Genomic DNA, 144,179 nt, shown 5'->3' on the forward strand with positions numbered 1-144,179 from the left:
CTGTTTACTCAGAGGTCTGCTCCAAATCTTCAGTGTCTGCTAGTCAGCGTAGAATTTTTAACTGCATCTAGCCTAGGCAATACTTTGGGTGTAGTAGCCCAGCTGCGAAGCAAGCTGCACCGCCTGTGTATCTAATAAGAATTTTTAAATGAATCTAGCCTAGGCAGACTGTGGGGACCCCCAACCAAACCCAGATGCTCAGCCCCCCTACCGCCCCCCTTTCATGGACAATACAATAATGTAACTCTTACAACTGGATGGGTGAGGATCGGTCACAGCTTTATTAACTCTTTATACTCATTCCATTAGAAAGGCATTTTATTTCTAAAATAATTCAGCTTGTTGCAGCATGCCCTGGGTCCCCACTCCGGCAAGTTGGCTAACAAGTGTAACTCTCCAACATGTCCTTTCTATTTCCAGGCCACGGAGGATCCAGCGTACTCGTATGCAGGACTCTGACCCCCACCCATCACTCTTAACGCTTGTTACACTCCGTCCTGGAGTCCTGACAGGAATATGTCCAGTCCAATATCTATTAAGTGAACACCGTCGGGCCGTATGAGGCCTGCTTTATCTCCTTCCAGTTATCGGTGTCATATCACTACACCGCCTCTGTCTCTTCTAAATTTTGCCATCCGAATATTTACTACCCTCCTTGTCCATTCGATGGCCGCGATGTCTCGCGCACCTTGCCATACCGCTATCGGCACAATCTCTGACCATACTATAGCTAATTTTGTGAAAAATTCTCTGAAGCGCTCAGTGTCTAGTTTCATTATTGCCATTAGTTATGCGCTCTTGTGATGACCTAGGTTGTTTGCCCCGGCCTGTATAACTAAGATGACCGGACCTCTTGCCTCTCTCCCTACCTTGATTACCTCCATTAGTACCTGTGGCCATAGCAGGCCTCTAATACCTCTCCAGTTGAAATATGTGTTATGAAACTCTAATTTCCTCCCGCCTAGGCGGACTTTCGCCCTTTTTTGTGCCCAATATATATACGAGTGGCCTATCACTCACACTGTTGGCTTAGCGTCACCTGTAAAAGAAACAAACCACGTTAGGATAACAAGTCCGGTCTTATGTATCTCGCCAAACACGTGGATCGCCATCTCCCTATCCTCTGAACTTCCGTTTCTGACAGTCCTGCTCTTGCTGCTTCCGTGGCCGCACCTATGCGGAATGAGTGTGTCCCGTAATCTTTGGGGTGGTTCCCTGCCGATGTTATGCATTTATTAAATATAGCTTGGAACAGGTATCTTGATAATGGCGTTCCATCAATGTGTGATAGGAAGAAATTACTTTGTGATCTGATGGTTAGATATGTTTTTACTATTGTTACCCGACTCAGTGTACCGTTTGTGGGTTGTAGAAGTACCCAAGTACCCCTGCCCGCTGGAACCGTTTTCGATTGGTGTATGCGTAGACGTATTGCATTATTGGCTATGACTACGTCCTGGTGTAATAAGCCTCCACTGGTGGTAATTTTGGATTGAGGGACTAATTCGCTTATACATAGCGCCCCGAAGAAGGCGATCACAAATGCAGTAGACATTAGTGTTGCTTCAAATTGTGAGTGTCATGTTAATGGTGTTAGGGATAAGATGTGATAAATCAGTTTTAGTGACACGGGACGGGACGTCTACATTCCTGACTTGGCTGACCCCTTTTCCACCCTTTTATGGATTGTCTGATGATGAATCTTTGTCACATCTCCCCAATTCAGTAGTTGGAAGTGAAATGCTACTCCGGTCAGACACCGCTGCGCTGACGCCCCTGATATGCCCCTGATATGCCCCTCATCATTAGCTGGTGGAGAAATTCTATGGTGACTTGTGATCTGGCTTGTTCACATTGGTCAACCCGTCTGCCTGCTACTAGTCGTGTACACTCTTCCCATGCCTTACTGTATGCTTGCCACGTTGACAGGGCAACTGACGCTCTGATTAATGGCATCAACTATTCGCCACTAGATCCCATAGGGAGGGTGGGCAACTGTTGCCCGATGGGTGGGCGTTGTGGAAGAGCTCTGTGAAAATCTGCCAATTGAATTGTTATAAAGCGTTAGCAGCAGCTTTATACCCCTCAGCATAGTGGCTAGCGCGGACCCATACATTGTGTTTTAGGCACAGGAATGCTAGCCTGCGTAGTAGGCCTAGCACTGGGAGAGACGATGATGCCATCTTATTAATGCAGTGTGCTAGGCTGGTGTTTTGTGTTATGAAGCGTATATTTTTGTTAGCCAGGCGCGCACCCCATATTTCTATTGCTACCACTATTGGGAAAAATTATTTTCAGGGCTAGATGCAGCTAAAAATTATTATTAATTTCAAAGCTGGTGGAGCTTGGTATAGATGGCTTAATACAATGAGTCCCACACACTGCTAGAAGCCCAAATATTTTTTCAGAGCTAGATGCAGATAAAAATTATTTTTAATTTGCAACCTGATGGAGGTCAGTATAGATGAACTAATAGACCCAGTCCCACACACTGCTAGAAGCCCAAATATTTTTTCAGAGCTAGATACAGAAAAAAATTATATTCAATTTGCAACCTGATGGAGGTCAGTATAGATGGACTAATAGAACAAGTCCCACTCACTGCTAGAAGCCCAAATATTTTTTCAGAGCTAGATGCAGATAAAAATTATTTTTAATTTGCAACCTGATGGAGGTCAGTGTAGATGGACTAATAGACCAAGTCCCACACACTGCTAGAAGCCCACATATTTTTTCAGAAGTAGATGCAGAAAAAAATTATATTCAATTTGCAACCTGATGGAGGTCAGTATAGATGGACTAATAGAACAAGTCCCACACACTGCTAGAAGCCCAAATTTTTTTTCAGAGGTAGATGCATAAAAAAATGATATTCAGTTGCAACCTGATGGAGGTCAGTATAGATGGACTAATAGAACAAGTCCCACACACTGCTAGAAGCCCAAATATTTTTTCAGAGCTAGATGCAGAAAAAAATTATATTCAATTTGCAACCTGGTGGAGATCAGTATAGATGGACTAGTAGAACAAGTCCCACACACTGCTAGAAGCCCAAATATTTTTCCAGAGCTAGATGCAGATAAAAATTATTTTTAATTTGCAGTCTGATGGAGGTCAGTATAGATGGACTAATAGACCAAGTCCCACACACTGCTAGAAGCCCAAACATTTTTTCAGAAGTAGATGCAGAAAAAAATGATATTCAATTTGCAACCTGATGGAGGTCAGTATAGATGGACTAATAGAACAAGTCCCACACACTGCTAGAAGCCCAAATTTTTTTTCAGAGGTAGATGCAGAAAAAAATTATATTCAATTTGCAACCTGATGGAGGTCAGTATAGATGGACTAATAGAACAAGTCCCATACACTGCTAGAAGCCCAAATATTTTTTCAGAGGTAGATGCAGATAAAAATTATTTTTAATTTGCAGCCTGATGGAGGTCAGTATAGATGGACTAATAGACAAAGTCCCACACACTGCTAGAAGGCCAAATATTTTTTCAGAGCTAGATGCAGACAAAAAAATATTTTTAATTTGCAACCTGATGGAGGTCAGTATAGATGGACTAATAGAGAAAGTCCCACACACTGCTAGAAGGCCAAATATTTTTTCACAGCTAGATGCAGATAAAATTTATTTTTAATTTGCAACCTGATGGAGGTCAGTATAGAATGACTAAAAGAGAAAGTCCCACACACTTCTAGAAGGCCAAATATTTTTTCAGAGCTAGATGCAGAAAAAAATTATATTCAGTTTTCAACCTGATGGAGGTCAGTATAGATGGACTAATATAACAAGTCCCACACACAGCTAGAAAGCCAAATATTTTTTCAGAGGTAGATGCAGATAAAAATTGTTTTTAATTTGCAGCCTGCTGGAGGTCAGTATAGATGGACTAATAGAGAAAGTCCCACACACTGCTAGAAGGCCAATTATTTTTTCAGAGCTAGATGCAGACAAAAAATTATTTTGAATTTGCAACCTGATGGAGGTCAGTATAGATGGACTAATAGAGAAAGTCCCACACACTGCTATAAGGCCAAATATTTTTTCAGAGCTAGATGCAGACAAAAAATTATTTTGAAATTGCAACCTGATGGAGGTCAGTATAGATGGACTAATAGAGAAAGTCCCACACACAGCTAGAAGGCCAAATATTTATTCAGAGCTAGATGCAGATATAAATTATTTTGAATTTGCAACCTGATGGAGGTCATTATAGATGGACTAATAGAGAAAGTCCCACTCACTGCTAGAAGGCCAAATATTTTTTCAGAGCTAGATGCAGAAAAAAATTATATTCAGTTTGCAACCTGATGTAGGTCAGTATAGATGGACTAATAGAACAAGTCCCACACACAGCTAGAAGGCCAAGTATTTTTTCAGAGGTAGATGCAGATAAAAATTATTTTTAATTTGCAGCCTGATGGAGGTCAGTATATATTGACTAATAGAGAAAGTCCCACACACTGCTAGAAGGCCAAATATTTTTTCAGAGGTAGATGCAGATATAAATTATTTTTAATTTGCAACCTGATGGAGGTCAGTATAGATGGACTAATAGAGAAAGTCCCACACACTGCTAGAAGGCCAAATATTTTTTCAGAGCTAGATGCAGAAAAAAATTATATTCAGTTTGCAACCTGATGGAGGTCAGTATAGATGGACTAATAGAACAAGTCCCACACACAGCTAGAAGGCCAAATATTTTTTCAGAGGTTGATGCAGATAAAAATTATTTTTAATTTGCAGCCTGATGGAGGTCAGTATAGATGGACTAATAGAGAAAGTCGCACACACTGCTAAAAGGCCAAATATTTTTTCAGAGCTAGATGCGGAAAAAAATTATATTCAGTTTGCAACCTGATGGAGGTCAGTATAGATGGACTAATAGAGAAAGTCCCACACACTGCTAGAAGGCCAAATATTTTTTCAGAGCTAGATGAAGAAAAAAATTATATTCAGTTTGCAACCTGATGGAGGTCAGTATAGATGGACTAATAGAACAAGTCCAACATACAGCTAGAAGCCCAAATATTTTTTCAGAGGTAGATGCAGATAAAAATTATTTTTAATTTGCAACCTGATGGAGGTCAGTATAGATGGACTAATAGAACAAGTCCCACACACAGCTAGAAGGCCAAATATTTTTTCATAGGTAGATGCAGATAAAAATTATTTTTAATTTGCAGCCTGCTGGTGGTCAGTATAGATGGACTAATAGAGAAAGTCCCACACACTGCTAGAAGGCCAAATATTTTTTCAGAGCTAGATGCAGACAAAAAATTATTTTGAATTTGCAACCTGATGGAGGTCAGTATAGATGGACTAATAGAGAAAGTCCCACACACTGCTAGAAGGCGAAATATTTTTTCAGAGCTAAATGCAGGCAAAAAATTATTTTGAATTTGCAACCTGATGGAGGTCAGTATAGATGGACTAATAGAGAAAGTCCCACACACTGCTAGAAGGCCAAATATTTTTTCAGAGCTAGATGCAGATAAAAATTATTTTTAATTTGCAACCTGATGGAGGTCAGTATAGATGGACTAATAGAGAAAGTCCCACACACTGCTAGAAGGCCAAATATTTTTTCAGAGCTAGATGCCGAAAAAAATTATATTCAGTTTGCAACCTGATGGAGGTCAGTATAGATGGACTAATAGAACAAGTCCCACACACAGTTAGAAGGCCAAATATTTTTTCAGAGGTAGATGCAGATAAAAATTATTTTTAATTTGCAGCCTGATGGAGGTCAGTATAGATGGACTAATAGAGAAAGTCCCACACACTGCTAGAAGGCCAAATATTTTTTCAGAGCTAGATGCAGACAAAAAATTATTTTGAATTTGCATCCTGATGGAGGTCAGTATAGATGGACTAATAGAGAAAGTCCCACACACTGCTAGAAGGCCAAATATTTTTTCATAGCTAGATGCAGAGAAAAAAATATTTTGAATTTGCAACCTGATGGAGGTCAGTATAGATGGACTAATAGAGAAAGTCCCACACACTGCTAGAAGGCCAAATATTTTTTCAGTGCTATATGCAGATAAAAATTATTTTTAATTTGCAACCTGATGGAGTTCAGTATAGATGGACTAATAGAGAAAGTCCCACACACTGCTAGAAGGCCAAATATTTTTTCAGAGCTAGATGCAGAAAAAAATTATATTCAGTTTTCAACCTGATTGAGGTCAGTATAGATGGACTAATATAACAAGTCCCACACACAGCTAGAAGGCCAAATATTTTTTCAGAGGTAGATGCAGATAAAAATTATTTTTAATTTGCAGCCTGCTGGAGGTCAGTATAGATGGACTAATAGAGAAAGTCCCACACACTGCTAGAAGGCCAAATATTTTTTCAGAGCTAGATGCAGACAAAAAATTATTTTGAATTTGCAACCTGATGGAGGTCAGTATAGATGGACTAATAGAGAAAGTCCCACACACTGCTAGAAGACCAAATATTTTTTCAGAGTTAGATGCAGACAAAAAATTATTTTGAATTTGCAACCTGATGGAGGTCAGTATAGATGGACTAATAGAGAAAGTCCCACACACAGCTAGAAGGCCAAATATTTTTTCAGAGCTAGATGCAGATATAAATTATTTTGAATTTGCAACCTGATGGAGGTCAGTATAGATGGACTAATAGAGAAAGTCCCACACACTGCTAGAAGGCCAAATATTTTTTCAGAGCTAGATGCAGAAAAAAATTATATTCAGTTTGCAACCTGATGGAGGTCAGTATAGATGGACTAATAGAACAAGTCCCACACTCAGCTAGAAGGCCAAATATTTTTTCAGAGGTAGATGCAGATAAAAATTATTTTTAATTTGCAGCCTGATGGAGGTCAGCATAGATTGACTAATAGAGAAAGTCCCACACACTGCTAGAAGGCCAAATATTTTTTCAGAGCTAGATGCAGAAAAAAATTATATTCAGTTTGCAACGTGATGGAGGTCAGTATAGATGGACTAATAGAGAAAGTCCCACACACTGCTAGAAGGCCAAATATTTTTTCAGAGCTAGATGAAGAAAAAAATTATATTCAGTTTGCAACCTGATGGAGGTCAGTATAGATGGACTAATAGAACAAGTCCAACACACAGCTAGAAGCCCAAATATTTTTTCAGAGGTAGATGCAGATAAAAATTATTTTTAATTTGCAACCTGATGGAGGTCAGTATAGATGGACTAATAGAACAAGTCCCACACACATCTAGAAGGCCAAATATTTTTTCAGAGGTAGATGCAGATAAAAATTATTTTTAATTTGCAGCCTGCTGGAGGTCAGTATAGATGGACTAATAGAGAAAGTCCCACACACTGCTAGAAGGCCAAATATTTTTTCAGAGCTAGATGCAGACAAAAAATTATTTTGAATTTGCAACCTGATGGAGGTCAGTATAGATGGACTAATAGAGAAAGTCCCACACACTGCTAGAAGGCCAAATATTTTTTCAGAGTTAGATGCAGACAAAAAATTATTTTGAATTTGCAACCTGATGGAGGTCAGTATAGATGGACTAATAGAGAAAGTCCCACACACAGCTAGAAGGCCAAATATTTTTTCAGAGCTAGATGCAGATATAAATTATATTCAGTTTGCAACCTGATGGAGGTCAGTATAGATGGACTCATAGAACAAGTCCCACACATTGCTAGAAGCCCAAATATTTTTTCAGAGCTATATGCAGAAAAAAATGATATTCAATTTGCAACCTGATGGAGGTCAGTATAGATGGACTAATAGAATGATGCTATGCCCAAAAGATTTTACTTAACTAGGTGCAGTAAAAAAATTGGTATTCTATACACAGGTGGTATATCTTGCAACACAGATAGGCTACTCCACTGACTAACACACTCTGCAATAGGCCAAAAAGGATTAGCTTTGCTAGATTCAGCCAAATGCTGTGAAAAAAACTTGCACATCACTGGCACAGACCTGCCTGGCAAAAACTGATAGGAACTGATGTAACCTAGTCCTGAAAAGGACAGTAATTACAATTAGTCTTTACTCCCACAATCTATCTATTTAAGAGAACAGACCTTCCTGGTAAAAGTCGTAGGAAATGCTGTAACCTAGTCCTTAAAAGGACTGCAATCACAACTATTCCCTACTCCCAAGCTATCTGTAGATTTGTGCGAAAATTGGCTTGAAATTAACAAGGTATAGCGCACACAGCAACAGCGGTGCCGTCTAACACGCAGCTGCAGCAGTGAGAAAATGGTGGCGACGGGGAAAATGGCTTGGTCTTATAGGGCAAGGACATGTGACATACACTGCCAATGACACATGCCCTTGCTTGTGTGAAAAATAGAACTTCGCTCCGTGTGTGCGCTGCTGATAGGCTGACAGATTGCACCTCCCCACTGTAAATGCGGGAAAGAGAAAAAAAAATGGAGATCTTCATTATTCCTGCAGAGATCCATCCCCTGCCCCTCCCCCCACCCCGCTGTACACTCAAACTGCGTATTAACATTAATTTTCATCATTACTGAGAAAAAATCCAGTTATGATTTTGGTGCACGAACAGTTATCGAACATAACCTCGAACAGCCGAATTTTTCTCAAATTGCTCGTGTTCGCCGAACGGCTCGAACACCGCCCAAAACAGCTCGAATTTGAGATTGGCGAACAGTTCGAGTCGAACAACGCTCATCTCTATATATAACATCTAAATTTATAAATACTTTCATCGCAAATGAGAGTTCATAGGTGTAAACATGTTGGCCAAAGAACGAGCAAATTGATACTCATTCATCAGGTGATTGGTGCTTGGACTGTTTATGTCGGAAAAAAAATCTTTTTTCTTGACAGCACACATCGCCTGGTGTAAACTTTATAAAACATGATGCTGTATGGGAACAGACTGACCTCCTAATGACCGTCCTATGCCCATAATTCTTCATCAGCCTGTAAAAAGAGGCAGAGAAACAAACACCAAACAGCTTGAATATTGTCGATCACTCATCTAACAGCCTGAACTCAGCCCATGTAAATGAAACTTAAATGTTTCTTTGTGATGGTGCAATATATTAGTGCTTGGGGCTCAAATTTTAACCTTTTCCCAGGGCCCCACCTTGCTTAAAATTGACCCTTTTAGCCCCAATGTATTCTCCACATCTTTATATAAATTGTCATCCCTTACTGTCTTCAGAGACGCTCACACTCTATATCCCCAATATTTGGAGTACAGGAGGAAACCAGTAAAAACCACAGTGCTGGCAGGGATCAGTGCTATTCACAGAGCCACCATGCAAGGGTCGTGCTGGCTAGGAGAAGCAAAAAGGATCCATAAACTGCAAGTGCACTCATACACCCAACCAGTGTACTTAACCGCATTTACATATCTAGACAAGCCAACTTCCAACACAAAGGATGGAGCTGTGATAGGTGTCACAATTCCTCTGCTCAGTGTGATTTGGGCACAGTGACAGTTTTGCTGCCATATGGAATCAGGGTCATTCTGAGCTTTCAGTTTGAGTGAAAGCTCAGTCGTCCAATCTAGTGCAGGGGTGTGCTGAGCTGTCGGTATTTGGATAGCAGCTCAGTCATCCCATCTGAGACTGGGAACTACTGAGCTTTCTTTAGGAGTGTCTTGCTCTGAATGATTACCCAGCTACTTAGCTAAGCTTTCAGTCCCAGATCACTGCCAGTCATAGCTTTCAGCTTGGTTGCATGTTTGCTCTGTGCTCTGCACTCTGATATTTTAATCTTTGTTGCTGGACCTTGGATTTGCCTTTTGACTACCCGTTTGTTTACCCCTTTTGCCTTGCTGCACCTTGGAATTCTGAACCTGGACTGTGACCTGACTATGTCTTGGTCTCTTCCCTCTCTTAATGACGTACCCTCCTGGCTCTTTACCTTGGACTCCTTGACTTCCCCGACTCATGTTTTGTCCCTGAGTAGTGCCTCAGCGTCACAATTGGCAACTTTCTTAATATTTTATACTACACTTATCCTGCACTATCACTGCTAATCTAGGGGTCATGTTACTGATAAGGCTTTGTTTTAATGTCATGCTGTTTTGAGGTGTTAGAAAGTAGTTTTCACCCTCATAGCTATGATAACTGTACTGTATAGTTAGTGACCAGAAGGCCCAGGATATATATTGCACTGTGTATGAAAAGATGGAATAAATCTTGGCCAGATTGAATGGAAATCCTCTGCCTTGGACTACGCTTCTATTTGCATATATACAGGTTAATACAGTGCTTATGTTGGTAAATTACAAGTTAGTGTGCTTGTCTAATGTTAGTCTGTGTAGTTGTTGTAGATATGTGTGTTGTGTGTATTTATGCAGGAAGTGTATCGGGCTTTATTTTTATTATTTTGTAGTGATTATTATCACATTTAAAGTAGGCTAAATAAAATGATACATGCTAATATGGAATCTGTCCCTCTGCAGCTGTAACAGCTCACGCTTTTCTGGGGAGGATGACTAGAAGAGTCTGGAGGTGTATGTAGGAATTTTTGCGCTTTCATATAGAAAAGCATTTGTGAGGCCAAATACTGGTGTTGGTACGAGGACCTGGTTCACATTCTCCTTTCTAGTCCATCACAAAGTTGTTGGATAGAGTTGCAGTCAGATTTCTGTGTGACCAGTTATGTTCTTCCACATCAAACTTTCCTAACCATATGGTTGGGTATTTGGGGCCTTGGAAATCGTGAGATGTAAATTAAGCCTTCGGTATATTAGCTGCTCTTCTACTGTCTCTCTTGGGAGATGGTGGACCTTTAGGATAATTGTTATAACATGAACTATGCAATGTTGTGTGACCAGATGTCAGCATGATCAGTGAATATGAATAGCGGTACCAGAGCGCCAATAACAGGGCAAAAATATTAAAAGGACTGATTTATTAATACACACACAACGCGTTTCGGTGGACACAGCCACCTTCATCAGGCACACTTCTTGCAGATGAAGTCATTCACTTCTCCGGTCTTTTCCATCTGGCCCAAACCGTCATGACAACCTCTTCCAGCCATGACTCATCTGCAGAGTATACAACAAAAGCACATTTCACTTCTCACATTTCTAGCACTGTCCCATTTCCACAGATACATTATACACAGTATGATGAGCACACAGCTCCTATGCAAAATATGATGCCCCCAATGCTCCGCTATGCAAAGTACATACAAAGTATCTCCTATGCACAGTATGATAGCCTCTACTGCTCCCTATATATATTATGATACCTCATCGCTCCCTTATATAAAGTATAATGGCCCACAGCTCCACTATACAAAGTGTGATGGACCAACAGTTTCTCTATCTACAGAATAATGGGCCTATGTTACACTGACGCCCGGACTGACTGGCGTGAGCGTGGTTAGTGGTCACACTGGGCCACGAACCGAGGAGTGCCCGGAGAGGCATTACTAGGGGCCTCGCCAGATCTGACCATGAACACACGGCGGCTTAATAGACTCTGTGATCTGAGGAGGGACGTGGGAGGTGGCCCAGGTGCTACTCCAGGTCAGACCCCGGTCACAGCTCTTGACCCACACCGGGGTATGCAGGAATGGGCAAGCATGGCTGGTATGCAGACAGGTGGGTACTGGCAGGCACGGCTGGTATGCAGATAGGCGGGTACTGGCAGGCACGGCTGGTATGCAGACAGGCGGGTACTGGCAGGCACGGCTGGTATGCAGACAGGTGGGTACTGGCAGGTAGGAACACAGGTTGGATAGGGACCAGTACAGACTGGGATACTGGAACAGAGCCGCAGGTGCGGTGGACAAGCAGAGCAGAACCTAAGGCGTGGAGGACAAATGGAGCAGAGCAAAACTGCAGGTGCGGAGGACAAGCAGAGCAGAGCAAAACCGCAGGTGCGGAGGACAAACAGAGCATAGTGAAACTGCAGGTGCGGTGGACAAGCAGTGCAGAACCGCAAGCGCGGAGGACAAGCAGAGCAGAGCAGAGTGAAACCGCAGGTGCAGAGGACAAAGCAGAGCAAAGCAAAACAGCAGGTGTGGAGGACAAGCAGAGCAGAGCTAAACCGCCAGTGCGGAGGACAAGCGAGGCATAACAGAGCAGAGCGAAACTGCAGGTGCGGAGGAACAAGCGGAGTAGAACAGAGCAGAGCGAAACCGCAGAGCAGAAGGTGCAGGCAGACAAGGCAGGGCTCTGTTCACATGGAGCAGACTGGGAAACACAGGAAGATAGTTAGCACACAGGAGGTAGATACGGAGGCAGAGAAACGGGACAAGCAGAACCAGATACACACAAGGTACTTACAATGAAGTATCGAGTGGACACAAAGCTCATAAACAGAAGTACAGAGACAACGATTTGGAGTTAGGTGCAGTTTCAGACACTGCAGGAAAAGAGAAGGTACGGACATAGAGACAAACAGGTAACGGGCTAGGACACAGTTCAGACAGGAACTGAACCTGGAACAAGATACAGGAACGAGCCTGGGAACTCAGCCCCCAGGGTGGCGGAAACAGACTAGAAGTCACAGATACAGGTAACGGGCCTGGGTATACAGCCCCAGGGTGGCGGAAGAGACTAGAAGTCACAGATACAGGTAACAGGCCTGGGTATACAGCCCCCAGGGTGGCGGAAACAGAAAAGATACAGGACAGGACCTGGCAACTCAGTTGCACAGAACACACTGAAAGAAAGTGTTGCTCAGGCACCTCCTACTGGGTGGATGGGGTTTAAGTATCTAGTGACTCACAACAATAGGTTGGGGACACATTAGGAGTGCGCACACTGTAAATTTAAGAATCCGTCAGTAACCGTGCCACGGCCCTAAGCAATCAGACAAGAGACATGCACACAGAAAGTACTGGAGCAAAATGTGCAGCCTGGACGGATAGGTAAGTTGGCGGTCTTGCATGGTGGGAGATGGTAAGCCATGCTAGCACACTGCCAGGGATGTTAGAGCCTACAGCTCTTCAAAGACATAATGATGGGCCCACAGCTCCCCTATATGCAGTATTATATCCCATAGCTCCCCTATAGAAAGTATTATTGACCCACAGCACTACTATACAAAGTATTGTGGGCCCACAGCTCCTCTATACACAGTATTATGGGTCCACAGCCTCCTACACACAGTATGAAAGGCCCACAGTTTTGCTATAAACAGTATGATTCCCTCACAGCTCCCTTAAAAACAGTCTGATGGGTTCACAGCGTCTTAAACACAGCATGTTGACCCACTGTCCCTCTATACACAGTATCATGTGTCCACAGCTCCCCTATACACAGCATGATCTGCCCACAGTTCCACCATACACAGTATGATCTGCCCACAGTTCCACTGTACAGTATGAGGAGCCCACAGCTCCCCTATATACAGTATGATGGGCCTACAGCTCCACCTATAGACAGTATGATGGACCCACAGTTCATCTATTCACAGTATGATCTGCCCACAGCTCCGCTATACACAGTATAAGGAGCCTACAGCACCCCTATACACAATGTGATGGGCCTGCAATTCATCTTTACGCAGTATGATGGGCCTAGAGATCCCCTATAGCCAGCATGATGGGCCCACAGTTCATCTATACACAGTTTGATGGGCCCAAAGCTCCCTATAGACAGTATGATGAACTTACAGTTCATCTATATATAGTATGATGGGTCCACGGCCCCTATAAACAGAATAATGCTCATAACAGCTTCCTATACACAGTATAATGCCCCCCACATTGTATGATGGCCCCCACAGTAACTCCACACTGTATGATGCCCCCAATGTAGCTCCAACACTGTATGATGCCTCTAATGTAGCTCCAAGATTGTATGATTCCCCCAATGTAGTTCCACACTGTATGATGGCCCCTACAGTAGCCCCCATGCTGAATGTACAGGTCATCAGAGTTTCAACACAATGTTGTCATCACGTCGCTCCACCCAGCACTCATCCAGTGTGTCACACTTCTGTTCTGTATGCCACAGGCTGGATTCATCCTGTAGAGTACAGATTGGGGATTGGTAGTACAGTGATAGCAGGTCTCCCTGCTCTTACATGGAGCATAACTGTACAGGTATGCTGTACACGCCAATGCAGTTAAGAGTGGTGATTGCTCTGGGTGGACCCTTTCAAGTCTGGGGCTCAGAGTGACCGACCCTCTGTGCCCCCAAGTAGCTGTGCTACAGGTCTTAGGTAACTATATTGTAAAGGGAATTATGTGAAATGCTCAGAAAATCTTCTCCTTATATGGATAATGAGTGATAGCTAACGAAAAAGTTACAGGTAAACCTTCTGAAGCCCCTCATACACTTTAGATAGCTGTATGTCAACACCTATCTCCCTTGACTCTCCCATATGCAGGATTTCTCCTGTATGATATATGTGAGAGCCACTGGCAGACTCCTCTAGTGGAGACTTATCTCTAGATACCTAAAGTATCAGCAGTATGAAATCAGACATACTGAATCCTTCCGTCACCCGACATCCAACCCCCTTCATAAGAACCCCATATATATTACATTGTCACTGATTTTGGCCAGTTCAGTGAAAAATAATTTAATGTGCACGGGATCCTGTAGTAACAAGGAGTAGTCCAATGAAATAATATAATTTCTTTGGAAAGATTGGTCAACTATCCATAAGGCATTTATTCCATCTCTTGCAAAGGTTGTCACAGCTTCTCCAGGATATCGAAATGTAAATTTGCCTAGTCATTCAAAATTCAGTTCCGGACCTAAATGCAACATCTGTAACATTGCTCTACCAACAATGTGCCATTTTAAAATACTAGTGTCTTGTTAATTGGCAGACGATTCATTATTCTTCCTTTGTTGCCAGGACCTGGTTCCAAATGCTAGCTTTAAGACCCCACAACTACAGCCTTAGACAAGTCAGGCTAGAATTACAGAGTTACTTCCTTTACCCCATGTTTATTTTCTAGGTCATTAGAGGGATGAAAGTGATGCCCTGCCCTCTAATCTGCCACCATTTATACATGGGTGGCTAATGTCATGTAGGCGATAGGCGTTAAGAAGGCATATTGCTCAGAGTTTTAAGTTCGTAGGTGATAGCTGCTAAGAGAGGTCATGTAGCTGGAAATTTTTTGATTTTTTTATGTGAATGACGCTGTCAAAAGTGTCATCTGTTTGATACTGGTGGGAAGGGATGTGCTTGATTCTTGCAAGTATTACAAGACCACATTTTAGTAATTTTTGGTGCTACTGGCGGCCAATAAATTTATTGTTTTGAAAATCCATCATTTATTAAATGACATAAGTAATACACTTATTCATGAGGGTGTGGAACCTGACACGAGAATTAAAAGGACAACAGAGAATCTCCATGTCATCTTCCACCTCCCAGACTCTTCACCATAACAGTGTTTCTGTTCCTTCAACCAAAAGTCCACTTTATCTACGAGGCCTGGCACAGATTTCATATGGTTTCGGGGCATTTGTAGACCCCACTCCAGGGGTAAGGTCCAGTTTAGCCCCAGATGGAGCCTTAAATGTGAAATTTTGTAACAATGTTGTGAAGAATATAAACAGCTCCATTTTAGCCAAGGTCTCACCAGCACAACTTCTCTTACCTAAAAGTACAAAAGGAAAAATATTAGAACCATAGCATTTGAAAGGGTTAAAAAATTGGTATGTTCAAAAGGTTAAAATTTTTCCAATATATTTTTCTCATGAATTCCTCATCTTGCATTGTGTATGTCAGGCGGTGTACCCTTATTCACCCACCTTTCCCAGACAGGTGTTTTATTATAGCTAAGCCAGATCCTATTTCTTCCTCAGTTTATTTGAGGCTTGGTTGGGTACACAAGAGTCATAAGAGTTAGGGTCCATCCATTTGAGGATTCATCGCTGGGGGATGACTTTTTTTTGTACAAAAAACGTTAACTACATAACTCAAATGCTTTTACTTGTGTCAATGTATTCATTGATGGCTGAGGGTAGACAAATAATGCATGTAAATAAATTAAAGGGGTTGTCCACTACTCACACAACTCTTTCTTAAAAACTACATTCCCCATTGTAAAATAAAAATACACAATATTCAACTCCCGTACCAGCGCTGTTTCAGATCTCGTAAGGCTTGCATGATATTGTTATGCCCTGCTGCCAATCAGAAGCCAATATTGACCTACGGCACTTTTACTACCCTCAAAAGAACGTTGCATGTCTGGGGAAATTATGAGCACTGCAGCCCAATAGCAGCCGCAGATTTTCTGCAGGGCTCACCTGGCAGAGAATAGTGCTGTCACAGAAGAAGGTTAGTGCAGGGTATTTTTATTTTACATTGTGTAGGGGTTTTACTCGCTGGGGTGCGACGGGAGGAAAACATAAGGTATGTTCCTTTAAAAGTTCATGTGGGTTTATTGATTCATAAACCCAGACGCAAAACAGAAAAGCAAATGGCCTTGAGTTCAGGCAAACAAAGAAAACGTCCTTAGCAAAGTCTTTGCTCACTCAGGTCTGTGTGCCACACAAGCTCGGATAGCGTCCAGTGTCCTGGCTTGGTCTGAAGACAAACACATATGGGAGGCCTTCTCCCTCCAAGCACACAGACCATGTGCCAAACATCAGCCTCCATTTTATAGGCTGTTAGCCACACCCAGAGATGAGGTATGTGGGTTGCTGGACCCACACATTCTCTCCTAGCTACCCGTAACCTGGCTCCCAGGTGCACCAATTAGTCCTCTTAGTGCATGCGTGCACTAGAGAAAATACACCGGGTTACATCACAGAGACCAGCCATCTCTGTGATAAATACCTCCCATTGACTACACGACCATAAGCCACCTTACAGAATTGTAGTATTTAATAAGGGGTTATCAGAGCAGCGGACAAGCCCTTTAATAAAGAAAGTAAATTGGGAAATTGTAATAATCCTTTAACTAGTGACGGGTTAATGAGACGAGTCTTAAAATTCTGTGATATGCCATCAACTACTGTTCTCATCTAAACCACATCCGAAGATATGTATGACCCCCTAAAATGAAGATTTTATATTGGACTGGCAGTTTGTTTTAGTGGTTCACCTTTTCAGAGTAATAGTTTAGAGTAATAGTCATGGGTGCTGTGGGTATAAATGCAACCTGGATCTGAGGGAAAGTCATGAGACCAACCTTAATCAAGTGTGGCATTTTTTTATTTATATGTTTCATTGTCTGATGTCTATTAGATTATTCCAATAAATGATGGCAGTGAATATTTACATTATTTGCTCCCGAGCTACTCTTAAGATCCAGGAGTCACTGTGCTTGGTGCTGAACTTATCACTGTAGTCGCTGAAAGAGTCACTGATCAAATGTGCTGAGGCACAAACAACATCCTGATTCTATCAGCTTTAGGTATGTATGTGCTCTGGCATCCAGAATTGAAGTGAAGTCCGATAGAGGAGGAGCTTTGAAAGTATGTAAGCCTGCTCTGGGTCGGAATCATTTGTGCTGTTAGATTTGAGGCATAAGATCACGGTGGCTCAGTGGTTAGCACTGTTGCTTTGCAGCTCTGGGGTCCTGGGTTTAAATCTTGCCAAGGACAACATCTGCAAGGACTTTTTATGTTCTCCCTGTGTTTGTGTGGGTTTCCTCCCACACTCCAAAGACATGCTGATAGGGAATGTCCCCAATGAGGAAAGCAATGATGATAGTGCTGTGGAATATGATGGTGCTATATAAACATGTAAAATAAGTAAATTTAGGGGTCTGGTCTGGGGTCTGAATGAATTTATGGGTTTGGTCTAAGGTATGAATATGTTTCCGGTTTGATCTAGGTTCTCTATTCCTTAAAAAAAAAAGGTCTTGAGACTGAATATTTTTAGGAGTTTGGGATCTGAATGAATTTTGAAATATGGTCTGAGGTCTTAAAGGGATTAACAAAGACTAACATATCGATGACCTGTCCTATATTTGCATCCACTACAGATTCAGGCTTTAAAATATTTTTGAAAAATACTAACTAAATCTGCAGTGTCTGTAAATTAGGCCTAAGGAAACTTTAATTTTAAGTACCACATGGTAAGTGAAGGTCTTTATTATAGATTTTGCATCGGGGCTCAGTAATTTCCATTTATGTCCCTGCATTGGTTTTTCTTCTGCTGACACCTGGTCCAGTTTTACCTATTGAGAATGGTATGAAGGCCTCACTTTTCTTAAAATTTCCATCGGAGTCAAGAAAGTGTTCAGGATAAAACTCTTCAGGCTTCTCGAAGTAAGCTTTACCTTTCAGCACGGAGTGAAGCAATGGCATAACTATAGTACCCTGAAAAAAAGAGTTAAAGTCAACAAATTAACATCCATTCTTTTCCTCAGAAATAGATATGGGATCTATCTATCTTCTATCAACATATTTTACACATACTGTGCTACCACATAGGCATCGATACCTATGCTGTACATCAATGGAGAAGTCTGGAAATGTGTTAGAACAGATTTGTTTACTTGCAATACCATGTCTGACCACATGGTGTGCTGTTAAGTAGAACTGTGCCCAATGATTACTCATGAAAGTCATGGATAATACATAGTACTCAAACGCCCCCTAGTAGTCAAAATTATATTTCAGCTTAGCACATTTTTTCTGTAAGACTTGCCACTTGTGAATTGATTGAAGTTTTACAATACCAAATCCAGGTGTATGTTCTGCGCGGATATCCATGTCAATATTTTTATCTTGCATTAAGCACATGAGAAACACTTTCCTCACCTTTGGTAGAAAGTATCCCCTGAATGTGACATCATGAGACGCTACATGTGAAACACTAGACGGGGAGATATCACCAAACCTCTGGATTTCATGTATGACGGCGTTTGTATACGGCATTTTTGTTCTATTTTCTATTTGAGGTTGAGCCGATCCGATCACCGCTTCAATTTCATTCTGGACTTTTTCTGTCAGAGAAAAGATATTTATCTGTTGTTTTATTGATCATGAAAAAACTGAAATTAATATGAGAAAAAACATAAAAGGAAAAAAACTGATGAATACATTTTCATGAATTTTATTAACTGGAAATTAGTAATAGTTTTTTTAGAACAATTTTACAGAACACAAGGAACAAAAGTTCCTACTGCCCAGGAGAGAAAATGTTAGGGTTAAGTTTTAAATATCAAGGAATGCTCCGTCATTGTTCATTCAAACATCAGTGATTTTTCTCAAAAAAATGGACAGGTTTTCATGAATGTTTTAGGTCAGATTTCCATCAGGGTGTCAGTTTTCATCATCAGTAATTTTCTCAAAACCCCCAAAAAAATAAAAAATGTACTAACCTTTTTCTACCCAAAACAGTGTAAAAAATGGAGACTACATGGATTACACAAGGATGTCAATGTGTGCTCTCTCAGATTTTCACCCACATAGACCATAATTGGTGCATGTCCTATCGGCAAAAAACTTTAATGGAACACATATGTAAAAAACAGGCAACTGAACAGGACAGATTGATATTTCAGTATGCTTTGCAATGGCTCTTTGAGAAGCTGAGGGTAACTTGCAAGAGCCTCATATTGTTGATGAACATAGCTGGGCATTAGCCATCCCATCCCACTCCCTCCCCAACCTCACCCCCACACTCATCCCATCCCTAACCCATCTCTTCAACCTATCACTAACTTCTGGTACCTTCACCTCTGCTTTCAAACATGCCACAATCATGCCTATCATCAAAACCCAACCGTTTGGCCAGCTATTGCCCCATATCGCTGCTCCCATTTACCTCCAAACTCCTTGAGCAACATGTTCACGCGGAACTTTCCTCCCATTTCTCATCTAACTCTTTCTTCGACAACCAATAATCTGACTTCCGTCCCTAACATTCCACTGAAACTGCCTTTATCAAAATTACTAATGATTTACTTACAGCCAAAGCTAACAGACAATTCTCCATTCTCCTTCTTCTAGACCTTTCCTCTGCCTTCGACACAGTTGATCACTGCAACCTACTACAGATTCTCTATTACTTTGGTGTCAAAGACCTTGCCCTATCCTGGATCTTCTCATACCTTTCCAACCACATTTTAGCGTCTCCCACTCCCACACTACCTCATCATCCCGCTCGCTCTCTGTTGGAGTCCATCAAGGCTCCGTCTCGGACCCCTACTCTTCTCCATCTATACCCTTGGCCTGGGACAGTTCATAAAGTCCCATGGTTTCCAGTACCACGCTGATGACACCCAGATCTACCTCTCTGGCCCAGACGTCACCTCCCTGCTGTACAGAATCCCAGGGTGTCTATCAGCCATATCCTCCTTCTTCTCCTCTCGCTTCCTCAAATTCAATGTGGACAAATCTGAACTCATCATCTTTCCTCCATCTCGCATATCTTCCCCATCTGATCTATCTATCACAATAAATGACATCACTATTTCCCCTGTGCCAGAAATCCGCAGCCTCGGCGTAACCCTTAACTCTGCTCTGTCCTTCAAATCACACATCCAAGCCCTCTCCATCTCCTGTCACTTCCAGCTCAAAAATATTTCCAGAATTTGTCCTTTCCACAACCCTCAATCTACTAAACTGCTTGTGCATGCCCTCGTCATCTCCCACCTCGACCACTGCAACATCCTCCTCTGTGGCCTACATGCTAACACTCTCGCACCTCCCCAGTCTGTCCTTAACTTTGCTGCCCGACTAGTTCATCTCTCTCCTCGCTATCCCTCTGCTACTCCCCTTTGCAAAACTCTTCACTGGCTCCCCGCATATCCACTTCAAGATACTAACACTGACCTACAAACCCATCCATAATCTCTCCCCACCATACATCTCTGAACTAATCTCCTGATATATTCTCTTATGTAATCTCCGGTCCTCCCAAGACCTCCTTCTCTCCTCCACACTTATTCATTCCTCACCCAATCGTCTCCAAGACTTCTCCCAAATATCCCCCATCCTCTGGAATTCTGTGCCTTAACACGTCCGATCAGCCACCACATTCGGATCCTTCAAATGGAACCTGAAAACCCATCTCTTCAAGAAAGCTTACAACCTGCAATAACCAAGCTGCCGCATCACCACCACCAGAGCATCTGCAACCCGCCACCTATCGTCTGCTTTCCCATTATCCAGCAGAGTGTAAGCTCGCAAGGGCAGGGTCCTCTTCCCTCTGTACCAGTCTATCATTGTTAGTTTGTTTACTGTAAGTGATATCTGCATTTTGTATGTACCCCCTTCTTATGTACAGCACCATGGAATCAATGGCGCTATATAAATAAATAATAGTAATAATAATAATAATGGTCAGGTACTCGATAAAATACCTGCTGAGTTTCCCGCTTGAAATAAAAGACCCTGCGCACAAAAAAACTGTATCGCCCAGTGTCCAACTTGTGTCTTTCTGTATCAATATAAAACCAGACAGGTGCAGAAAGGTGCAATGACATTTTAGAAGAAATATTTAATCCACATTAAAATACAATATAAAGTTATACCTTGAATTTCAGGATATTTCATCATGATCAGAAGACCCCATCTGAGTGTCGTTGATGTTGTCTCCATTCCAGCAACAAACAGATTATCTACCAATGCAATCAGATTCTTGTCGTGGAAATACTGAGTGGACTCTGGGGTTCCCTTCAGAGAAAGAAAGTATTCATCTCAGATCAATCTTACTTATTATTATACCCTATAAAGTATTTTTCACTGTATACTGCCCATATATTTATGATAACGGATCAATCAGTTTAGCCGCATTGATTTTCACCTTAAAATTGTCCTAGAGTAAGTATTCCATGTTCAATTAAAGAAGCACTCCTCCTCCTCCTGCCCCTCCTACTCCTCCTCCCATCAAATTTTTTATCCTCTTAATATATTGCAGTCATCATATTACATGGCACTGTGCACTTACAATTGCTTATTTTACATTTCTACCCAGTTAATAATAGAGTGACAGTTTTTATACATCAGTATCAGAGAGATGAGTATAAAGGTGCAGAATCAGAGAAATCCCGGCACTTATATCTTTATTAGTGTTGATCCACCCCCATAGTGTTTGGGTTCGGTTCGTCGAACACCGGGATGTTGGTGGAACTATTCGTCGAACACCTTAGAACACTGTCGAACACCGTCGAACACCGTTAAAACCAATATCAGGCAAACAAAAACACATAGAAAACACCTTCAAAGGTGTCCAAAAGCTGACAAACTGCTCAGAAGACAATCTCTTTAAAAAAGCCGTCCGGCAATTCAGCATCGGTACCCGACAATTTAGAACAGAAAGAATAGAGCATCACACATAGATTAGATAGATATAAACATGTCAGTCACATATATAATAAGTACAGTGATAGTGTTGCTTACTGTACTTGTTATTTAGTGTTAAAGGATTTATTTAAAAAAATACTAGTGTTTTCATGCACCGTCTCTTTAAAAAAGCCCGCTGGCAATTCAGCATCGGTACACGACAATTTATAACAGAAAGAATAGAGCATCACACATAGATTAGATAGATAGAAACATGTCAGTCACATATAAAAGAAGTACAGTGATAGTGTTGATTACTGTACTTGTCATTTCGTGTTAAAATAAAGGATTTATTAAAAAAAAATTGGCGTAGGGTTCCCCTTAATTTTAGTCTCTAGCGGAGGTTAAGTAGACGGCTGGGGCAGATGTTTGAAGCCTGGGAAGGGGGTAATACCCTCGGAACTTCCCAGGCTACTAATATCAGCCCCCAGCTGAATACCTAGCCTTTACTAGCTTTTAAAATGGGGGACCCCCAAAAAATGACTATTTTAAATTCACCGCAAGCGCAGGAGATTTTCCCATGCTGTCAGTGATGTTCATGAGATGAGCTGAGTTCATTGGACATAAACTCGGCTCATCTGGATGCCGTCACAGCGAGACACTGAGGAGCGCAAGCATGCCTGCACATCTCAGTGTCTGCGGCATGGCAAGCTGGATGGCAGCTTTCGGCTGCAATCCAGCCTGTTATGTGAATGTAGCAGAGCTGGAGCCGTCCTGGGAACCATGGAAAGGTAAGGATGAGGTTGGTTTATTATTTTAATTTTATTGCACAAGACATTGGCTTCAGCTGGAATGGGCATAATGGTAAGTATGGTTTAATTTAGAACATTAAAGAATTGTGTGTTTATTTCAATTAATGGACTTTATTCTGGGTGTTTATATATTTTTTTTTACTTTGACTATGGGGTTAGTAATGGGGGTGTCCTATAGACGCCTCTCCATTACTAACCTGGGCTTGATCCAGTGGATCAGCAGTGGTATACTGTTAAAAAGCTTTAAGCAAAATAAATAAGAAGTTACAAAAAGATGGTTTATTGTTACAATACATTTTTGTACAAAAAATATCAGTATAAAGAAATATATTGGAAATTAGTATGTGTAGTAAATATTTGAAAAATTGACAGATATCATATGTTTGCAATTGGAAAAAGTAAATAATAGTAATAAAAATGTTTTTTACACTTATTCTTGCTCAGTAAGGTGAAAAATTAGTTAGACCAAGATGGTAATCCTGTCTAAGGGCCCCTTCACAGGAGTTTCCGGTACGTGTGGCAACTGTTTTTCTCACATAACCTTTATAACTATATCCCTATGCACATATCCTTGTTTCGTACATGGACCGTGTGCCAGGGCAAAACACACTGAGATTTGTCTGTATTTTCAGGCAGCACAGATGAAAAGGGCCCATACAAGTCTATAGGTCCGTAAAAAAAACGTATAGCATATGGATGGCATCCATGTGCTGTACATGTTTAAGATTGCAAAGTATAGGAGTAGATTGGTAATTTCATTCTTTCTTTATCCATACTGGAAAAACACTAATAACACTGATGGCACACTGGTCCAAAACACTGATGACACCTGTACTGCTGTTTTATCCGTACCTTGTTTTATATGGACTTGTGAAGGGGGGCCTTAAAGGGAACCTGTGATGTCATTTTTGCCTACTAAACTGCCCTCATTGACATATAAGTTATCAGCTGTGCATCCATAGCATGTCTTTCTAAAGCTAAACATCCAAGTCTACATTTACGAAGACACTTTTAAGTTTACCTACCTTCCCGACCTCCAGGCATATGAGTGGTGCTAGATATCGTGTTATTCGCGGCCCTCTTCATTTTGATTGATTGATGGACTGGAAAGTCCAGACACCTCGCTGCTGTGGGTGAAAATATCATACCTGATCGCTGACAGCCAGTGTCTCGGGCATGCATTGAAGCTGTGTTTACATCCCAAATTAATTTATCATCTGTTCATGCTCCTGAAGCTGTTGGTTGTCACAGGCTTCATACATGAAGTGATCATGCTTGGTATTGGCAGATGCAATGCGGTGTGGTGTGAGTGCATGAAGCCAGTGACAACCAGGTGCTTCAGGAACATGCATAGATGACATATGAAGCTGGGTGCGTACACTCAACTTCAATGTGTACGCCTGAGGAACTGGCTGTCAGTGCTCAGGCGCGGTATTTCCATGGACATCAGTAAGACATCTTGGCTTTCCAGCCCATTAATTAAAATAAGGAGGGTGTGAATAGAAAAATTGTGACTGCAGTAGTGTCCATCACCACGCATATGACGAAGTCGGGCAGATAAGCAAACCTTAAATGTGTATTTTTTAATAGTTGACTTAGGACGTGTAGCTTTAGAAATAAATATTAAGGATGAATATCACATAACCTGTAAAGCAATGGGGGCAGTTAAGTAGGGAAAAATGACCTGATCGGTTCATTTTAAATATCCTGTATATAATTAGGAAAACTAAAAAATTACTGTCTAATTTAGTGCTGAAATCTCGAAAGAAAGGGAGACTGAAGTCTGGCAGTTATTATGGTATCTCCATTGTCTCACTATTGTTACAGCTGCGTGAGGCTTCCTGCTTCTAAGCTTAAAACCAAAGACAGAAACAAAATGAACATATACCCTGCCGTAAGTAGACATGTAAAAGCAATAGTGCATAAAAATAATGTAGGGTACTTAGTAAATACAGCTTTTGATCAAAAAAAGCATAAAAATGTAAAAGCCTTCCCACCAATGTCAAGCTATACCCAAATTGGGACAGTCCTGACCTCTAGTGTTAAAACCTTTCCAAATGCTCCTAATCTTGCATATACCTGTGTGTGGAGCATGAAAACACTGAGTTGATCTGTGTTATCTTACTTATGTACTGGATGTAATAATACAAGAAACAATGTACGATGGATTTCTGTGTATTATGGAGCATCAGTGAAGGAAGTAGGAAGAGGCCAGAAGTTGCAGTAAATGTCACAGCTTCTCCTTCGTGAGCTGTAACTGTCTATGTGTGTATATAGTGAGAGACTAGAGAGTAATTTTAAACTTGTCAATCTATTTTAGAAGATTATCCCTTTACAAGCAGCTCCTCTGGTAGATAAACCCTTTAGGAGCAGCTGTAGCTTTCTACTTTATCTTGGCCACATTGTACACAGGCACAAGGATTTATGAAAAATATTTGCACAGCCCTAGTCCCAGTGTCCAGCCTGGTCTCCATGGCAGCCCGATGGGAGCAATTTTTAATTCTGTCAAGGGATCCTCAGCCCAACATCATGGACACTTCTTGTGCTTACTAGAATCCATGACTAGGGATGAGTGAACCCTTGGAAGTTCGGGTTCTTGTACCCTACCAAAACTTTCCCAGAACTTGAACATGAATACCGAATCTCATTGAAATGTATGGGGAACCCAACTTCGGAGCCGGAAAATTCTCTCTCTTTTTTCTCTCTCCCTATCTCCTCCCGAACTTCCCCCAGAACTGCGAACATTAAAACAGACTCACGGGAGAAATCTGTCTTTAGATTTCAGGTTTGAAACCCAAACTTTAAAGTTCAGGTTGGCTCATCTATATCCATGACATCTTGATGTCCGTGTTATAGGTGAGCAAAAAGATATTTGTTACCCTATTCTTGTGTCCTGTCTGGTCCTTTTTGGAAGTAAAGCCACGGCATTCTTCACTTTTGAAACTGTTTGTGGGACCTGGTAAGCACAAATCTTTTTGCTCCATTCTAACATGGACATCTGATTATTAGTGATGAGCAAACGTGCTCGCCACTGCTCGGCACTCACCCAAGCATCTCAATGCTTGAGATGCTTGGCGCTGGACAAGTATTTCCGGGTTGCTTGGGAGGGAGCTCGGGTCTCCTCCCTGCCTGTTTGGTGCTCTTAAGAGTGCCAATGAACCCGTTACTCGGACCAAGCACTCAAGCATTCCAATTTGCTCGACTTGAGCAACGAGTACCCAAGCATTTCAGTGCTCGCTCATCACTACTGATTATTTGACAGATAAATAATATTCATTATGAAGCAAAGCTAATGCTCCTGGTTGTAGGTGAGAATTTACATTCTCACCTCCTAATTTACATTTTACTGATTCACTACTCATTACAATGCATTAGTTAATTCTGAAGCTCATTTTTAAAAACGTCACCAGAAGTTAAATCCACATGGAAAAAAATTGCACCATGTGAATAAGATGATACAAATTTTTTTTATTTTGTTGTTACTGTAAATCACTGCATATTTTTCTGAACATAAAAATTCATCAAAACGTATGAACAAGCCCTAATCTTGTATGAATGAAGGAAGAAAAATAAAGAACACACATAATTCTTACCCTGACCAAGGGCGTCCCCAAAAGTCTTACATTTTCATTTATTAAGCTCACGAGTTTTAATATGGTGGGATCTTCATAGTCAAATCTTTGATTGAGCAGAATACCCACAATTATATTGGCAACGGCAGAGTTCACACATTTTAAATTATCAAATGGATTTCCTGAAATTAGAATAAAGCATTTTAACACCAAAAAAAGTTTTTTTTTTACAAAAAGTCACCATTGATGACTGGAAACTCTGGAAAATAAAACTACAAATACAATAGTGAACAAAGGCGAACACATATAGTAAAAAAAATAATTAAAAAGAACCTGTCATATTGAACAACAATATTAAACTGGAGATGTCTTCTGTGTGACAGTATGGCAAATGAGGGATGTTCATGGGCGGAGCCGATATTTTGGAGCCAATACATCGGAACCCCAAGCACAAACACAAATTTGAAATGCCGAACAAATTTGCTCAACATTACTGCTTACATAGTGACCGACGGCTATAAGCACATCCTAGAACTTGGATTCGTCTAACAGATCCGAACCCCACTGAATTCAATGGAAGGCAAAACCAAACAAATAGACAACACCTTCGGGGGGGCCAAAAACTGACAAAACAGCTCAAATTAGGAACAGACACCAGGAAAAGTGTCATCAATTGATCCAGAGTACAAATAATATAATTGTGCAGCATGAATGCATGGAACAGGGCCTGGGACAGGGCTTGACCAGCATTTCTAGCTTAGACATTGATCAGTAACTGGTGGATGAGTGACAGGTTTAGGTTTGGTGCTCTGAGAGCCTTGCCAAATTCAGACAACACACATGAAGGAGACCCAACTTGAAGTCCAAACATTTCCAAAAATTAGGGGCAGACACCAGGAAAAGTGGCATCAATTGACCCACAGTAGAAATTTTATAATGGCACAGCAGCAGTCAGGCATGGGCCATGCATGAGGTATCAGGGTCTGGGCCAGCATTTACAATTTTGAATTTAACTTCAACTTAAGGCGAGGTGGGTGAGGGATCTAGCAATAGAACATTTGCATACACAGGAATGGAGTTGTTGCACTAAGCATATTCCAACACCCCCACTCATCAACTACTTATCCTGTTAGTCCCATTGCGGTTCTGAAGTCCTCAAACTTGGCTCTTGGCAATGGTTTTGTCATACCATCAGCTAACATTTTGTCAGACTCGCAATAAACAAACTCTAGTACACCACGTTCTACTAAGTCACGTAAGTGGAGATGTTTAACGTTGATGTGTTTAATCTAGTGATGAGCAAGCATGCTCGCCACTACTCGGTACTCGCCCGAGCATCTCAGTATAAAGATGCTCAGAGCTCGCCGAGTACTTTCGAGATGCTCGGGCTGGAGCTCGGGTCCCCGTCCTGCATGTCCGGCGCTATTTAAAGCACCAATCATGCAGGGATTGTCTACCACTCACTGTAATGCCACAGCCATGGTGGTTGTGGCATTACAGTGATTGCCCAAATCGATTGGAACAGTGGTCACAGTGAAACATGAAAAGCCAGCAATTCAGCAGCGGCATACACTGGTACCCGACAATTTAGAACAGAAAGAATAGAGCATCAAACATAAATTAGATAGATAGAAACATGTCAGTCACATATATAATAAATATAGTGACAGTATTGGTTATTGTACTTGTCATTTAGTGTTAAAATAAAGGATTTATTTAAAAAAAATAATAATGTTTTCATGCACCTGTCTTTTTAAAAAAGCCAGCCGGCAATTCATCATCGGTACCCGACAATTTAGAACAGAAAGAATAGAGCATCACACATAGAACAGATAGACAGACACATGTCAGTCACATATATAATAAGTACAGTGACAGTGTGGGTTACTGTACTTGTCATTTAGTGTTAAAATAAAGGATTTATTAAAAAAAAAAATTGGCGTGGGGTTCCCCGTAATTTTAGTCTCTAGAAGAGGTTAACCAGACAGCTGGGGCAGATGTTTGAAGCCTGGGAAGGGGGTAATACCCACGGACCTTACCAGGCTACTAATATCAAACCCAGCTGAATACATAGCCTTTACTAGCTATTAAAATGGGGGACCACAAATAAAATTACATGATTGCGCTCTGCAGTGTCTCTGAAGCGCTGGATTGCAGCTGAGCGCTACCATCCAGCTTGTCATCCTTCAGAGACACTGCAGAGAGCAAGCATGCCTGCGCTCTGCAGTGTCTCTGAAGGATGACAAGCTGGATGGCAAAGCTCTGCTGCGATCCAGCCTGCCATCTCAATGCCATCCCAGCGTGGGAGAATTCTCCTGCTCAAGCGGTGAGTGCAGGAGAATTCTCCCATTCTGTCAGTGATGTGCATGAGGTGAGCTGACTTCATTGGACATGAACTCGGCTCATCTGGATGCCATCAGAGCCAGACACTGAGGAGCTTCACAGAGGAGCTTCTCAATGTCTGCGGCATGGCAAGCTGGATGGCAGCGTTCTGCTGCGCTCCAGCCTGTCATGTCAATGTAGCAGAGCTGAAGCTGTCCTGGGGACCATGGAAAGGTAAGGATGAGGTTGGTTTATTATTTTATTTTTATTGCAGGAGATCGTTGGCTTCAGCTGGAATGGGCAATATGTTAAGTAGGGTTTAATTTAGAACATTAAAGGAATGTGTCTTTATTTCAATTAAAGGACTTTATTCTAGGTGTTTGTGTATTTTTTAACTTTGACTATGGGGTTAGTAATGGGGCTATCTTATAGACGCCTCTCCATTACTAACCTGGGCTTGATGTCATCAGGCATTATAAGCTGACATAAACCCCAACCCTATTAACCCACTGTCACCGCTACAGGGCAGTGGGAAGAGTGAGGCTAAGTGCCAGAATTGGCGCATCCTCTGGATGCGCTATTTCCGGGGCGGCTGACGGCTGATGTTTCTAGCCAGGGAGGGGGCCAATATTCATGGCACCCTTCCTGGGCTATGAATATCAGCCCCCAGCTGTCTGCCTAGCCTTTGCTAGCCATTAAAATGGGGGGGACCCCACGTCATTTTTTTTTGGGTCCCCCATTTTAAAGGCTAGGTATTCAGCTGGGGGCTGATATTAGTAGCCTAGGAAGCTCCGTGGGTATTACCCCCTTCCCAGGCTTCAAGCATCTGCCCAGCTGTCTGCTTAACTTCAGCTAGAGACTAGAGATGAGCGTTGTTCTACTCGAACTGTTCGCCAATCTCAAATTCGAGCTGTTTTGGGCGGTGTTCGAGCCGTTCGGCGAACACGAACAATTTGAGAAAAATTCGGCTGTTCGAGGTTATGTTCGATAACTGTTCGTGCACCAAAATCATAACTGGATTTTTTCTCAGTAATGATGAAAATTAATGTTAATACGCAGTTTGAGTGTACAGCGGGGTGGGGGGAGGGGCAGGGGATGGATCTCTGCAGGAACAATGAAGATCTCCATTTTTTTTTCTCTTTCCCGCATTTACAGTGGGGAGGTGCAATCTGTCAGCCTATCAGCAGCGCACACACGGAGCGAAGTGCTTTTTTTCACACAAGCAAGGGCATGTGTCATTGGCAGTGTATGTCACATGTCCTTGCCCTATAAGACCAAGCCATTTTCCCCGTCGCCACCATTTTCTCACTGCTGCAGCTGCGTGTTAGACGGCACCGCTGTTGCTGTGTGCGCTATACCTTGTTAATTTCAAGCCAATTTTCGCACAAATATACAGATAGCTTGGGAGTAGGGAATAGTTGTGATTGCAGTCCTTTTAAGGACTAGGTTACAGCATTTCCTACGACTTTTATCAGGGAGGTCTGTGCTCTTAAATAGATAGGTTGTGGGAGTAAAGACTAATTGTAATTGGAGTCCTTTTCAGGACTAGGTTACATCAGTTCCTATCAGTTTTTGCCAGGCAGGTCTGTGCCAGTGCTGTGCAAGTTTTTTTCACAGCATTTGGCTGAATCTAGCAAAGCTAATCCTTTTTGGCCTATTGCAGAGTGTGTTAGTCAGTGGAGTAGCCTATCTGTGTTGCAAGATATACCACCTGTGTATAGAATACCAATTTTTTTACTGCACCTAGTGAAGTAAAATCTTTTGGGCATAGCATCATTCTATTAGTCCATCTATACTGACCTCCATCAGGTTGCAAATTAAAACTAATTTTTATCTGCATCTACAGTACCTCTGAAAAAATATTTGGGCTTCTACCTGTGTGTGGGACTTGTTGTATTAGTCCATCTATACTGACCTCCATCAGGTTGCAAACTGAATATATTTTTTTCCTGCATCTACCTCTGAAAAAATATTGGGCTTCTAGCTGTGAGTGGGTCTTGTTCTATTAATCCATCTATACTGACCTCCATCAGGTTGCAAACTGAATATAATTTTTTTCTGCATCTAGCTCTGAAAAAATATTTGGCCTTCTAGTAGTGTGTCGGACTTTCTCTATTAGTCCATCTATACTGACCTCCATCAGGTTGCAAACTGAATATAATTTTTTTCTGCATCTAGCTCTGAAAAAATATTTGGCCTTCTAGTAGTGTGTCGGACTTTCTCTATTAGTCCATCTATACTGACCTCCATCAGGTTGCAAATTAAAACTAATTTTTATCTGCATCTACAGTACCTCTGAAAAAATATTTGGGCTTCTAGCTGTGTGTGGGACTTGTTGTATTAGTCCATCTATACTGACCTCCATCAGGTTGCAAACTGAATATATTTTTTTCTGCATCTACCTCTGAAAAAATATTGGGCTTCTAGCTGTGTGTGGGACTTGTTGTATTATTCCATCTATACTGACCTCCATCAGGTTGCAAACTGAATATATTTTTTTCTGCATCTACCTCTGAAAAAATATTGCGCTTCTAGCTGTGTGTGGGTCTTGTTCTATTAATCCATCTATACTGACCTCCATCAGGTTGCAAACTGAATATAATTTTTTTCTGCATCTAGCTCTGAAAAAATATTTGGCCTTCTAGTAGTGTATCGGACTTTCTCTATTAGTCCATCTATACTGACCTCCATCAGGTTGCAAATTAAAACTAATTTTTATCTGCATCTACAGTACCTCTGAAAAAATATTTGGGCTTCTAGCTGTGTGTGGGACTTGTTGTATTAGTCCATCTATACTGACCTCCATCAGGTTGCAAACTGAATATATTTTTTTCTGCATCTACCTCTGAAAAAATATTGGGCTTCTAGCTGTGTGTGGGTCTTGTTCTATTAATTCATCTATACTGACCTCCATCAGGTTGCAAACTGAATATAATTTTTTTCTGCATCTAGCTCTGAAAAAATATTTGGCCTTCTAGTAGTGTGTCGGACTTTCTCTATTAGTCCATCTATACTGACCTCCATCAGGTTGCAAATTAAAACTAATTTTTATCTGCATCTACAGTACCTCTGAAAAAATATTTGGGCTTCTAGCTGTGTGTGGGACTTGTTGTATTAGTCCATCTATACTGACCTCCATCAGGTTGCAAACTGAATATATTTTTTTCTGCATCTACCTCTGAAAAAATATTGGGCTTCTAGCTGTGTGTGGGACTTGTTGTATTAGTCCATCTATACTGACCTCCATCAGGTTGCAAACTGAATATAATTTTTTTCTGCATCTAGCTCTGAAAAAATATTTGGCCTTCTAGTAGTGTGTCAGACTTTCTCTATTAGTCCATCTATACTGACCTCCATCAGGTTGCAAACTGAATATAATTTTTTTCTGCATCTAGCTCTGAAAAAATATTTGGCCTTCTAGTAGTGTGTCGGACTTTCTCTATTAGTCCATCTATATTGACCTCCATCAGGTTGCAAACTGAATATATTTTTTTCTGCATCTAGCTCTGAAAAAATATTTATCCTTCTAGTAGTGTGTCGGACTTTCTCTATTAGTCCATCTATACTGACCTCCATCAGGTTGCAAACTGAATATAATTTTTTGTGCATCTAGCTCTGAAAAAATATTTGGCCTTCTAGTAGTGTGTCGGACTTTCTCTATTAGTCCATCTATACTGACCTCCATCAGGTTGCAAATTAAAACTAATTTTTATCTGCATCTACAGTACCTCTGAAAAAATATTTGGGCTTCTAGCTGTGTGTGGGACTTGTTGTATTAGTCCATCTATACTGACCTCCATCAGGTTGCAAACTGAATATATTTTTTTCTGCATCTACCTCTGAAAAAATATTGGGCTTCTAGCTGTGTGTGGGACTTGTATTAGTCCATCTATACTGACCTCCATCAGGTTGCAAACTGAATATATTTTTTTCTGCATCTACCTCTGAAAAAATATTGGGCTTCTAGCTGTGTGTGGGTCTTGTTCTATTAATCCATCTATACTGACCTCCATCAGGTTGCAAACTGAATATAATTTTTTTCTGCATCTAGCTCTGAAAAAATATTTGGCCTTCTAGTAGTGTGTCGGACTTTCTCTATTAGTCCATCTATACTGACCTCCATCAGGTTGCAAACTGAATATATTTTTTCTGCATCTACCTCTGAAAAAATATTTGGCCTTCTAGTAGTGTGTCGGACTTTCTCTATTAGTCCATCTATACTGACCTCCATCAGGTTGCAAATTAAAACTAATTTTTATCTGCATCTACAGTACCTCTGAAAAAATATATGGGCTTCTAGCTGTGTGTGGGACTTGTTGTATTAGTCCATCTATACTGACCTCCATCAGGTTGCAAACTGAATATATTTTTTTCCTGCATCTACCTCTGAAAAAATATTGGGCTTCTAGCTGTGTGTGGGTCTTGTTCTATTAATCCATCTATACTGACCTCCATCAGGTTGCAAATTCAAAATAATTTTTTTCTGCATCTAACCCAGCCAATAGTTTTGGCCTAATACCACAGTTTGGCCACTCAGCTCTGCTCGGTTACCATCCATTGTTTTTTTGTGCAAACAACTCCAGAGTTGTGAATTAGTTAACCACCAAAATGAGTGGAAAAATGCCTGCTGCTGGTGGAAAGGGGAATAGGCGTGTTGGGAAGGGGAAAAAAGGTTGTGTCCGTGGGGTAGGTGTTAAAGCAACAGTAACATCTGCAGAAGAAAGATCATCTTCCAGCCAAACTAAAATGTCTACTTCTTTTAGCAGACAATGTGATAAGATCCCTTTCTTACGGCCACGCCAATCGCTACAAATTCCAGATGAGGCACAAAAACAGCAGGTGCTTCAACGGATATCAAGTGCTCATACTATAGCCTGGGAATCAGAGGTCGACTCCAGCGCTTTTGTGAATCCAGACGAGGAAATGATCTGCACTGATGCCCAGAATCTTTATGAGTCGGATCCAGGACCAGACGCAGAAGGTTCTGACCATAATGTAGACCCTCATTCCCAAGCTGTAACTCCTGTTGGTGGAGACAATGAGGAAGACGATGATAAGACTCAAATACCTGATTGGAGCGACAACTTTAGTTTTTTGTCAGGGCAGGAACAGGTTGGCTCTGAGGACGACGGGTGTGATAACGGACAGGGTGATGATGATGAGGTCGGAGATCCCACTTACTGTCAACCCACAGTCAGCCAAGAGATGAGGTCAGCAGAGGAGGTGGAGGAAGATGCTAGTGACGACGAGGTCAGGTTGCGCCTTCCTGGACAGAGACGTAGTACTGGAAGCACGTCAACAACTGCATCCTCAAACACAACTCTGCCTCTCACCACAAGTCGTGGTGGCTCTTCAGGTCGCATGGGTGCTAAGCCTTGCATAGCCTGGGCATTTTTTCAGATCGATAAAGATGACCCAACTCGTGTTATCTGTAACATTTGTCAGCAAAAGCTAAGTAGAGGCCAAAAAATACATAGTTTGAGTACTTCATGCATGAACCGGCACATGGACATGAAGCATAAGTTGCAGTGGGAAGCTCAGTGTGCTACAATGCGGCCTAGCCGGCCGGGCCAACCACCGTCTGCCATATCTTGTGCATCCGCGGCCTCTTCATCCTCTGTGACTGGGGGGACAGCAGTCACACCTGTTTTGGGGCGCAGACCTGCCACCTCTTTACCCGCAACAGCCAGCGTGATTGGCAGGTCATCATTTTCTTTGGAGGTGGTAACACCAGCTGGTGTTGAGCGCTGTACGACATCGATAGCACCACCTTTGGATCAAGGCAACCTAACATGTCCGCCTGCATCTTCCTCACAGACCGGCAGTTTGCCGGGGACACCCTTATCAACCCCGTCTAAGCACAATAGCCAGCCCTCGGTCCCTCAGATGTGGACAAGTAAAAGACCATTTCCTCCTAGCCATGAGAAAGCTAAGAGGTTGAATTTCACCATCTGCAAGCTCTTGGCTACAGAAATGCTGCCTTTCCGCTTGGTGGACACAGAGGATTTTCGAGACCTTATGTCCGTCACAGTGCCCCAGTACCAGATGCCCAGTCGGCACTACTTCTCAAAGAAAGGTGTGCCTGCGCTCCACCAGCATGTCGCACATAACATCACCGCTTCTTTGAGAAACTCTGTGTGTGACAGGGTGCATTTCACCACAGACACTTGGACGAGTAGGCATGGACAGGGGCGTTACATGTCGCTGACTGGGCACTGAGTAACTATGGTGACAGCAGGACAAGGGGCTGCTGTCCAAGTCTTGCCGTCCCCACGAGTTGTGCGTCAATCCTCTTTATGTCAAAGTTCCTCCACTGCTTCTGCCTCCTCAACCTCCTCTCAGTCTTCCACCTGCACCCAAAGCCTGTCTGGTCATGCCACAAGATTTCTAACTGCGCAGAAGGGATCCTGCACACCTCCTTACTATGCTGGCAGTAGGGCTCAACGTCATCAGGCGGTTTTTACATTGAAATGTCTGGGAAATGTGAGTCACACAGCTGAGGAGTTGTGGTCAGCTCTGGAGAACCAATTTCATGAATGGTTGTCTCCACTGGACGTGAAACCAGGGAAGGCCGTGTGCGACAATGCTGCAAACCTGGGTGCGGCCCTTCGCCGGGGCAATGTCACACACGTGCCTTGTATGGCTCACGTGTTGAACCTGGTTGTCCAGCAATTTTTAGCCCACTATCCCAGACTAGATGGCCTTCTGCAGAGGGCACGATCGCTGTGTGCTCACTTCCGCCGTTCGCATCCCGCGGCTCAGCGACTTACATCTCTACAGAAGTCGTTGGGCCTGCCACTTCACCGGCTAAAATGCGATGTGCCTACCCGGTGGAATTCAACTCTGCACATGTTGCAGCGACTGTGGCAGCACCGACAAGCCCTGGTGCAATACGTTCTGACGTATAGCCTGGGCCAACGAGATTCAGAGGTGGGGCAAATCACGCTGGAGGAGTGGTCTCAGATCAGGGACCTATGCACCCTTCTGCACAGTTTTGAAATGGCGACGAAGATGTTTAGTGCTGACGATGCCATTATCAGCATGACTATTACGGTGATTTACATGCTGGAGCACATGTTAAACAGAATTCGGAGTCAGGTGGTGGCACAAGAGGAGGTAGAGGAAGTAGAGGAGGAGGAGTTGTATGCGGAAGGGCTAACATCTGCAAGGTCCAGACGGTCGGCAGCACCAAGGCGGCAGGCATGTGAGGGTGGGGGAGATGGTTTTACCAGGGCGCATGGTAGCAGCCAAACTAGTGAGGATGGTGCAGGAGCCCAGGAAGAAGTGGAGGACGAACTGATGGAAGACTCATCAGATGAGGGAGACCTTGATCACATTTCTGTTGTGCGAGGTTGGGGGGAGAGGACAGAGGAAGGAAGCATGATTGTTACCTCGCCACCAACACAACAGGGACTTGGTGCTCCTGGATGCGCAACACACATGAGTGCCTTCTTGCTGCACTACCTGCAACATGACCCTCGAATTGTGAGAATTAGAAATAATCCTGACTACTGGGTTGCCACACTGTTAGATCCCCGGTACAAAAGTAAATTTGCAGAAATTATTCCTGCCATAGAAAGGGATGCACGCATGCAGGAGTATCAGCAGAGACTGTTGCAGAATCTTACATGTGCTTTTCCACAAAATACCAGTGGTGCACGTAGTGAATCTCACAGTTCCAACTTGCCAACCGTGGGACCGTCAAGTGTTCAGCACTCAAACCGTAACAGAACCACAGTATCTGCTGGTAACATCAATTTTGCGGAATCATTTCACCACTTTTTTAGCCCATCCTTTGCAAGGCCACAGGAGACAAGAAGTCTGACACATAGTCAACGCCTAGAGACGATGGTACAGGAGTATCTCCAAGTAAACATTGAAGCCACGACTGTGTCACTGGACCCTTGCTCTTTTTGGGCTTCCAATCTGGATAAATGGCCGGAGCTAGCCACTTACGCCTTGGAGATCTTGTCATGCCCCGCAGCCAGCGTTCTGTCTGAACGTGTGTTCAGCGCTGCTGGTGGTGTGCTGACAGATAAGCGCACGCGGCTCTCCACTGATAATGTAGACAGACTCACGTTCATAAAGATGAACAAATCATGGATCCGAAACGACTTTTCTACCCCTGTGTCATCCTGGGGAGAGTAAAAGCTTGATGATTGGTTAAAATCACCCTACCAACTGTTTTAAGCTTTCAAATTACTAATCATGTTTATCTGTATCTTGACTGGAAAATAATTTGGGCTTTGTAGCAGTGATCCAATTAGGCTATCTATACTAAAGCTTCACCAGATTTAAAATTAAAAATAATTTTTAGCTGCATCTAGCCCGGAAAATAATTTTGGGGCTCCGAGATGCGCAAGGCACGTAAGTGCCTTCTTGCTGCACTACCTGCAGCATGACCCTCATATTGTCAGAATTCGAAGTAATCATGACTACTGGGTTGCCACACTCTTAGATCCCCCAAACTTTTCGATCAACCTTTTCATTTTAATAAAGACCAAAAAAAGGTCATTTTTGAAATTATAAGCATTAGCAGGTTGTTAGAAACTGAAATCAAACAGTTTTCAACTCAAAACTTTATTCTAGGTGATGTTACATTTTCACATAGGACCCCTTGTTCGAAAGGAGCTTCTGAACTCTCTCGTCCATTGAATTTGTCAGGTTTTGGATGGTTTCTGCTTCAATTGTTTTGCATGAGGACAGAATACCCTCCCAGAGCTGTTGCTTAGATGTGAACTGCCTCCCGCCATCATAGACACTCCTTTTAATGATGCTCCAAAGGTTCTGAATGGGGTAGAGGTCAGGGGAGCATGGGGGTCACACCATAAGTTTGTCCCCTTTTATGCCCATATCAGCCAGAGATGCAGATGTTTTATGTGCAGCATGAGATGGTGCATTATCATGCAGAAAAATGATCTTGCTGTGAAATACACGGTTCTTCTTCTTGAACCATGGCAGGAAGTGCTGTTTGAGAAAATCCACATACATTATGGAGTTCATATTTAGCGCCTTCAGGGATCCTAAAGGGGCCGACAATCTCTCTCCCCATGATTCCAGCCCAAATCATTACTCCACCTCCTCCTTGTTGGCGCTGTAGCCGTGTTTGCGTGGGGTGTCCATCAACCAGCCATCCTCCACTCCATCCATCTGGACCATCGAGCGCTGCACGGCACTCATCCGTGAACAAAACAGTTTTGAAATCAGTATTCATGTAATGTTTGGCCCACTGGAGCCGTTTCTGCTTGTGTGAAGTGGATAGAGGAGGTCGACAGGATGGCGCATGCACAGCTGCAAACCTCTGAAGGACCCTGCATCTTGTTGTTCGGGGGACGTTGGAGGCACAAGCAGCTTCAAAAACTTGTCTGCTGCTATGACAAGGCTTTTTTGCCACTGCTCTTTCAACCTGACGTAATTGCCTGTAGGAAAGAGTCCTCAATTTGCCCTTATCAGCACGCACACGTGTGTACTGTGAATCAGCTACATACTTCTTGATTGCCAAGACACTTCATCCTGATCATCGCACAATGTTGATTCTAGTCATGCCTTGACCTAAACACTCCACAATTTGTTGCTTCTCAGCAGCCGACACATCCTTTTTCTTTCCCATTTTGGCAGAAAATGTAGGCTGCTTAATAATGTGAGAGAGCCTTCTTAAGTAGTCTTGCCTTTCATTGGACACACCTGCCAAACTAATTAGCACAGGTGTCTGCAATTGCTTACAGTGATATAAAGAGCCCTGACACACATCACCATCAATGAGTTTAACTGACAAACAAACAAATTCTTCCCTTATCACTCCTAAACACTTTTTGCATAATAATTTGGAACGCAGTGTACATGTGCTTTTCCACAAAACACCAGTGGTTCACGTAGTGAATCTTATAGTTCTAACTTGCCAACCGTGGTCTGTATGGAGTTGTTCAATAAAGGGCCCAAAATTAAGATAACATAGATGGGAGAGGTCTCTATGAATAGGAATTCCTAAGTATTTGATACCCTGTGAGGGCCAGGCAAAGGGAAAGTTGGACTGGATGGAATCCTATATGGATTTAGGGAGGGAGACATCGAGGGCCTCAGACTTCGCTGCATTGATTTTAAAATTTTACCATGTAACAAAGTGATCTATTTCAGCCATAACAGCATGGATGGATATATGTGATTGAGTGATATATACTAGGACATCATCAGCAAATAGAGAGCACTTGTACTCGGTGCCTCCCACCTCAATCCACCTAATATTGGGGTTATGGCGAATTGATGAGAGCAGGTGCTCCGTCACTAGGATGTATAAGAGAGGGGACAGAGGACATCACTGCCTTGTCCCATTGGTGATTGTGAAAGGTGATGAAAATGTTCTGACGCACCCCCTGGGCCTTGGGACACCCGGAGCCGGACCCTTTTTGGTGGATGCTGGTGGTTGTAGTCTTCGTGGCGGCGACCCGGTTCCGTGGCTCAGGGCGGTCAAACCAGTGGCGGAACTATTTATGTGGTTTTGATGTTTAAATGTCCGACTACGCCACCCGTGGATTGCGGTCAGAGTGCACCGCCGCTACAGGGCAGACCGCTGAGGCTGGTGTTGTGGGTGCAGCAGAGCGTAGCATAACTCCCCACGGGAGGAGTATAGCCTCAGGGCAGTGTATGCGGAGGATGGGGGTGATGGTGCAGGGCAGCAGCAGTAACGACACGGAGTCAGTGATGCAGTTCAGGGCCTTTACTCACAGTTCTTATTATCCAGACCACGTCTGCAGGTAACGGCTGCCCACGTCGTACTGTGCTCACCAGGTGAGGGGCTCAGACAACTCCCAGATAACTTTGGAGCACTTCACAGGACCCCCTTTGTGTGTCCTTTGTCTGGCCTTTCTTACCAACACTTCTGTCCGGCTGCCTCGGGCCTCCTCTTGGTAAACTTGGCGCCAGTTTCCCTGACCCTATGTGGTGCCTTCCTAGCGGGTGTAGCGAGGGGCTGCGCCACATAAAATGTCAGAGCCTCCGGTTTCTAGCTGAGGGTCGTTTCCTGCCTCCACTAGTTCGGGGACCGGTCTCCCCCTTTGGCCTGACCCCTCCACGCAGGTGGATTCAGGCGTGCGGTGGCGACTCGCCCGTCCGCACCCCTGGGATCCCTTCATTCCTCATTCCTGGAGCCTTCTCCGCTCCTCTTCCTTCCTTCTCCCTCTTCCAGGCCTCGGCCTCTGTTACTAGGCCCGCCTCCAGAGCAGAGCTCATGCAGAGCCCCTGCTCCCTGCCACTTCTGCTCAGACTTCTCTGCACTGAACTAAGATGGTGCCCACCTTTTATACTCCCTTCTCAATGCACCCAGGAACTGCTTCCTCCCTGCTCCTGCACTACAGGGTTCCCCTTCCTCAGTGTTCCCTCCCCCCACTCCAGCCAGGGACAGGGACTGTCGTGCCCATCTCAGGGGCATATTGGTCGCCCTGCCCCACGGCAATGTGGTGTAATGCATGCAGGTGTCGGGTCCTGATCCACACTCCATCCTTACCTGAGAGTGAGATATCACACCTCTGGGTGAGGTGCAATACGTCTGTAGCAACCGAGCCCTCAGGGTGCTACAGTTCCATTTATCTTCAGCCTAGGTGACGTATTGCGATACAGGGCCGTGATTTTGGCTATAAAAGGGTCCCCTAGACCCCTACCCCAAGCTTTTTAAGAGAATCATATATGGCGTGCCAGGAGACTCTATGGAATGCTTTCTCAGCATCCAACGAGAGTATCTAATTACAAATTTTTAACTGCATCTAACCCAGGAAATACTTTGTGCCTAGTAGCAGTGTCTGCTAGTCAGCGGATTATCCCGGCTGTTAAGCAAGCTGCACCACCTGTAGTTTAGACACTTAATTTTTTCAAAGGAAATGCTTCGGGACCATGGGATACTTAGTGAAGAGCATCAGGAGGCACCCCAAGGCATAGGGGCTGGGACTGGCAGTAGGATGCCTTGCGGTGGACAGCCGAGCTCGATCCTTATAAAAGCTTTTTAACTGCAACAGCTTTAGTGGACGCTACTGGAGCTGGAATTACCGCGGCTGCTGGCATGAGACTTGCCCTCCAATAGATCCTTGTAAATGGATTTAAAGTGTATTTATTCAAATTAGAGAGACAATTTAAATTAAAAAGCTTAGAGCTGCCTCCACCACAGGGGGGCTCGCTCGACCCACCAGCGGACAGGCACCAGTATTGGGAGTATTCTTTCTGTTCTAAATTGTCGGGTACCGGTGTATGCCGCTGCTGAATTGCCGGCCGGGTTTTTTAAAGAGAAGGGTGCCTGAAAATCGGAGGGCACTAGTGTGTTCCAAGAGCCTTGCTATGTTTTTCATACACCCTCCTATTTACCCTACCCGCCTGTCTGCCTATATATTCTGCCTGCCTGATGTTTAACTGAGCACTGTTCCTATCGATTTGGGCAATTTGTAACGTTCTCCAGACCGCCGCGGGGGACCGCCAGAAAAATGCTCGAGTTTCCCATAGACTTACATTGGGCTCGTTGCTCGGGTCGAGCACCCAAGTAATCCAATGTGCTCGACCTGAGTTTCGAGCACCCGAGCATTTTTGTGCTCGCTCATCACTAGTTTAGTCCTTTCACTAATCTTCTCACTGCTGGCAAGTTTAATACATCCTTGGTTGTCCTCATAGATAACTGTTGGCTGAGCTACTGGCTTGTTGAAATCTTCCAAAAGTTGTTTCAACCAAATAACCTCTTGACTTGCATAAGCACCTGACACATATTCTGCTTCTGTAGAAGACAATTCGACTGACACTTGTTTTCTGCTGGACCAAGAAATTGAATTTTCTCCTAACTTGAACAAGTAACCACTTGTTGATTTCCGATCACTTGTATCTCCAGCCCAATCTGCATCCACATGACCTCTGAGAGTGAGATCTCCTGATGCAGATATCTAAAGATTTTGCCTTTGAGTTTCCTTAAGATATTGTAGAATTCTCTTAGTTGCGTTCCAGTCTCTTTGGAGTGGCTTGCTTAGACGTCGGCAGAAAAGTCCAACTGTGGCTGTAATATCTGGACGAGTTGGGGTTGCTATATACAGAAGCGCCCCCACTGCTTGTCTGCAACACTCATTGGTGGGTAGCAGATCTTCTTCTCCTTCCAACTTTAAGTAAGATGGATCCATTGGTGTTGATGCACTTTTGACTTCAGCCAGTCCAAATTGGTTCAGGATTTCGGAAATTTTAGAACTTTGATTGAGAAGAAAACTCCCATCTTCCTCTCTCTGGATTTGGATTACCAAATAATATGTCACATTTCCTAGGTCCTTGGTCTCAAAGTGCTGGTTGAGAATTTCACCTAGCTTTGTAATTTCCTTTTCATCTCGATGAGACATGGTTGCATCGTCTACATATAGAAGAACATACATCCACTCCTTTGCTACAATTTTCATATACAAACATGGATCAGCTTGAGACCTTTTAAGTCCTTCATCCATCAAAACTTTGTTCATTTTTGAGTTCCATGCTCTCGCCGACTGCTTAAGTCCATAGAGATATTTTTGCATTCTGCAAACAAGGTGCTCTTCACCCTTTTTAATATATCCCTCTCGTTGGCTCATGTACAACTCTTCTTCAATATCACCATGTAGGAAGGCTGTTTTGATGTCAAAATGTCTCACTGTCATCTGTTGAACTGCAGATATGGACATTAAATTTCTGAATGTGGTTTGCTTTGCAACTGGAGAAAATGTAGTATCATAATCTTCACCATATTTTTGCGAGTACCCTTTTGCGACCAATCTTGCCTTAAACCAATGAACTTTACCTTCTGAGTCATATTTGTTTTTGAAGACTCATTTACATCTGATAGCTCTTTTTCCTTGTGGTAGCTCCGTAAGCTGCCATGTCTGGAGTTGGTGAAAGGACTCCATCTCTTCATTAGCGGCATTTATCCAATTCTGCTTCTCGTGGACAGGCAGTTTTTGCATCTCTTGCCATGACCATCCTACAGAGGCCTCCCCATTACTAACCCCTGGGCTTGATATCAGCTGTTAATACAAGGCTGACATCAACCCCAACCCTATTACCCCACTTGCCACTGCACCAGGGCAAGTGGGAAGAGTGAGGCTAAATGCAAGATTTGGTTCTTCTTATAGATGCACCATTTCTGGGGTGGCTGAGGGCAGATGGTCTTAAGGCCCGTCACACATAGCGACACTACAACGATCCTGACAACGATACGACCTGTCAGGGACCGTTGCTGCATCGCTATGTGGTCGCTGGTGAGCTGTCAAACAGGCAGGCTCACCAGCGATCAGGGAGCAGCGACATTGTGGAAAGAATGTTCCACGATGTCCTGCTCCTGGTTAGCAGCCTGCTGCTGAAGCAGGAGCAGGCTGGTAACTAAGATAAACATCGGGTTACTAGGGGCACACGCGCTCCTTGTAACCCGCTGTTTATCATGTTTACTACTCTGCTACCGTGAGCGGTAACCCCCCGCTCACCGTAGCAGGCTCGTAACCATGATAAACATCGGGTTACTAGGGGCACACGCGCACTTAGTAACCCGCTGTTTATCATGGTTATGGGCCTGCTACGATGAGCGGCAGGTTACCGCTCACGGAAGCAGAGTAGTAACCATGATAAACAGCGGGTTACTAAGTGCGCGTGTGCCCCTAGTAACCCAATGTTTATCATGGTTACGAGCCTGATCGTTGGTCCCGCTGATCACACACAGCGATGTGTGCTGACCAGCAGGAGGGCAACAACCAAAAAATGGTCCAGGACACTTTGCAACGATCAGCGACCTCACAGCAGGGGCCTGATCGCTGCAAAGTGTCACACATAGCGACATTGCTGGTCAGGTCGCTGTTGCGTCACCAAAACCGTGACACAGCAGCGATCTCGCTAGCGATCTCGTTATGTGTGACGGGGCCTTTAGCCTAGGAGGAGGGAAAATATACATGCTTCTTCCCTGGTTATTATTATCAGCCCACAGCTGTCTGTGTAGACTTTGCTGGTTAGAAATTATAGGGTGACCCTTGTAATTTTTTTTCTGAGGTTCCCCCGCAAATTAATCAGTAAAGGCTAAACAAACAGGTATGAGCTGTTCTTACTAGTATGGGAACCTTTAGGGATATTTTCCCTTTCCCAGATTATTAACATCAGCCCCCAGCGATTAGCTTTCCCTCTGCTAGTTATGAAAATTACGCGGGAGCCCATGCGTTTTCTTTTAAATTATTTATTTATTTAAAAAAAAAAACACAAAACAATGATTATAAAGCACACTGACATATTTATATGTAATTATCTATCCTCTATCTATCGTGTTCCTCATCACTATCTATATTTTTTAACATCTTTAATACCTAACACTCTTTAATTTCTATTCTGCATTTCATTCCATACATGTCACACTGACAGCACACGGACACACGGATACAGACAGCACATGGATGTCACACAGATGTCATATACGTACACACAGATGGCACATGGACACTGACCACAGATCACACCAGTACTGTTTTTTCATGCAGAATAATCCTGTATAAGAATCACCAGACATGTGAAGGAGGCCTGACAATAATATAGCCTTGTTTCATGAAGCTACTTGCAAATAGTGTTGAGCCACCCCCGTAGTGTTCGGGTTCGGATCGGTTCGTCGAACACCGGGATGTTCGAGGAACTGTTCGTCGAACTGTTCGTCGAACACCTTAGAACACCGTCGAACACCGTTAAAACCAATGGCAGGCAAACAAAAACACATAGAAACACATAGAAAACACCTGCAAAGGTGTCCAAAAGCTGACAAACTGCTCAGAAGACACTCGCTTTAAAAAAGCCGGCCGGCAAATTCAGCAGCGGCATACACCGGTACCCGACAATTTAGACAAGAAGGAATAGAGCATCACACATAGATTAGATAGATAGAAACATGTCAGTCACACATATAAGAAGCACAGTGACAGTGTTGGTTACTGCACTTGTCATTTAGTGTAAAGGATTTATTAAAAAAAATATTAGTGTTTTCATGCACCGTCTCTTTAAAAAAGCCGGCCGGCAATTCAGCATCTGTACCCGACAATTTAGAACAGAAAGAATAGAGCTTCACACATAGATTAGATAGATAGAAACATGTCAGTCACATATATAATAAGTACAGTGATAGTGTTGCTTACTGTACTTGTCATTTAGTGTAAAGGATTTATTTAAAAAAAATAATAGTGTTTTCATGCACTGTCTCTTTAAAAAAGCCGGCCGGCAATTCAGCATCTGTACCCGACAATTTAGAACAGAAAGATAGAGCATCACACATAGATTAGATAGATAGAAACATGTCAGTCACATATATATGAAGTACAGTGATAGTGTTGGTTACTGTACTTGTCATTTAGTATTAAAATAAAGGATTTATTATTAAAAAAATTGGCGTGGGGTTCCCCTTAATTTTAGGCTCTAGCGGAGGTTAAGCAGACGGCTGGGGCAGATGTTTGAAGCCTGGGAAGGGGGTAATACCCACGGAGCTTCCCAGGCTACTAATATCAACCCCCAGCTGAATACATAGCCTTTACTAGCTATTAAAATGGGGGACCCCCCCCAAACAAATGACGTGGGGTCCCCCCTAATTTAATAGCTAGCAAAGGCTAGGCAGACAGCTGGGGGCTGATATTAATAGCCCAGGAAGGGAGCCATGAATATTGGCCCCCTCCCAGGCTAGAAACACCAGCCGTCAGCCGCCCCAGAAATGGCGCATTCATAGGATGCGTCAATTCTGGCACTTAGCCTCGCTCTTCCACGCTGCCCTGGTGCGGTGGCAGGGGGTAATAGGGTTGGGGTTGATGTCAGCTTATAATTCCAGCTGACATCAAGCCCAGGTTAGTAATGGAGAGGCGTCTATAAGACACCCCCATTACTAACCCCATAGTCAAAGTTAAAAAAAACACAAACACCCAGAATAAAGTCCTTTAATTGAAATAAAGACACAATCCTTTATTGTTCTAAATTAAACCATACTTACCATCACGCCCATTCCAGCTGAAGCCAACGATCTCCTGCAATAAAAGAAAAATAATAAAGCAACCTCATCCTTACCTTTCCATGGTTCCCACGACAGCTTCAGCTCTGCTACATCGAGATGACAGGCTGGACCGCAGCAGAACGCTGCCATCCAGCCTGTCATCCCGCAGACACTGAGAAGCGCAGGCTTGCTTGCGCTGCTCAGCGTCTCTCTGTGACGACATCCAGATGAGCCGAGTTCATGTCCAATGAACTCGGCTCACCTCATGCACGTCACTGACAGCGTGGGTAAATTCTCACGCTGAAGCGCTGATTGCAGGAGAATTTTCCCACGCTGTCAGTGACGTGCAGGAGGTGAGCTGAGTTCATTGGACATGAGCTCACCTCATGCACATCACTGACAGCGTGGGAGAATTCTCCTGCACTCAGCACTTCAGCGTGAGAATTTTCCCACGCTGTCAGTGACGTGCATGAGGTGAGCCGAGTTCATTGGACATGACCTCGGCTCATCTGGATGCCGTCACAGCGAGACAGTGAGGAGCGCAAGCATTCCTGCGCTTCTCAGTGTCTGCGGGATGACAGACTGGATGGCAGCGTTCTGCTGCGGTCCAGCCAGTCATCTCGATGTAGCAGAGCTGAAGCTGTCGTGGGAACCATGGAAAGGTAAGGATGAGGTTGGTTTATTATTTTTCTTTTATTGCAGGAGATCGTTGGCTTCAGCTGGAATGGGTGTGATGGTAAGTATGGTTTAATTTAGAACAATAAAGAATTGTGTCTTTATTTCAATTAAAGGACTTTATTCTGGGTGTTGTGTTTTTTTTAAATACTTTACTAGAAATTCATGGCGGTCATGTCTAATACTGGCGTGACCCCATGAATTTTGGGCTTGGGGCCAGCTGATAATACCAAGCTGGCCCTAACCCCTTTATTACCCAGTGAGCCACCGCACCAGGGCCCTGGATGAGTTGGGTACAGCGCCAGAAGATGGCGCTTCTATGAACGCGCCATTTTCCGGGGTGGCTGCGGACTGCAATTTGTAGCGGGGGGGGGCCCAGAAAGCTTGGGCCTCCCTGCGCTGCAGATTCCAGCCCCCAGCTGCCTAGTTGTACCTGGCTGGACACAAAAATAGGGCGAAGCCCCACGTACTTTTTTTTTAATTATTTCATGAAATTCATGAAATAATTAAGAAAAAAAGGCCTTCCCTATATTGTTGTGTCCGGCCAGGTACAAATAGGCAGCTGGTGGTTGGGGGCAGCCCGTTCCTGCCTGCTGTACCTGGCTGGACACAAATATAGTGCGAAGCCCCACTTCAATTTTTTTTAATTATTTCATGAAATTCATGAAATAATTAAGAAAAAAAGGGCTTCCCTATATTGTTGTGTCCGGCCAGGTACAAATAGGCAGCAGGTGGATGGGGGCAGCCCGTTCCTGCCTGCTGTACCTGGCTGGACACAAATATAGTGCGAAGCCCCACTTCAATTTTTTTTAATTATTTCATGAAATTCATGAAATAATTAAGAAAAAAAGGGCTTCCCTATATTGTTGTGTCCGGCCAGGTAAAAATAGGCAGCTGGTGGATGGGGGCAGCCCGTTCCTGCCTGCTGTACCTGGCTGGACACAAATATAGTGCGAAGCCCCACTTCAATTTTTTTAAATTATTTCAGGAAATTCATGAAATAATTTAAAAAAAATTGACGTGGGGCTTCGCACTATATTTGTGTCCAGCCAGGTACAGCAGGCAGGAACGGGCTGCCCCCAACCACCAGCTGCCTATTTGTACCTGGCCGGACACAACAATATAGGGAAGCCCTTTTTTTCTTAATTATTTCATGAAATAATTTAAAGAAAATTGACGTGGGGCTTCGCCCTGTTTTTGTGTCCAGCCAGGTACAACTAGGCAGCTGGGGGCTGGAATCCGCAGCGCAGGGAGGCCCAAGTTTCTGGGCCACCCCCGCTGCAAATTGCAGTCCGCAGCCACCCCGGAAAATGGCGCGTTCATAGAAGCGCCATCTTCTGGCGCTGTACCCAACTCATCCAGGGCCCTGATGCGGTGGCTCACTGGGTAATAAAGGGGTTAGGGCCAGCTTGGCATTATCAGCTGGCCCTAAGCCCGAAATTCATGGGGTCACGCCAATATTAGACATGACCACCATGAATTTCTAGTAAAGTATTTAAAAAAAACACAACACCCAGAAAAAAGTCCTTTAATTGAAATAAACACACAATTCTTTATTGTTCTAAATTAAACCATACTTACCATCACGCCGATTCCATCTGAAGCAAACGATCTCCTGAAATAAAAGAAAAATAATAAAGCAACATCATCCTTACCTTTCCATGGTTCCCATGACAGCTTCAGCTCTGCTACATCGAGATGACAGGCTGGACCGCAGCAGAACGCTGCCATCCAGCCTGTCATCCCGCAGACACTGAGAAGCGCAGGCTTGCTTGCGCTCCACAGTGTCTCTCTGTGAGGGCATCCAGATGAGCCGAGTTAATGTCCAATGAACTCGGCTCACCTCATGCACGTCACTGACAGCGTGGGAAAATTCTCCTGCACTCAGCGCTTCAGCGTGGGAGAATTCTCACACTGAAGCGCTGAGTGCAGGAGAATTCTCCCACGCTGTCAGTGACGTGCAGGAGGTGAGCTGAGTTCATTGGACATGAGCTCACTTTATGCACGTCACTGACAGCGTGGGAAAATTCTCCTGCACTCAGCGCTTCAGCGTGGGAGAATTCTCACGCTGAAGCGCTGAGTGCAGGAGAATTCTCCCACGCTGTCAGTGACGTGCAGGAGGTGAGCTGAGTTCATTGGACATGAGCTCACCTTATGCACGTCACTGACAGAGTGGGAGAATTCTCCTGCACTCACCGCTTCAGCGTGAGAATTTTCCCACGCTGTCAGTGACGTGCATGAGGTGAGCCGAGTTCATTGGACATGAACTCGGCTCATCTGGATGTCGTCACAGAGAGACGCTGAGCAGCGCAAGCAAGCCTGCGCTTCTCAGTGTCTGCGGGATGAGAGGCTGGATGGCAGCGTTCTGCTGCGGTCCAGCCTGTCATCTCGATGTAGCAGAGCTGAAGCTGTCGTGGGAACCATGGAAAGGTAAGGATGAGGTTGCTTTATTATTTTTCTTTTATTGCAGGAGATCGTTGGCTTCAGCTGGAATGGGCGTGACGGTAAGTATGGTTTAATTTAGAACAATAAAGGATTGTGTCTTTATTTCAATTAAAGGACTTTATTCTGGGTGTTTGTGTTTTTTTTAACTTTGACTATGGGGTTAGTAATGGGGGTGTCTTATAGACGCCTCTCCATTACTAACCTGGACTTGATGTCAGCTGGCATTATAAGCTGACATCAACCCCAACCCTATTACCCCCTGCCACCGCTACAGGGCAGCGTGGAAGAGCGAGGCTAAGTGCCAGAATTGGCGCATCCTATGAAAGCGCCATTTCTGGGGCGGCTGACGGCTGGTGTTTCTAGCCTGGGAGGGGGCCAATATTCATGGCTCCCTTCCTGGGCTATTAATATCAGCCCCCAGCTGTCTGCCTAGCCTTTGCTAGCTATTAAATTAGGGGGGACCCCACGTCATTTTTTTTGGGGGTCCCCCATTTTAATAGCTAGTAAAGGCTATGTATTCAGCTGGGGGCTGATATTAGTAGCCTGGGAAGCTCCGTGGGTATTACCCCCTTCCCAGGCTTCAAACATTTGCCCCAGCTGTCTGCTTAACCTCCGCTAGAGCCTAAAATTAAGGGGAACCCCACGCCAATTTTTTTAATAATAAATCCTTTATTTTAATACTAAATGACAAGTACAGTAACCAACACTATCACTGTACTTCATATATATGTGACTGACATGTTTCTATCTATCTAATCTATGTGTGAAGCTCTATTCTGTCTGTTATAAATTGTCGGGTACCGCTGCTGAATTGCCGGCCGGCTTTTTTAAAGAGACGGTGCATGAAAACACTATTATTTTTTTGATAAATCCTTTACGCTAAATGACAAGTACAGTAAGCAACACTGTCACTGTACTTCGTATATATGTGGCTGACATGTTTCTATCTATCTAATCTATGTGTGAAGCTCTATTCTGTCTGTTATAAATTGTCGGGTACCGCTGCTGAATTGCCGGCCGGCTTTTTTAAAGAGACGGTGCATGAAAACACTATTATTTTTTTTGATAAATCCTTTACGCTAAATGACAAGTACAGTAAGCAACACTGTCACTGTACTTCGTATATATGTGGCTGACATGTTTCTATCTATCTAATCTATGTGTGAAGCTCTATTCTGTCTGTTATAAATTGTCGGGTACCGCTGCTGAATTGCCGGCCGGCTTTTTTAAAGAGACGGTGCATGAAAACACTATTATTTTTTTTGATAAATCCTTTACGCTAAATGACAAGTACAGTAAGCAGCACTTTCACTGTACTTCGTATATATGTGGCTGACATGTTTATATCTATCTAATCTATGTGTGAAGCTCTATTCTTTCGGTTCTAAATTGTCGGGTACCGGTGTATGCCGCTGCTGAATTGCCGGCTTTTCATGTTTCACTGTTGGCACTGTTCCCATCGATTTGGGCAATCACTGTAATGCCACAACCACCATGGCTGTGGCATTACAGTGAGTGGCAGACAATCCCTGCATGATTGGTGCTCTAAATAGCGCCAGACATGCAGGACACGCTTTTGGTGCACGAACAGTTATCGAACATAACCTCGAACAGCCGAATTTTTTGCAAATCGTTCGGGTTCGTCGAACAACTCGAACACCGCCCAAAACAGCTCGAATTTGAGATTGGCGAACAGTTCTAGTCGAACACCGCTCATCTCTACTTGCAAATTTAATTGGTTATTGGCAGTTTGTTTTCTGTTACTATTGATAAGTGTAGTAAATACATCTACTAGTGAATTACTCCTGGATTTCTCACCTTTATAAGATCTAATTTTTTGTACCAGAGCGTCAGCCTCCTCCATGATCTTATTTTCTATACTCTTCTTCCCCATGCCGTAATCTCGGAGTGTGGAGAGAGTGAATCTTCTCATTACTTTCCAGTTATGTCCATTAGCCAGGATAATGCCTGAATATAATACATACCGTACATATTATCTTCAGCAGATAATAGGAAATTTTGTAAAAATTATACAAAAATTATTCGCCCTACATTTGAATCCCAAATCAGGAAATTTTTAAGCTCATTCGCCTCCCAGAAACCTTCCCATAATCTAAATTTTTTGCTGAAAATTTGCAAAAGCTAGGTGCTCACTTACTTCTTGCATTTGAAAGGGAAATATAATGTAATTTCAAGGCATGAAAAGGCAGGAGATCCTCAGATAACTGTGTTTATTCCTGCTATGCAGCTGGTTCTTTACTCTCTCTACTTCATTGTCTTTCTTTCTATGGTTCCTAACTGGTGGGTTTTGTGTTGTGTTACTACTGTATTCAGAATTTTAATCCAATAAAATGCCCATCATCCTCTTCTTTATGTCCACTGAAACACTAAACTGCAGCTGCATCTCCTTCCCGCCCCTTATATTTACTACTTCTTATAAGACAGTTGTTAGTAGCTTGAGGCGGTTTGTGAGTTTGTTAGCATTCATAGGGAAAATCTAGGCCTCACGAAGGTGAAAATGATGCCGCCTTTGGGTTATATAGTTGCATGTATGACAATTACCATGGTCCTTTATCGACTTAGAAAACACCCTTGCTTTGGGCTTGTCCACAAAATCGTCAACATGGTTGATTAGGGCATCTTTAATGGTTTCCAAACCACAGAGGATGACAATTTTTGCCATTCCCATCTGGACACTGAAGACCGTGCCGTATATCTTTGATAGCTGTGGAAACAACATGTTTATTAGGTGGAAGTAATGTACAGTATACCACTGAGGCTACAGAGCTGAATTCATCTTTGTTTTCTTGGAGTAGTTAGTTCAAAGACTTCAAGTAATTTTGCAGGTTTACCTCTTCATTTGTTGCTATTTATATCATATACATTACATTGTATATACATTTCTTCTTGTAATGTAACTATTCAGAAACGTATAAATTCTTAGACTAATATTGCACTTGTATATTGCACTTCTATACATTGGTATATTGAACTTAGGTAATAATCTTAGGCTCAGTATTGCACTAGTATTGATATTAATATATTATGGCAGTTAACACCAAAAATCAGGGATGGTCCAAATTGGGGAGTCTTTTTTACAGCCCAGTTTATACACCACTCCCAGTCTCGTCCTTCGTCAAGGAAATACACCTAAGTAATACAATTAAAAGTGTTGTAGGGATTGTGCTCACTCAGATGCGATGAGAGGCAAAAAGGAGGCATGTTTCTTTAAGTGTCCATAGCGGTTTATTGGCTTCATAAACCGTGAAAAGAAAATTGCAAACAAACAGCCTTTGCCCAGGCAAAAGCAAAAGTAAAACAGTCCTTTTACCAAAGTCTCTGGTGAACCAGATCTGTGGTCACACAGGCTGGTTCTCTTGTCCAGCACACAGCTCAGTCTGGAGACAACACACAGGAGGACTTCTCCCTCCAAACACAGACCATGTGTCAAACAACAACCTCCATTTTATTGGCTATTAGCCACACCTAGAGGTGAGGTATGTGGGTTGCTGGACCCGCCCATTCTCTCCTAGCTACCCGTAACCCGGCTCCCAGGTGCGCCAATTAGTCCTCTTAGTGTATGCGTGCACTAGAGAAAATACACGGGGCTACATCACAGAGACCAGCCATCTCTGTGATACATACCTCCCATCGACTGTGCGACCATTAGTCACCTTACAGTGTGAATACATTTTTGGTGTGAAGTGCCATAATATAAATATTAATATCAATACTAGAGCAATACTGAGCCTAAGATTAATACCTAAGTGCAATATACCAATACATATAAGTGCAATATATAAGTGCGATATACAAGCGCAATATAAAAGTGCAATATTAGTCTAAGAATTTATACGCTTCTGTCTCCTTGTTGCTTCTTTCTATTTCATCTCATTTACTTCCCATTAGCGCAAGTTGGTTCAAAATTATAACTATTTCTGTTGCATGCCTTTTGATGTTGCTTTATTATTTTTCTTTTATTTCAGGAGATCGTTGGCTTCAGCTGGAATGGGCTTGACGGTAAGTATGGTTTAATTTAGAACAATAAAGAATTGTGTGTTTATTTCAATTAAAGGACTTTTTTCTGGGTGTTGTGTTTTTTTTAAATACTTTACTAGAAATTCATGGTGGTCATGTCTAATATTGGCGTGACCCCATGAATTTTGGGCTTAGGGCCAGCTGATAATGCCAAGCTGGCCCTAACCCCTTTATTACCCAGTGAGCCACCGCACCAGGGCCCTGGATGAGTTGGGTACAGCGCCAGAAGATGACGCTTCTATGAACGCGCCATTTTCCGGGGTGGCTGCGGACTGCAATTTGCAGCGGGGGTGGCCCAGAAAGCTTGGGCCTCCCTGCGCTGCAGATTCCAGCCCCCAGCTGCCTAGTTGTACCTGGCTGGACACAAAAACAGGGCGAAGCCCCACGTCAATTTTCTTTAAATTATTTCATGAAATAATTAAGAAAAAAAGGGCTTCCCTATATTGTTGTGTCCGGCCAGGTACAAATAGGCAGCTGGTGGTTGGGGGCAGCCAGTTCCAGCCTGCTGCACCTGACTGGACACAAATATAGTGCGAAGCCCCACGTCAATTTTTTTTAAATTATTTCATGAATTTCCTGAAATAATTTAAAAAAATTGAAGTGGGGCTTCGCACTATATTTGTGTCCAGCCAGGTACAGCAGGCAGGAATGGGCTGCCCCCAACCACCAGCTGCCTATTTGTACCTGGCCGGACACAACAATATAGGGAAGCCCTTTTTTTCTTAATTATTTCATGAATGTCATGAAATAATTAAAAAAAATTGAAGTGGGGCTTCGCACTATATTTGTGTCCAGCCAGGTACAGCAGGCAGGAACGGGCTGCCCCCAACCACCAGCTGACTATTTGTACCTGGCCGGACACAACAATATAGGGAAGGCCTTTTTTTCTTAATTATTTCATGAATTTCATGAAATAATTAAAAAAAAAATACGTGGGGCTTCGCCCTATTTTTGTGTCCAGCCAGGTACAACTAGGCAGCTGGGGGCTGGAATCTGCAGCGCAGGGAGGCCCAAGCTTTCTGGGCCCCCCCGCTGCAAATTGCAGTCCGCAGCCACCCCGGAAAATGGCGCGTTCATAGAAGCGCCATCTTCTGGCGCTGTACCCAACTCATCCAGGGCCCTGGTGCGGTGGCTCACTGGGTAATAAAGGGGTTAGGGCCAGCTTGGTATTATCAGCTGGCCCCAAGCCCAAAATTCATGGGGTCACGCCAGTATTAGACATGACCGCCATGAATTTCTAGTAAAGTATTTAAAAAAAACACAACACCCAGAATAAAGTCCTTTAATTGAAATAAACACACAATTCTTTATTGTTCTAAATTAAACTATACTTACCATCACACCCATTCCAGCTGAAGCCAACGATCTCCTGCAATAAAAGAAAAATAATAAACCAACCTCATCCTTACCTTTCCATGGTTCCCACGACAGCTTCAACTCTGCTACATCGAGATGACAGGCTGGACCGCAGCAGAACGCTGCCATCCAGCCTGTCATGCCGCAGACACTGAGAAGAGCAGGCATGCTTGCGCTCCTCAGTGTCTCGCTGTGACGGCATCCAGATGAGCCGAGGTCATGTCCAATGAACTCGGCTCACCTCATGCACGTCACTGACAGCGTGGGAAAATTCTCACGCTGAAGTGCTGAGTGCAGGAGAATTCTCCCACGCTGTCAGTGACGTGCATGAGGTGAGCTCATGTCCAATGAACTCAACTCACCTCATGCACGTCACTGACAGCGTGGGAAAATTCTCCTGCACTCAGCGCTTCAGCGTGAGAATTTTCCCACGCTGTCAGTGACGTGCATGAGGTGAGCCGAGTTCATTGGACATGACCTCGGCTCATCTTTATGCCGTCACAGAGAGACAATGTGGAGCGCAAGCAAGCCTGCTCTTCTCAGTGTCTGCGGGATGACAGGCTGGATGGCGGCGTTCTGCTGCGGTCCAGCCTGTCATCTCGATGTAGCAGAGCTGAAGCTGTCGTGGGAACCATGGAAAGGTAAGGATGAGGTTGCTTTATTATTTTATTTTTATTACAGGAGATCGTTGGCTTCAGCTGGAATGGGCGTGACGGTAAGTATGGTTTAATTTAGAACAATAAAGAATTTTGTCTTTATTTCAATTAAAGGACTTTATTCTGGGTGTTTGTGTTTTTTTTAACTTTGACTATGGGGTTAGTAATGGGGGTGTCTTATAGACGCCTCTCCATTACTAACCTGGGCTTGATGTCAGCTGGCATTTTAAGCTGACATCAACCCCAGCCCTATTACCCCCTGCCACCGCACCAGGGCAGCGTGGAAGAGCGAGGCTAAGTGCCAGAATTGGCGCATCCTATGAATGCGCCATTTCTGGGGCGGCTGACGGCTGGTGTTTCTAGCCTGGGAGGGGGCCAATATTCATGGCTCCCTTCCTGGGCTATTAATATCAGCCCCTAGCTGTCTGCCTAGCCTTTGCTAGCTATTAAATTATGGGGGACCGCACGTCATTTTTTTGGGGGGGTCCCCCATTTTAATAGCTAGTAAAGGCTATGTATTCAGCTGGGGGCTGATATTAGTAGCCTGGGAAGCTCCGTGGGTATTACCCCCTTCCCAGGCTTCAAACATCTGCCCCAGCTGTCTGCTTAACCTCCGCTAGAGCCTAAAATTAAGGAGAACCCCACGCCAATTTTTTTAATAATAAATCCTTTATTTTAATACTAAATGACAAGTACAGTAGCCAACACTATCACTGTACTTCATATATATGTGACTGACATGTTTCTATCTATCTAATCTATGTGTGAAGCTCTATTCTGTCTGTTATAAATTGTCGGATACAGATGCTGAATTGCCGGCCGGCTTTCTTAAAGAGACGGTGCATGAAAACACTATTATTTTTTTTAATAAATCCTTTACACTAAATGACAAGTACAGTAAGCAACACTGTCACTGTACTTCATATATATGTGACTGACATGTTTCTATCTATCTAATCTATGTGTGATTCTCTATTCCTTCTATTCTAAATTGTTGGGTACAGATGCTGAATTGCCGGCCGGCTTTTTTAAAGAGACGGTGCATGAAAACACTATTATTTTTTTTGATAAATCCTTTACACTAAATGACAAGTACAGTAATCAACACTGTCACTGTACTTCATATATATGTGACTGACATGTTTCTATCTATCTAATCTATGTGTGATTCTCTATTCCTTCTATTCTAAATTGTCGGGTACCGCTGCTGAATTGCCGGCCGGCTTTTTTAAAGAGACGGTGCATGAAAACACTATTATTTTTTTTGATAAATCCTTTACGCTAAATGACAAGTACAGTAAGCAGCACTTTCACTGTACATCGTATATATGTGGCTGACATGTTTATATCTATCTAATCTATGTGTGAAGCTCTATTCTTTCGGTTCTAAATTGTCGGGTACCGGTGTATGTCGCTGCTGAATTGCCGGCTTTTCATGTTTCACTGTTGGCACTGTTCCCATCGATTTGGGCAATCACTGTAATGCCACAACCACCATGGCTGTGGCATTACAGTGAGTGGCAGACAATCCCTGCATGATTGGTGCTCTAAATAGCACCAGACATGCAGGACACGCTTTTGGTGCACGAACAGTTATCGAACATAACCTCGAACAGCCGAATTTTTTGCAAATCGTTCGGGTTCGTCGAACAACTCGAACACCGCCCAAAACAGCTCGAATTTGAGATTGGCGAACAGTTCTAGTCGAACACCGCTCATCTCTAATAAAGATAGCAATACAAGTTGCACTTTACCTCTGCAAATGACTTATAAGGTTTTGACATGTCAATCTGGAGGATATTTCCAATGATTGGTAAGGGTTTTGGTCCAGGCGGAAATTTTTTATTAACATCTTGGTTCTGTTTCTTTAAAAAAATTACCAAAAATATGAAAACGCTAACAAACAGAAGAATTGTGACAGGATCCATGGTAAACTCGTCTTCTAAAATTCTGCAGAAAAAAATTTAAAGGAATGTTAGATCCATTACCACAGTCTGATGGTGATACATGTTCAATAATGATACGGATATTCTCAATGTAGGACTAAAAGCTGGCGTTTGGTTGGATGATAGATTTGACTGTGTACTAGGGTGGTCTCACCCAGAATACAGCGGGCCAAGGACAAAGAATATGACCAGGCAATTTGGTAAGAAGCTAATTTTTACTAACAACAAAAACAGTGTTACCTCAGAAACGTAATAAAGAAACACACATAATTATCACACACACCTGGCCCAGATCAGCTAGGACCCCTGCGCTGCACAACTGATAGGCCCAGTATGTTCTATCAGATACATTATAATTTGCCTGACCTGTGATTATGCCTAAAACAGTAACCGGGAGTTTCCCAGAGGAAGGGTATAATTAGGTGAGTGAAAGAAGAAGCCCCTGCAGTGGTGCAGCGCAGAGATTCACAAACTTAACAATTCTCTAAAATTACAATACAGTTATGCTCCCTATACACAAGCTCACCCACTGAGGGGAGTATCTAGCTAATGTTCACACAGTCCTATTAGCAAACAATGTCTCAAACTGAGAATTTATGTTTGGCTCCAAATTCTCTCTATAGACTGTGTGCATATGCCCACCGGGATCCCTGTGGTGGGACCTGAGCTCAGGACTTATCGGCCGTTAACTGATCACTGAAAAGACTGTCTGATAGTCCGAACGGCCATTTAGCTTGGAGACCATGGAGTGGATCGTGCGCTTGTCACCTGAAGCACAGTTTTAGCCTGACAGGCTAGCAGAAGGCCATTCACGCCACAGCCGATGCTTTTGGGGGGAATCCAACTCTGCATCCAACCATAGTCGTCCCCCAACGTGTTTTTTCTTCTGTGACAGGAATTACAGGAACAGTCTGTCTCAAGACTGGAACCCTCTCACATCTGTCTCTATTCACTGTCTACTACAACTGCGCTCTAAGATGGCGGCTTTCAACCCTCAGAAATCCTTCAGTTTTCAACTGTCGCCGGGGGCGGTTTCAACTGGTTATTTCCATGTGTGCCAGCTGACATACAGGTGACAGTAGTATGAATGTGCCAACCGCTGCCATCTAGTGGCTAAAATACCAATAACATCTTTTATTTTTACACAGGTAATAATCATAACTACTAAAACAGCTTGAGATGGGAGTGAAGGTGGAATCTTCAACCACCCACACACAGTAGCATTGCTGAATGCCAATACTACTGTAAACTAAGAACTATTACGATTTGTCATCACAGATGCCAAACTGCATTAGCCACTGTGAAAAATATTAAATTGAGTCTGCATAATATAGGGGTAGAGACCTTGATTCCAGTGATGTGTCACTTACTAGGCTGCTTGCTGTTATTTTGATGAACGTTTTACCAGCAGGAAACCATCTCTACAGGACTAGTAAACCTCCTGCCATGTAGTACTCCGTATTCATGAGCTCTGTATCACTCCCCCACCACTGATTGGCAATTTTTTGTCTATTCTCAGTGTACACAGAAAGCTGTCAATCAGTATTGTGCACGGAGTTATACAGAGCTCATCATTCGGGGAACTGGTAGATCTGCAGCAGAGAAAGCTGATTTTATCAAAACTACAGCACCCGATAAAGTAAGTGACATATCACTGGATTCAGGGTCTCTACCCCTAATTATTACTGCACTCTGATGGGGTAGCAAAAACTTGGTGACATATTCCCTTTTAGGCTTTTTGCCTAATTTTTCACTTTCTAAAATGTAAGTAATTGTAGTTATTCAGTTCCAATGAATATAGATAAATATAAGTTTCTTCCTTACCTGAAGATCTATAGAGACGGTGAAGTCCTTTCTCTCTGTTTTCTTGTAATGAAACTTGTTGTGAACTATACACAGTGAGGCTTTGGGTAATTATTAAACCACAAGCTGACGTTTGATTGAACATAAAATATACCAGACACTAAACATTGCAGCATTCGGGGGAATCGGTCAGATTAAACACGCAGTCTGCTCATCACTCGGCATATTGTAGAGCAAAGGGAGTGGATGAGATTGATAAATAGGATTGTGGAAAAATGTGGAATAAAACTTATAATTATTTAAATATATTCTCATTCAGGTTGTAGGAGTCCAGTGGGCGGTCATCCAATGAAGGAGCCCACCTACTGGACTCCTATGTCTTAATGAGCAGAGATTTCAATGAATAAATTGTAATTTATATGAATCTTTTCCCAAAAACCAATAAAAAAAACTTTAATCATAAATTGGATTGCATGATGAAATGAAAAAAAAGAAATTAATTATATAGAAACATATTCATTCTCTATGTACAGACAGAAGTATCAACTCCATCCTTTAAGGCATCAATCAGTTTTTCTCCTTGAAGTGAAGTTCCACTTTTTTCTTCATGTATTGTTTTTAAAATCTGGTCTATTCCTTAGTATATATCTACAGCAGACAGATCTCTATTATTCTAAAAGAGAGCACCAAATACATGCAGCCTCCACTAGAGGGAGACAAGGAATTTGTGATCTTCTGTCTTTTGTCTTATTATTGAATTCATCAGATTTGCAGTTAATATTTTTGATTGCAGACTTTCAATTTCGTCAATGAGCTCAGTATTTTCTGCCCTCAGTCCCCTAAGCCACAGCACTCACGATTCCATACTCTCCCTGCGCAGGGTAAATAAATCAAAAATTGCTCCCAAAAAAAGGAATATATTTTTTACATCTTTTTCAAAAGCCATTACTTCTTCACTGCCCAAGCAGCAAATCTGTTGCTGATCCCAAAAAAGGGATATTTTTTTTACATCTTTTTGAAAAGCCATTGCTTCTTCACTGCCCAAGAAGCAAATCTGTTGCTGATCCCAAAAAAGGGATAATTTTTTGAAAGCTTGTTATCCCCTTTGCGACATATGATGTATATTTACGTCATATACCGTGTCCTTGTCTTTGATGTGGTGTCTGCCTTTGATCTCACATCTTTCCTGCATATGGCAGTTGATTTAATCAGCTGTTATCTACCTTTAACAGCCAGGGGTGGGTGTGAGTGCCACATGTGGCTGTTAACCAGTTAAATACCGCAATCTCTGGGTTGTCAAGACAGCTGGGGGGTCATGACAGCACTGCTGTGTATAGCACAGGCAATCTGACGAACCCAGCTTCAAGTGTCTTTAGGGGACTATTCAATACAGTAAAAAGTGAGGAAAAAAAGTTTTTAAAAATATGAAAAAAATAACAAACACAAAAGTGCAAATCACCCCCCATTTGCCCCATTGAAGATAAAACAATTATAAAATAAAAAATAATAAGACACATATTTTGTATCACTGCAATGCCCGATATATCAAAATATAAAGTAAATTAATCAGATCGGTAAAAGGCGTAAAGAGAAAAAAAATGGAAATGCCAGAATTACGTTATTTCGGCCACTTCAGCATTAAAATAAAATGTAATAACAGGCGATCAAAACTTTGTATCTACTCCAAAATTGTATCAATAAAAACATCAACTCAGTAAGAAAAAAATAAGCCCTCACCCAGCTCCAAGTCCAGAAAAAATGAAAATGTTATGGGTCTTGGAAAATGGCAACAAATGCAAAAACTTCTTTTCATACAAATGTTGAAATTTATTTTCACCACTTAAATAAAAACTTAACTATACATGTTTGGTATCTGCGTACTCATACTGACCATGGGAATCATATTGCCAGGACAACTTTACCATGTGGTGAACATGGTAAATAAAAAACCCAAAACACAAAAATGGAAATGCACTTTTTTCTTTCCACCCCTAAAAATACCCCAAAATGTGCAACAGTGCAGTGCATTAATAAAAAGGCTCCTTTTTGCCCACTGTCTACACAGAGAGCTTGAAAGCTGTTGGATACAGTCCTCAAAATGCAATTATGTATTTATAGGGCAGTTGGAAACTTTGCAGTACTTGAGATTAGAGATGAGCGTTGTTCTACTCGAACTGTTCGCCAATCTCAAATTCGAGCTGTTTTGGGCGGTGTTCGAGCCGTTCGGCGAACACGAACAATTTGAGAAAAATTCGGCTGTTCGAGGTTATGTTCGATAACTGTTCGTGCACCAAAATCATAACTGGATTTTTTCTCAGTAATGATGAAAATTAATGTTAATACGCAGTTTGAGTGTACAGCGGGGTGGGGGGAGGGGCAGGGGATGGATCTTTGCAGGAACAATGAAGATCTCCATTTTTTTTTCTCTTTCCCGCATTTGCAGTGGGGAGGTGCAATCTGTCAGCCTATCAGCAGCGCACACACGGAGCAAAGTGCTTTTTTTCACACAAGCAAGGGCATGTGTCATTGGCAGTGTATGTCACATGTCCTTGCCCTATAAGACCAAGCCATTTTCCCCGTCGCCACCATTTTCTCACTGCTGCAGCTGCGTGTTAGATGGCACCGCTGTTGCTGTGTGCGCTATACCTTGTTAATTTCAAGCCAATTTTCGCACAAATATACAGATAGCTTGGGAGTAGGGAATAGTTGTGATTGCAGTCCTTTTAAGGACTAGGTTACAGCATTTCCTACGACTTTTATCAGGGAGGTCTGTGCTCTTAAATAGATAGGTTGTGGGAGTAAAGACTAATTGTAATTGGAGTCCTTTTCAGGACTAGGTTACATCAGTTCCTATCAGTTTTTGCCAGGCAGGTCTGTGCCAGTGCTGTGCAAGTTTTTTTCACAGCATTTGGCTGAATCTAGCAAAGCTAATCCTTTTTGGCCTATTGCAGAGTGTGTTAGTCAGTGGAGTAGCCTATCTGTGTTGCAAGATATACCACCTGTGTATAGAATACCAATTTTTTTACTGCACCTAGTGAAGTAAAATCTTTTGGGCATAGCATCATTCTATTAGTCCATCTATACTGACCTCCATCAGGTTGCAAATTAAAACTAATTTTTATCTGCATCTACAGAACCTCTGAAAAAATATTTGGGCTTCTACCTGTGTGTGGGACTTGTTGTATTAGTCCATCTATACTGACCTCCATCAGGTTGCAAACTGAATATATTTTTTTCCTGCATCTACCTCTGAAAAAATATTGGGCTTCTAGCTGTGTGTGGGTCTTGTTCTATTAATCCATCTATACTGACCTCCATCAGGTTGCAAACTGAATATAATTTTTTTCTGCATCTAGCTCTGAAAAAATATTTGGCCTTCTAGTAGTGTGTCGGACTTTCTCTATTAGTCCATCTATACTGACCTCCATCAGGTTGCAAACTGAATGTAATTTTTTTCTGCATCTAGCTCTGAAAAAATATTTGGCCTTCTAGTAGTGTGTCGGACTTTCTCTATTAGTCCATCTATACTGACCTCCATCAGGTTGCAAATTAAAACTAATTTTTATCTGCATCTACAGTACCTCTGAAAAAATATTTGGGCTTCTAGCTGTGTGTGGGACTTGTTGTATTAGTCCATCTATACTGACCTCCATCAGGTTGCAAACTGAATATATTTTTTTCTGCATCTACCTCTGAAAAAACATTGGGCTTCTAGCTGTGTGTGGGACTTGTTGTATTAGTCCATCTATACTGACCTCCATCAGGTTGCAAACTGAATATATATTTTTCTGCATCTACCTCTGAAAAAATATTGGGCTTCTAGCTGTGTGTGGGTCTTGTTCTATTAATCCATCTATACTGACCTCCATCAGGTTGCAAACTGAATATAATTTTTTTCTGCATCTAGCTCTGAAAAAATATTTGGCTTTCTAGTAGTGTGTCGGACTTTCTCTATTAGTCCATCTATACTGACCTCCATCAGGTTGCAAACTGAATATATTTTTTTCTGCATCTACCTCTGAAAAAATATTTGGCCTTCTAGTAGTGTGTCGGACTTTCTCTATTAGTCCATCTATACTGACCTCCATCAGGTTGCAAATTAAAACTAATTTTTATCTGCATCTACAGTACCTCTGAAAAAATATTTGGGCTTCTAGCTGTGTGTGGGACTTGTTGTATTAGTCCATCTATACTGACCTCCATCAGGTTGCAAACTGAATATATTTTTTTCCTGCATCTACCTCTGAAAAAATATTGGGCTTCTAGCTGTGTGTGGGTCTTGTTCTATTAATCCATCTATACTGACCTCCATCAGGTTGCAAATTCAAAATAATTTTTTTCTGCATCTAACCCAGCCAATAGTTTTGGCCTAATACCACAGTTTGGCCACTCAGCTCTGCTCAGTTACCATCTATTGTTTTTTTGTGCAAACAACTCCAGAGTTGTGAATTAGTTAACCACCAAAATGAGTGGAAAAAGGCCTGCTTGTGGTGGAAAGGGGAATAGGCGTGTTGGGAAGGGGAAAAAAGGTTGTGTCCGTGGGGTAGGTGTTAAAGCAACAGTAACATCTGCAGAAGAAAGACCATCTTCCAGCCAAACTAAAATGTCTACTTCTTTTAGCGGACAATGTGATAAGATCCCTTTCTTACAGCCACGCCAATCGCTACAAATTCCAGATGAGGCACAAAAACAGCAGGTGCTTCAACGGATATCAAGTGCTCCTTTAAGTGGGCTCTCCTCCACATCAACTTCAACATCACAAATACTCCAGTCCTCAAAGGTGTCACCCAAATCGCACTTTCTTCCTCACAGCTCCCAAATCTCCAGCTGCCAGTCTGAGTATGAGGTAGAACAGATGGTTGAGTCTGCAGAGCTGTTTACTCATACTATAGCCTGGGAATCAGAGGTCGACTCCAGCGCTTCTGTGAATCCAAACGAGGAAATGATCTGCACTGATGCCCAGAATCTTTATGAGTCGGATCCAGGACCAGACGCAGAAGGTTCTGACCATAATATAGACCCTCATTCCCAAACTGTAACTCCTGTTGGTGGAGACAATGAGGAAGACGATGATAAGACTCAAATACCTGATTGGAGCGACAACTTTAGTTTTTTGTCAGGGCAGGAACAGGTTGGCTCTGAGGACGACGGGTGTGATAACGCACAGGGTGATGATGATGAGGTCGGAGATCCCACTTACTGTCAACCCACAGTCAGCCAAGAGATGAGGTCAGCAGAGGAGGTGGAGGAAGATGCTAGTGACGACGAGGTCAGGTTGCGCCTTCCTGGACAGAGACGTAGTACTGGAAGCACGTCAACAACTGCATCCTCAAACACAACTCTGCCTCTCACCACAAGTCGTGGTGGCTCTTCAGGTCGCATGGGTGCTAAGCCTTGCATAGCCTGGGCATTTTTTCAGATCGATAAAGATGACCCAACTCGTGTTATCTGTAACATTTGTCAGCAAAAGCTAAGTAGAGGCCAAAAAATACATAGTTTGAGTACTTCATGCATGAACCGGCACATGGACATGAAGCATAAGTTGCAGTGGGAAGCTCAGTGTGCTACAATGCGGCCTAGCCGGCCGGGCAAACCACCGTCTGCCATATCTTGTGCATCCGCGGCCTCTTCATCCTCTGTGACTGGGGGGACAGCAGTCACACCTGTTTTGGGGCGCAGACCTGCCACCTCTTTACCCGCAACAGCCAGCGTGATTGGCAGGTCATCATTTTCTTTGGAGGTGGTAACACCAGCTGGTGTTGAGCGCTGTCCGACATCGATAGCACCACCTAACATGTCCGCCTGCATCTTCCTCACAGACCGGCAGTTTGCCGGGGACACCCTTATCAACCCCGTCTAAGCACAATAGCCAGCCCTCGGTCCCTCAGATGTGGACAAGTAAAAGACCATTTCCTCCTAGCCATGAGAAAGCTAAGAGGTTGAATTTCACCATCTGCAAGCTCTTGGCTACAGAAATGCTGCCTTTCCGCCTGGTGGACACAGAGGATTTTCGAGACCTTATGTCCGTCGCAGTGCCCCAGTACCAGATGCCCAGTCGGCACTACTTCTCAAAGAAAGGTGTGCCTGCGCTCCACCAGCATGTCGCACATAACATCACCGCTTCTTTGAGAAACTCTGTGTGTGACAGGGTGCATTTCACCACAGACACTTGGACGAGTAGGCATGGACAGGGGCGTTACATGTCGCTGACTGGGCACTGGGTAACTATGGTGACAGCAGGACAAGGGGCTGCTGTCCAAGTCTTGCCGTCCCCACGAGTTGTGCGTCAATCCTCTTTATGTCAAAGTTCCTCCACTGCTTCTGCCTCCTCAACCTCCTCTCGGTCTTCCACCTGCACCCAAAGCCTGTCTGGTCATGCCACAAGCTTTCTAACTGCGCAGAAGGGATCCTGCACACCTCCTTACTATGCTGGCAGTAGGGCTCAACGTCATCAGGTGGTTTTTACATTGAAATGTCTGGGAAATGTGAGTCACACAGCTGAGGAGTTGTGGTCAGCTCTGGAGAACCAATTTCATGAATGGTTGTCTCCACTGGACCTGAAACCAGGGAAGGCCGTGTGCGACAATGCTGCAAACCTGGGTGCGGCCCTTCGCCGGGGCAATGTCACACACGTGCCTTGTATGGCTCACGTGTTGAACCTGGTTGTCCAGCAATTTTTAGCCCACTATCCCAGACTAGATGGCCTTCTGCAGAGGGCACGGTCGCTGTGTGCTCACTTCCGCCGTTCGCATCCCGCAGCTCAGCGACTTACATCTCTACAGAAGTCGTTGGGCCTGCCACTTCACCGGCTAAAATGCGATGTGCCTACCCGGTGGAATTCAACTCTGCACATGTTGCAGCGACTGTGGCAGCACCGACAAGCCCTGGTGCAATACGTTCTGACGTATAGCCTGGGCCAACGAGATTCAGAGGTGGGGCAAATCACGCTGGAGGAGTGGTCTCAGATCAGGGACCTATGCACCCTTCTGCACAGTTTTGAAATGGCGACGAAGATGTTTAGTGCTGACGATGCCATTATCAGCATGACTATTCCGGTGATTTACATGCTGGAGCACATGTTAAACAGAATTCGGAGTCAGGTGGTGGCACAAGAGGAGGTGGAGGAAGTAGAGGAGGAGGAGTTGTATGCGGAAGGGCTAACATCTGCAAGGTCCAGACGGTCGGCAGCACCAAGGCGGCAGGCATGTGAGGGTGGGGGAGATGGTTTTACCAGGGCGCATGGTAGCAGCCAAACTAGTGAGGAAGGTGCAGGAGCCCAGGAAGAAGTGGAGGACGAACTGATGGAAGACTCATCAGATGAGGGAGACCTTGATCACATTTCTGTTGTGCGAGGTTGGGGGGAGAGGACAGAGGAAGGAAGCATGATTGTTACCTCGCCACCAACACAACAGGGACTTGGTGCTCCTGGATGCGCAACACACATGAGTGCCTTCTTGCTGCACTACCTGCAACATGACCCTTGAATTGTGAGAATTAGAAATAATCCTGACTACTGGGTTGCCACACTGTTAGATCCCCGGTACAAAAGTAAATTTGCAGAAATTATTCCTGCCATAGAAAGGGATGCACGCATGCAGGAGTATCAGCAGAGACTGTTGCAGAATCTTACATGTGCTTTTCCACAAAATACCAGTGGTGCATGTAGTGAATCTCACAGTTCCAACTTGCCAACCGTGGGACCGTCAAGTGTTCAGCACTCAAACCGTAACAGAACCACAGTATCTGCTGGTAACATCAATTTTGCGGAATCATTTCACCACTTTTTTAGCCCATCCTTTGCAAGGCCACAGGAGACAAGAAGTCTGACACATAGTCAACGCCTAGAGACGATGGTACAGGAGTATCTCCAAGTAAACATTGAAGCCACGACTGTGTCACAGGACCCTTGCTCTTTTTGGGCTTCCAATCTGGATAAATGGCCGGAGCTAGCCACTTACGCCTTGGAGATCTTGTCATGCCCCGCAGCCAGCGTTCTGTCTGAACGTGTGTTCAGCGCTGCTGGTGGTGTGCTGACAGATAAGCGCACGCGGCTCTCCACTGATAATGTAGACAGACTCACGTTCATAAAGATGAACAAATCATGGATCCGAAACGACTTTTCTACCTCTGTGTCATCCTGGGGAGAGTAAAAGCTTGATGATTGGTTAAAATCACCCTACCAACCGTTTTAAGCTTTCAAATTACTAATCATGTTTATCTGTATCTTGACTGGAAAATAATTTGGGCTTTGTAGCAGTGTGCAGCACTGATCCTATTAGGCCATCTATACTAAAGCTTCACCAGATTTAAAATTACTAATCATGTTTATCTGTATCTTGGCTGGAAAATAATTTGGGCTTTGTAGCAGTGTGCAGCACTGATCCTATTAGGCCATCTATACTAAGCTCCACCAGATTTAAAATTAATAATAATTTTTAGTTGCATCTAGCCCGGAAAATAATTTTGGGGCTCCTAGATGCGCAAGACACATGAGTGCCTTCTTGCTGCACTACCTGCAACATGACCCTCAGATTGTCAGAATTCGAAGTAATCCTGACTACTGGGTTGCCACACTCTTAGATCCCGCACACTCTTCGATCAACCTTTTCATTTTAATAAAGAACAAAAAAATGGTCATTTTTGAAATTATAAGCATTAGCTGGTTATTAGAAACTGAAATCAAACAGTTTTCAACTAAAAACTTTATTCTAGGTGATGATACATTTGCACATAGGACCCCTTGTTCGAAAGGAGCTTCTGAACTCTCTCGTCCATTGAATTTGTCAGGTTTTGGATGGTTTCTGCTTCAATTGTTTTGCATGAGGACAGAATACCCTCCCAGGGCTGTTGCTTAGATGTGAACTGCCTCCCGCCATCATAGACACTCCTTTTAATGATGCTCCAAAGGTTCTGAATGGGGTAGAGGTCAGGGGAGCATGGGGGTCACACCATAAGTTTGTCCCCTTTTATGCCCATATCAGCCAGAGATGCAGATGTTTTATGTGCAGCATGAGATGGTGCATTATCATGCAGAAAAATGATCTTGCTGTGAAATACACGGTTCTTCTTCTTGAACCATGGCAGGAAGTGCTGTTTGAGAAAATCCACATACATTATGGAGTTCATCTTTAGCGCCTTCAGGGATCCTAAAGGGGCCGACAATCTCTCTCCCCATGATTCCAGCCCAAAACATTACTCCACCTCTTCCTTGTTGGCGCTGTAGCCGTGTTTGCGTGGGGTGTCCATCAACCAGCCATCCTCCACTCCATCCATCTGGACCATCGAGCGCTGCACGGCACTCATCCGTGAACAAAACAGTTTTGAAATCAGTCTTCATGTAATGTTTGGCCCACTGGAGCCGTTTCTGCTTGTGTGAAGTGGATAGAGGAGGTCGACAGGATGGCGCATGCACAGCTGCAAACCTCTGAAGGACCCTGCATCTTGTTGTTCGGGGGACGTTGGAGGCACAAGCAGCTTCAAAAACTTGTCTGCTGCTATGACAAGGCTTTTTTGCCGCTGCTCTTTCAACCTGACGTAATTGCCTGTAGGAAAGAGTCCTCAATTTGCCCTTATCAGCACGCACACGTGTGCACTGTGAATCAGCTACATACTTCTTGATTGCCAAGACACTTCACCCTGATCATCGCACAATGTTGATTGTAGTCATGCCTTGACCTAAACACTCCACAATTTGTTGCTTCTCAGCAGCCGACACATCCTTTTTCTTTCCCATTTTGGCAGAAAATGTAGGCTGCTTAATAATGTGAGAGAGCCTTCTTAAGTAGTCTTGCCTTTCATTGGACACACCTGCCAAACTAATTAGCACAGGTGTCTGCAATTGCTTACAGTGATATAAAGAGCCCTGACACACATCACCATCAATGAGTTTAACTGACAAACAAACAAATTCTTCCCTTATCACTCCTAAACACTTTTTGCATAATAATTTGGAACGCAGTGTACATGTGCTTTTCCACAAAACACCAGTGGTTCACGTAGTGAATCTTACAGTTCTAACTTGCCAACCGTGGTCTGTATGGAGTTGTTCAATAAAGGGCCCAAAATTAAGATAACATAGATGGGAGAGGTCTCTATGAATAGGAATTCCTAAGTATTTGATACCCTGTGAGGGCCAGGCAAAGGGAAAGTTGGACTGGATGGAATCCTATATGGATTTGGGGAGGGAGACATCGAGGGCCTCAGACTTCGCTGCATTGATTTTAATATTTTACCATGTAACAAAGTGATCTATTTCAGCCATAACAGCATGGATGGATATATGTGATTGAGTGATATATACTAGGACATCATCAGCAAATAGAGAGCACTTGTACTCGGTGCCTCCCACCTCAATCCACCTAATATTGGGGTTATGGCGAATTGATGAGAGCAGGTGCTCCGTCACTAGGATGTATAAGAGAGGGGACAGAGGACATCACTGCCTTGTCCCATTGGTGATTGTGAAAGGTGATGAAAATGTTCTGACGCACCCCCTGGGCCTTGGGACACCCGGAGCCGGACCCTTTTTGGTTGATGCTGGTGGTTGTAGTCTTCGTGGCGGCGACCCGGTTCCGTGGCTCAGGGCGGTCAAACCAGTGGCGGAACTATTTATGTGGTTTTGATGTTTAAATGTCCGACTACGCCACCCGTGGATTGCGGTCAGAGTGAACCGCCGCTACAGGGCAGACCGCTGAGGCTGGTGTTGTGGGTGCAGCAGAGCGTAGCATAACTCCCCACGGGAGGAGTATAGCCTCAGGGCAGTGTATGCGGAGGATGGGGGTGATGGTGCAGGGCAGCAGCAGTAACGACACGGAGTCAGTGATGCAGTTCAGGGCCTTTACTCACAGTTCTTATTATCCAGACCACGTCTGCAGGTAACGGCTGCCCACGTCGTACTGTGCTCACCAGGTGAGGGGCTCAGACAACTCCCAGATAACTTTGGATCACTTCACAGGACCCCCTTTGTGTGTCCTTTGTCTGGCCTTTCTTACCAACACTTCTGTCCGGCTGCCTCGGGCCTCCTCTTGGTAAACTTGGCGCCAGTTTCCCTGACCCTATGTGGTGCCTTCCTAGCGGGTGTAGCGAGGGGCTGCGCCACATAAAATGTCAGAGCCTCCGGTTTCTAGCTGAGGGTCGTTTCCTGCCTCCACTAGTTCGGGGACCGGTCTCCCCCTTTGGCCTGACCCCTCCACGCAGGTGGATTCGGGCGTGCGGTGGCGACTCGCCCGTCTGCACCCCTGGGATCCCTTCATTCCTCGTTCCTGGAGCCTTCTCCACTCCTCTTCCTTCCTTCTCCCTCTTCCAGGCCTGGGCCTCTGTTACTAGGCCCGCCTCTGAAGCAGAGCTCATGCAGAGCCCCTGCTCCCTGCCACTTATGCTCAGACTTCTCTGCACTGAACTAAGATGGTGCCCACCTTTTATACTCCCTTCTCAATGCACCCAGGAACTGCTTCCTCCCTGCTCCTGCACTACAGGGTTCCCCTTCCTCAGTGTTCCCTCCCCCCACTCCAGCCAGGGACAGGGACTGTCGTGCCCATCTCAGGGGCATATTGGTCGCCCTGCCCCACGGCAATGTGGTGTAATGCATGCAGGTGTCGGGTCCTGATCCACACTCCATCCTTACCTGAGAGTGAGATATCACACCTCTGGGTGAGGTGCAATACGTCTGTAGCAACCGAGCCCTCAGGGTGCTACAGTTCCATTTATCTTCAGCCTAGGTGACGTATTGCGATACAGGGCCGTGATTTTGGCTATAAAAGGGTCCCCTAGACCCCTACCCCAAGCTTTTTAAGAGAATCATATATGGCGTGCCAGGAGACTCTATGGAATGCTTTCTCAGCATCCAACGAGAGTATCTAATTACAAATTTTTAACTGCATCTAGCCCAGGAAATACTTTGTGCCTAGTAGCAGTGTCTGCTAGTCAGCGGATTATCCCGGCTGTTAAGCAAGCTGCACCACCTGTAGTTTAGACACTTAATTTTTTCAAAGGAAATGCTTCGGGACCATGGGATACTTAGTGAAGAGCATCAGGAGGCACCCCAAGGCATAGGGGCTGGGACTGGCAGTAGGATGCCTTGCGGTGGACAGCCGAGCTCGATCCTTATAAAAGCTTTTTAACTGCAGCAGCTTTAGTGGACGCTACTGGAGCTGGAATTACCGCGGCTGCTGGCATGAGACTTGCCCTCCAATAGATCCTTGTAAATGGATTTAAAGTGTATTCATTCAAATTAGAGAGACAATTTAAATTAAAAAGCTTAGAGCTGCCTCCACCACAGGGGGGCTCGCTCGACCCACCAGCGGACAGGCACCAGTATTGGGAGAGGGGGGCTGGCCGTCAGGGTTCACCGCGGCTCTGGCACAAACCCGGCGACACGGAGGTGGCACGGGCAGGAGCGGATTGGCCGTGTCGGCTTCTCACTTTTTGGATTTTAGAAGGGCATGACATGCCTATATCTGTGTCTCCCCCTCCTTTTACTCCTCCACCTCTTTTATTTTCGCATGACTATATGTACTTGTCACTTTTCCATGTGTTAGTTATGTCTTCTGAGCAGTTTGTCAGCTTTTGGACACCTTTGAAGGTGTTTTCTATGTGTTTCTATGTGTTTTTGTTTGCCTGCCATTGGTTTTAACGGTGTTCGAAGGTGTTCGACGAACAGTTCGACGAACAGTTCGGCGAACACACGGGTGTTCGACGAACCGAACCGAACTCGAACACTACGGGGGTGGCTCAACACTACTTGAGATTCGTGGCAAATCAATTTGCTGTGAAGCAAACTTTTGGGAAAAGCTGGCAAACTTGAATTTCAAATTATTCACTCATCTCTAATGCAAAGCCATCACACATATGATGAATTAAACACATATATAACAATGTATAACAATGTATACATTTCACCATTGATTGGGTCTCCTTGCAGAGAGTACTGCTCTGGTCGACTATGCTGACGAGCCCTTAGTGTTTTTATGTTGAAGATCTATAAAAAGTTTGTTATAATAATTTTATTATGCACAAAGGTCCATTGGCAGATTACTGACACATTTGATCACAGCTTCCTAGGGGCTAAGTACAGGGTGGAGTTACTTATAATGTTTTCATTTAATCAGCTGTTATCTGCCTTTAAAAGCCACCGGTGCAGAAAACAGAAGAGAGAAGAGTAAAGTAGGGCAGTGAGTTGTGTCCTGTATACAGTCTCTACCACAGGACTCCAGGTGCGATGACTTTTCTTACACTTTTCTTGAATTCTTTATTCATATCTATCTATCTATCTAGTGTTGATCGAGCGTGTATTGCTAACCCTTTCGGCGAGTATTTGAGGTGTACTCAGCATCTATATTAGTGTCGCCACGGCTGCAAGACAGATGTGACACATGCAGGGAATGCCTGTTTGTTAGGCAATCCCTGCAAATGTCACAGCTGTCTAATAGCCGTGACACATGCAGCCGTGGTGACACTAGATAGATGCTGAGCACGTCGCAAATACTCTGCGAGCACCCGAGCGTGCTCGCCGAAAGAGTTAACAATGCACACTCGATCAGCATTAAATCTATCTCATATACATCTTTCCTAGTTCTACACAATAATAGTGTCATGATTCCTCCGCTCAGTGTGTCTTGGATGCAGTGAGTGACAGTTTTGGCAGGTTGGTGAGTTACAGCTCAGTCATCCAATCTAGTGCAGCATCAGTATTTTGATAGACAGCTCATTCATCCAATCTGAGACTGGGAGGAGCTGAACTTCCTTCAGGTGTTCCCTGTTCTAAGTGAGTGAGCATTATATATGTGTGTGTGTGTGTGTGTTGTGTGTGTGTGTGTGTTGTGTGTGTGTGTGCATATATGCAGTTTGCATCAGTATGTGTGAGTATCTGAATGTAGTATGTAGTGACAATGCATATATGTGGATCCTTGTATATAGTGACTTTTAATAGTCCTATATTGTAGTAGTTATTTTCCAGGCTATATGTGGACATATTATTTGAACATCTTTATGATAGTATTATTTTAGTACAGTTTGGTAGTATTATTTACACACTGTATGGTTACACAGTGGTTAGCATGGTGGCTCAGTGGTTAGCACTGTAGCCTTGCAGAGCTGGGGTCTTGGGTTTAAATCCCACCAAGGACAACATCTGCAAGGAGTTTGTATGTTCTTCCCGTGTTTGTCTGTGTTTCCTCCAAGTTCCCTTGTTTCCTCCCACAATCCAAAGACATACTGATAGGGAATTTTGATTGTGAGCCCTAGTTGGGACAGTGATGATAATGTCTGTAAAACGCTGTGGAATATGATAGCGCTATATAAGTAAACCATAATAATATTAAGAATAATGGTGGAATTTGAGCATTGTGCCACTCTATTATTTAGATATTTGTTGAATCACCAAATTGGGCTTATTGGCACTTTGTATCGTCGGATTTTATATTTTCTGGTAATATTATTTGAAAACTGCATACCTCTGTTTTGTTGCTATTATATGTTATTTATTTATGTGTTTTGATACTCAAATTTTAACTATGTCAATATACATTGAGGTTAATCCAAAACATTCAGCAAACATAGCTGAGAACATAGACAAAACAGGAGAATCCTGGAACCTTGAATTTAACTAAAGAGATATTGCACAATTTTATTAAGTTAAAAAAATATAAAAAAAATGACCAAAAAACAATGTTTCAAACACAGAATCAGGCTGAGAGCAAATAGTAGTGCCTAATAAGTATAAGATGGAATCAATATCAAAATCAGGACAAATAACTGCAAGCAATTCCCCCATGATGAAGTGGTTACCATTGGAAGCAAAATGCGCGTAGGGGACATTGGGAATCCTTATGGATCTGGCTGTTTGTGCGCTTGGTGCCCTCTACTTTTCATGTATGTTCCTGAACTTTACTATGTAGACTGTGTGATGTTGGGAGTATAGATAGCACTAGCTATGCCCTGCCAATCTGGTGCTACACACAGCTGGGTTTTTACCTCCCATCTAACCCTTCTACCACTGAATGTATGTCATGTATGATAAAGGGTTTCTTTTGCATGTGGTTATAATTTATTTTCTTGTTATATCCCCTTTTTGCTGTGCTACTGCTAGGGATGTCCAGGAAAGACATAATATACTTATGCAATACATTTCCTTTTAATTCTAGCCGCAGCACAGGCTTTTCAGTACATCCAATAAATATTTCTTGCATCTAACTGGTATTCCTTTCATTATGAAAAGCAAATTGTTCCAAGACGATATACATGAAACCCTAATACAAGAGGGGTTGACTGCCTTTTTTTTGTGTTGCTGCCAGGGCAATGAGAATAACTTAATACATTGTTTTTCTTATGTTAATGGTTCAGTACTCATTTCTAAATACATATTGCTTTATTTCCAATTATGTGTAATCTACACACCCCATTATTCGTTGTTTTCTAATGCTTTTCATGTATTTTTAAATTTTACAGTGGGTCACCATGGATCTGGTCATTGTTCTCCTCTCCATCGTTGTCTTCTTATTTGTGGCCAGTGTTATTAAGAATCAAAAACAAAGCAATTACAAAAATTTCCCACCTGGACCAAAACCTTTACCCATCATTGGAAATGTCCTCATGATGGACACAAGAAAACCCCATAACACATTTATGCAGGTAAAACTTTATTGACCACCTCATGTGTATTGTTTGCAGGTTTAAGGTTAAAGGGGTTATATAACTTGGAATAAAAAATAATAAATAGATACCCTGTAAGTAAATAAATAGTAGTAATATATGTAAAAAACATAAGGTACTTAGTTGACATTTTTTGGATCAAAAAGCCTCCCCACCGCAACAAGGATTACCCAATCCGGATGGTCACTAACTCTAGTAAATCACTTCTCCATGTACCAGCAGATCTCAAAATAGATGGGGTTCAGAGATCGACCTGGGCCTGTGTTTTACACTTGCCTGTGGACAGCTAAATAGACGAAGTGCATAGACTAAATGGGGAGGGGTTCCAGGTTCCAGGCTTGGAATGAAAAGTCTGCAGTTTGTGACTGCACACTTTTGAATCCTGACAGCTTGCAGTGCACTCGCTGTCAGGAATCTCCAATAATGTCCGTGAAGGGAAATTTTCATACTTCCGTCAGTGACATGAAGACTAGAAGTGCTTGTCTTTGCGCAGTGCACTTCCATTGAGAGCATGTCTAGTCAGCATTGTTTGCAAGTATACAAATCGTATTCTCATGGTCACATGACCACCTGCTCTCACAGGCATAACCAGAGAATCCTGACAGCGAGCACACCTCAGGCTGTCATGACTCAGAAGTCTACAGTCAGATATAGTGATTGTAGACTTTCATCCCAAGCCTGGAAATCCACTAAAATGTCAATGGTTTTGTAACAATTGTGGCTCAGTAGTTAGCACTGTAGCTTTGCAGCGCTAAGGTCCGGGGCTCAATCGCATCAAGGACAACATCTGCAAGGAGCTGGTATGTTTTTAGAAAATAAAAATTCTATCATCCGCCATGGTATGAAATATTAAAACATGACTTTTAATGGCGTAATTTAAAATATGTAAGAACAAAAAATTTCAATAAATCTTTTTCCCCACCCCTCCCCCTCTTTTTGTCTCTCCGATTTTATTGAAATGTTTTGTTCTTACATATTTTAAATAACACAATTAAAAGTCATGTTTTAATATTTCATACCATGGTAGATGCTGGCATTTTTCTCCTCTACATTGCTCTCTGCCCAGAAGCCGGTCTGGAGTCCGTGCGCCACAGTTTTCGACTGAGGCATTCCTTCTACACTTGGTGAGCTGAACTCCGCCCCGTCTCCCATTTTTCCTTTTGATGTTCTCCTCGTGATTGCGTGGGTTTCCTCTTGCTCTGGTTTCCTCCCATACTCTAAAGACTTACTAATAGGGGATTTAGATTTTGAGCCTCAATGGAGACAGCAATGAGAATTTATGTAAAGAGATGTGTAAATTAATGGTGCTAAATAAGAAAGTAAAATAAATGAATAAAAAATATTACTCTTTGTTCACATTTGCTTCTGATCCTCAGTTACAAAATCTGTTGATTCAGACACTGATCCACATCTCTATCTGTGGATGCTCCAGTCAGGTAGTCTGTCTCCAATCCTTCTCCTGCTGTCCTCCTGTTCTGTTGTTCCCGCTGCTTCTAGTTATCAACTGATATCTTCTTTGAGGTTCATCCTCAGCAGCCATGGCTCTATACATCTTTATATGGGGGAGAACCAGATAATCCCTTATACTTTGCAACTCATAACCGCAAACACAACCTTAACAATCATAGATGGTTTCTGCCAAACAGTGTTTTCTACAGCCGACATTTCTTACAACTATGCTATACTTATGAATGTTCAACTGTAGGCTCCTATTGGTGGCATAGATAGCAGTGTAAGACCATGGAGGAGTAAGGCTCCACTAGTAGCCTTCATGTCAGGTACAGATTCAACAAGCAGAACAGAATGCAGCACTAGTCTTCCTAAAAAGGGGTTGAACACAGGAACATATCTGATAGACTCCTTTAAAAATCAGGATTGTCCACTGGTCGCCTTTTGTATCCATTAGAGATTAGTACAATTCAAATAGCCAGATTCTCTTTAATTTGGCAGGAAAATGTAATTTCCAGACCCAAGAGCATAATAAGCAGACAGGCAAAAAATGCATCATCTTCAACCTGAACCCTCACCTGTCCTGCTTCTGTTCTTCCACTGGCTCACTTCCACCATCCAGCTCCAGACGTCTTTTCTATCTTCCGCCATCTTCACTTGTCATCATCTCACATGACTTTATGACATGTGTTGCTCCATGACATCATGATCTCACTGGAATTCTTGCCAGCACCAGAGTGGCATAGAGTGAAGGTTATAGAGGAGACTGGAGCAAGAGGTAAGAAGCAAGCTAGCGGAGGACCGGAAAGGTAGCTGGCAGGCCAAGAAAGGTGAAACGCAAGTTAAGTAGAATGTTTTATTTTCTATCAGACCCTAGATCAATGTTTTCCAAATCACAGTCCTTGCGGTCCCCAACAGATCACGTCTGATTGCTGTATGAGGATTTTGTAAGGAATGTTTCCTCTATTTGGAACTATTAGTGACTGCCCCATTGGATTTTTGCCTTCCTTTGGATCAATATATTAAGCTAAAGGTTGATCTTGATGGACTTAAGTTTACCTTTAACCTTAAAAACTATGAAATTATGAAAAATTAAGGGTTCAGGTGAGTATAAAATTTTGTAAAATTCAAAGGAAATTTGATCCACCTCAAATGGATTCACTTAACTCTAGTACCCATCTTTTGCTAGATCTGGCAATATTATGTGGTTTTCTATTGTGAACGTACACCAATATCTAGATGTGAAAAAACTCTTATTTGGTGTTTAGATGTCATTACGTTGGACTTTAGATCTGAAAAATTAGCATCAGGGCAAGCATCTATATTTCTATGACTGAATCCTCTGAACGCTAGTTAGCCATTATTAAGATTTCAAAATGGGTGTTAGTCAGTCACCCATAATGGATAATGTCTACTATAAGGATAGTGTGGGTAGAACTTGATACTAATTAGAGAAGAACTAGTCAAAATCAACCTCCTATGATGGGTGATCATGAAAAAAGGTAATACAATTTCAGGCAATTGGTGATAGTATGATCATTTTTGTATTCACAGTTGGCTAAGGAGTATGGCCCAGTCTTTAGTATCCAGATAGGAATGTCAAAATCCATCATCTTATGTGGTTATGATATCATTAAAGATGCATTAATCAACAATGCTGACTATTTTTCGGAAAGGCCAGATACACCAGTGTTTTTAGAGGCTTTAAAAGGCAACGGTAAGTCTTTGCTTTCATTACAATTTTTTAAATCTTTTTATTAAAGATGTTTTATGTTTACTATACTCGTCTATTAGCTGGAAAAAGAACTGCTATAAAGTGTGTATCCTCCTTAGAGAACCAATCATGTCCAAGTATTACATCAAGTTAATCAAGATTTCATAAGACTCTGTGTAGTGTCTCTTTTCTCATGTGGTGGCACTGGAGAGGAGTTGAGTGGCTGCAAATTGGCTACTAAGTTAATGCTTTTTATTGGTACATAGAGTACTTTAAGTCCATGGATAAATCATATGTGGTGGGGTTAGGTTAAGCCTTACATCTGAAAATATTCTGGACCAGAAGATAGAGGCCTTTGTCTTTGACTGAAGTCCAATACTTGTTCTATCCCTCCTATAACTACACCTGAAATTAAATATTTGCCTAAATTTGGAATTTAAAAAATAATTAGAAAACTCAACTGAATAAAATTATTTATAAATCAATATTATATTTTGGGATTTCAACTTTACAAGTGAGTTTTTTTTCTCTCTCTTATATGATTGCCTAATAAGCCAAGATATGTGATATTATGGTGCTGATTTAATAGACATGGGGACTGGGGCAGTAAACAGAGTGTTGCCCGCTTAACAAAGGCAGACAGTTGGGCTTGTAGTGGCAAGATATGCAGCCCATATACATGTTTATGCCTATAAGATTAATCCTTCATTTTTATCATTGCAGTTTTTCAAAAGTCAAAACATGTTTTTTACCATTCACGTAAGAGATTTGATTAAAATGATTTTTATAAGAATGAAAATATACCAAGGCTGCCAGATAAGAGCCATGACAATCTCCTCCTAACGTTGGCATCCCTTGCACCTCTTCAGATTAGTAGGCCCAGTGGGATTTAATGTGCATATCATGTATCAATGATGACATCACATTGTACTTACTAATCAAAAGTGGCATCAAAGATGCCAGTGGGTAGGCGGAGGTTGTCAAGGATCTGGTTCAGCAGCCACTGACCGCCGACGTGACTGCTAGTGACTGCTGATGATGCAGGCAGACCCACATCTTCTGTCTGTGTTTTCGTCTTCACTGCAGTGTAATATTGTTCCAGTTTGCAGCAAGGGCATGTAGGCAATTAATTGATGGGGTTATAAAGAATGCAATCTTTGGATCCCCAGGTTTAGGTCTTCTTAGAGAACCCTGTGAGAAGGGCCGCCCTGAACTACAGTTCAGGAACAGGGATTGTGGGGACAGTGGAATAATGTATATGCCACCTAAGCAGAATGATGTGCTCATGCAATGGCTGCAAGGTTGCAGGGGAAGTGATTGGTGATATTTTGGAGACAGAGCTCCTGGATGAGGAGAATAGTCCCTGTACAGAGGAAGTTGGTGTCAGCAACTACAAGAAAGACCCCTTTTTTTGTTTTGAGGTCCATGAGGGGATTTACTAATTTTGTGTTTGGCCAGTAAAGCCTTAAATATCAATTTTAGTACATACCATATGTCCATTGTCTTCTCTTCAGGTGTTGTATTCTCCAATGGAGAGAACTGGAAAGTGATGAGAAGATTCACCCTCTCCACATTACGAGATTATGGAATGGGAAGGAAGACCATAGAGGACAAGATCATTGAGGAAGCTGAGTGTTTAATACAAAAGATGAAATCATATAAAGGTGAGTTATATAGTAAGTCACCATGAATAATACTGTGTCTAAGATTGTTCAATTATAAATATAATACAGATACCTTTTGAACAAACATCTATTGTAAGAGCAGGAGTCCCTCTGTCATGGAGGGCTGGTTATCAATTAACATCTTTAGCTTAATTGAAGTAGAAAGGAATTAAGGAATTGATGACAGTCACTATTGGATTCCCATCCATTTTTTACTTTTGTCATATTGTGACATGCAGAAGTAGTGTTGTTGATTTAAAAGCATTCAGCAACTATTAGAAGTAACACAAGCACAGGAGATAGAAAGTGTTGTGCTCCAGAAGCATCTAGCAACTAGAGCGGTTAAGACAGTCACAGGAGAAGGGGAGTGTTTTAGCAGAGTCCCAGGGGAATTGTGAGGAAGTTGTTTACTGTCTGGCCAGAGCTGAAGAGAAAGGTGGGTTATGATCTGTATCTCACAGAAGTCAAGGGAACAGAATTCAGGTCAGGGGGAAGCCAAACAAAAGTCAGACTCTCTGAGCTTACAGTGTGGAGTATTATCGGCTAGGAAGATAAGGACTGGAAGGAAGCCTGTCATACAGATCTACAGATCAACTCCCTCAGCACACCCTCCCCCCTCCATTTCCATTCAGGATAAAGAATGCTGTGTACTATTGAGTCATTGTGAAGGAAAAGCCTGTGGTTGTGTATGCATTAAAACTGTGCTGTACTGTGCTACTGGATAATAGACTGTGTACTGCTGTGCTGAAAAGGAGACTGTACTGTTATGACTGGAGCCTGTTGCTCAAAGAGACATTTTCATTTCACGGGCAGTTTCTCATTAAATGTTACTGTTCTACCATTTATGAAGACTCTTGTTAGATGTGTCTGGTCAGCAACTGAATCTATTGTGTGCCTGAGAGAAGCTGCAGCCTATGGTCGCCCTGAGTAACGGTTCCCCAGGGTTCCAACAAATTCATGTTACCAGTCTCACCCCTATCTGAACTTAGGCGACGTGTAACAATATATTGCAAAGTTTGATTATCTATCAAACCTTTATGACATAGCCTGTAAATATAGCGATACAGAAACATGTATCTCTACTGGTTGAGGTGACATCTTTGGTGTAAATTCAAGTTCATGTAATAAAAAATATTAATCAAATATTCAACACATATCAATAAAATATAAAAACTATAAATATTTATACTTTTCTTTATTTTTTTCAGGAAAACCCTTTGATAATGTCACCGGTATTTATGCTGCTGTAACCAATATAATTGTGTCCATACTCTTGAGTAAAAGATTTGATTATGAAGATCCAACAATACTGCGGCTTATGGGCTTAGTCAATCAAAATCTAAAACTTTTAGCCAGCCCCTGGGTCATTGTAAGTAATTAATATGTTGGTCTTTCCTAAGTGATTATTCAAGGATGTGTAATTAAGGGAGTGCACTTTTGAAATTGTGGAAGGTTCGATCAGTAGGGACAATTTCTAGTCAATCTTATATATCTAAACTAGGAAGAGCAATTTTGTTGTGGTCAATGTTAGCTTGTAACCATGAGTGTGGAATAGGTTACCACACATTTAGAGTGTCAGAATTATTCTGTCCGTCAACCTAATATATATATATATATATATATATATATATATATATGTTTAGTTATCTAATGTTCATATATTTTCATTAGAACATATTCTCAAAGCTTTATTTTCTTTTCATGTATGCTGAAGCTGTACAATAGTTGTCCTTCCCTTGTAAAATGGCTGCCCGGAGCTCACAAAACTATTTTCGAAAATTTTAAAGAACTTAATAACTTCATAAGAAGAACATTTATGAAACAGAAGAAAGAGCTGGATGTGAATGACCAGAGGAACCTCATTGATGCCTTCTTGGCCAAGCAACAAGAGGTAGAATGAACATTTTATCAGCTAATAAAATGTAATATTATTAAAAAGAAACATACAAAAAGGTAAAATTAAAAAATATTGTCAAAAACGTAAAAGAACATAGTCAATTAATTATGCAAACAACATAACCAAGTAAGAAGCATGCGCACAATACTCTACAAAACATATATGAGCCCGCTCACTTTGAATGAGGCTTCCAATGACCTCAACATGAAAATACCACCCTTGACAGGTGCGGTGAAGCGGTAATCCAAGATAAAGAGTTTTTTATCGGATTTTCCATTGTCTGGAAAATTCTTTATCTTGCACAACCCTCTAAAACTTATACAGCTATCAAGAAGTTAGGTTGAGTTTACAGTCCATGTAATAGAAGTGTTAGATTAGCCCACAAACTTGGCACAAACTGGTAATAAAGTCTAAAAGTACCAACATGTAAAAAATTACTTGCTGGTAAAGGCAATTACTTGTTAGGATGTGGTTAGAGCTTGCAGGACTTCTCAAGGGTGGGAATAAGTGATGTTGGGAAACTGAAGACTACTTTTTGTTGTCGTCCTTGATATCCCTGGTGCCACTGTCTATGGCTGAGAGCAAGTTCCTGGCTAAATGGCCGGACCTTCTGAGGTCTGAGGAAAACGTATATTACAAAGTACATCTGCCAGGCAAAAGGAAATTCATAGGATTGTGTCGTGTAAATTTGATTAACCATTGGTTGAAAAGGGTTGCAGTTCTTCAGTCCTTCTGTTCCAGAGAACCATTAGGTTACCAATGTTAGTACCTTATCTGGTTCTGAAACCAGAAGAATAAGGATTTTTTTTCAACACAATAGGAACATAATCTCCAGTCTAACATTGCACCAATGTTAATGATCATGATATCAGAGCCATGACCTTACACACTTATACAAGAAACTCATTGGCTTTCGGCCTCAGAAGAGGTTCAATTCAAATTAAATACTATGGACACCTTTGACATGCGTTAGTGGTTACCTTCTGTTAATAAAATGGCACCATATTTCAGTCTGCAATCTTCATTATTTAATTCACTTTAAGACCTTGTGATATACAGGTTGCTTCAAATTTCAGATTTTTCTATTATGGGAGTGTCCCTCTCAGTAATCTAGGCTGGATGTCAGGTTTGTGTGTATTCCAGGTGTTGAGGGTTTCAGTAGTTCATATAAAATCACAGCTCCTATTATACATGTTTGTCCACTTCATGTGCTTACCACCTTTTCTTTAGTGTGGTTTCTCTGCCCTCCTTGAGAATGTACAGGCTTTCTCAGCGGTTCACATAGAAACGATCTGTGTACAACTACCTGATCTCTCTGTTGTTTTCTCTAACGTAAAAAAAAATGGTAGGAAGAACAAAAAGAACAATCAGAAGTAGAAGATCTGTAACATTTTTTCAGATCATTCAGCCAGGAAAGTGACACTCTAATGGACACTTTACCAGAGAAAAATACTACAACTCGTTTACAGAAGACTATATACGTTGTTATTATTATTATTATTATTATTATTATTTCATGTGAAAAAGGGATATGCATAGCAAAAACAATTACAATGATCTTTAACAAAACGTGACAGCGACTGGTACAGGAGGAGTGAGGACCTTGCCCGCGAGGGCTCACAATCTACAAGGGATGAGTGAGGATACAGTAAGTGAGGGTAGAGCTAGTCATGCAGCGGGATGATGGATCGATGGTTACTGCAGGTTGTAGGCTTGTTGGAAGAGGTGGGTCTTCAGGTTCCTTTTGAAGGTTTAAACTCTGGGCGAGAGTCTGATATGTTGAGGTAGAGAGTTCCATACTAGGGGGGATGCATGGGAGAAGTCTTGTATGCAATTTTGGGAAAAGGAGATAAGAGTGGAATAGAGAAGAAGAATTTGTGAGGATCGGAGGTTGCGTGCAGGTATGTAACGGGAGACTAGGTCACGGATATATGGAGGAGACAGGTTGTGAATGGCTTTGTATGTCATGGTTAGGGTTTTGAACTGGAGTCTCTGGGCAATGGGGATCCAGTGAAGGGATTGACAGAAAGGAGAGGCCAGGGAATAGCGGGGGGACAGGTGGATTAGTAGGGCTGCAGAGTTTAGGATAGCTTGGAGGGGTTGTACGTTGTAGAAGGTTGTACACCATGCCATCAGGAAGCAAATGAACAATAAAAATAAAATCTGTATGAATATGTAAATAGCCTTGGTAAATTGTGTTTAAGTCAGATTGATTGTGGGCTGAATCCACGTTTCAAAGAATTATGGATGAGATTTGGATGACATTGTTATCTTAATCCTAAACCTGGAGAGTCATTTAAATAAGGTTCAAGATGTCAACTTCATTTGATAATCTGGGTTTATTTTGCTTACCCAGGATAGTGTGCCATACCCTTGGAACAAGCTTAAATGGGTTGTCCATTCTTATCTTGCCGTACCATTGGTCAAGTTTCCTGCTGGATTCCTTGCCTCTTGATGAGAAAAGCATATCACCACTGAAGCTAATCAGTGTTTGAGTCAGAATAAACAAAGTAAAGCTAGAATAACACAGTTTCTAGCATATTGGAACTATCGTTTGACACAGAGAATAGGCCAGAAAAATGCTAAGGGATTACTGATGGTGGCTGAGATAAACTACAAATTTCGTCTGCGTCCTAGTAGTGACAAAAGATGATTATTTCCTAGTATAGTATTTAAATTAGTGTTCTAGAAAAAAATAGATAAAAGACAATATTTCAGTATTTCATATTTCCATTTTACTTTGTTTTTTTTTTCCAGGGGAAACCAGAATCCACACAGTTTTATCACAATGAGAATTTAACTACTCTGGTGTCAGATTTGTTTGGGGCTGGAATGGAAACCACATCAACCACATTGAGTTGGGGGATTCTGCTCATGATGAAATATCCGGAAATTCAATGTAAGAAATTAACTAAAAGAATATTAAAAGATTAAAAATGTACTGATCATACAGTTTTAGAATATAGATCACATAAGGTCCTTCACCAGTATTATTTATTTTTTGACACATAGATAGATAACATGAATGAGTCCACATGGGCCGGCCTTACAGATAGCTTCTCAAAGAACTGAAGTAAGAGATGCACTCTTGTCATTTAGCTCAGCCATTTTAACATTTTCACTGCAATCCCACACCCACAAATTTAAAGACAAATTATAAAAAATAGTGGATAAAAGTAGGGATTATAATTTAATCAGATCTTTGCTTTACTCCCTATATCCAATCACTAACTCGCTAAAATCACCTGCACCTCAAAAAATTCTTCAGAATATAGGCTTTTCTTTCTTTTGAAACTGCAAAAACTTTGACTTACTCCAATTTATCCTTAATGCAGTAGGCAGGGTCATATTTCTGTACAGCCACTACACCGATGCCTCCTCTCTGTGCCAGTCATTGCACTGGTTGCCCATGCACTTTACAATATAACATAAACTTATCACACTCACCAACAAAGCTCTCTATAATGAAGAACCTGAACATGCTCTTCAATAGCGGCTAAAACGTCACATCCCAAGAAATTATTTTTGCTTCATTCTGTTAGTGTTTTAATATGGAATATAATGTGTACATATTTGTAAATATCTGTTTTAACAGTAAAAGTGCAAAATGAAATTGAACGAGTCATCGGGTTGGCACAGCCTCAGACAGATCACAGGAAACAAATGCCATATACAGACGCCGTCATTCATGAAATCCTTAGGTTTGGGGATATTGCGCCAGCTGCTTTACATTCAGCGTCTCAAGATGTTACTTTTCATGGCTATTTTATTCCAAAGGTAGTGTCACCATTTCTTTGTTTATTCTTTTAGACCATTAAAAATTTAATGATATTGTGATTTCAGACATAGACTAGAGCTACATTATCTGGGCAAAAATGGTAGTAGAGAAAAGGATGATGGGAGAGAAGAAGGATCTGAATCCATCTGAATCCTTCTGATCTGAATGAAAGGAGAAGAATCTGTAAGCAAGGCAGCGAAGTCCAGAGAATAGAAGACTAATAAGATTATGTAGGTAGTAAGCAGGTCCATTACTGGCTGGTGACGACTTACAGTAAACAAGAAAATGAGACCTCAACTTCAAGAACTAGACACAAGACTTAAGTAATATGTAAGGGTATGGTGTTGTTCCATGAGTTATGAAGCTTATGGAAAGGAAAGAGTGGAAGCCAAGCATTTACAGGATACAACTATGGTAGAGAGCAAGTTTAGAACATCATTAGGTAGACATAGGAGGAATAAAAAAGGAGAATGTTCTCAGGAGGTTGTGCATTATCGCTGAGATTGTGTTTCACTGGAAGGTTAGAGGCTAAAGCCCAAATTCTTTCTTAAGGTATACCCTCCAATTCCTCCAAAAAGTACAAATACCACTCTTCTTTTTTTTCCTGTAAAAGTACAAGTAAGTACCATACCACATCTGAAGAAACAGGAGGTGGACAAACCTTTTCCTTTCTCCAAGCCAATGAAGTCAGAATATACTGCCTTATACAGTACAGTAATGATTAGAACTGACTAGTGAAGAGATCTGACAAAATTCCGCATCTCCGGCTTTTTCACTCAAAGCCATAACTTTCAGGTGTTATCAGGCCTCTGAGGTCACTGTGCACCCTGCTGATGCTGTACACGTTGTGACATCATGGTCCATCACAATCTTACGACACACAGTAATCTTGAAGGCCTGCTTGCAGCCAGAAGTCCCACTCTAGATTGTAGAGGCCGGAGATGCGACATTATGGTGGAGAGAAGAGCCGCTGAGGACCGGATGGTGAGCAGCGGGGGAAGGGGCACAGGTGAACAGTGAGTTTTAGTGAAGTTTCTTAAAACTTTTGCTGACTCTCTATGGATAAGCAAAATTGCGAGCAGCTAACCAGCATATTTACATAAAAATCCGTATTCTGGAGACTATGGATTTTTGGAAAATTCTTGTATTGTTAAATTCCATGCAAATAAATTACTCCATCTCTAGAATTGATCAATTAAAGGATCCCCTTCAAATGACAATACCTAAATTAATTGAATTTCATTTTTTAAAGTAGTACTACTATTGTGTTTCTTTTCCAGCATTTATATTCCTTACCATAATTTTATGTAACCTTATCTTCCAGGGAGCAAGTGTGATTGCTCTTCTTCATTCGGCTCTCAGAGATAAAGCTTACTTTGAGAAACCATATGAGTTTTACCCAGAACATTTTCTTGACTCGAATGGAAATTTCAAGAAGAATGAGGCCTTCATACCATTCTCATTAGGTAACATTAATAATAACTAACTAGTCATGAGCGAGTATGTTTGGTTAACCCTTTCGGCGAGTATACTCGTGCGAGTACCGAGTATCTTCAGCATTGTTTCTTAAGCATTCCTCACATGTATTAAAGCTTTCAAACTGTCGCAAATCATGCACACGGGAGTGATTTCAACATATCACCGAGTACGCTGAAGACACTCGGTACTCGCATGAGTATACTCACCGAAAGGGTTAACCGAACATACTTTCTCATCACTATAAATAACTTATTCTTTGGAGGGATGAGGTCAGTATATTAATACTATAATTATTATTAACAATACAATACTTATTCCTTAACGAAAGAAAATCTCATACAGCTACATTGCCAAGAAAAAATGAGTATACCCTCAAGTCCAAAACTGGCCCAGTCTTTGATTAATGTTTCCATGAAACCAATTTTGAAGGAGAAATTAGGAAAAACACAGAAAAAAATACATTCTTTGGATTTAATAATACCTTCACATATTTATTATTTTGGACTGCTTTACAGGGAAAAGAAGTTGTGCTGGAGAGACCTTGGCTAAAATGGAGATATTTCTCTTCTTTACATCATTGCTGCAAAACTTCACATTCCATCCACCAGCTGGAGCTAAACTGGACCTTACCCCTGCCTTGGGGTTAACAAATGCCCCCCAACCTTATAAAATCTGTGCCGTGTCTCGCAGATAGACTATGATCATCTTCAATCGTAATGTGATGGATACTTCACGTCATAGGAAAAAAAATAATTGTAAATGTTTCAACAATTCTGTAATCTATCAAGATATCAGGAAATTTGGTTTCGTACATTTTTTTATAGCATTTTTTTTTAATCAAAATGAAAAATTATTGAAAAATAATAATAATAAATTACTTCATACAACTTGTTTTAGTTTGGGTTTTATATTTTATTGTGAAGATTGAGGAAAGTCATCTAACAGGCCATGAGGAAAACATTCCAGTATTGAATTGCATTGGTTCCAAGCTTAAAGTTAAGGTAGATCTTGATCTACAGTTTGGTGACATTTCTTATGTTTGAGGCACCAGTGTTATCCAACTCCACTGTGGTGAAATTAGAAAGTGCTGCTTCACATAGAAAATTATTACTTTGTGTCCTAAAATAATGCACTTCTATTTCATATGAAAATCCATTAAATCTGTGATATCCAACAACTCAGAAAAAGAGATCTATGACTATAACTAAAACTCCAAAATGTTATTTAGATTTCATATAAAAAAATACAATAAAATCATTTAAGTCAAGGATGCCGCATATAGGGACAAACCACTCCTGTATAGCTTAATCAAACTAGTAAGGCAAAGAAGTAAATGTAAAACATCATTGGGATTAGATAATAATAAATGTTAGTCCAACAAATTACTATTCCTGAGTGATTATCATTGGAAGAAGCCAGAAAGGTGAAATGCGCGTCAGGGTAAAGGGACAGACAAGAACTGCCATGCTGTATCAACCTCATGTCGAACGGTAAACTTCTCTAGTCCAGGTAAAACTTCTTAATAGATCCACTATTCCAGACATTATTTAAGGGGAATTGGCTTACTGGAGAAGGAATTATGAGGTGTACAAACTGTGGACAATGATAATAATCACACAGCACTATATAAGTGAGTAAAATAAATAAATAAATAAATTTAAGAAAAAAAGTCACCAGACCAGACCCATAAATGAAATCACCAAGATCCAAGTCTCCTCATCCAAGTTAATTGAAACCCTAAATTTAATGCCCAAAAATCTTGGCCCAGATGAGACACTAAAATAATACAGGATTCCAGATAAGGCCCAAAAATAATTCAGACCCCAGATAATGCCAAAAAAATGATTCAGACCTTACACTAGACAATAAAATAAATTTGCAATAGACAGAAGATGAACAGATGGGTTGATGAACCTCCAATTCATGTGTTAAAGATGAGATTGGGCTCTTATTCCACTGGAGCAGAATACATTGCTCCCTATTTTGTCAGGAAATTAATACTGTATAAAGGATTAGAACACCAATAAAACAAACAAAAAATATTGAGACCGAAGATCGGGTCCCAAAATGTGCTATACAGTTATGAGGACTATACACACTTTCGTATTATCGTGCTTGTTATAACATAATTGGGAATGAAGGGAGAGAGTTACGGTCATAGGCGGATTATAATGAGGGCAATCTGGGCTACTGATCGGGGCCCGGGGCTCTGGGGGACCCCATGAATTGCCCCCATTATAATCCTTAATCTCATGTGTGTTATCATCGGAGGGCCCGCCCTGTTGCATGACGTCACACAGAGCAGGACCCAGCATAAACAGCGCAGGATTGTCTGTTCAAAAGCTGTGACTCATGCGCTGACTGTAGTCTGCCAAAGAGTAGCCGCTCCACCTCCCTCGCTCCTCTGCCTGAGCTGAGTAGGCTGAGCAAGCTGGCTTGTCATGATCTTCTACGGGCTGGCAGAGCTGCGGTTAGCTCCTCCCCTTGAGCACCCTGATTGGTCCACACTGGACCCTGAATCCTAGTGAGCTGCTGCAGCAGAGATTGTGCCTAGACTGTGCCTGGCCCGGACCAATCATCATCAGGCTGATATGTAAGTGCTGCTGGAGCCAATTTAGTTTTTTTAATGAATTGCAGCATATAATGTTACTGAGGAAGTGGGGTGGATGTGAGGGGAATAGGGGGGGCTGATTTGGGGTAGTGGGGTGAGGGTCACTGGGGGCCTTTTGTACTGAGATTATGTGCAATCTCATGTCATAGCTGCAGTCTGGAGAAGTTGGAGATAGGGAGGTAGAGGGCTTTCTATATTTACAGTTTAGAACTTATAATAAGCCCCAGCCTTATAGTATAACAAGCCCCCATACAGTAACTATGGCATGAGCTGCACTGTGTCTAAAGGGGTTGTCTGATCTAAATCTACAAGTCTGTCATGACTCTTTGAGGCTACAGACATGTGACTCCTTACATTGCGCACACTGTGAGGTTTCACCATTGCCCGTATCGGCGAGTATGTGATTTGCATGCTCCTGGCCACATTCCAACTGCACAGCCTCATTCAATACAAGTGTATTGAGGGAGACCAGGAACAGTGTAGGTGGAATGTAGCCAGGTGTAGGCAAATCACATACTTAAGGTCACATGACAACCTGCTCCTCGCACTGGAGAGCCTGTGCATGCAATGTGAGGATTCACAAGTCTGCGGTCATATAGTCACTGCAGACTTGTATCTGAAGACCAAAAAATCCCTTTAATTGGTTCATAATGAGCAGCTTATTATTTGTATAAAGTTATTAAAGGTGTTGTCTTGGCTTGGGATAAAAGTCTGCACTCTCTGTGACTACAGTCTGGTAAATCATGACAGGGTGCGGTGCAACTGCTGTCATGACTCCCCAGCATCACTTATGTGAATGGGCAGTCATGTGACCACACATATGCTATTTGCACATGTCGGTCGACTAGATATGTTTGGCTTCTCTCAATAGAAGAGAATTGAGAAAAGCCGAAAAAGTGAAGTCAACACATGCAAAGAGAAAACATTGTCACATGACTGGCTGATCACATAGGTGATGCTGGGGACTCATGAGCCATTATTAATGTACATGTACACTGTAACTGTGCCCCAGCACTGACTGAAAACCGGCTTTAATGGCTCTTTCACACGTCAGTATTAGTGATGAGCGAGCATGCTCGCCACTGCTCGGTACTCACCCAAGCATCTCAGTACTCGAGATGCTCGGAGCTTGCCGAGTACTTGCGCGATGCTAGGGCGGGAGCTCGGGTCCCTGTCCTGCATGTTTGGCACTATTTAGAGCACCAATCAAACAAGGATTGTCTGCCACTCACTGTAGTCACAGCCATGGTAGTTGGGGCATTACAGTGATTGCCCAAATCGATGGGAACAGTGCTCACAGTGTAAAATGAAAAGCCACAATTCATCAGCGGCATACATCGGTACCCGACAATTTAGAACAGAAAGAATAGAGTATCACACATAGATTAGATAGATAGAAACATGTCAGTCACATGTATAATAAATACAGTGACAGTGTTGGTTACTGTATTTGTTATTTAGTGTTAAAAAAAAGGATTTATTAAAAAAAAATAATAGTGTTTTCATGCAACCGTCTGTTTAAAAAAGCCGGCCGGCAATTCAGCAGCAGCATACATCAGTACCCGACAATTTAGAATAGAACGAATAGAGCATCACACATAGATTAGAGAGATAGAAACATGTCAATCACATATATAATAAGTACAGTGACAGTGTTGGTTACTGTACTTGTCATTTAGTGTTAAAGTAAAGGAATTATTAAAAAAAAAAATGGCGTGGGGTTCCCCGTAATTTTAGTCTCTAGCGGAGGTTAAGCAGAACACAGGGGCAGATGTTTGAAGCCTGGGAAGGGGGTAATACCAACGGAGATTCACAGGCTACTAATATCAATCCCATCTGAATACCTAGCCTTTACTAGATATTAAAATGGGGGACTCAAAAAAAATGATGTGGGGTCCCCCATATTTTAATAGTTAGCAAAGGCTAGGCAGAAATCTGGGGGCTGATATTAATAGCCCAGGAAGGGTGCCATGAATATTAGCCCCCTCCCAGGCTAGAAACATCAGCCGTCAGCCTCCTCAGAAAAGGCACATCCATAGGATGTGCCAATTCTGGCACTTAGCCTCGCTCTTCCCACTGCCCTGTAGCGTTGGCAGTTGGGTAATAGGGCTGGGCTTGATGTCAGCTTATAATGCCAGCTGGCATCAAGCCCAGGTTAGTAATGGAGAGGCGTCTAAAAGACGCCCCCATTACTAACCCCATAGTGAAAGTTAAAAAACTAACACCCAGAATAAAGGCCTTTAACAGAAATAAAGACACAATTCTTTAATGTTCTAAATTAAGCTCTAATTACCGTCACGCCCACTCCAGCTGAAGCTAAAGATCTCCTGCAATAAAAGTAAAATAATAAACCAACCTCATCCTTACCTTTCCATGGTTCCCAGGATGGCATCAGCTCTGCTACAATGACATGACAGGCTGGATCGCAGCAGAACGCTTCCATCCAGCTTGCCATGCCGCAGACACTGATAAGCTCCTCAGAGAAGCTCCTCAGTGTCTGTCTGTGACAGCATCCAAATGAGCCGAGTACATGTCCAATGAACTCAGCTCACCTCATGCACGTCACTGGCAGCGTGAGAGAATTCTCCTGCGCATGTGGTGGTGGAAAATGACGTCACCGCTTGAGGAGGAGAATTTTCCGACGCTGGCATTGAGATGGCAGACTGAATGGTATCAGCACGCTGCAATCCAGCATGCCATCCTTCAGAGACACTGCGGAGCGCAGGCAATGTCTCTGAAGGATGACAAGCTGGATGGCAGTGTTCTGCTACCATCCAGCCTGCCATCTCAATGCCATCCCAGTGTGGGAGAATTCTCCTGCTCAAGCAGTGACGTCATTTGCTGGCACCGCATACACAGGAGAATACTCCCACGCTGTCAGTGACGTGCATGAGGTGATCAGAGTTCATTGGACATGAACTCGGCTCATCTGGATGCCGTCACAGCGAGACACTGAGGAGGGCAAGCATGCCTGCACTTCTCAGTGTCTGTGGCATGGCAAGCTGGATGGCAGCTTTCTGCTGCGATCCAGCCTGTCATGTCATTGTAGCAGAGCTGAAGCCGTCCTGGGAACCATGGAAAGGTAAGGATGAGGTTGGTTAATTATTTTACTTTTTTTGCAGAAGACATTGGCTTCACCTGGAATCGGTGATACGATTAGAGATGAGCGGTGTTCGACTAGAACTGTTCGCCAATCTCAAATTCAAGCTGTTTTGGGCGGTGTTCGAGTCGTTCAACGAACGCGAACGATTTGCAAAAAATTCGACTGTTCGAGGTTATGTTCGATAACTGTTCATGCACCAAAAGCGTGTCCTGCATGTCTGGCGCTATTTAGAGCACCAATCATGCAGGGATTGTCTGCCACTCACTGTAATGCCACAGCCATGGTAGTTGTGGCATTACAGTGGTAGCCCAAATCGATGGGAACAGTGCTCACAATGAAACATGAAAAGCCGGCAATTCAGCAGCGGCATACACCGGTACCCTACAATTTAGAACATAAGGAATAGAGTATCACACATAGATTAGATAGATAGAAACATGTCAGTCACATATATAAGAAGTACAGTGACTGTGTTGCTTACTGTACTTGTCATTTAGTGTTAAAGGATTTATTAAAAAAAAATTAGTGTTTTCAAGCACCGTCTCTTTAAACAAGCCGGCCGGCAATTCAGCATCGGTACCCGACAATTTATAACAGAAAGAATAGAGCATCACACATAGATTAGATAGATAGAAACATGTCAGTCACATATATAAGAAGCACAGTGATAGTGTTGATTACTGTACTTGTCATTTAGTGTTAAAATAAAGGATTTATTAAAAAAAAAAATTGGCGTGGGGTTCACCGTAATTTTATTCTCTAGCGGAGGTTAAGCAGATGGCTGGGGCAGATGTTTGAAGCCTGGGAAGGGGGTAATACCCACGGAGCTTCACAGGCTACTAATATAAGCCCCCAGCTGAATACCTAGCCTTTACTAGCTATTAAAATGGGGGACCCCCCAAAAAATGACGTGGGGTCCCCCCAATTTTAATAGCTAGCAAAGGCTAGGCAGACAGCTGGGGGCTGATATTAATAGCCCAGGAAGGGTGCCATGAATATTGACCCCCCCCAGGCTTGAAACACCAGCCGTCAGCCGCCCCAGAAATGGCGCATCCATAGGTTGCGCCAATTCTGCCACTTGGCCTCGCTCTTCCCACTGCCCTGTAGCGGTGGCAGTGGGGTAATAGGGCTGGGGTTGATGTCAGCTTATAATGCCAGCTGACATCAAGCCCAGGTTAGTAATGGAGAGGCATCTATATGACACCCCCATTACTAACCCCATAGTCAAAGTTAAAAAAAAACACAAACACCCAGAATAAAGTCCTTTAATTGAAATAAACACAAAATTCTTTAATGTTCTAAATTAAACCATACTTACCATCACGCCCATTCCAGCTGAAGCCAATGTCTTCTGCAATAAAAGTAAAATAATAAAGCAACATCATCCTTACCTTTCCATGGTTCCCACGACAGCTTCAGCTCCACTCCATTCACATGACAGGCTGGATCGCAGCCGAAAGCTGCCATCCAGCTTGCCATGCCGCAGACACTGAGAAGGGCAGGCATGCTTGTGCTCCTCAGTGTCTCGCTGTGACGGCATCCAGATGAGCCGAGTTTCTGTCCAATGTACTCAGCTCACCTCATGCACGTCACTGACAGCGTGGGAGAATTGCCTGTGCTCTGCAGTGTCTATGAAGGATGGCATACTGGATGGCAGCGCTCAGCTGCCATCCAGCCTGTCATCTCAATGCCATTCCAGCGTGGGAGAATTCTCCTGCTCAGGCGCTGAGCGCAGGAGAATTTTCCCACGCTGTCAGTGACGTGCATGAGGTGAGCCGAGTTCATTGAACATGACCTCGGCTCATCTGGATGCCGTCACAGCCAGACACCGAGGAGCGCAAGCATGCCTGCGCTTCTCAGATTCTGCATCATGGCTGTAGCATCGGCGTCTCTGCCTCCTGCTAGGCAGAGACGCCGTCCCTCTCACCTTCCTCTTTAGCGTGCGCCGTCCTCCAGCGCTCCTTCCCTCGCTGCTGCCAGTATTTGCTCCTTCCCGGGCACTGTGCTTAGGGCGCGCGTGCGCTCCCCCTCTCTTAAAGGGGCCGCGTGCGTCGTTCTAAGGAGTCCCCGGCCAATTGCCGGAGGACTTCCCATATATAAAGCACCTCCTCCAAAATGGAGGTGCCCGAGCAAAGTTGTTTGCACTGTGTCTGATCTGTGCTTCAGCCCTCAGGTCCCGCTGCTAGCCTCACTTCTCGTCCTGCCTGCCGGCCTGTTTACTTGCCGAGCCTGCCAGCCTGCTCACCAGGAGCGCTCACCTGTTACCTGCCTGTTACCTGCCTTGGCTATCTGTCCGCTCACCTGGGAGCATCCACCAGTTACCTGCATGTTTCCTGCCTTGGCTATCTGTCCGCTCACTTGGGAGCATCCGCCTGCCCTGTCTGTCAGACCGCTCACCTGGAAGCGTCCACCGGTTACCTGCCTGTTACCTGCCTCGTTTTTCAGACCGCTCACCTGGGAGCGTCCACCAGTTACCTGCCTGTTACCTGCCTGGTCTGTCTGCGCGCTCACCTGGGAGCACCCGCCTGTTACCTGCTGTGTCTGTCAGCCCGCTAACCTGGGAGCGCCCACCAGTTACCTGCCAGTTACCCGCCTCGTCTGTCTGCCCGCTCACCTGGGAGCACCTGCCAGTCACTTGCTGTGACCACCTTCCTGGTAAACCTAAAGACTGCTACTTGCCCTGCTTTCTCAAACTGTGACCACCTGTCAGCTACCAGAGACTTCCGCCTGCTTGCTGTGTCCATCCGCCTTACAGGTCAGTCCGAGCCATCTGACCCGTGGGAGCCACCTTCTCTCTTACAAGGTTGTCCCCAGAGTAGCACCTGGTCCCTCAGCCCGGATCCTCCCTGGTCACGGTGTCATTTGCTGCCGTACGACCGCGGTTGATTCGGGTGGATACTTAGTCACGCCCCTCTGGGTCCCTCCTTGCACCTCGGTATAGAGGTTCCACCACCCGGACCCGTAACAATGACAAGCTGGATGGCAGCTTTCGGCTGCGATCCAGCCTGTCATGTCAATGTAGCAGAGCTGAAGCTGTCGTGGGAACCATGGAAAGGTAAGGAGGATGTTGCTTTATTATTTTACTTTTATTGCAGAGACATTGGCTTCAGCTGGAATGGGCGTGATGGTAAGTAGAGATGAGCGTTGTTCTACTCGAACTGTTCGCCAATCTCAAATTCGAGCTGTTTTGGGCGGTGTTCGAGCCGTTCGGCGAACACGAACAATTTGAGAAAAATTCGGCTGTTCGAGGTTATGTTCGATAACTGTTCGTGCACCAAAATCATAACTGGATTTTTTCTCAGTAATGATGAAAATTAATGTTAATACGCAGTTTGAGTGTACAGCGGGGTGGGGGGAGGGGCAGGGGATGGATCTCTGCAGGAACAATGAAGATCTCCATTTTTTTTTCTCTTTCCCGCATTTGCAGTGGGGAGGTGCAATCTGTCAGCCTATCAGCAGCGCATACACGGAGCGAAGTGCTTTTTTTCACACAAGCAAGGGCATGTGTCATTGGCAGTGTATGTCACATGTCCCTGCCCTATAAGACCAAGCCATTTTTCCCGTCGCCACCATTTTCTCACTGCTGCAGCTGCGTGTTAGACGGCACCGCTGTTGCTGTGTGCGCTATACCTTGTTAATTTCAAGGCTATTTTCGCACAAATCTACAGATAGCTTGGGAGTAGGGAATAGTTGTGATTGCAGTCCTTTTAAGGACTAGGTTACAGCATTTCCTACGACTTTTTGCCAGGCAGGTCTGTGCCAGTGCTGTGCAAGTTTTTTTCACAGCATTTGGCTGAATCTAGCAAAGCTAATCCTTTTTGGCCTATTGCAGAGTGTGTTAGTCAGTGGAGTAGCCTATCTGTGTTGCAAGATATACCACCTGTGAAAAGAATACCAATTATTTTACTGCACCTAGTGAAGTAAAATCTTTTGGGCATAGCATCATTCTATTAGTCCATCTATACTGACCTCCATCAGGTTGCAAAATGAATATAATTTTTTTCTGCATCTAGCTCTGAAAAAATATTGGGCTTCTAGCTGTGTGTGGTACTTGTTCTATTAATCCATCTATACAGACCTCCATCAGGTTGCAAACTGAATATATTTTTTTCTGCATCTACCTCTGAAAAAATATTGGGCTTCTAGCTGTGTGTGGGACTTGTTGTATTAGTCCATCTATACTGACCTCCATCAGGTTGCAAACTGAATATATTTTTTTCTGCATCTACCTCTGAAAAAATATTGGGCTTCTAGCTGTGTGTGGGACTTGTTCTATTAATCCATCTATACAGACCTCCATCAGGTTGCAAACTGAATATATTTTTTTCTGCATCTACCTCTGAAAAAATATTGGGCTTCTAGCTGTGTGTGGGACTTGTTCTATTAATCCATCTATACAGACCTCCATCAGGTTGCAAACTGAATATATTTTTTTCTGCATCTACCTCTGAAAAAATATTGGGCTTCTAGCTGTGTGTGGGACTTGTTCTATTAATCCATCTATACAGACCTCCATCAGGTTGCAAACTGAATATATTTTTTTCTGCATCTACCTCTGAAAAAATATTGGGCTTCTAGCTGTGTGTGGGACTTGTTGTATTAGTCCATCTATACTGACCTCCATCAGGTTGCAAACTGAATATATTTTTTTCTGCATCTACCTCTGAAAAAATATTGGGCTTCTAGCTGTGTGTGGGACTTGTTCTATTAATCCATCTATACAGACCTCCATCAGGTTGCAAACTGAATATATTTTTTTCTGCATCTACCTCTGAAAAAATATTGGGCTTCTAGCTGTGTGTGGGACTTGTTGTATTAGTCCATCTATACTGACCTCCATCAGGTTGCAAACTGAATATATTTTTTTCTGCATCTACCTCTGAAAAAATATTGGGCTTCTAGCTGTGTGTGGGACTTGTTCTATTAATCCATCTATACAGACCTCCATCAGGTTGCAAACTGAATATATTTTTTTCTGCATCTACCTCTGAAAAAATATTGGGCTTCTAGCTGTGTGTGGGACTTGTTCTATTAATCCATCTATACTGACCTCCATCAGGTTGCAAACTGAATATATTTTTTTCTGCATCTACCTCTGAAAAAATATTGGGCTTCTAGCTGTGTGTGGGACTTGTTCTATTAATCCATCTATACAGACCTCCATCAGGTTGCAAACTGAATATATTTTTTTCTGCATCTACCTCTGAAAAAATATTGGGCTTCTAGCTGTGTGTGGGACTTGTTCTATTAATCCATCTATACAGACATCCATCAGGTTGCAAACTGAATATATTTTTTTCTGCATCTACCTCTGAAAAAATATTGGGCTTCTAGCTGTGTGTGGGACTTGTTCTATTAATCCATCTATACAGACCTCCATCAGGTTGCAAACTGAATATATTTTTTTCTGCATCTACCTCTGAAAAAATATTGGGCTTCTAGCTGTGTGTGGGACTTGTTGTATTAGTCCATCTATACTGACCTCCATCAGGTTGCAAACTGAATATATTTTTTTCTGCATCTACCTCTGAAAAAATATTGGGCTTCTAGCTGTGTGTGGGACTTGTTCTATTAATCCATCTATACAGACCTCCATCAGGTTGCAAACTGAATATATTTTTTTCTGCATCTACCTCTGAAAAAATATTGGGCTTCTAGCTGTGTGTGGGACTTGTTCTATTAATCCATCTATACAGACATCCATCAGGTTGCAAACTGAATATATTTTTTTCTGCATCTACCTCTGAAAAAATATTGGGCTTCTAGCTGTGTGTGGGACTTGTTCTATTAATCCATCTATACAGACCTCCATCAGGTTGCAAACTGAATATATTTTTTTCTGCATCTACCTCTGAAAAAATATTGGGCTTCTAGCTGTGTGTGGGACTTGTTGTATTAGTCCATCTATACTGACCTCCATCAGGTTGCAAACTGAATATATTTTTTTCTGCATCTACCTCTGAAAAAATATTGGGCTTCTAGCTGTGTGTGGGACTTGTTCTATTAATCCATCTATACAGACCTCCATCAGGTTGCAAACTGAATATATTTTTTTCTGCATCTACCTCTGAAAAAATATTGGGCTTCTAGCTGTGTGTGGGACTTGTTCTATTAATCCATCTATACAGACCTCCATCAGGTTGCAAACTGAATATATTTTTTTCTGCATCTACCTCTGAAAAAATATTGGGCTTCTAGCTGTGTGTGGGACTTGTTCTATTAATCCATCTATACAGACCTCCATCAGGTTGCAAACTGAACATATTTTTTTCTGCATCTACCTCTGAAAAAATATTGGGCTTCTAGCTGTGTGTGGGACTTGTTCTATTAATCCATCTATACAGACCTCCATCAGGTTGCAAACTGAATATATTATTTTCTGCATCTACCTCTGAAAAAATATTGGGCTTCTAGCTGTGTGTGGGACTTGTTCTATTAATACATCTATACAGACCTCCAACAGGTTGCAAACTGAATATATTGTTTTCTGCATCTACCTCTGAAAAAATATTGGGCTTCTAGCTGTGTGTGGGACTTGTTCTATTAATCCATCTATACAGACCTCCATCAGGTTGCAAACTGAATATATTTTTTTCTGCATCTACCTCTGAAAAAATATTGGGCTTCTAGCTGTGTGTGGGACTTGTTCTATTAATCCATCTATACAGACCTCCATCAGGTTGCAAACTGAATATATTTTTTTCTGCATCTACCTCTGAAAAAATATTGGGCTTCTAGCTGTGTGTGGGACTTGTTCTATTAATCCATCTATACAGACCTCCATCAGGTTGCAAACTGAATATATTTTTTTCTGCATCTACCTCTGAAAAAATATTGGGCTTCTAGCTGTGTGTGGGACTTGTTGTATTAGTCCATCTATACTGACCTCCACCAGGTTGCAAACTGAATATATTTTTTTCTGCATCTACCTCTGAAAAAATATTGGGCTTCTAGCTGTGTGTGGGACTTGTTCTATTAATCCATCTATACAGACCTCCATCAGGTTGCAAATTGAATATAATTTTTTTCTGCATCTAACCCAGCCAATAGTTTTGGCCTAATACCACAGTTTGGCCACTCAGCTCTGCTCGGTTCCCATCCATTGTTTTTTTGTGCAAACAACTCCAGAGTTGTGAATTAGTTAACCACCAAAATGATTGGAAAAAGGCCTGTTGCTGGTGGAAAGGGGAATAGGCGTGTTGGGAAGGGGAAAAAAGGTTGTGTCCGTGGGGTAGGTGTTAAAGCAACAGTAACATCTGCAGAAGAAAGACCATCTTCCAGCCAAACTAAAATGTCTACTTCTTTTAGCGGACAATGTGATAAGATCCCTTTCTTACGGCCACACAAATCGCTACAAATTCCAGATGAGGCACAAAAACAGCAGGTGCTTCAACGGATATCAAGTGCTCCTTTAAGTGGGCTCTCCTCCACATCAACTTCAACATCACAAATACTCCAGTCTTCAAAGGTGTCACCCCAATCGCACTTGCTTCCTCACAGCTCCCAAATCTCCAGCTGCCCGTCTGAGTATGAGGTAGAACAGATGGTTGAGTCTGCAGAGCTGTTTACTCATACTATAGCCTGGGAATCAGAGGTCGACTCCAGTGCTTCTGTGAATCCAGACGAGGAAATGATCTGAACTGATGCCCAGAATCTTTATGAGTCAGATCCAGGACCAGACGCAGAAGGTTCTGACCATAATGTAGACCCTCATTCCCAAACTGTAACTCCTGTTGGTGGAGACAATGAGGAAGACGATGATAAGACTCAAATACCTGATTGGAGTGACAACTTTAGTTTTTTGTCAGGGCAGGAACAGGTTGGCTCTGAGGACGACGGGTGTGATAACGCACAGGGTGATGATGATGAGGTTGGAGATCCCACTTACTGTCAACCCACAGTCAGCCAAGAGATGAGGTCAGCAGAGGAGGTGGAGGAAGATGCTAGTGACGACAAGGTCAGGTTGCGCCTTCCTGGACAGAGACGTAGTACTGGAAGCACGTCAACAACTGCATCCTCAAACACAACTCTGCCTCTCACCACAAGTCGTGGTGGCTCTTCAGGTCGCATGGGTGCTAAGCCTTGCATAGCCTGGGCATTTTTTCAGATCGATAAAGATGACCCAACTCGTGTTATCTGTAACATTTGTCAGCAAAAGCTAAGTAGAGGCCAAAAAATACATAGTTTGAGTACTTCATGCATGAACCGGCACATGGACATGAAGCATAAGTTGCAGTGGGAAGCTCAGTGTGCTACAATGCGGCATAGCCGGCCGGGCCAACCACCGTCTGCCATATCTTGTGCATCCGCGGCCTCTTCATCCTCTGTGACTGGGGGGACAGCAATCACACCTGTTTTGGGGCGCAGACCTGCCACCTCTTTACCCGCAACAGCCAGCGTGATTGGCAGGTCATCATTTTCTTTGGAGGTGGTAACACCAGCTGGTCTTGAGCGCTGTCCGACATCGATAGCACCACCTTTGGATCAAGGCAACCTAACATGTCCGCCTGCATCTTCCTCACAGACCGGCAGTTTGCCGGGGACACCCTTATCAACCCCGTCTAAGCACAATAGCCAGCCCTCGGTCCCTCAGATGTGGACAAGTAAAAGACCATTTCCTCCTAGCCATGAGAAAGCTAAGAGGTTGAATTTCACCATCTGCAAGCTCTTGGCTACAGAAATGCTGCCTTTCCGCCTGGTGGACACAGAGGATTTTCGAGACCTTATGTCCGTCGCAGTGCCCCAGTACCAGATGCCCAGTCGGCACTACTTCTCAAAGAAAGGTGTGCCTGCGCTCCACCAGCATGTCGCACACAACATCACCGCTTCTTTGAGAAACTCTGTGTGTGACAGGGTGCATTTCACCACAGACACATGGACGAGTAGGCATGGACAGGGGCGTTACATGTCGCTGACTGGGCACTGGGTAACTATGGTGACAGCAGGACAAGGGGCTGCTGTCCAAGTCTTGCCGTCCCCACGAGTTGTGCGTCAATCCTCTTTATGTCAAAGTTCCTCCACTGCTTCTGCCTCCTCAACCTCCTCTCGGTCTTCCACCTGCACCCAAAGCCTGTCTGGTCATGCCACAAGCTTTCTAACTGCGCAGAAGGGATCCTGCACACCTCCTTACTATGCTGGCAGTAGGGCTCAACGTCATCAGGCGGTTTTTACATTGAAATGTCTGGGAAATGTGAGTCACACAGCTGAGGAGTTGTGGTCAGCTCTGGAGAACCAATTTCATGAATGGTTGTCTCCACTGGACCTGAAACTAGGGAAGGCCGTGTGTGACAATGCTGCAAACCTGGGTGCGGCCCTTTGCCGGGGCAATGTCACACACGTGCCTTGTATGGCTCACGTGTTGAACCTGGTTGTCCAGCAATTTTTAGCCCACTATCCCAGACTAGATGGCCTTCTGCAGAGGGCACGGTCGCTGTGTGCTCACTTCCGCCGTTCGCATCCCGCAGCTCAGCGACTTACATCTCTACAGAAGTCGTTGGGCCTGCCACTTCACCGGCTAAAATGCGATGTGCCTACCCGGTGGAATTCAACTCTGCACATGTTGCAGCGACTGTGGCAGCACCGACAAGCCCTGGTGCAATACATTCTGACGTATAGCCTGGGCCAACGAGATTCAGAGGTGGGGCAAATCACGCTGGAGGAGTGGTCTCAGATCAGGGACCTATGCACCCTTCTGCACAGTTTTGAAATGGCGATGAAGATGTTTAGTGCTGACGATGCCATTATCAGCATGACTATTCCGGTGATTTACATGCTGGAGCACATGTTAAACAGAATTCGGAGTCAGGTGGTGGCACAAGAGGAGGTGGAGGAAGTAGAGGAGGAGGAGTTGTATGCGGAAGGGCTAACATCTGCAAGGTCCAGACGGTCGGCAGCACCAAGGCGGCAGGCATGTGAGGGTGGGGGAGATGATTTTACCAGGGCGCATGGTAGCAGCCAAACTAGTGAGGAAGGTGCAGGAGCCCAGGAAGAAGTGGAGGACGAACTGATAGAAGACTCATCAGATGAGGGAGACCTTGATCACATTTCTGTTGTGCGAGGTTGGGGGGAGAGGACAGAGGAAGGAAGCATGATTGTTACCTCGCCACCAACATAACAGGGACTTGGTGCTCCTGGATGCGCAACACACATGAGTGCCTTCTTGCTGCACTACCTGCAACATGACCCTCGAATTGTGAGAATTAGAAATAATCCTGACTACTGGGTTGCCACACTGTTAGATCCCCGGTACAAAGGTTAATTTGCAGAAATTATTCCTGCCATAGAAAGGGATGCACGCATGCAGGAGTATCAGCAGAGACTGTTGCAGAATCTTACATGTGCTTTTCCACAAAATACCAGTGGTGCACGTAGTGAATCTCACAGTTCCAACTTGCCAACCGTGGGACCGTCAAGTGTTCAGCACTCAAACCGTAACAGAACCACAGTATCTGCTGGTAACATCAATTTTGCGGAATCATTTCACCACTTTTTTAGCCCATCCTTTGCAAGGCCACAGGAGACAAGAAGTCTGACACATAGTCAACGCCTAGAGACGATGGTACAGGAGTATCTCCAAGTAAACATTGAAGCCACGACTGTGTCACTGGACCCTTGCTCTTTTTGGGCTTCCAATCTGGATAAATGGCCGGAGCTAGCCACTTACGCCTTGGAGATCTTGTCATGCCCCGCAGCCAGCGTTCTGTCTGAACGTGTGTTCAGCGCTGCTGGTGGTGTGCTGACAGATAAGCGCACGCGGCTCTCCACTGATAATGTAGACAGACTCACGTTCATAAAGATGAACAAATCATGGATCCGAAACGACTTTTCTACCCCTGTGTCATCCTGGGGAGAGTAAAAGCTTGATGATTGGTTAAAATCACCCTACCAACCGTTTTAAGCTTTCAAATTACTAATCATGTTTATCTGTATCTTGACTGGAAAATAATTTGGCCTTTGTAGCAGTGTGCAGCACTGATCCTATTAGGCCATCTATAATAAGCTTCACCAGATTTAAAATTAAAAATAATTTTTAGCTGCATCTAGCCCGGAAAATAATTTTGGGGCTCCGAGATGCGCAAGACACATAAGTGCCTTCTTGTCAGAATTCGAAGTAATCATGACTACTGGGTTGCCACACTCTTAGATCCCCCAAAATTTTCGATCAACCTTTTCATTTTAATAAAGACCAAAAAAATGGTCATTTTTGAAATTATAAGCATTAGCAGGTTGTTAGAAACTGAAATCAAACAGTTTTCAACTCAAAACTTTATTCTAGGTGATGTTACATTTTCACATAGGACCCCTTGTTCGAAAGGAGCTTCTGAACTCTCTCGTCCATTGAATTTGTCAGGTTTTGGATGGTTTCTGCTTCAATTGTTTTGCATGAGGACAGAATACCCTCCCAGAGCTGTTGCTTAGATGTGAACTGCCTCCCGCCATCATAGACACTCCTTTTAATGATGCTCCAAAGGTTCTGAATGGGGTAGAGGTCAGGGGAGCATGGGGGTCACACCATAAGTTTGTCCCCTTTTATGCCCATATCAGCCAGAGATGCAGATGTTTTATGTGCAGCATGAGATGGTGCATTATCATGCAGAAAAATGATCTTGCTGTGAAATACACGGTTCTTCTTCTTGAACCATGGCAGGAAGTGCTGTTTGAGAAAATCCACATACATTATGGAGTTCATCTTTAGCGCCTTCAGGGATCCTAAAGGGGCCGACAATCTCTCTCCCCATGATTCCAGCCCAAAACATTACTCCACCTCCTCCTTGTTGGCGCTGTAGCCGTGTTTGCGTGGGGTGTCCATCAACCAGCCATCCTCCACTCCATCCATCTGGACCATCGAGCGCTGCACGGCACTCATCCGTGAACAAAACAGTTTTGAAATCAGTCTTCATGTAATGTTTGGCCCACTGGAGCCGTTTCTGCTTGTGTGAAGTGGATAGAGGAGGTCGACAGGATGGCGTATGCACAGCTGCAAACCTCTGAAGGACCCTGCATCTTGTTGTTCGGGGGACGTTGGAGGCACAAGCAGCTTCAAAAACTTGTCTGCTGCTATGACAAGGCTTTTTTGCCGCTGCTCTTTCAACCTGACGTAATTGCCTGTAGGAAAGAGTCCTCAATTTGCCCTTATCAGCACGCACACGTGTGTACTGTGAATCAGCTACATACTTCTTGATTGCCAAGACACTTCATCCTGATCATCGCACAATGTTGATTGTAGTCATGCCTTGACCTAAACACTCCACAATTTGTTGCTTCTCAGCAGCCGACACATCCTTTTTCTTTCCCATTTTGGCAGAAAATGTAGGCTGCTTAACACTAGGACTACTGGACTTGTGACCCCGCCTAGAACTACTGAAAGGAGTCATTTTGACTCCTTGCTTGTTTTCGTTTATTTTTAGAGTTTCATTTGTGGTTATTTATTAATAATTATATTTTTTGTAATGTATTATTATTGTGAGATCCAACGGTAATGCTTTTGATTGTTTTTTTTCTGCTTTTCTTATTTTTCTACAGAAAATAACAATAATTATAATAGACGTTTTTCAAACATTTTTTTTTATTCAAGTGCACACATATAAACAACAACTGAAGAACAAAAAGCAGAGAAAATGTAGGTGGAGGAGCATAAAAATGAAAATATGGCGCAGAATTCACCTTCTAAACATTTGGTGTTTCGCATTTTAGGCATTGCCTTTGATTTATGGCAGTACATTGCCCACACAAAGACTTACCACAAGTCTTACAATTTCCGACAGATCTATTTTTCTTGCACTTTTCTTTGATCTGGCAAAATTTTGTTTGAACCATCACTTCTGAGCATGTAGAAACTTGGGACGTGGAACCCTTTTCCCTATCTGTGACATAAGGACCACTCAACTCTCTCACAAGCGTTTGCAAAAATGCCTTGCGTGACATTTTTTGGTGGGTAATCTCCTTGAATATTATCCATGCATTTATACCCGCAAAGTCTAAGGCATTTTCAAATGCATGAACAGGCCATCTCCTTGTGCATGTTCGTGTGGTATATTTTCGTGCCATCTGATCCACTACATCTACTCCATATTTTGTTTCATTGTAAAACTTTACCGTTTCTGGAGTTTTTTTAGCGGAATCAGACGCAACAACAACATCTGGATGGACGGAACTCAAAATGACAACATTTTTGTTGGGCTTTCCTTGATATACTGTAAGTGTAAAATTGTCTTCATTTCTAAACACTTTAGTGTTGTACAATTCCTCTTTCATGGATTTTATTTCTTTAGGCACTTCTCGCCTTATCTTGTTCAGTGTTCCCACGATGGTTGCTCCTTTGCTTTTTAGCTGTTTAGCTAATTTTACTGAAGTAAAATAATTATCGGTTGTAACATTGCGACCTTTTTTCAAAAACGGGTCCAATAACTTCATTACCACATGGTCAGCTAAACGGTCCTCAGCACGGCGTGTGTCATCTTTGCCTAGATAAGGGAAGCCATTTGCCAGATATTTGCTCCTCTTATCAACAGCTAGCCAATATTTGTGGCCATATTTATCTGGTTTGGAAGGCATGTACTGCGTGAATGGACACCTAGTTTTGCTTGGGAAAAGTTGCTCATCCACCGTTATGTATGGGCCAGGTTTGTAACACGCAATACAATTTTCAATAAACCTGTCCCACACAGTAGAAAATAGAGCAAACTTGTTCGTTTGCAGTCTCTCCGATCGAGTAGATTTCTCATCAAATCTGAGAAACCTCATAATTTCAACAAAGCGGTCCCTAGACATTGTCGCTTTGCAAAACGGTATTCCCCAGTCATTACACCAAATACTGCTAATCGAGTGACGGTTCGTGACAGATATTCCACGAGCATAGAATATCGCAATGAATGCATCTAGCTCCTCATCAGATAGAGTAAACTGTAAATTATTGTTCCTGCATGCTTCTGCAAGCGTACAGTTCTTTATATGTGTCAATATATATGAATCAAAAAATAAACGCCATGCGCTCAAAGGACTATCGATAATGATATTTCTTCTGGCGTATCCTGTAGGGCCAGGTGCTTCTCGAAGAATATTTTGGCTGTCACGCCTACCAGGCAAGTGTTCTCCAATTTCAACAGGTTTCCATTGAATACCATCCGCTGAAACTAGTATTCCTACAGATTCGCCTTCTCTGGTGTTTGTTGTTGCATTACCTTCGCCGCCATCGTTATCTGTTGTTCTTTCATTTCTGGGACGTTTTGCTGATTTTTTCTGTCCACGACCAGGAGGATGGTCACGAGGCAACATAACTGCATGAGCCCGATCCCCAGTTGATGTGCTTGGAATATCTGGAAAAAAGTTGATGAATATTTAGAATTTTTGTTTTGTAAGGGTCCGTGCACACTGGCTGGATTAGCGGCGGAAAATCCGACCGGATATTCTCACCACAATCCGGCCCGTACCTGCCCGCTCAGGTACAGAGCGGAGTTTCATACCTGAAGCTCCACTCCGAACCCTGGGATGGAGCCGCTGTCTGGAACGGAGCCGTGCTCGCGCGTAAGCAAGCGCTGCTCTGTCCCTGACAGCGGCTCCAGCCCGGGGTTCGGAGCGGAGCTTCAGGCATGAGCGGGCAGGTACGGCCTGTATTGCGGCAAGAATATCCAGATGGCTATTCAGCCAGAATTCTGCTAGTGTGCACAGGCACTAACTCAGTGTGTGGAAGAACAAATAAATACACATAACTACTTACCTTCTGGATTTGTTCCTTCTGAGTCTTCAGATTCACTTGATATGTTCTGAGGAATGAAATCTTCATCACTGTCAGAATCAAATACATGTTCCTGCAATTCGGATTCCGATTCATCCTCCGGTATGGGTTGCAAAGTAGCCAGAATATCCTGAGGCTTTATCAAACGTCTTCTCTCCATATTCCTCACAAATTCTATATAGTTCCCTGCTGAAAAATAGAAATGAAATGAAAACAAAAAGAAATAATAACTGTTCTGCCACCTTCAAAGGTAGGTGGGCTGAATCAGATGACAGACAGCTAAACTATTTCATAACAATTCATACCTGTATGAGTCTTCAGAGCTCGTATGTCTGCGTCTGTTCTCTTTGTCTCTTCAGCTGAACTGAAAGTAAAGTTACTATCCAGAATACTGTCTCCTGCTAGGACCTTAGAAAAACACCACCCTTCATTAGCATAAGATAAGAGCCTAGAGTAAACAAGCTATTTTGTTCAGCATTACACAGTAATACAAGCAGGTAAAACACAAGGAAAATGTGAAAAGTTGACATGTAAATTGAACTACATCTATATGAACATCAGGGTAAATAAGACAGAGTGAAAAAATTATGCACAAAACTTTATAGCAACATTTAGTGACAAAAGGACCTCAAAATATAGTAGGGAGTCAAAATGACTCCCTTCAGTAGTTCTTGGTAAATTTTGAAAAAAACGCGCAAATTTTTCACCAAAATTATTTATTCTCACAAAATCTTTTTTCACATCATATTTGAGGAAAAGTCACCGAGTTTCAAGCCGGAATTCTGATAAATGTAGTCACAGAAGAGAAATAAAAAACGAAAGGAGTCAAAATGACTCCATCAGTAGTTCTAGTGTTAATAATGTGAGAGAGCCTTCTTAAGTAGTCTTGCCTTTCATTGGACACACCTGCCAAACTAATTAGCACAGGTGTCTGCAATTGCTTACAGTGATATAAAGAGCCCTGACACACATCACCATCAATGAGTTTAACTGACAAACAAACAAATTCTTCCCTTATCACTCCTAAACACTTTTTGCATAATAATTTGGAACGCGGTGTACATGTGCTTTTCCACAAAACACCAGTGGTTCACGTAGTGAATCTTACAGTTCTAACTTGCCAACCGTGGTCTGTATGGAATTGTTCAATAAAGGGCCCAAAATTAAGATAACATAGATGGGAGAGGTCTCTATGAATAGGAATTCCTAAGTATTTGATACCCTGTGAGGGCCAGGCAAAGGGAAAGTTGGACTGGATGGAATCCTATATGGATTTAGGGAGGGAGACATCGAGGGCCTCAGACTTCGCTGCATTGATTTTAAAATTTTACCATGTAACAAAGTGATCTATTTCAGCCATAACAGCAGGGATGGATATATGTGATTGAGTGATATATACTAGGACATCATCAGCAAATAGAGAGCACTTGTACTCGGTGCCTCCCACCTCAATCCACCTAATATTGGGGTTATGGCGAATTGATGAGAGCAGGTGCTCCGTCACTAGGATGTATAAGAGAGGGGACAGAGGACATCCCTGCCTTGTCCCATTGGTGATTGTGAAAGGTGATGAAAATGTTCTGACGCACCCCCTGGGCCTTGGGACACCCGGAGCCGGACCCTTTTTGGTGGATGCTGGTGGTTGTAGTCTTCGTGGCGGCGATCCGGTTCCGTGGCTCAGGGCGGTCAAACCAGTGGCGGAACTATTTATGTGGTTTTGATGTTTAAATGTCCGACTACGCCACCCGTGGATTGCGGTCAGAGTGAACCGCCGCTACAGGGCAGACCGCTAAGGCTGGTGTTGTGGGTGCAGCAGAGCGTAGCATAACTCCCCACGGGAGGAGTATAGCCTCAGGGCAGTGTATGCGGAGGATGGGGGTGATGGTGCAGGGCAGCAGCAGTAACGACACGGAGTCAGTGATGCAGTTCAGGGCCTTTACTCACAGTTCTTATTATCCAGACCACGTCTGCAGGTAACGGCTGCCCACGTCGTACTGTGCTCACCAGGTGAGGGGCTCAGACAACTCCCAGATAACTTTGGAGCGCTTCTCAGGACCCCCTTTGTGTGTCCTTTGTCTGGCCTTTCTTACCAACACTTCTGTCCGGCTGCCTCGGGCCTCCTCTTGGTAAACTTGGCGCCAGTTTCCCTGACCCTATGTGGTGCCTTCCTAGCGGGTGGAGCAAGGGGCTGCGCCACATAAAATGTCAGAGCCTCCGGTTTCTAGCTGAGGGTCGTTTCCTGCCTCCACTAGTTCGGGGACCGGTCTCCCCCTTTGGCCTGACCCCTCCACGCAGGTGGATTCGGGCGTGCGGTGGCGACTCGCCCGTCCGCACCCCTGGGATCCCTTCATTCCTCGTTCCTGGAGCCTTCTCCGCTCCTCTTCCTTCCTTCTCCCTCTTGCAGGCCTGGGCCTCTGTTACTAGGCCCGCCTCCGGAGCAGAGCTCATGCAGAGCCCCTGCTCCCTGCCACTTCTGCTCAGACTTCTCTGCACTGAACTAAGATGGTGCCCACCTTTTATACTCCCTTCTCAATGCACCCAGGAACTGCTTCCTCCCTGCTCCTGCACTGCAGGGTTCCCCTTCCTCAGTGTTCCCTCCCCCCACTCCAGCCAGGGACAGGGACTGTCGTGCCCATCTCAGGGGCATATTGGTCGCCCTGCCCCACGGCAATGTGGTGTAATGCATGCAGGTGTCGGGTCCTGATCCACACTCCATCCTTATCTGAGAGTGAGATATCACACCTCTTGGTGAGGTGCAATACGTCTGTAGCAACCGAGCCCTCGGTGCTACAGTTCCATTTATCTTCAGCCTAGGTGACGTATTGTGATACAGGGCCGTGATTTTGGCTATAAAAGGGTCCCGTAGACCCCTACCCCAAGCTTTTTAAGAGAATCATATATGGCGTGCCAGGAGACTCTATGGAATGCTTTCTCAGCATCCAACGAGAGTATCTACTTACAAATTTTTAACTGCATCTAGCCCAGGAAATACTTTGTGCCTAGTAGCAGTGTCTGCTAGTCAGCGGATTATCCCGGCTGTTAAGCAAGCTACACCACCTGTAGTTTGGACACTTAATTTTTTCAAAGGAAATGCTTCGGGACCACGGGATACTCAGTGAAGAGCATCAGGAGGCACCCCAAGGCATAGGGGCTGGGACTGGCACTAGGATGCCTTGCGGTGGACAGCCGAGCTCGATCCTTATAAAAGCTTTTTAACTGCAGCAGCTTTAGTGGACGCTACTGGAGCTGGAATTACGCGGCTGCTGGCATGAGACTTGCCCTCCAATAGATCCTTGTAAATGGATTTAAAGTGTATTCATTCAAATTAGAGGGACAATTTAAATTAAAAAGCTTAGAGCTGCCTCCACCACAGGGGGGCTCTCTCGACCCACCAGCGGACAGGCACCAGTATTGGGAGAGGGGGGCTGGCCGTCAGGGTTCACCGCGGCTCTGGCACAAACCCGGCGACACGGAGGTGGCACGGGCAGGAGCGGACTGGCCGTCTCGGCTTCTCACTTTTTGGATTTTAGAAGGGCATGACATGCCTATATCTGTGTCTCCCCCTCCTTTTACTCCTCCACCTCTTTTCTTTTCGCATGACTATATGTACTTGTCACTTTTCCATGTGTTAGTTGTGTCTTCTGAGCAGTTTGTCAGCTTTTGGACACCTTTGAAGGTGTTTTCTATGTGTTTCTATGTGTTTTTGTTTGCCTGCCATTGGTTTTAACGGTGTTCGAAGGTGTTCGACGAACAGTTCGACGAACAGTTCGGCGAACACACGGGTGTTCGACGAACCGAACCGAACTCGAACACTACGGGGGTGGCTCAACACTAATCATGACTACTGGGTTGCCACACTCTTAGATCCCCCAAACTTTTCGATCAACCTTTTCATTTTAATAAAGACCAAAAAAATGGTCATTTTTGAAATTATAAGCATTAGCAGGTTGTTAGAAACTGAAATCAAACAGTTTTCAACTCAAAACTTTATTCTAGGTGATGTCACATTTTCACATAGGACCCCTTGTTCGAAAGGAGCTTCTGAACTCTCTCGTCCATTGAATTTGTCAGGTTTTGGATGGTTTCTGCTTCAATTGTTTTGCATGAGGACAGAATACCCTCCCAGAGCTGTTGCTTAGATGTGAACTGCCTCCCGCCATCATAGACACTCCTTTTAATGATGCTCCAAAGGTTCTGAATGGGGTAGATGTCAGGGGAGCATGGGGGTCACACCATAAGTTTGTCCCCTTTTATGCCCATATCAGCCAGAGATGCAGATGTTTTATGTGCAGCATGAGATGGTGCATTATCATGCAGAAAAATGATCTTGCTGTGAAATACACGGTTCTTCTTCTTGAACCATGGCAGGAAGTGCTGTTTGAGAAAATCCACATACATTATGGAGTTCATCTTCAGCGCCTTCAGGGATCCTAAAGGGGCCGACAATCTCTCTCCCCATGATTCCAGCCCAAAACATTACTCCACCTCCTCCTTGTTAGCGCTGTAGCCGTGTTTGCGTGGGGTGTCCATCAACCAGCCATCCTCCACTCCATCCATCTGGACCATCGAGCGCTGCACGGCACTCATTCGTGAACAAAACAGTTTTGAAATCAGTCTTCATGTAATGTTTGGCCCACTGGAGCCGTTTCTGCTTGTGTGAAGTGGATAGAGGAGGTCAACAGGATGGCGTATACACAGCTGCAAACCTCTGAAGGACCCTGCATCTTGTTGTTCAGGGGACGTTGGAGGCACAAGCAGCTTCAAAAACTTGTCTGCTGCTATGACAAGGCTTTTTTGCCGCTGCTCTTTCAACCTGACGTAATTGCCTGTAGGAAAGAGTCCTCAATTTGCCCTTATCAGCACGCACACGTGTGTACTGTGAATCAGCTACATACTTCTTGATTGCCAAGACACTTCATCCTGATCATCGCACAATGTTGATTGTAGTCATGCCTTGACCTAAACACTCCACAATTTGTTGCTTCTCAGCAGCCGACACATCCTTTTTCTTTCCCATTTTGGCAGAAAATGTAGGCTGCTTAATAATGTGAGACAGCCTTCTTAAGTAGTCTTGCCTTTCATTGGACACACCTGCCAAACTAATTAGCACAGGTGTCTGCAATTGCTTACAGTGATATAAAGAGCCCTGACACACATCACCATCAATGAGTTTAACTGACAAACAAACAAATTCTTCCCTTATCACTCCTAAACACTTTTTGCATAATAATTTGGAACGCAGTGTACATGTGCTTTTCCACAAAACACCAGTGGTTCACGTAGTGAATCTTACAGTTCTAACTTGCCAACCGTGGTCTGTATGGAGTTGTTCAATAAAGGGCCCAAAATTAAGATAACATAGATGGGAGAGGTCTCTATGAATAGGAATTCCTAAGTATTTGATACCCTGTGAGGGCCAGGCAAAGGGAAAGTTGGACTGGATGGAATCCTATATGGATTTGGGGAGGGAGACATCGAGGGCCTCAGACTTCGCTGCATTGATTTTAAAATTTGACCATGTAGCAAAGTGATCTATTTCAGCCATAACAGCATGGATGGATATATGTGATTGAGTGATATATACTAGGACATCATCAGCAAATAGAGAGCACTTGTACTCGGTGCCTCCCACCTCAATCCACCTAATATTGGGGATATGGCGAATTGATGAGAGCAGGTGCTCCGTCACTAGGATGTATAAGAGAGGGGACAGAGGACATCCCTGCCTTGTCCCATTGGTGATTGTGAAAGGTGATGAAAATGTTCTGATGCACCCCCTGGGCCTTGGGACACCCGGAGCCGGACCCTTTTTGGTGGATGCTGGTGGTTGTAGTCTTCGTGGCGGCGACCCGGTTCCGTGGCTCAGGGTGGTCAAACCAGTGGCGGAACTATTTATGTGGTTTTGATTTTAAATGTCCGACTACGCCACCCGTGGATTGCGGTCAAAGTGAACCGCTGCTGCAGGGCAGACCGCTGAGGCTGGTGTTGTGGGTGCAGCAGAGCGTAGCATAACTCCCCACGGGAGGAGTATGGCCTCAGGGCAGTGTATGCGGAGGATGGGGGTGATGGTGCAGGGCAGCAGCAGTAACGACACGGAGTCAGTGATGCAGTCCAGGGCCTTTACTCACAGTTCTTATTATCCAGACCACGTCTGCAGGTAACGGCTGCCCACGTCGCACTGTGCTCACCAGGTGAGGGGCTCAGACAACTCCCAGATAACTTTGGAGCGCTTCACAGGACCCCCTTTGTGTGTCCTTTGTCTGGCCTTTCTTACCAACCCTTCTGTCCGGCTGCCTCGGGCCTCCTCTTGGTAAACTTGGCGCCAGTTTCCCTGACCCTATGTGGTGCCTTCCTAGCGGGTGTAGCGAGGGGCTGCGCCACATAAAATGTCAGAGCCTCCGGTTTCTAGCTGAGGGTCGTTTCCTGCCTCCACTAGTTTCGGGGACCGGTCTCCCCCTTTGGCCTGACCCCTCCACGCAGGTGGATTTGGGCGTGCGGTGGCGACTCGCCCGTCCGCACCCCTGGGATCCCTTCATTCCTCGTTCCTGGAGCCTTCTCCGCTCCTCTTCCTTCCTTCTCCCTCTTCCAGGCCTGGGCCTCTGTTACTAGGCCCGCCTCCGGAGCAGAGCTCATGCAGAGCCCCTGCTCCCTGCCACTTCTGCTCAGACTTCTTTGCACTGAACTAAGATGGTGCCAACCTTTTATACTCCCTTCTCAATGCACCCAGGAACTGCTTCCTCCCTGCTCCTGCACTACAGGGTTCCCCTTCCTCAGTGTTCCCTCCCCCCACTCCAGCCAGGGACAGGGACTGTTGTGCCCATCTCAGAGACATATTGGTCGCCCTGCCCCACGGCAATGTGGTGTAATGCATGCAGGTGTCGGGTCCTGATCCACACTCCATCCTTACCTGAGAGTGAGATATCACACCTCTGGGTGAGGTGCAATACCTCTGTAGCAACCGAGCCCTCAGGGTGCTACAGTTCCATTTATCTTCAGCCTAGGTGACATATTGTGATACAGAGCCGTGATTTTGGCTATAAAGGGGTCCCCTAGACCCCTACCCCAAGCTTTTTAAGAGAATCATATATGGCGTGCCAGGAGACTCTATGGAATGCTTTCTCAGCATCCAACGAGAGTATCTAATTACAAATTTTTAACTGCATCTAGCCCAGGAAATACTTTGTGCCTAGTAGCAGTGTCTGCTAGTCAGCGGATTATCCCGGCTGTTAAGCAAGCTACACCACCTGTAGTTTAGACACTTAATTTTTTCAAAGGAAATGCTTCGGGACCATGGGATACTCAGTGAAGAGCATCAGGAGGCACCCCAAGGCATAGGGGCTGGGACTGGCACTAGGATGCCTTGCGGTGGACAGCCGAGCTCGATCCTTATAAAAGCTTTTTAACTGCAGCAGCTTTAGTGGACGCTACTGGAGCTGGAATTACGCGTCTGCTGGCATGAGACTTGCCCTCCAATAGATCCTTGTAAATGGATTTAAAGTGTATTCATTCAAATTAGAGAGACAATTTAAATTAAAAAGCTTAGAGCTGCCTCCACCACAGGGGGGCTCGCTCGACCCACCAGCGGACAGGCACCAGTATTGGGAGAGGGGGGCTGGCCATCAGGGTTCACCGCAGCTCTGGCACAAACCCGGCGACACGGAGGTGGCACGTGCAGGAGCGGACTGGCCGTGTCGGCTTCTCACTTTTTGGATTTTAGAAGGGCATGACATGCCTATATCTGTGTCTCCCCCTCCTTTTATTCCTCCACCTCTTTTATTTTCGCATGACTATATGTACTTGTCACTTTTCCATGTGTTAGTTATGTCTTCTGAGCAGTTTGTCAGCTTTTGGACACCTTTGAAGGTGTTTTCTATGTGTTTCTATGTGTTTTTGTTTGCCTGCCATTGGTTTTAACGGAGTTCGAAGGTGTTCGACGAACAGTTCGACGAACAGTTCGGCGAACACACGGGTGTTCGACGAACCAAACCGAACTCGAACACTACGGGGATGGCTCAACACTAGTGTTGAGCCACCCCCATAGTGTTCGGGTTCGGTTCGGTTCGTCGAACACCGGGATGTTCGAGGAACTGTTCGTCGAACTGTTCGTCGAACACCTTAGAACACCGTCGAACACCGTTAAAACCAATGGCAGGCAAGCAAAAACACATAGAAACACATAGAAAACACCTGCAAAGGTGTCCAAAACCTGACAAACTGCTCAGAAGACACTCTCTTTAAAAAAGCCGGCCGGCAAATTCAGCAGCGGCATACACCGGTACCCGACAATTTAGACAAGAAGGAATAGAGCATCACACATAGATTAGATAGATAGAAACATGTCAGTCACACATATAAGAAGCACAGTGACAGTGTTGGTTACTGCACTTGTCATTTAGTGTAAAGGATTTATTAAAAAAAATATTAGTGTTTTCATGCACCGTCTCTTTAAAAAAGCCGGCCGGCAATTCAGCATCTGTACCCGACAATTTAGAACAGAAAGAATAGAGCTTCACACATAGATTAGATAGATAGAAACATGTCAGTCACATATATAATAAGTACAGTGATAGTGTTACTTACTGTACTTGTCATTTAGTGTAAAGGATTTATTTAAAAAAATAATAGTGTTTTCATGCACTGTCTCTTTAAAAAAGCCGGCCGGCAATTCAGCAGCGGTACCCGACAATTTAGAACAGAAAGATAGAGTATCACACATAGATTAGATAGATAGAAACATGTCAGTCACATATATATGAAGTACAGAGATAGTGTTGGTTACTGTACTTGTCATTTAGTATTAAAATAAAGGATTGATTATTAAAAAAATTGGCGTGGGGTTCCCCTTAATTTTAGGCTCTAGCGGAGGTTAAGCAGACGGCTGGGGCAGATGTTTGAAGCCTGGGAAGGGGGTAATACCCACGGAGCTTCCCAGGCTACTAATATCAGCCCCCAGCTGAATACATAGCCTTTACTAGCTATTAAAATGGGGGACCCCCCAAAAAAAATGACGTGGGGTCCCCCCTAATTTAATAGCTAGCAAAGGCTAGGCAGACAGCTGGGGGCTGATATTAATAGCCCAGGAAGGGAGCCATGAATATTGGCCCCCTCCCAGGCTAGAAACACCAGCCGTCAGCCGCCCCAGAAATGGCGCATTCATAGGATGCGCCAATTCTGGCACTTAGCCTCGCTCTTCCACGCTGCCCTGGTGCGGTGGCAGGGGGTAATAGGGTTGGGGTTGATGTCAGCTTATAATGCCAGCTGACATCAAGCCCAGGTTAGTAATGGAGAGGCGTCTATAAGACACCCCCATTACTAACCCCATAGTCAAAGTTAAAAAAAACACAAACACCCAGAATAAAGTCCTTTAATTGAAATAAAGACACAATCCGTTATTGTTCTAAATTAAACCATACTTACCATTACGCCCATTCCAGCTGAAGCCAACGATCTCCTGCAATAAAAGAAAAATAATAAAGCAACCTCATCCTTACCTTTCCATGGTTCCCACGACAGCTTCAGCTCTGCTACATCGAGATGACAGGCTGGACCGCAGCAGAACGCTGCCATCCAGCCTGTCATCCCGCAGACACTGAGAAGCGCAGGCTTGTTTGCGCTGCTCAGCGTCTCTCTGTGACGACATCCAGATGAGCCGAGTTCATGTCCAATGAACTCGGCTCACCTCATGTACGTCACTGACAGCGTGGGAAAATTCTCACGCTGAAGCGCTGATTGCAGGAGAATTTTCCCACGCTGTCAGTGACGTGCAGGAGGTGAGCTGAGTTCATTGGACATGAGCTCACCTCATGCACATCACTGACAGCGTGGGAGAATTCTCCTGCACTCAGCACTTCAGCGTGAGAATTTTCCCACGCTGTCAGTGACGTGCATGAGGTGAGCCGAGTTCATTGGACATGACCTCGGCTCATCTGGATGCCGTCACAGCGAGACAGTGAGGAGCGCAAGCATGCCTGCGCTTCTCAGTGTCTGCGGGATGACAGACTGGATGGCTGCGTTCTGCTGCGGTCCAGCCAGTCATCTCGATGTAGCAGAGCTGAAGCTGTCGTGGGAACCATGGAAAGGTAAGGATGAGGTTGGTTTATTATTTTTCTTTTATTGCAGGAGATCGTTGGCTTCAGCTGGAATGGGTGTGATGGTAAGTATGGTTTAATTTAGAACAATAAAGAATTGTGTCTTTATTTCAATTAAAGGACTTTATTCTGGGTGTTGTGTTTTTTTTAAATACTTTACTAGAAATTCATGGCGGTCATGTCTAATACTGGCGTGACCCCATGAATTTTGGGCTTGGGGCCAGCTGATAATACCAAGCTGGCCCTAACCCCTTTATTATCCAGTGAGCCACCGCACCAGGGCCCTGGATGAGTTGGGTACAGCGCCAGAAGATGGCGCTTCTATGAACGCGCCATTTTCCGGGGTGGCTGCGGACTGCAATTTGTAGAGGGGGGGGGCCCAGAAAGCTAGGGCCTCCCTGCGCTGCAGATTCCAGCCCCCAGCTGCCTAGTTGTACCTGGCTGGACACAAAAATAGGGCGAAGCCCCACGTACTTTTTTTTTAATTATTTCATGAAATTCATGAAATAATTAAGAAAAAAGGGCCTTCCCTATATTGTTGTGTCCGGCCAGGTACAAATAGGCAGCTGGTGGTTGGGGGCAGCCCGTTCCTGCCTGCTGTACCTGGCTGGACACAAATATAGTGCGAAGCCCCACTTCAATTTTTTTTAATTATTTCTTGAAATTCATGAAATAATTAAGAAAAAAAGGGCTTCCCTATATTGTTGTGTCCGGCCAGGTACAAATAGGCAGCTGGTGGATGGGGGCAGCCCGTTCCTGCCTGCTGTACCTGGCTGGACACAAATATAGTGCGAAGCCCCACTTCAATTTTTTTAAATTATTTCAGGAAATTCATGAAAAAATTTTAAAAAAATTGACGTGGGGCTTCGCACTATATTTGTGTCCAGCCAGGTACAGCAGGCAGGAACGGGCTGCCCCCAACCACCAGCTGCCTATTTGTACCTGGCCGGACACAACAATATAGGGAAGCCCTTTTTTTCTTAATTATTTCATGAAATAATTTAAAGAAAATTGACGTGGGGCTTCGCCCTGTTTTTGTGTCCAGCCAGGTACAACTAGGCAGCTGGGGGCTGGAATCCGCAGCGCAGGGAGGCCCAAGCTTTCTGGGCCACCCCCGCTGCAAATTGCAGTCCGCAGCCACCCCGGAAAATGGCGCGTTCATAGAAGCGCCATCTTCTGGCGCTGTACCCAACTCATCCAGGGCCCTGATGCGGTGGCTCACTGGGTAATAAAGGGGTTAGGGCCAGCTTGGCATTATCAGCTGGCCCTAAGCCCGAAATTCATGGGGTCACGCCAATATTAGACATGACCACCATGAATTTCTAGTAAAGTATTTAAAAAAAACACAACACCCAGAAAAAAGTCCTTTAATTGAAATAAACACACAATTCTTTATTGTTCTAAATTAAACCATACTTACCATCACGCCCATTCCAGCTGAAGCCAACGATCTCCTGAAATAAAAGAAAAATAATAAAGCAACATCATCCTTACCTTTCCATGGTTCCCATGACAGCTTCAGCTCTGCTACATCGAGATGACAGGCTGGACCGCAGCAGAACGCTGCCATCCAGCCTGTCATCCCGCAGACACTGAGAAGCGCAGGCTTGCTTGCGCTCCACAGTGTCTCTCTGTGAGGGCATCCAGATGAGCCGAGTTAATGTCCAATGAACTCGGCTCACCTCATGCACGTCACTGACAGCGAGGGAAAATTCTCCTGCACTCAGCGCTTCAGCGTGGGAGAATTCTCACACTGAAGCACTGAGTGCAGGAGAATTCTCCCACGCTGTCAGTGACGTGCAGGAGGTGAGCTGAGTTCATTGGACATGAGCTCACCTTATGCACGTCACTGACAGCGTGGGAAAATTCTCCTGCACTCAGCGCTTCAGCGGGAGAATTCTCACGCTGAAGCGCTGAGTGCAGGAGAATTCTCCCACGCTGTCAGTGACGTGCATAAGGTGAGCTCATGTCCAATGAACTCAGCTCACCTCCTGCACGTCACTGACAGCGTGGGAGAATTCTCCTGCACTCACCGCTTCAGCTTGAGAATTTTCCCACGCTGTCAGTGACGTGCATGAGGTGAGCCGAGTTCATTGGACATGAACTCGGCTCATCTGGATGTCGTCACAGAGAGACGCTGAGCAGCGCAAGCAAGCCTGCGCTTCTCAGTGTCTGCGGGATGAGAGGCTGGATGGCAGCGTTCTGCTGCGGTCCAGCCTGTCATCTCGATGTAGCAGAGCTGAAGCTGTCGTGGGAACCATGGAAAGGTAAGGATGAGGTTGCTTTATTATTTTTCTTTTATTGCAGGAGATCGTTGGCTTCAGCTGGAATGGGCGTGACGGTAAGTATGGTTTAATTTAGAACAATAAAGGATTGTGTCTTTATTTCAATTAAAGGACTTTATTCTGGGTGTTTGTGTTTTTTTTAACTTTGACTATGGGGTTAGTAATGGGGGTGTCTTATAGACGCCTCTCCATTACTAACCTGGGCTTGATGTCAGCTGGCATTATAAGCTAACATCAACCCCAACCCTATTACCCCCTGCCACCGCACCAGGGCAGCGTGGAAGAGCGAGGCTAAGTGCCAGAATTGGCGCATCCTATGAATGCGCCATTTCTGGGGCGGCTGACGGCTGGTGTTTCTAGCCTGGGAGGGGGCCAATATTCATGGTTCCCTTCCTGGGCTATTAATATCAGCCCCCAGCTGTCTGCCTAGCCTTTGCTAGCTATTAAATTAGGGGGGACCCCACGTCATTTCTTTTGGGGGGTCCCCCATTTTAATAGCTAGTAAAGGCTATGTATTCAGCTGGGGGCTGATATTAGTAGCCTGGGAAGCTCCGTGGGTATTACCCCCTTCCCAGGCTTCAAACATCTGCCCCAGCCGTCTGCTTAACCTCCGCTAGAGCCTAAAATTAAGGGGAACCCCACGCCAATTTTTTAATAATAAATCCTTTATTTTAATACTAAATGACAAGTACAGTAACCAACACTATCACTGTACTTCATATATATGTGACTGACATGTTTCTATCTATCTAATCTATGTGTGAAGCTCTATTCTGTCTGTTATAAATTGTCGGGTACCGCTGCTGAATTGCCGGCCGGCTTTTTTAAAGAGACGGTGCATGAAAACACTATTATTTTTTTTGATAAATCCTTTACGCTAAATGACAAGTACAGTAAGCAACACTGTCACTGTACTTCGTATATATGTGGCTGACATGTTTCTATCTATCTAATCTATGTATGATGCTCTATTCTGTCTGTTATAAATTGTCGGGTACCGCTGCTGAATTGCCGGCCGGCTTTTTTAAAGAGACAGTGCATGAAAACACTATTATTTTTTTAAATAAATCCTTTACACTAAATGACAAGTACAGTAATCAACACTGTCACTGCACTTCTTATATATGTGACTGACATGTTTCTATCTATCTAATCTATGTGTGATTCTCTATTCCTTCTATTCTAAATTGTCGGGTACCGCTGCTGAATTGCCGGCCGGCTTTTTTAAAGAGACGGTGCATGAAAACACTATTATTTTTTTTGATAAATCCTTTACGCTAAATGACAAGTACAGTAAGCAGCACTTTCACTGTACTTCGTATATATGTGGCTGACATGTTTATATCTATCTAATCTATGTGTGAAGCTCTATTCTTTCGGTTCTAAATTGTCGGGTACAGGTGTATGCAGCTGCTGAATTGCCGGCTTTTCATGTTTCTCTGTGAGCACTGTTCCCATCGATTTGGGCAATCACTGTAATGCCACAACCACCATGGCTGTGGCATTACAGTGAGTGGCAGACAATCCCTGCATGATTGGTGCTCTAAATAGCGCCAGACATGCAGGACACGCTTTTGGTGCACGAACAGTTATCGAACATAACCTCGAACAGCCGAATTTTTTGCAAATCGTTCGGGTTCGTCGAACAACTCGAACACCGCCCAAAACAGCTCGAATTTGAGATTGGCGAACAGTTCAAGTCGAACACCGCTCATCTCTACTCAACACTAATGGTAAGTATGGTTTAATTTAGAACATTAAAAAATTGTGTGTTTATTTCAATTGTAGAACATTATTCTGGGTGTTGTGTTTTTTAAATACTTTACTAGAAATTCATGGCGGTCATGCCTAATATTGGCGTGACCCCATGAATTTTGGGCTTAGGGCCAGCTGATAATGCCAAGCTGGCCCTAACCCCTTTATTACCCAGTGAGCCACCGCACCAGGGCCCTGGATGAGATGTGTACAGTGCCAGAAGATGGCGCTTCCATGAACGTGCCACTTTCTGGGGTGGCTGCGGAATGCAATTTGCAGCGGGGGAGGGGGCCAGAAAGCTTGGGCCTCCCTGCGCTGAGGATTTCAGCCCCCAGCTGCCTAGTTGTACCTGGCTGGACACAAAAATAGGGCGAAGCCCCACGTATTTTTTTTTGCAATTATTTCATGAAATTCATGAAATAATTAAAAAAAAAAGGGCTTCCCTATATTGTTGTGTCCAGCCAGGTACAAATAGTTAGCTGATGGTTGGGGGCAGCCCGTTCCTGGATGATGTACCTGGCTGGCATGCAAAAATATGGTGAAGCCCATGTCAAAATTTTGGGGAAAAATTAATTAAAAAATAATAATAAAAAAAATAATAATTTAGGGACTCCATCTTTATTAACCCCTCACATGGAGGGGTTAATAAAGATGCAGTCCCTAAATGTGTTTTTTTTTTTAAAAATTTATTGAACTTTTCACCAAAAAATTGATGTGGCCTTCGCCATATTTTTGTGTCCAGCCAGGTACAGCAGGCAGGAACGGGCTGCCCCCAACCCCCAGATGCCTATTTGTACCTGGCTGGAAACAAAAATACAGGGAAGCCCTTTTTTTAACTATTTCATGAATTTCATGAAATAATTAAAAAAAAAATGTCTGGGGGATTCACCCTACTTTTGTGTCCAGCCAGGTACATCTAGGCAGCTGGGGGCTGGAATCCTCAGTGCAGGGAGGCCCAAGCTTTCTGCCCCCCCCCCAGCTGCAAATTGCAGTCCGCAGCCACCCCAGAAAATGGCGCGTCCATAGATGCCCCATCTTCAGGAGCTGTACCCAACTCATCCAGGGCCCTGGTGCGGTGGCTCACTGGGTAATAAAGGGGTTAGGGACAGCTTGGAATTATCAGCTGGCCCTAAGCCCGAAATTCATGGGGTCACGCCAATATTAGACATGACCGCCATGAATTTCTAGAAAAGTATTTAAAAAAACACAACACCGAGAATAAAGTCCTTTAATTGAAATAAACACACAATTTTTTAATGTTCTAAATTAAACCATACTTACCATCACGCCCATTCCAGCTGAAGCCAACGATCTCCTGCAATAAATGTAAAATAATAAAGCAACATCATCCTTACCTTTCCATGGTTCCCATGACAGCTTCAGCTCTGCTACATTGACATGACAGGCTGGATGGCAGCCGAAACCTGCCAACCAGCTTGCCACGCCACAGACACTGAGAAGCGCAGGCATGCTTGCGCTCCTCAGTGTCTTGCTGTGACGGCATCCAGATGAGCCGAGGTCATGTCATATGAACTCGGCTCACCTCATGCACGTGACTGACAGCGTGGGAAAATTCTCCTGCGCTCAGCTGCCATCCAGCATGCCATCCTTCATAGACACTGCAGACCGCAGGCAATTCTCCCATGTTGTCAGTGACGTGCATGAGGTGAGCTGAGTTCATTGGACATGAGCTCACCTCATGCACATCACTGACAGCGTTGGAAAATTCTCCTGCGCTCAGCGCTTCAGCAGGAGAATTCTCCCATGCTGGGATAGCATTGAGATAACAGGCTGGATGGCAACTGAGCGCTGCCATCCAGCATGCCATTCTTCATAGAAACTGCAGAGCGCAGGCATGCTTGCGCTCTGCAGTGTCTCTGAAGGATGACAAGCTGGACGGCAGCGCTCAGCTGTGATCCAGCCTGTCATCTCAATGTCATCCCAGCGTGGGAGAATTCTCCTGCTGAAGCACTGAGCGCAGGAGAATTCTCCCATGCTGTCAGTGACGTGCATGAGGTGAGCTGAGTTCATTGGACATGAGCTCACCACATGCACATCACTGACAGCGTGGGAAAATTCTCCTGTGCTCAGCGCTTCAGCAGGAGAATTCTCTCACGCTGACTGCAAGCACAGGCAATTCTCCCACGCTGTCAGTGACGTGCATGAGGTGAGCTGAGTTCATTGGACATGACCTCTGCTCATCTTTATGCCGTCACAGAGAGACACTGAGGAGCACAAGCATGCCTGCACTTCTCAGTGTCTGCAGCATGGCAAGCTGGATGGCAGCTTTCGCCTGCAATCCAGTCTGTCATGTGAATGTAGCAGAGCTGGAGCCGTCCTGGGAACCACGGAAAGGTAAGGATGAGGTTGGTTTATTATTTTTCTTTTATTGCAGAAGACATTGGCTTCAGCTGGAATGGCGTGATGGTAAGTATGGTTTAATTTAGAACAATAAGGAACTGTGTGTTTTTTTCAATTAAAGACTTTATTCTTGGTGTTTGTGTTTTTTTTAAACTTTGAGTATGGATGCGCCATTTCTGGGGCGGCTGACGGCTGGTGTTTCTACCCTGGGAGTTGGCCAATATTCATGGCACCCTTCCTGGGCGAATAATATCAGCCCCCAGCTTTCTGCCTAGCCTTTGCCAGCTATTATAATAGGGGGGGCCCACGTAATTTTTTGGGGGGTCCCCCATTTTATTAGCTAGTAAAGGCTAGGTATTCAGCTGGGGTCTGATATTAGTAGCCTGGGAAGCTCCGTGGGTATTACCCCCTTCCCAGGCTTCAAACATCTGCCCCAGCCATTTGCTTAACCTCAGCTAGAGACTAAAATTACGGGGAACCAGACGCTAATTTTTTTCTTTATAAATCCTTTATTTTAACACTAAATGACAAGTACAGTAATCAACACTATCACTTTACTTCTTATATATGTGACTGACATGTTTCTATCTATCTAATCTATGTGTGATGCTCTATTCTTTCTTTTATAAATTGTCGGGTACCGATGCTGAATTGCCGGCCAGCTTTTTTAAAGAGATGGTGCATGAAAACACTATGATTTTTTTAAATAAATCCTTTAACACTAAATGACAAGTACAGTAAGCAACACTGTCACTGTACTTCTTATATATGTGACTGACATGTTTCTATCTATCTAATCTATGTGTGATGCTTTATTCTTTCTGTTCTAAATTGTCTGGTACCGGTGTATGCCGCTGCTGAATTGCAGGCTGGCTTTTTTAAAGAGAGTGTCTTCTGAGCAGTTTGTCAGCTTTTGGACACGTTTGAAGGTGTTTTCTATGTGTTTCTATGTGTTTTTGTTTGCCTGCCATTGGTTTTAACGGTGTTCGAAGGTGTTCGATGAATAATTCGACGAACAGTTGGACGAACATACGGGTGTTCGACGAATCGAACCGAACTCGAACACTATGGGGGTGGCTCAACACTAGATACGATAAGTAGAGTTTAATATAGAACATTAAAGGAATGTGTGTTTGTTTCAATTAAAGGACTTTATTCTGGGTGTTGTGTTTTTTTAAATAGTTTACTAGAAATTCATGGCGGTCATGTCTATTATTGGCGTGACCCCATGAATTTCGGGCTTAGGGCCAGCCGATAATACCAAGCTGGCCTTAACCCCTTTATTACCCAGTGAGCCACTGCACTAAAGCCCTGGATGAGTTGGGTATAGCGCCAGAAGATGGCGCTTCTATGAACGCACCATTTTCTGGGGTGGCTGCGGACTGCAATTCGTAGCGGTGGGGGGGGGCAGAAAGCTTGGGCCTCCCTGCGCTGCGGATTCCAGCCCCCAGCTGCTTAGTTGTACCTGGCTGGACACAAAAATAGGGCGAAGCCCCACTTCAAATTTTTTTAAATTATTTCATGAAATTCATGAAATAATTAAAAAAAGGTCTTCCCTGTATTTTTGTTTCAAGACAGGTACAAATAGGCATCTGGGGGTTGGGGCCAGCCCGTTCATGCCTGCTGTACCTGGTTGGACACAAAAATATGGCGAAGGCCACGTCAAATTTTTGGTGAAAAATTCATTAAAAATTTTTTAAAAAACACATTTAGGGACTGCATCTTTAACACCTCCACTTGAGGGGTTAATAAAGATGCAATCCCTAAATATTTTTATTTTTTTTATTTTTTAATAAATATTTCCCAAAAATTTTGACATGGGCTTCGCCATATTTTTGTATGCCACCCAGGTACAGCATCCAGGATCGGGCTTCCCCCAAACCCCACATGCCTATTTTTACCTGGTGGGACACAAAAATATAGGGAAGCCTTTTTTTTTTTATTATTTCATGAATTTCATGAAATAATTGAAAAAAAATACGTGGGGCTTTGCCCTATTTTTGTGTCCAGCCAGGTACAACTAGGCAGCTGGGGGCTGGAATCCGTAGTACAGGGAGGCCCAAGCTTTCTGGCCACCCCTCTGCTGCGAATTGCAGTCCGCAGCCACTCCACAAAATGGCACATTCATAGAAGCGCCATCTTCTGGCGCAGTAACAACTCATCCAGGGCCCTGGTGCGGTGGCTCACTGGGTAATAAAGGGGTCAGGGCCAGCTTGGTATTATCATCTGGCCCTAAGCCCAAAATTCATGGGGTCACGCCAATATTCGACATTACTGCCATGAATTTCTAGTAAAGTATTTAAAAAAAACACAGCACCCAGAATAAAGTCCTTTAATTGAAATAAACACACATTCCTTTAATGTTCTAAATTAAACTCTACTTACCGTATCGCCCATTCCAGATGAAGTCAATGTCTTCTGCAATAAAAGTAAAATAATAAACTGACCTCATCCTTACCTTTCCATGGTTCCCAGGATGGCTTCATCTCTGCTACATTGACATGACAGGCTGGATCGCAGCAGAAAGCTGCCATCCAGCTTGCCATGCCGCAGACACTGAGAATATCCTCAGTGTCTCGCTGTGAAGGCATCCAGATGAGCCGAGTTCATGTCCAATGAACTCAGCTCACCTCATGCACATCACTGACAGCATGGGAGAATTCTCCTGCTCATGCGGTGCCAGCAAATGACATCACCGCTTGAGCAGGAGAATTCTCCCACGGTGGGATGGCATTGAGTTGGCAGGCTGGATGGTATCAGAAAGCTGCCATCCAGCTTGTCATCCTTCAGAGACATTGCCTGCGCTCCGCAGTGTCTCTGAAGGATGGCATGCTGGATTGCAGAGTTCTGCTACCATCCATCCTGCCATCTCAATGCCATCCCAGTTTGGGAGAATTCTCCTGCTCAAGTGGTGACGTCGTTTGCCGGCACCACATGCGCAGGAGAATTCTTCCACGCTGTCAGTGACGTGCATGAGGTGAGCTGAGTTTATTGGACTTGAACTTGGCTCATCTGAATGCCGTCACAGCCAGACACTGAGGAGCTTCTCAGTGTCTGCTGCATGGCAAGCTGGATGGCAGCGTTCTGCTGCCATCCAGCCTGTCATGTCAATGTAGCAGAGCTGAAGCCGTCCTGGGAACCATGGAAAGGTAAGGATGAGGTTGGCTTATTATTTTACTTTTATTGCAATAGATCGTTGGCTTCAGCTGGAATGGGTGTGACTGTAAGTAGAGTTTACTTAAGAACATTAAACAATTGTGTCTTTATTTTAATTAAAGGACTTTATTCTGGGTGTTTGTGTTTTTTTAACTTTCACTATGGGGTTAGTAATGGGGGCGTCTTATAGACGCCCCTCCATTACTAACCTGGGCTTGATGACAGCTGGCATTATAAGCTGACATCAACCCCAGCCCTATTACCCCACTGCCACCACTACAGGGCAGTGGGAAAAGCAAGGCTAAGTGACAGAATTGGCGCATCCCATGGATGCGCCATTTCTGGGGCGGCTGATGGCAGGTGCTTCTAGCCTGGGAGGGGGCCAATATTCATGGCACCCTTCCTGGGCTATTAATATCAGCCCCCAGCTGTGTGCCTAGCCTTTGCTAGCTATTAAAATAGGGGGGACCCCACGTAAATTTTATTTTTGGTCCCCCATTTTAATAGCTAGTAAAGGCTAGGTTTTCAGCTGGGGGCTGCTATTAGTAGCCTGGGAAGATCTGTGGGTATTACCCCCTTCCCAGGCTTCAAACATCTGCCCCAGCTGTCTCCTTAACCTCCGCTAGAGACTAAAATTACGGGGAACCGCATGCCAATTTTTTTTTTAATAAATCCTTTATTTTAACACTAAATGACAAGAACAGTAACCAACACTTTCACTGTATTTATTATATATGTGATTGACATGTTTCTATTTATCTAATCTACAGTATAGTGCATACAATTCATGGAAAGAACATGTAGTACACTTATCCCAAGACAGGGAAAAAGTCTGTATTCATATATAATTGTTGATAACACAAGTATAGACTACCAATTAATGGACTTTTTGTAGGCTAAATCGTACAAACAAGATAGCACAAAAGAGCAAGAAAACGATCAATAAGCCAATATTTAAAAAAATAATTCAATAAACTTTATTATAAATATAGTTGAGCGTTGTTCGACTCGAACTGTTCGCCAATCTCAAATTCGAGCTGTTTTGGGCGGTGTTCGAGCCGTTCAGCGAACACGAACGATTTGAAAAAAATTCGGCTGTTCGAGGTTATGTTCGATAACTGTTTGTGCACCAAAATCATAACTGGATTTTTTCTCAGTAATGATGAAAATTAATTTTAATACGCAGAGTGTACAGCGGGGCGGGGGGAGGGGTAGGGGATGGATCTCTTCAGGAATAATGAAGATCTCCATTTTTTTTCTCTTTCCCACATTTACAGTGGGGAGGTGCAATCTGTCAGCCTATCAGCAGCGCACACACGGAGCGAAGTGCTTTTTTTCACACAAGCAAGGGCATGTGTCATTGGCAGTGTATGTCACATGTCCTTGCCCTATAAGACCCAGCCATTTTCCCCGTCGCCACCATTTTCTCACTGCTGCAGCTGCGTGTTAGACGGCACCGCTGTTGCTGTGTGTGCTATACCTTGTTCATTTCAAGCCAATTTTCGCACAAATCTACAGATAGCTTGGGAGTAGGGAATAGTTGTGATTGCAGTCCTTTTAAGGACTAGGTTACAGCATTTCCTATGACTTTTATCAGGCAGGTCTGTGCTTTTAAATAAATAGGTTGGGAGTAAAGACTAATTGTAATTGCAGCCCTTTTCAGGACTAAGTTACATCAGTTCCTACCAGTTTTTGCCAGGCAGGTCTGTGCCAGTGGTGTGCAAGTTTTTTTCACAGCATTTGGCTAAATCTTCAAAGCTAATCTTTTTTGGCCTATTGCAGAGTGTGTTAGTCAGTGGAGTAGCCTATCTGTGTTGCAAGCTACACCACCTGTGTATAGAATACCAATTTTTTTACTGCACCTACTGAAGTAAAACCTTTTGGGCATAGCATCATTCTATTAGTCCATCTATACTGACCTCCATCAGGTTGCAAATTGAATATATTTTTTTCTGCATCTAGCTCTGAAAAAATATTTGGGCTTCTAGCAGTGTGTGGGACTTGGTCTATTAGTCCATCTATACTGATCTCCATCAGGTTGCAAATTAAAAATAATTTTTTTCTGCATCTAGCTCTGAAAAAATATTTGGGCTTCTTGCAGTGTGTGGGACTTGTTCTATTAGTCCATCTATACTGACCTCCATCAGGTTGCAAATTGAATATAATTTTTTTCTGCATCTAGCTCTGTAAAAATATTTGGCCTTCTAGCAGTGTGTGTGACTTGGTCTATTAGTCCATCTATACTGACCTCCATCAGGTTGCAAATTAAAAATAATTTTTTTCTTCATCTAGCTCTGAAAAATTATTTGGGCTTCTAGCAGTGTGTGGGACTTGTTCTATTAGTCCATCTATACTGACCTCCATCAGGTTGCAAATTGAATATAATTTTTTTCTGCATCTAGCTCTGAAAAAATATTTTGGCTTTTAGCAGTGTGTGGGACTTGGTCTATTAGTCCATCTATACTGACCTCCATCAGGTTGCAAATTAAAAATAATTAATTTCTTCATCAAGCTCTGAAAAAATATTTGGGCTTCTAGCAGTGTGTGGGACTTGTTCTATTAGTCCATCTATACTGACCTCCATCAGGTTGCAAATTGAATATAATTTTTTTCTGCATCTAGCTCTGAAAAAATATTTGGGCTTCTAGCAGTGTGTGGGACTCGGTCTATTAGTCCATCTATACCGACCTCCATCAGGTTGCAAATTGAATATAATTTTATTTTGCATCTAGCTCTGAAAAAATATTTGGGCTTCTAGCAGTGTGTGGGACTTGGTCTATTAGTCCATCTATACTGGCCTCCATCAGGTTGCAAATTGAATGTAATTTTTTCCTGCATCTAGCTCTGAAAAAATATTTGGGCTTCTAGCAGTGTGTGGGACTTGGTCTATTAGTCCATCTATACTGACCTCCATCAGGTTGCAAATTGAATATAATTTTATTTTGCATCTAGCTCTGAAAAAATATTTGGGCTTCTAGCAGTGTGTGGGACTTGGTCTATTAGGCCATCTATACTGGCCTCCATCAGGTTGCAAATTGAATGTAATTTTTTCCTGCATCTAGTTCTGAAAAAATATTTGGGCTTCTAGCAGTGTGTGGGACTTGGTCTATTAGTCCATCTATACTGACATCCATCAGGTTGCAAATTGAATATAATTTTTTCTGCATCTCACCCAGCCAATAGTTTTGGCCTAATACCACAGTTTGGCCACTCAGCTCTGCTCGGTTCCCATCCATTGTTTTTTTGTGCAAACAACTCCAGAGTTGAGTGGAAAAAGGCCTGCTGCTGGTGGAAAGGGGAATAGGCGTGTTGGGAAGGGGAAAAAAGGTTGTGTCCGTGGGGTAGGTGTTAAACAACAGTAACATCTGCAGAAGAAAGACCATCTTCCAGCCAAACTAAAATGTCTACTTCTTTTAGCAGACAATGTGATAAGATCCCTTTCTTACGGCCACGCCAATCGCTACAAATTCCAGATGAGGCACAAAAACAGCAGGTGCTTCAACGGATATCAAGTGCTCCTTTAAGTGGGCTCTCCTCCACATCAACTTCAACATCACAAATACTCCAGTCCTCAAAGGTGTCACCCCAATCGCACTTGCTTCCTCACAGCTCCCAAATCTCCAGCTGCCCGTCTGAGTATGAATAGAACAGATGGTTGAGTCGGCAGAGCTTTTTACTCATACTATAGCCTGGGAATCAGAGGTCGGCTCCAGCGCTTCTGTGAATCCAGACGAGGAAATGATCTGCACTGATGCCCAGAATCTTTATGAGTCGGATCCAGGACCAGACACTTAAGGTTCTGACCATAATGTAGACCCTCATTCCCAAACTGTAACTCCTGTTGGTGGAGACAATGAGGAAGACGATGATGAGACTCAAATACCTGATTGGAGTGACAACTTTAGTTTTTTGTCAGGGCAGGAACAGGTTGGCTCTGAGGACGACGGGTGTGATAACGCACAGGGTGATGATGATGAGGTCGGAGATCCCACTTACTGTCAACCCACAGTCAGCCAAGAGATGAGGTCAGCAGAGGAGGTGGAGGAAGATGCTAGTGACGACGAGGTCAGGTTGCGCCTTCCTGGACAGAGACGTAGTACTGGAAGCACGTCAACAACTGCATCCTCAAACACAACTCTGCCTCTCACCACAAGTCGTGGTGGCTCTTCAGGTCGCATGTGTGCTAAGCTTTGCATAGCCTGGGCATTTTTTCAGATCGATAAAGATGACCCAACTCGTGTTATCTGTAACATTTGTCAGCAAAAGCTAAGTAGAGGCCAAAAAATACATAGTTTGAGTACTTCATGCATGAACCGGCACATGGACATGAAGCATAAGTTGCAGTGGGAAGCTCAGTGTGCTACAATGCGGTCTAGCCGGCCGGGCCAACCACCGTCTGCCATATCTTGTGCATCCGCGGCCTCTTCATCCTCTGTGACTGGGGGGACAGCAGTCACACCTGTTTTGGGGCACAGACCTGCCACCTCTTTACCCGCAACAGCCAGCGTGATTGGCAGGTCATCATTTTCTTTGGAGGTGGTAACACCAGCTGGTGTTGAGCGCTGTCCGACATCGATAGCACCACCTTTGGATCAAGGCAACCTAACATGTCCGCCTGCATCTTCCTCACAGACCGGCAGTTTGCCGGGGACACCCTTATCAACCCCGTCTAAGCACAATAGCCAGCCCTCGGTCCCTCAGATGTGGACAAGTAAAAGACCATTTCCTCCTAGCCATGAGAAAGCTAAGAGGTTGAATTTCACCATCTTGGCTACAGAAATGCTGCCTTTCCGCCTGGTGGACACAGAGGATTTTCGAGACCTTATGTCCGCCCCAGTACCAGATGCCCAGTCGGCACTACTTCTCAAAGAAAGGTGTGCCTGCGCTCCACCAGCATGTCGCACACAACATCACCGCTTCTTTGAGAAACTCTGTGTGTGACAGGGTGCATTTCACCACAGACACTTGGATGAGTAGGCATGGACAGGGGCGTTACATGTCACTGACTGGGCACTGGGTAACTATGGTGACAGTAGGACAAGGGGCTGCTGTCCAAGTCTTGCCGTCCCCACGAGTTGTGCGTCAATCCTCTTTATCTCAAAGTTCCTCCACTGCTTCTGCATCCTCAATCTCCTCTCAGTCCTCCACCTGCACCCAAAGACTGTCTGGTCATGCCACAAGCATTCTAACTGCGCAGAAGGGATCCTGCACACCTCCTTTCTATGCTGGCAGTACGGCTCAACGTCATCAGGCGGTTTTTACTTTGAAATGTCTGGGAAATGTGAGTCACACAGCTGAGGAGTTGTGGTCAGCTCTGGAGAACCAATTTCATGAATGGTTGTCTCCACTGGACCTGAAACCAGGGAAGGCCGTGTGTGACAATGATGCAAACCTGGGTGCGGCCCTTCGCCGGGGAAATGTCACACACGTGCCTTGTATGGCTCACGTGTTGAACCTGGTTGTCCAGCAATTTTTAGCCCACTATCCCGGACTAGATGGCCTTCTGCAGAGGGCACGGTCGCTGTGTGCTCACTTCCGCCGTTCGCATCACGCAGCTCAGCAACTTACATCTCTGCAGAAGTCGTTGGGCCTGCCACTTCACCGGCTAAAATGCGATGTGCCTACCCGGTGGAATTCAACTCTGCACATGTTGCAGAGACTGTGGCAGCACCGACAAGCCCTGGTTCAATACGTTCTGACGTATAGCCTGGGCCAACGAGATCCAGAGGTGGGGCAAATCACGCTGGAGGAGTGGTCTCAGATCAGGGACCTATGCACCCTTCTGCACAGCTTTGAAATAGCGACGAAGTTGTTTAGTGCTGACGATGCCATTATCAGCATGACTATTCCGGTGATTTACATGCTGGAGCACATGTTAAACAGAATTCGGAGTCAGGTGGTGGCACAAGAGGAGGTGGAGGAAGTAGAGGAGGAGGAGTTGTATGCGGAAGGGCTAACATCTGCAAGGTCCAGACGGTCGGCAGCACCAAGGCGGCAGGCATGTGAGGGTGGGGGAGATGGTTTTACCAGGGCGCATGGTAGCAGCCAAACTAGTGAGGAAGGTGCAGGAGCCCAGGAAGAAGTGGAGGACGAACTGATGGAAGACTCATCAGATGAGGAAGACCTTGATCACATTTCTGTAGTACGAGGTTGGGGGGAGATGACAGAGGAAGGAAGCATGATTGTTTCCTCGCCACAAACACAGCAGGGAATTGGTGCTCCTGGATGCGCAAGACACATGAGTGCCTTCTTGCTGCACTACCTGCAACATGACCCTCGAATTGTGAAAATTAGAAATAATCCTGACTACTTGGTTGCCACACTGTTAGATCCCCGGTACAAAAGTAAATTTGCAGAAATTATTCCTGCCATAGAAAGGGATGCACGTATGCAGGAGAATCAGCAGAGACTGTTGCAGAATCTTACATGTGCTTTTCCAAAAAACACCAGTGGTGCATGTAGTGAATCTCACAGTTCCAACTTGTCAACCGTGGGACCGTCGAATGTTCAGCACTCAAACCGTAACAGAAACACAGTATCTGCTGGTAACATCAATTTTGCGGAATCATTTCACCACTTTTTTAGCCCATCCTTTGCAAGGCCACAGGAGACAAGAAGTCTGACACATAGTCAACGCCTAGAGACGATGGTACAGGAGTATCTCCAAGTAAAAATTGAAGCCATGACTGTGTCACTGGACCCTTGCTCTTTTTGGGCTTCCAATCTGGATAAATGGCCGGAGCTAGCCACTTACGCCTTGGAGATCTTGTCATGCCCCGCAGCCAGCGTTCTGTCTGAACGCGTGTTCAGCGCTGCTGGTGGTGTGCTGACAGATAAGCGCACGCGGCTCTCCACTGATAATGTAGACAGACTCACGTTAATAAAGATGAACAAATCATGGATCTGAAACGACTTTTCTACCCCTGTGTCATCCTGGGCAGAGTAAAAGCTTTATGATTGGTTAAAATCATCTCACCAACCTTTTTAAGCTTTCAAATTACTAATCATGTTTATCTGTATCTTGGCTGGAAAATAATTTGGGCTTTGTAGCAGTGTGCAGCACTGATTCTAATAGGCCATCTATACTAAGCTCCACCAGATTTAAAATTACTAATCATGTTTAACTGTATCTTGGCTGGAAAATAATTTGGGCTTTGTAGCAGTGTGCAGCACTGATTCTAATAGGCCATCTATACTAAGCTCCACCAGATTTAAAATTACTAATCATGTTTATCTGTATCTTGGCTGGAAAATAATTTGGGCTTTGTAGCAGTGTGCAGTACTGATTCAATTAGGCCATCTATACTAAGCTCCACCAGATTTAAAATTACTAATCATTTTTATCTGTATCTTGGCTGGAAAATAATTTGGGCTTTGTAGCAGTGTGCAGCACTGATTCTATTAGGCCATCTATACTAAGTTCCACCAGATTTAAAATTACTAATCATGTTTATCTGTATCTTGGCTGGAAAATAATTTGGGCTTTGTAGCAGTGTGCAGCACTGATTCTATTAGGCCATCTATACTAAGCTCCACCAGATTTAAAATTACTAATCATGTTTATCTGTATCTTGGCTGGAAAATAATTTGGGCTTTGTAGCAGTGTGCAGTACTGATTCTATTAGGCCATCTATACTAAGCTCCACCAGATTTAAAATTAATAATCATGTTTATCTGTATCTTGGCTGGAAAATAATTTGGGCTTTGTAGCAGTGTGCAGCACTGATTCTATTAGGCCATCTATACTAAGCTCCACCAGATTTAAAAGTACTAATCATGTTTATCTGTATCTTGGCTGGAAAATAATTTGGGCTTTGTAGCAGTGTGCAGCACTGATTCTATTAGGCCATCTATACTAAGCTCCACCAGATTTAAAATTACTAATCATGTTTATCTGTATCTTGGCTGGAAAATAATTTGGGCTTTGTAGCAGTGTGCAGCACTGATTCTATTAGGCCATCTATACTAAGTTCCACCAGATTTAAAATTACTAATCATGTTTATCTGTATCTTGGCTGGAAAATAATTTGGGCTTTGTAGCAGTGTGCAGCACTGATTCTATTAGGCCATCTATACTAAGCTCCACCAGATTTAAAATTACTAATCATGTTTATCTGTATCTTGGCTGGAAAATAATTTGGGCTTTGTAGCAGTGTGCAGTACTGATTCTATTAGGCCATCTATACTAAGCTCCACCAGATTTAAAATTAATAATCATGTTTATCTGTATCTTGGCTGGAAAATAATTTGGGCGTTGTAGCAGTGTGCAGCACTGATTCTATTAGGCCATCTATACTAAGCTCCACCAGATTTAAAAGTACTAATCATGTTTATCTGTATCTTGGCTGGAAAATAATTTGGGCTTTGTAGCAGTGTGCAGTACTGATTCTATTAGGCCATCTATACTAAGCTCCACCAGATTTAAAATTAATAATAATTTTTAGCTTCATCTAGCCCGGAAAATAATTTTGGGGCTCCGAGATGCGCAAGACACATAAGTGCCTTCTTGCTGCACTACCTGCAACATGACACTCAGATTGTCAGAATTCGAAGTAATCCTGACTACTGGGTTGCCACACTCTTAGATCCCCCACACTCTTCGATCAACCTTTTCATTTTAATAAAGACCAAAAAAATGGTCATTTTTGAAATTATAAGCATTAGCAGGTTATTAGAAACTGAAAACAAACAGTTTTCAACTCAAAACTTTATTCTAGGTGATGTTACATTTGCACATAGGACCCCTTGTTCGAAAGGAGCTTCTGAACTCTCTCGTCCATTGAATTTGTCAGGTTTTGGATGGTTTCTGCTTCAATTCTTTTGCATGAGGACAGAATACCCTCCCAGAGCTGTTGCTTAGATGTGAACTGCCTCCCGCCATCATAGACACTCCTTTTGATGATGCTCCAGAGGTTCTGAATGGGGTAGAGGTCAGGGGAGCATGGGGGTCACACCATAAGTTTGTCCCCTTTTATGCCCATATCAGCCAGAGATGCAGATTTGTTATGTGCAGCATGAGACGGTGCATTATCATGCATAAAAATGATCTTGCTGTGGAATAAACGGTTTTTCTTCTTGAACCATGGCAGGAAGTGCTGTTTGAGAAACTCCACATACATAATGGAGTTCATCTTTACCCCTTCAGGGATCCTAAAGGGGCCGACAATCTCTCTCCCCATGATTCCAGCCCAAAACATTACTCCACCTCCTCCTTGTTGGCGCTGTAGCCGTGTTTGCGTGGGGTGTCCATCAACCAGCCATCCTCCACTCCATCCATCTGGTCCATCGTGCGTTGCACGGCACTCATTCGTGAACAAAACAGTTTTGAAATCAGTCTTCATGTAATCTTTGGCCCACTGGAGCCGTTTCTGCTTGTGTGAAGTGAATAGAGGAGGTCGACAGGATGGCGTACGCACAGCTGCAAACCTCTGAAGGACCCTGCATCTTGTTGTTCGGGGGACGTTGGAGGCACCAGCAGCTTCAAAAACTTGTCTGCTGCTATGACAAGGCTTTTTTGCCGCTGCTCTTTTAACCTGAGGTAATTGCCTGTAGGAAAGAGTCCTCAATTTGCCTTTATCAGCACGCACACATGTGTACTGTGAATCAGCTACATACTTCTTGATTGCCAAGACACTTCATCCTGATCATCGCACAATGTTGATTGTAGTCATGCCTTGACCTAAACACTCCACAATTTGTTTCTTCTCAGCAACCGACACATCCTTTTTCTTTCCCATTCTGGCAGAAAATGTAGGCTGCTTAATAATGTGGGACAGCCTTCTTAAGTAGTCTTGCCTTTCATTGGACACACCTGCCAAACAATTAGCACAGGTGTCTGCAATTGCTTAAAGTGTTATAAAGAGCCCTGACACACATCACCATCAATGAGTTTAACTGACAATCAAACAAATTCTTCCCTTATCACTCCTAAACACTTTTTGCATAATAATTTGGAATACAGTGTACATGTGCTTTTCCACAAAACACCAGTGTTCACGTAGTGAATCTTACAGTTCTAACTTGCCAACCATGGTCTGTATGGAGTTGTTCAATAAAGGGCCCAAAATTAAGATAACATAGACGGGAGAGGTCTCTATGAATAGGAATTGCTAAGTATTTGATACCCTGTGAGGGCCAGGCAAAGGGAAAGTTGGACTGGATGGAATCCTGTATGGATTTGGGGAGGGAGACATCGAGGGCCTCAGACTTCGCTGCATTGATTTTAAAATTTGACCACGTCACAAAGTGATCTATTTCAGCCATAAAAGCAGGGATGGATATATGTGATTGAGTGATATATGCTAGGACATCATCAGCAAATAGAGAGCTCTTGTACTTGGTGCCTCCCACCTCAATCCACCTAATATTGGGGTTATGGCGAATTGATGAGAGCATTTGCTACGTCACTAGGATGTATAAGAGAGGGGACAGAGGACATCCCTGCCTTGTCCCATTGGTGATTATGAAAGGTGATGAAAATGTTCTGACGCGCCCCCTGGGCCTTGGGACACCAGAGCCGGACCCTTTTTGGTGGATGCTGGTGGTTGTAGTCTCCGTGGCGGCTACCCGGTTCTGTGGCTCAGGGCGGTCAAACCAGTGGCGGAACTATTTATGTGGTTTTGATGTTTAAATGTCCGACTACGCCACCCGTGGATTGTGGTCAGAGTGAACCGCCGCTGCAGGGCAGACCGCTGAGGCTGGTGTTGTGGGTGCAGCAGAGCATAGCATAACTCCCCACGGGAGGAGTATAGTCTCAGGGCAGTGTATGCGGAGGATGGGGGTGATGGTGCAGGGCAGCAGCAGTAATGACACGGAGTCGGTGATGCAGTCCAGGGCCTTTACTCACAGTTCTTATTATCCAGACCACTTCTGCAGGTAACGGCTGCCCAGATCGTACTGTGCTCACCAGGTGAGGGGCTCAGACAACTCCGAGATAACTTTGGAGCGCTTCACAGGACCCCCTTTGTGTGTCCTTTCTCTGACCTTTCTTACCAACCCTTCTGTCCGGCTGCCTCGGGCCTCCTCTTGGTAAACTTGGCGCCAGTTTCTCTGACCCTATGTGGTGCCTTCCTAGCGGGTGTAGCGAGGGACTGTGCCACATAAAATGTCACAGCCTCCTGTTTCTAGCTGAGGGTCGTTTCCTGCCTCCACTAGTTTCGGGGACCGGTCTCCCCTTTGGCCTGACCCCTCCACGCAGGTGGATTCAGGCGTGCGGTGGCGACTCACCCGTCTGCACCCCTAGGATCCCTTCGTTCCTTGTTCCTGGAGCCTTCTCCGCTCCTCTTCCTTCTTCTCCCTCTTCCAGGCCTGGGCCTCTGTTACTAGGCCCGCCTGCAGAGCAGAGCTCATGCAGACCCCCTGCTCCCTGTCACTTCTGCTCAGACTTTTCTGCACTGAACTAAGATGGTGCCCACCTTTTATACTCCCTTCTCAATGCACCCAGGAACTGCTTCCTCCCTGCTCCTGCACTACAGGGTTCCAATTCCTCAGTGTTCCCTCCCCCCACTCCAGCCAGGGATAGGGACTGTCGTGCCCATCTCAGGGGCATATTGGTCACCCTGCCCCACGGCAATGTGGTGTAATGCATGCAGGTGTCGGGTCCTGATCCATACTCCATCCTTACCTGAGAGTGAGATGTCACACCTCTGGGTGAGGTGCAATACCTCTGTAGCAACCGAGCCCTCAGGGTGCTACAGTTCAATTTATCTTCAGCCTAGGTGACGTATTGCGATACAGGGCCGTGATTTTGGCTATAAAAGGGTCCCCTAGACCCCTACCCCAAGCTTTTTAAGAGAATAATATATGGCGTGCCAGGAGACTCTATGGAATGCTTTCTCAGCATCCAACGAGAGAATCTAATTACAAATTTTTAACTGCATCTAGACCAGGAAATACTTTGTGCCTAGTAGCAGTGTCTGCTAGTCAGCAGATTATCCCGGCTGTTAAGCAAGCTACACCACCTGTAGTTTGGACACTTAATTTTTTCAAAGGAAATGCTTCGGGACCACGAGATACTCAGTGAAGAGCATCAGGATGCACCCCAAGGCATAGGGGCTGGGATTGGCGGTAGGATGCCTTGCGGTGGACAGCCGAGCTCGATCCTTATAAAAGCTTTTTAACTGCAGCAGCTTTAGTGGACGCTACTGGAGCTGGAATTACGCTGCTGCTGGCATGAGACTTGCCCTCCAATAGATCCTTGTAAAAGGATTTAAAGTGTATTCATTCAAATTAGAGAGACAATTTAAATTAAAAAGCTTAGAGCTGCCTCCACCACAGGGGGGCTCGCTCGACCCACCAGCGGACAGGCACCAGTATTGGGAGAGGGGGGCTGGCCGTCCGGGTCCACAGCGGCTCTGGCACAAACCCGGCGACACGGAGGTGGCACGGGCAGGAACGGACTGGCCGTGACGGCTTCTCACTTTTTGGATTTTAAAAGGGCATGACATGCCTATATCTGTGATTCCCCCTCCTCTTACTCCTCCACCTCTTTTCTTTTCGCATGACTATATGTACTTGTCACTTTTCCATGTGTTATTTATGTCTTCTGAGCAGTTTGTCAGCTTTTGGACACCTTTGAAGGTATTTTCTATGTGTTTCTATGTGTTTTTGTTTGCCTGCCATTGGTTTTAACGGTGTTCGAAGGTGTTCGACGAACAGTTCGATGAACAGTTCGGCTAACACATGGGTGTTCGACGAACCGAACCGAACTCGAACACTACGGGGGTGGCTCAACACTAATTATAAATGACAACAAGCATAGTTTAGGGTAGTTATAAATATAAATATAGCCATTCGGAACCTTGAAAAGATAGCTCCACTAAGTACAGCATATATCAACTAATCTACAATTGGAAAATATATGTGTGTAAACATATGTTGACAATCAATACACATACTATCGGGTGCCTAATATCCCCCTAGTCGGTGAAGTGAGTATTCCAATGTGCTCGACCCGAGACACTGACACACGCAGACCCAGTCAAATAAATGGGTCTGTGCACATGTCAGTGTGTTTCCACAGACCATGTTTCCGTGTGCAAAACACGCTGACATGTTCGTTCTTTGCACACCGCACGGGCCGCAAAACATCCCACACTGATGACATCCGTGTGTCATTCATGTGACACGTACAGGTGCCTGGAAATCAATGTAAAGTTAGCGCTATTCCCAAACGCCGGGTGCTGCACACTGCCATCATCATGGTTCCCTGCTGGTGCTGCGATCAGAATGAGCAGGGGATAATGTTGACAGTTGTATCTAGCCCCTGCTGTGTCCAGCAAGTGTAAAAGTAAGAATAAAGTTTAAAAAAATCATTATACTCACCTATCTGAAGTTGGAAAAATCCAGTGTCCAACGCTGTAATCCATCTGACCGCACACACCATGGAGCAGAGCAGAATGACTCGCTGCAGCGAGCGGGACTCTGACCTGCCCTGAGCTCACTTAGTGACAGCGCAGGTCAGGGGTACGCTCGCTGCAGCAAGTCATTCTGCTCTGCTCCTCGGCGTATACGGTCGCTTGTCGGTCAGATGGATTACAGCGTGAGACAGGTGAATTTAAAGATTTTTTAAATTTTATTCTTATTTTAACACTTGCTGGACACAGCGGCGGCACAATACAACTCTGAACATTGTCCTCTGCTTGTGCTAATTGCAGCGCAAGCCGGGGACAATGATGAGTGATGCCTCCAGCACCGCGTGCTTGGGAACAGCACTAATTGTACCACTAATTCCCAGGTATCAGTACATGTGATCCTGATGCAGCACACGGGCAGCACACGGTTGCCACACGTATTCCACACAGGTACACAGTGACTCGGACATCTCCAGTACTGTTTTATCCAATGCTGGTAATATCCGGACATGTGAAAGAGCACTAATGCTAAGAAACTGCGATTGCCGGGGCGCTGTTACAGCCAGGATCTGTCTCTCGCTGTCGTGGGTGAAACTGAGCTCTGTCAGCTGCTGTTAACTCCTTAAAGGGGTTTTCCATTACTCAAACAACCCCATTTTAGGCCTCTTTCAGATGTAAGTGTGTATAGTACGTGTGGTGACAGTTTCCACACGTACCATAGACACTGACACACTCAGAACCATTCAAATCTATGGGTCTGCGCACATGTCAGTGTGTTTCCACGGACCGTGTGATCCACATGCTGATATTTTTTTTGGCTGGCAGCATGGATCACATGGACCCATTCAAGTCAATGATGACATCCGTTGAAATTAGGAAATAGAGGAGCACCACCAGTAGGTCAAATATGTGTGGGTGCTCACCATGCCAAGCAATATCAATGTAACAAAAAGAAGAAGAAATGGCATATAGTATGGAGGGAGCACACCAAAATAAATTAGCAAAAATATTTTTGGAATTTATTTACAAGCATGTGGACAAAGACAAGATAAAATCATATAAAAAACACACACAAGAGGGAACCTCAAGTAATCAATTGCAGAGTACAAAAATCAAAGGAGACACAAATGTAGCAATTGAATAATTACAGATGATATAATCTGTTAGTAGTGCGTGGTAAAATTAATCATTAGTGAATCATAATCATGATAACAAAATATAGCACACACTTAATAACCCAAGAGATGTGTACCCAAGGATCATAACATGCAATAATGGGTAGCTGGTAACAATAATCACCTATGTCACAGAAAGTAAGGAATTCAGGTGTTAGCAATATATGGAGGAATAATCATACACTTGCAAATGAAGCATATCAAAACAATCTTAAGAGGGAGTAGTATGAAGTCCTTATATAAGAAAATAACCCATATGGCATCTGTAAATATTTAACACTTCACACCAAGATAGCTAAAGTGTAATAAAGAGCCTATATATAGAAAAAAGTGCCCCATAAAGTTCTATGAGTCTAGGTGAGGGCCCATAAGTAGTGTTGAGCGATACCTTCCGATATCAGGAAATATCGGATCAGATTGGATCGGGCTGATACTCAAAAAGTATCGGATATCGCCGATTCCGATAACGGAAACCAATGCAAGTCAATGGGACACAAATATCGGAATGAAAATAAACCCTTTCTTTCCTTGTAGGTTAATTCTACATGAAGGAAAAGAACTAACAATAATGTAGAATGTATTGGGGGAGGTGGTTGCCCAAATCGATGGGAACAGTGCTCACAGTGAAACATGAAAAGCCGGCAATACAGCAGCGGCATACACCGGTACCCGACAATTTAGAACAGAAAGAATAGAGCTTCACACATAGATTAGATAGATAGAAACATGTCAGTCACATATATAATAAGTACAGTGACAGAGTTGCTTACTGTACTTGTCATTTAGTGTAAAGGATTTATTTAAAAAAATAATAGTGTTTTCATGCACCGTCTCTTTAAAAAAGCCGGCCGGCAATTCAGCAGCGGTACCCGACAATTTAGAACAGAAAGATAGAGCATCACACATAGATTAGATAGATAGAAACATGTCAGTCACAAATATAATAAGTACAATGACAGTGTTGGTTACTGTACTTGTAATTTAGTGTTAAAATAAAGGATTTATTAAAAAAAAAAATTGGCGTGGGGTTCGCCGTAATTTTAGTCTTTAGCGGAGGTTAAGCAGATGGCTGGGGCAGATGTTTGAAGTCTGGGAAGGGGGTAATACCCACGGAGCTTCCCAGGCTACTAATATCAGCCCCCAGCTGAATACCTAGCCTTTACTAGCTATTAAAATGGGGGACCCTCCAAAAAAATGACGTGGGGTCCCCCCTATTTTAATAGCTAGCAAAGGCTAGGCAGACAGCTGGGGGCTGATATTAATAGCCCAGGAATGGTGGCATGAATATTGGCCCCCTCCCAGGCTAGAAACACCAGCCGTCAGCCCCCCCAGAAATGGCGCATCCATAGGATGCGCCAATTCTGGCACTTAGCCTTGCTCTTCCCACAGCCCTGTAGCGGTAGCAGTGGGGTAATAGGGCTGGGGTTGATGTCAGCTTATAATGCCAGTTGACATCAAGCCCAGGTTAGTAATGGAGAGGCGTCTATAAGACACCCCCATTACTAACCCCATAGTCAAAGTTACAAAAAAACACAAACACCCAGAATAAAGTCCTTTAATTTAAATAAACACGCAATTCTTTATTGTTCTAAATTAAACCATACCATCACGCCCATTCCAGCTGAAGCCAACGATCTCCTGCAATAAAAGAAAAATAATAAAGCAACATCATCCTTACCTTTCCATGGTTCCCACGACAGCTTCAGCTCTGCTACATCGAGATGACAGGCTGGACCTACAGAACGCTGCCATCCAGCCTGTCATCCCGCAGACACTGAGAAGCGCAGGCATGCTTGCGCTCCTCAGTGTCTGGCTGTGACGGCATCCAGATGAGCTAAGTTCATGTCCAATGAACTCGGCTCACCTCATGCACGTCACTGACAGAGTGGGAGAATTCTCCTGCGCATGCGGTGAGCATGAGAGAATTCTCCTGCTGAAGCACTGAGCTCAGGAGAACTTTCCCACGCTGTCAGTCTGTGCATGAGGTGAGCTGAGATCATTGGACATGACCTCGGCTCATCTGGATGCCGTCACAGCCAGACACTGCAGAGCGCAAGCATGCCTGCGCTTCTCAGTGTCTGCGGGATGACAGGCTGGATGGCAGCGTTCTGCAGGTCCAGCCTGTCATCTCGATGTAGCAGAGCTGGAGCTGTCCTGGGAACCAAAGAAAGGTAAGGATGATGTTGCTTTATTATTTTTCTTTTATTGCAGGAGATCGTTGGCTTCAGCTGGAATGGGCGTGATGGTAAGTATGTTTTAAGTTAGAACAATAAAGAATTGTGTGTTTATTTCAATTAAAGGACTTTTTTCTGGGTGTTGTGTTTTTTTTAAATACTTTACTAGAAATTCATGGCGGTCATGTCTAATATTGGCGTGACCATATGAATTTCGGGCTTAGGGCCAGCTGATAATGCCAAGCTGGCCCTAACCCCTTTATTACCCAGTGAACCACCGCACCAGGGCCCTGAATGAGATGGGTACAGCGCCAGAAGATGGCGCTTCTATGAACGCACCATTTTCCAGGGTGGCTGCGGACTGCAATTTGCAGTGGGGGGGGGGCCAGAAAGCTTGGGCCTCCCTGCGCTGCGGATTCCAGCCCACAGCTGCCTAGTTGTACCTGGCTGGACACAAAAATAGGGCGAAGCCTCATGTATTTTTTTTTTTTAATTATTTCATGAAATTCATGAAATAATTAAGAAAAAAAGGGCTTCCCTATATTGTTGTGTCCGGCCAGGTACAAATAGGCAGCTGGTGGTTGGAGGCAGCCCGTTCCTGCCTGCTGTACCTGGCTGGACACAAATATAGTGCGAAGCCCCACGTCAATTTTTTTAAAATTATTTAATGAAATAATAAAAAAAAAAGGGCTTCCCTATATTGTTGTGTCCGGCCAGGTATAAATAGGCAGCTGGTGGTTGGGGGTAGCCCGTTCCTGCCTGCTGTACCTGACTGGACACAAATATAGTGAGAAGCCCCACATCAATTTTTTTTAATTATTTCATGAATTTCCTGAAATAATTTTAAAAAAATTGACATGGGGCTTCGCACTATATTTGGGTATCTGTGATCAAGAGTGGCAAAGCAAAAACCTCCCACAATGTTGCCAGCCCCATATGGAAGCAAAAGGTCCCCGTGGCCCACCCCACGCGTTCCGCTGCCTAGGGCTGCAGCTTCATCAGGGGATATCCAC

At 43.8% G+C, this 144,179-nt stretch overlaps 2 protein-coding genes across 5 annotated transcripts; one reads left to right on the plus strand and one right to left on the minus strand.

Moving 5' to 3' along the window:
• Positions 1-15,179: 15,179 nt before the first annotated feature.
• LOC141258825 (cytochrome P450 2K4-like) lies at positions 15,180-58,858 on the minus strand. Of its 2 annotated transcripts, none has more exons than XM_073673989.1 (9): positions 58,765-58,858; positions 56,749-56,944; positions 51,507-51,669; positions 50,763-50,912; positions 26,576-26,706; positions 21,390-21,531; positions 18,670-18,854; positions 18,084-18,225; positions 15,180-15,548 (listed from the first exon to the last, which is right to left on the minus strand). In XM_073673989.1, exons 2-9 carry the CDS (start codon positions 56,920-56,922, stop codon positions 15,370-15,372), a joined length of 1,266 nt encoding a protein of 421 aa, XP_073530090.1. In that variant the 5' UTR covers positions 56,923-56,944; positions 58,765-58,858; the 3' UTR covers positions 15,180-15,369. The 2 variants fall into 2 exon arrangements, with proteins under 2 accessions (XP_073530090.1, XP_073530089.1); XM_073673988.1 differs by having other exon boundaries at positions 26,546-26,706.
• LOC141258823 (cytochrome P450 2K4-like) lies at positions 58,451-87,259 on the plus strand. Of its 3 annotated transcripts, none has more exons than XM_073673986.1 (10): positions 58,451-58,579; positions 74,188-74,370; positions 77,395-77,557; positions 79,069-79,218; positions 80,427-80,587; positions 80,933-81,109; positions 83,873-84,014; positions 84,711-84,892; positions 86,218-86,359; positions 86,888-87,259. In XM_073673986.1, exons 2-10 carry the CDS (start codon positions 74,197-74,199, stop codon positions 87,064-87,066), a joined length of 1,470 nt encoding a protein of 489 aa, XP_073530087.1. In that variant the 5' UTR covers positions 58,451-58,579; positions 74,188-74,196; the 3' UTR covers positions 87,067-87,259. The 3 variants fall into 3 exon arrangements, with proteins under 3 accessions (XP_073530087.1, XP_073530086.1, XP_073530088.1); XM_073673985.1 differs by lacking the exon at positions 58,451-58,579 and adding an exon at positions 71,800-71,954; XM_073673987.1 differs by lacking the exon at positions 58,451-58,579 and adding an exon at positions 72,403-72,505.
• Positions 87,260-144,179: the final 56,920 nt, after the last annotated feature.

This window comes from Phyllobates terribilis, unplaced genomic scaffold (assembly GCF_046119375.1).
Source record: "Phyllobates terribilis strain yellow unplaced genomic scaffold, ASM4611937v1 Scaffold_3__8_contigs__length_932513732, whole genome shotgun sequence".
In the NCBI taxonomy this organism is placed as follows: domain Eukaryota; kingdom Metazoa; phylum Chordata; class Amphibia; order Anura; family Dendrobatidae; genus Phyllobates; species Phyllobates terribilis.

What these genes read in the sequence shown, in the direction of transcription:
- LOC141258825 (XM_073673988.1), bottom strand. Translation starts at nt 56,922, where the DNA reads ATGGATCCTGTCACAATTCTTCTGTTTGTTAGCGTTTTCATATTTTTG. An exon ending in TAAGTCGATAAAGGACCATG is followed by an intron (nt 50,913 to 51,506) that starts GTAATTGTCATA and finishes TATTATATTCAG; the next exon opens with GCATTATCCTGGCTAATGGA. An exon ending in TGGGGACGCCCTTGGTCAGG is followed by an intron (nt 21,532 to 26,545) that starts GTAAGAATTATG and finishes CTTTCTCTGAAG; the next exon opens with GGAACCCCAGAGTCCACTCA.
- LOC141258823 (XM_073673986.1), top strand. Translation starts at nt 74,197, where the DNA reads ATGGATCTGGTCATTGTTCTCCTCTCCATCGTTGTCTTCTTATTTGTG. An exon ending in CCCATAACACATTTATGCAG is followed by an intron (nt 74,371 to 77,394) that starts GTAAAACTTTAT and finishes TTGTATTCACAG; the next exon opens with TTGGCTAAGGAGTATGGCCC. An exon ending in AAAGATGAAATCATATAAAG is followed by an intron (nt 79,219 to 80,426) that starts GTGAGTTATATA and finishes TATTTTTTTCAG; the next exon opens with GAAAACCCTTTGATAATGTC.